Raw genomic sequence first — 144179 nt, forward strand, 5'->3', positions numbered from 1 at the left:
ACCCACAGTTTATTCATATGCATATTAGTAACACCAGTTTATTCAGATGCATATTAGTAACACCCACAGTTTATTCATATGCATATTAGTAACACCCACAGTTTATTCATATGCATATTAGTAACACTCACAGTTTATTCATATGCATATTAGTAACACCCACAGTTTATTCATATGCATATTAGTAACACCCACAGCTTATTCATATGCATATTAGTAACACTCACAGTTTATTCATATGCATGTTAGTAATACCCACAGATATTCATATGCATATTAGTAATACCCACAGTTTATTCATATGCATATCAGTAATACCCACAGTTTATTCATATGCATATTAGTAATACCCACAGTTTATTCATATGCATATTAGCAATACCCACTGTTTATTCATATGCATATTAGTAACACCCACAGTTTATTCATATGCATATTAGTAAAACCCACAGTTTATTCATATGCATATTAGTAATACCCAAAGTTTATTCATATGCATATTAGTAATACCCACAGTTTATTCATATGCATATTAGTAATACCCACAGTTTATTCATATGCATATTAGTAATAGCCACAGTTTATTCATATGCATATTAGTAATACCCACAGTTTATTCATATGCATATTAGTAATACCCACAGTTTATTCATATGCATATTAGTAATATCCACAGTTTATTCATATGCATATTAGTAGCACTCACAGTTTATTCATATGCATATTAGTAATACCCACAGTTTATTCATATGCATATTAGTAACACTCACAGTTTATTCATATGCATATTAGTAACATCCACAGTTTATTCATATGCATATTAGTAACACCAGTTTATTCATGTGCATATTAGTAACACCCACAGTTTATTCATATGCATTTTTGTAATACCCACAGATATTCATATGCATATTAGTAACACCAGTTTATTCATATGCATATTAGTAATACCCACAGTTTATTCATATGCATATTAGTAACACCAGTTTATTCATATGCATATTAGTAACACCCACAGTTTATTCATATGCATATTAGTAACACCCACAGTTTATTCATATGCATATTAGTAACACTCACAGTTTATTCATATGCATATTAGTAACACCCACAGTTTATTCATATGCATATTAGTAACACCCACAGTTTATTCATATGCATATTAGTAACACTCACAATTTATTCATATGCATATTAGTAATACCCACAGATATTCATATGCATTAGTAATACCCACTGTTTATTCATATGCATATTAGTAATACCCACAGTTTATTCATATGCATATTAGTAATACCCACAGTTTATTCATATGCATATTAGCAATACCCACTGTTTATTCTCATGCATATTAGTAATACCCACAGTTTATTCATATGCATATTAGTAATACCCACAGTTTATTCATATGCATATTAGTAATACCCATAGTTTATTCATATGCATATTAGTAATACCCACAGTTTATTTATATGCATATTAGTAATACCCACAGTTTATTCATGTGCATATTAGTAATACCCACAGTTTATTCATATGCATATTAGTAATACCCACAGTTTATTCATATGCATATTAGTAACACTCACAGTATATTCATATGCATATTAGTAACACCCACAGTTTATTCATATGCATATTAGTAACACCAGTTTATTCATGTGCATATTAGTAACACCCACAGTTTATTCATATGCATATTAGTAACACCAGTTTATTCATATGCATATTAGTAACACCCACAGTTTATTCATATGCATATTAGTAACACCAGTTTATTCATGTGCATATTAGTAACACCCACAGTTTATTCATATGCATATTAGTAACACCAGTTTATTCATATGCATATTAGTAACACCCACAGTTTATTCATATGCATATTAGTAACACCCACAGTTTATTCATATGCATATTAGTAACACTCACAGTTTATTCATATGCATATTAGTAATACCCACAGTTTATTCTCATGCATATTAGTAATACCCACAGTTTATTCATATGCATATTAGTAACACCAGTTTATTCATATGCATATTAGTAACACCAGTTTATTCATATGCATATTAGTAACACCCACAGTTTATTCATATGCATATTAGTAACACTAGTTTATTCATATGCATATTAGTAACACCCACAGTTTATCTTATTCATATACATATTAGTAACACCAGTTTATTCATATGCATATTAGTAACACCAGTTTATTCATATGCATATTAGTAACACCAGTTTATTCATATGCATATTAGTAACACCCACAGTTTATTCATATGCATATTAGTAACACCAGTTTATTCATGTGCATATTAGTAACACCCACAGTTTATTTATATGCATATTAGTAACACCAGTTTATTCATATGCATACTAGTAACACCCACAGTTTATTCATATGCATATTAGTAACACCCACAGTTTATTCATATGCATATTAGTAACACTCACATTTTATTCATATGCATATTAGTAACACCCACAGTTTATTCATATGCATATTAGTAACACCCACAGTTTATTCATATGCATATTAGTAACACTCACAGTTTATTCATATGCATATTAGCAATACCAACTGTTTATTCTCATGCATATTAGTAATACCCACAGTTTATTCATATGCATATTAGTAATACCCACAGTTTATTCATATGCATATTAGTAATACCCATAGTTTATTCATATGCATATTAGTAATACCCACAGTTTATTTATATGCATATTAGTAATACCCACAGTTTATTCATATGCATATTAGTAATACCCACAGTTTATTCATATGCATATTAGTAATACCCACAGTATATTCATATGCATATTAGTAATACCCACAGTTTATTCATATGCATAATAGTAATATCCACAGTTTATTCATATGCATATTAGTAACACTCACAGTTTATTCATATGCATATTAGTAACACCAGTTTATTCATGTGCATATTAGTAACACCCACAGTTTATTTATATGCATATTAGTAACACCAATTTATTCATATGCATATTAGTAACACCCACAGTTTATTCATATGCATATTAGTAACACCCACAGTTTATTCATATGCATATTAGTAACACTCACATTTTATTCATATGCATATTAGTAACACCCACAGTTTATTCATATGCATATTAGTAACACCCACAGTTTATTCATATGCATATTAGTAACACTCACAGTTTATTCATATGCATATTAGTAACACCCACAGTTTATTCATATGCATATTAGTAACACTCACAATTTATTCATATGCATATTAGTAATACCCACAGATATTCATATGCATATTAGTAATACCCACAGTTTATTCATATGCATATTAGTAATAACCACAGTTTATTCATATGCATATTAGTAATACCCACAGTTTATTCATATGCATATTAGCAATACCCACTGTTTATTCTCATGCATATTAGTAATACCCACAGTTTATTCATATGCATATTAGTAATACCCACAGTTTATTCATATGCATATTAGTAATACCCATAGTTTATTCATATGCATATTAGTAATACACACAGTTTATTTATATGCATATTAGTAATACACACAGTTTATTCATATGCATATTAGTAATACCCACAGTTTATTCATATGCATATTAGTAATACCCACAGTTTATTCATATGCATATTAGTAATACCCACAGTATATTCATATGCATATTAGTAATACCCACAGTTTATTCATATGCATAATAGTAATATCCACAGTTTATTCATATGCATATTAGTAACACTCACAGTTTATTCATATGCATATTAGTAATACCCACAGTTTATTCATATGCATAATAGTAACACCCACAGTTTACTCATATGCATATTAGTAACACTCACAGTTTATTCATATGCATATTAGTAACACCCACAGTTTATTCATATGCATATTAGTAACACCAGTTTATTCATATGCATATTAGTAACACCCACAGTTTATTCATATGCATATTAGTAACACCAGTTTATTCATGTGCATATTAGTAACACCCACAGTTTATTCATATGCATATTAGTAACACCAGTTTATTCATATGCATATTAGTAACACCCACAGTTTATTCATATGCATATTAGTAACACCCACAGTTTATTCATATGCATATTAGTAACACTCACAGTTTATTCATATGCATATTAGTAATACCCACAGTTTATTCTCATGCATATTAGTACTACCCACAGTTTATTCATATGCATATTAGTAACACCAGTTTATTCATATGCATATTAGTAACACCAGTTTATTGATATGCATATTAGTAACACTCACAGTTTATTCATATGCATATTAGTAATACCCACAGATATTCATATGCATATTAGTAATACCCACAGTTTATTCATATGCATATTAGTAATACCCACAGTTATTCATATGCATATTAGTAATACCCACAGTTTATTCATATGCATATTAGTAATACACACAGTTTATTCATATGCATATTAGTAATAACCACTGTTTATTCATATACATATTAGTAATACCCACAGTTTATTCATATGCATATTAGTAATACCCACAGTTTATTCATATGCATATTAGTAATACCCACAGTTTATTCATATGCATATTAGTAACACTCACAGTTTATTCATATGCATATTAGTAATACCCACAGTTTATTCATATGCATATTAGTAACACCAGTTTATTCATGTGCATATTAGTAATACCCACAGTTTATTCATATGCATATTAGTAATGCCCACAGTTTATTCATATGCATATTAGTAATACCCACAGTTTATTCATATGCATATAAGTAATACCCACACTTTATTCATATGCATATTAGTAATAACCACAGTTTATTCATATGCATATTAGTAATACCCACAGTTTATTCATATGCATATTAGTAATACCCACAGTTTATTCATATGCATATTAGTAATACCCACAGTTTATTCATATGCATATTAGTAACACTCACAGTTTACTTATATGCATATTAGTAACACCAATTTATTCATATGCATATTAGTAACACCCACAGTTTATTCATATGCATATTAGTAACACCCACAGTTTATTCATATGCATATTAGTAACACTCACATTTTATTCATATGCATATTAGTAACACCCACAGTTTATTCATATGCATATTAGTAACACCCACAGTTTATTCATATGCATATTAGTAACACTCACAGTTTATTCATATGCATATTAGTAACACCCAGTTTATTCATATGCATATTAGTAACACTCACAATTTATTCATATGCATATTAGTAATACCCACAGATATTCATATGCATATTAGTAATACCCACAGTTTATTCATATGCATATTAGTAATACCCACAGTTTATTCATATGCATATTAGTAATACCCACAGTTTATTCATATGCATATTAGCAATACCCACTGTTTATTCTCATGCATATTAGTAATACCCACAGTTTATTCATATGCATATTAGTAATACCCACAGTTTATTCATATGCATATTAGTAATACCCATAGTTTATTCATATGCATATTAGTAATACACACAGTTTATTTATATGCATATTAGTAATACACACAGTTTATTCATATGCATATTAGTAATACCCACAGTTTATTCATATGCATATTAGTAATACCCACACTTTATTCATATGCATATTAGTAATACCCACAGTATATTCATATGCATATTAGTAATACCCACAGTTTATTCATATGCATAATAGTAATATCCACAGTTTATTCATATGCATATTAGTAACACTCACAGTTTATTCATATGCATATTAGTAATACCCACAGTTTATTCATATGCATATTAGTAACACTCACAGTTTATTCATATGCATATTAGTAACACCCACAGTTTATTCATATGCATATTAGTAACACCAGTTTATTCATGTGCATATTAGTAACACCCACAATTTATTCATATGCATATTAGTAACACCAGTTTATTCATATGCATATTAGTAACACCCACAGTTTATTCATATGCATATTAGTAACACCAGTTTATTCATGTGCATATTAGTAACACCCACAGTTTATTCATATGCATATTAGTAACACCAGTTTATTCATATGCATATTAGTAACACCCACAGTTTATTCATATGCATATTAGTAACACCCACAGTTTATTCATATGCATATTAGTAACACTCACAGTTTATTCATATGCATATTAGTAATACCCACAGTTTATTCTCATGCATATTAGTACTACCCACAGTTTATTCATATGCATATTAGTAACACCAGTTTATTCATATGCATATTAGTAACACCAGTTTATTAATATGCATATTAGTAACACCCACAGTTTATTCATATGCATATTAGTAACACTAGTTTATTCATATGCATATTAGTAACACCCACAGTTTATTCATATACATATTAGTAACACCAGTTTATTCATATGCATATTAGTAACACCAGTTTATTCATATGCATATTAGTAACACCAGTTTATTCATATGCATATTAGTAAAACCCACAGTTTATTCATATGCATATTAGTAACACCAGTTTATTCATATGCATATTAGTAACACCAGTTTATTCATGTGCATATTAGTAACACCCACAGCTTATTCATATACATATTAGTAACACCAGTTTATTCATATGCATATTAGTAACACCAGTTTATTCATATGCATATTAGTAACACCAGTTTATTCATATGCATATTAGTAACACCCACAGTTTATTCATATGCATATTAGTAACACCAGTTTATTCATGTGCATATTAGTAACATCCACAGTTTATTTATATGCATATTAGTAACACCAGTTTATTCATATGCATATTAGTAACACCCACAGTTTATTCATATGCATATTAGTAACACCCACAGTTTATTCATATGCATATTAGTAACACTCACATTTTATTCATATGCATATTAGTAATACCCATAGTTTATTCATATGCATATTAGTAATACCCACAGTTTATTCATATGCATATTAGTAATACCCACAGTTATTCATATGCATATTAGTAACACCCACAGTTTATTCATATGCATATTAGTAACACCCACAGTTTATTCATATGTATATTAGTGACACCAGTTTATTCATGTGCATATTTTTGGTTCATGGATATGTAGAACAGTGAATGACACATGTGTTTTCATATACAGATTTGTGAGTGGTTGGCAAAATTTTGGAATTTTAAATGTGGCCAAGCTGGGTTTGAACTTGATACTAACATTCGTGTGGATATAACCGTAACTGTATGAGAGATTTGGTTGGGATACATATCCAAATAAAGACGTTTGAAGAATACACTCATCATTACGTGATATTTATGGAATTTTTTTGCTCAACTTAATGACAAAATATAACTATTGCAGGGGTGGCGAGTTCTGCTCATATAAGGCGCGACCTTACTGGGTCTGGGGGCATGCTCCCCTGGACGAAATTGAAATCTAGACCCTTTGAAAAGCTATTTCTTGCAAATTGAGGGGCACATTTTGCTGACACAAAGGGTTTCAGCTTGATTGGGGGAGGCAACCGCCCCGATACTGCCGCCACTGCATCGATATTTCACGTGTCCCCCGGCCCTAATAAAGAAACTAACAATTCGACAGCCTCTCACTACCGACTCATACAAACAACGCATGTTCACACTTTCTTTTTAGTTTATACGACCGTTTAAAGATAATGGTTTTCAACACATTTTCAATATCACAGTTAGGAAGTCTTTTTTGTGTTGAAAAGTGGATATACGTACACAAAGACGCTTTTATTTCAGCGACGCCTATTTCCTACTCTCAGCGTGGATGGCCGCCGAGATATCGTTGAGGACGAGAGCCTTTCGTTTATTGGGATCCTGTATTGTGTTTCCCTTTAGTAAAATGTTATATTTGTAACTGAAACACAGGGCAAACTCTAAAGACAAAATTATATACCAGATCAGCCATTGGTGGCGCTGGTGTGTGTAAGTCTCGCCATTTTCAAACACGTGTACAAAGACATTTAAACAATTTAAGTCCGGGTGCCTTATCACATCACCGCGAATAATACAGCCACAGAGCATGCACTGATATTGATATTGTTTAGTCCTAGTAACCGTCCATTCTTCGATTTCCAGCCTCTGTCCCCTTTCACACGTATACATGCCGCATATTCTCTACAAAAATTCTCATCAGGCGAACTCTCTCTCTCTCTCTCAAGCTCCCCGACAGTCTACAAGAGTGTCTCTCTGACAAAACTTTTAAATAGGAAATATCCTTACATCCAGGCAATACTGTTTGCCATGATTATGCTATCCAGCCTGGTACCATCAAGATCATCTTTACCCTCAGAGTCGTTGTTGTATGTGGGATTATGTAAGCCATCTGTCATGGCATAATAGTTAAGTATGAATAGAGGATTACCCTACATTCATAGTTATACTCACAAGCAACTATGTGACCCCTCGGTGAAATGGATGTCATTGTTCCAGTGACTGCATGGTTGTTACGATACACCAGTGACAATCACACCATAGCTTTATATCTATGCCAATCCATTATAAAAAAAGACTATGATAAAAATCGCTGGCAATGAGATGATGTCCATTAATGACTTTGATGTCTCCTACACTGCCCCCTGGAAAACTGGCTGTAATGTCGTATATCATTATTTATTACACTGCCTAAGAGTGATAGAACATTCAGCGAAGACACTGACACAAGTACTGGTAGTACCACTACCATGCTGTCACCTCAAATGCCCATGCCACCCACTAACACATCCTGGTGACTTTTCAATGAAAGCCACCTCAAGTATGCGTTCATGTTCAATGTATTGTGTTCCATGTCACAGGCTATGCCACTGCTAGACAGAGTAACAACCACTTCAGCCTGAAGTATGACTTAGTCCGTAGAGTGGAATTGCCATGGAAACCTCAGAAAGTATGGAAACATGAAAAGTTTAAATATATAATATATAATAGTTATATATAATATAACTGAAAACACATGAATTTATTAACATTCGTTTATTATTAACATTCGTTTCTAATATATGACAGTATTTTTTACTTTCCATGTTTCCATAGTTTTCACATTTCGGGTTTTCCACTCTATGGACATCGTCGCTACCAGTTTTACCAGAGATACCAAGGCTTTCTAAAACTCAAAGATCAGGGAGGTTGTGACCAAGGGTGTCTACCAGTAATAAGATTAGCTAAAGAAGTTCTTCACACCTTCAGCAGGCAGCAAGCGACACAATGAAGAAGTTGCCATTTTTATGTGTTAATCAAAGCCCACCTTACAATTGGATGGATGGCAGATTCTTCAGTGCACTCATTTTCCACACCTTACAATTGGATGGATGGCAGATTCTTCAGTGCACTCATTTTCCACACCTTACAATTGGATGGATGGCAGATTCTTCAGTGCACTCATTTTCCACACCTTACAATTGGATGGATGGCAGATTCTTCAGTGCACTCATTTTCCACACCTTACAATTGGATGGATGGCAGATTCTTCAGTGCACTCATTTTCCACACCTTACAATTGGATGGATGGCAGATTCTTCAGATCACTCATTTTCCACACCTACAATTGGATGGATGGCAGATTCTTCAGTGCACTCATTTTCCACACCTTACAATTGGATGGATGGCAGATTCTTCAGTTCACTCATTTTCCACACCTTACAATTGGATGGATGGCAGATTCTTCAGTGCACTCATTTTCCACACCCTACAATTGGATGGATGGCAAATTCTTCAGTGCACTCATTTTCCACACCTTACAATTGGATGGATGGCAGATTCTTCAGTGCACTCATTTTCCACACCTTACAATTGGATGGATGGCAGATTCTTCAGTGCACTCATTTTCCACACCTTACAATTGGATGGATGGCAGATTCTTCAGTGCACTCATTTTCCACACCTTACAATTGGATGGATGGCAGATTCTTCAGTGCACTCATTTTCCACACCTTACAATTGGATGGATGGCAGATTCTTCAGTGCACTCATTTTCCACACCTTACAATTGGATGGATGGCAGATTCTTCAGTTCACTCATTTTCCACACCTTACAATTGGATGGATGGCAGATTCTTCAGTGCACTCATTTTCCACACCTTACAATTGGATGGATGGCAGATTCTTCAGTGCACTCATTTTCCACACCTTACAATTGGATGGATGGCAGATTCTTCAGTTCACTCATTTTCCACACCTTACAATTGGATGGATGGCAGATTCTTCAGTGCACTCATTTTCCACACCTTACAATTGGATGGATGGCAGATTCTTCAGTTCACTCATTTTCCACACCTTACAATTGGATGGATGGCAGTTTCTTCAGTGCACTCATTTTCCACACCTTACAATTGGATGGATGGCAGATTCTTCAGTGCACTCATTTTCCACACCTTACAATTGGATGGATGGCAGATTCTTCAGTTCACTCATTTTCCACACCTTACAATTGGATGGATGGCAGATTCTTCAGTGCACTCATTTACCACACCTTACAATTGGATGGATGGCAAATTCTTCAGTTCACTCATTTTCCACACCTTACAATTGGATGGATGGCAGATTCTTCAGTGCACTCATTTTCCACACCTTGCAATTGGATGGATGGCAGATTCTTCAGTGCACTCATTTTCCACACCTTACAATTGGATGGATGGCAGATTCTTCAGTGCACTCATTTTCCACACCTTACAATTGGATGGATGGCAGATTCTTCAGTGCACTCATTTTCCACACCTTACAATTGGATGGATGGCAGATTCTTCAGTGCACTCATTTTCCACACCTTACAATTGGATGGATGGCAGATTCTTCAGTGCACTCATTTTCCACACCTTACAATTGGATGGATGGCAGATTCTTCAGTGCACTCATTTTCCACACCTTACAATTGGATGGATGGCAGATTCTTCAGTGCACTCATTTTCCACACCTTACAATTGGATGGATGGCAGATTCTTCAGTGCACTCATTTTCCACACCTTACAATTGGATGGATGGCAGATTCTTCAGTGCACTCATTTTCCACACCTTACAATTGGATGGATGGCAAATTCTTCAGTGCACTCATTTTCCACACCTTACAATTGGATGGATGGCAGATTCTTCAGTGCACTCATTTTCCACACCTTACAATTGGATGGATGGCAGATTCTTCAGTTCACTCATTTTCCACACCTTACAATTGGATGGATGGCAGATTCTTCAGTGCACTCATTTTCCACACCTTACAATTGGATGGATGGCAGATTCTTCAGTTCACTCATTTTCCACACCTTACAATTGGATGGATGGCAGATTCTTCAGTTCACTCATTTTCCACACCTTACAATTGGATGGATGGCAGATTCTTCAGTGCACTCATTTTCCACACCTTACAATTGGATGGATGGCAGATTCTTCAGTTCACTCATTTTCCACACCTTACAATTGGATGGATGGCAGATTCTTTAGTGCACTCATTTTCCACACCTTACAATTGGATGGATGGCAGATTCTTCAGTGCACTCATTTTCCACACCTTACAATTGGATGGATGGCAGATTCTTCAGTTCACTCATTTTCCACACCTTACAATTGGATGGATGGCAGATTCTTCAGTGCACTCATTTTCCACACCTTACAATTGGATGGATGGCAGATTCTTCAGTGCACTCATTTTCCACACCTTACAATTGGATGGATGGCAGATTCTTCAGTGCACTCATTTTCCACACCTTACAATTGGATGGATGGCAGATTCTTCAGTGCACTCATTTTCCACACCTTACAATTGGATGGATGGCGGATTCTTCAGTGCACTCATTTTCCACACCTTACAATTGGATGGATGGCAGATTCTTCAGTGCACTCATTTTCCACACCTTACAATTGGATGGATGGCAGATTCTTCAGTGCACTCATTTTACACACCTTACAATTGGATGGATGGCAGATTCTTCAGTGCACTCATTTTACACACCTTACAATTGGATGGATGGCAAATTCTTCAGTGCACTCATTTTCCACACCTTACAATTGGATGGATGGCAGATTCTTCAGTGCACTCATTTTCCACACCTTACAATTGGATGGATGGCAGATTCTTCAGTGCACTCATTTTCCACACCTTACAATTGGATGGATGGCAGATTCTTCAGTGCACTCATTTTCCACACCTTACAATTGGATGGATGGCAGATTCTTCAGTGCACTCATTTTCCACACCTTTCAATTGGATGGATGGCAGGTTCTTCAGTTCACTCATTTTCCACACCTTACAATTGGATGGATGGCAGATTCTTCAGTGTACTCATTTTCCACACCTTACAATTGGATGGATGGCAGATTCTTCAGTTCACTCATTTTCCACACCTTACAATTGGATGGATGGCAGATTCTTCAGTTCACTCATTTTCCACACCTTACAATTGGATGGATGGCAGATTCTTCAGTGCACTCATTTTCCACACCTTACAATTGGATGGATGGCAGATTCTTCAGTGCACTCATTTTCCACACCTTACAATTGGATGGATGGCAGATTCTTCAGTTCACTCATTTTCCACACCTTACAATTGGATGGATGGCAGATTCTTCAGTGCACTCATTTTCCACACCTTACAATTGGATGGATGGCAGATTCTTCAGTTCACTCATTTTCCACACCTTACAATTGGATGGATGGCAGATTCTTCAGTTCACTCATTTTCCACACCTTACAATTGGATGGATGGCAGATTCTTCAGTTCACTCATTTTCCACACCTTACAATTGGATGGATGGCAGATTCTTCAGTGCACTCATTTACCACACCTTACAATTGGATGGATGGCAGATTCTTCAGTGCACTCATTTTCCACACCTTACAATTGGATGGATGGCAGATTCTTCAGTGCACTCATTTTCCACACCTTACAATTGGATGAATGGCAGATTCTTCAGTTCACTCATTTTCCACACCTTACAATTGGATGGATGGCAGATTCTTCAGTGCACTCATTTTCCACACCTTACAATTGGATGGATGGCAGATTCTTCAGTGCCCTCATTTTCCACACCTTACAATTGGATGGATGGCAGATTCTTCAGTGCACTCATTTTCCACACCTTACAATTGGATGGATGGCAGATTCTTCAGTGCACTCATTTTCTACACCTTACAATTGAATGGATGGCAGATTCTTCAGTGCACTCATTTTCCACACCTTACAATTGGATGGATGGCAGATTCTTCAGTGCACTCATTTTCCACACCTTACAATTGGATGGATGGCAGATTCTTCAGTGCACTCATTTTCCACACCTTTCAAATGGATGGATGGCAGATTCTTCAGTGCACTCATTTTCCACACCTTACAATTGTATGGATGGCAGATTCTTCAGTGCACTCATTTTCCACACCTTACAATTGGATGGATGGCAGATTCTTCAGTTCACTCATTTTCCACACCTTGCAATTGGATGGATGGCAGATTCTTCAGTTCACTCATTTTCCACACCTTACAATTGGATGGATGGCAGATTCTTCAGTGCACTCATTTTCCACACCTTACAATTGGATGGATGGCAGATTCTTCAGTTCACTCATTTTCCACACCTTACAATTGGATGGATGGCAGATTCTTCAGTTCACTCATTTTCCACACCTTACAATTGGATGGATGGCAGATTCTTCAGTGCACTCATTTTCCACACCTTACAATTGGATGGATGGCAGATTCTTCAGTTCACTCATTTTCCAAATAACCATAACTCAGCTATTCTCTGAAGAGACTGGCTGCAAAAAAAAATACATCTTCATTTCTGAAAGTTTGGTATTTCCCCTCGATTTGTAGGAATGTGAAAAAAAACGTTTCTCAACTTGCTTTTTTATTTAGTTTCAAGCCGTATTTGAGATGGCAGCCCATATAGTAAATATCGGCATTTGGACGCCAGCCAACTGTACTACCGTATCGTACCATTCTAAACGATTTGCCGGCTTGGGTGGCAACGGAATGACCAAGATTATAACTACATATTGTTTTCACGTGTACCATTTGAATTGCGCATGTCCAACTAGTCCTATAATTTTGGGACAGTGCAACTTAGCGTAACGAGATCGCGTCTATCTCTGATTACTCTCATATATAATGTGACCAACAAGCTCACGCATAACAAAACATCAAAGTTTGGCTTGGATTTAATGATCAAATTTATACATTACAAAAAAAGCCATTTTGCCACATTGAATACTTAAATACGTGATCGTTTTTATATGAACATCGCATTATAATTAATTATCATGTATCGTTGTGAACCAACATTCATTGACACTATATATGCTAATTTGTGGGTACTTGTACTCTGGAGCCATTGCGTAATAACTTAAGCTGTATCAATGATTTAGAGAGTGCTTGAAAGATATTTTATTCTGTGCTCTTCAATTTAATGTAGTGGTTGCTTGGAAATGTTTGACTACGTAAACAAAAATGAGCAGCATTCAAAAGCGTAAAAACTGCACAATTCGCGAATATGCAAGTATACTACCAAAAACCGGTTGAGATGAACACGGATAAGTTCCTTCACAGACCAATTAATTTGTAATTTTGTGATCTCGTGATAATAAGTAGAAATGTTGAAATTGAAATTCTAGATTATATATTATGTATTGTCAGATCATTTCCGCTCTAAAAAGAAATATAACAGAACATATAAGATAAAATGTTACAAAACAAAACATCTGGATAGCGTATTTATCCAGACTATAGTTCAAATATACTAACTTTACAATCACTTTTTACGGGGTATATGCAATGAGTATAAGAAAGCTGATAGAAACACAAAACACCAAAAGCCACAACAAACAACAACGTATATATGGTACAAGCCTTGCAAAAAGTGTTACATGGAAATTACCAACTGATTATACATTAATTGTTAACCAGCTAGTGATTTCATTCTCGTATCTCTTTAACCAGTTGATGTTGCTCTGTACATGTTCCAAGGCCTGTTCTCGTCCTCTGGCTCCGGTTCCTGCCTCTGGATACATATCAAAGAAATGTTGCATCTAAAAATAATTAAGAATACAGATATCAATATATATGCAGCACAAACTCGTTCTGAGCAAAACAAATAATTTTACATAGCAAGCTTTGATTCGGTTATTTATAACCCTCTATGATCACGCGGTAACCTCGTTAAAACACAAATGAACTTGGATCCAAAAGTTTTATTTCTAAATACTGAACAAATATTTCTAAGAAAACATTTATAACGAGAGAGACATATAGTGTTATCAATCAAATACTCAATGCAACAACATTTACCTCCTGTAATTGAAGCTCTGTTGTAAAGGTGTTAGTTACTCCAGGAATTAGACGTCCCAGCAGACGATAATTCAAACCAAACCTAACAAGCAAAAAGTAACACATAATGGGCAAGTCGGTAATCGTTTTAGTTTAAGCAGTTTATTTGTTATTTTACTCTGTTAAAGTACTCTGGTTAAACAGTTCATAAATGAAGTCTTGTAAATACAAAAGGGCCACTTACTTACTTCATCGCACACAAACCACCGGTCTGAAAAACTAGATTTAAGCAGCATCTACCCTATCATCAGTATCATGACATTGTCTATGTCCTTAGCACTATATCATTCAAATATGTGGTGAGATAAATTTGATTTTCAAACTGCTTCTCACTTGGAAATTATAATACTATTGTGTTATAGGTCAATATCTGTATATTGCATTGAAAAAAAGAAGACTATTTACTTGTCTACCATTTTCTGCCAATTAACTCTGACCCAGTCCCATACAACTGCAGTAGCTACAGGATTATTGGCAATGTAATTGACGACAGTGAAGAAATCTTGAGATCGTATGATGTTGTCATCCCAAACATAATCCAAATATCTGTCAATTGAAAAAAATTAACGATATTTATAACAAAACAAGTGAGTACTTACTTGAATGTGGCGATCAATGTTTAACTGAATGTACGAGCAAATGTATGCACTCTCACTTGCAGATTTGATGAAAATCACAATATCATTGACAATAGAACCACTAAAGATGTGTACAAAAACAGTCACTATTTCCACCTTGTTCACAAATCATAAATATATCATACTGTATTACCCTAATATTAGCCACATTTGTTGTGTTTGAGCCAATCCATACAGTAGTCAAAGTATTACCTTGATATTAGCCACATTTGTTGTGTTTGAGCCAATCCATACAGTAATCAAAGTATTACCTTGATATTAGCCACATTTGTTGTGTTTGAGCCAATCCATACAGTAATCAAAGTATTACCTTGATATTAGCCACATTTGTTGTGTTTGAGCCAATCCATACAGTAATCAAAGTATTACCTTGATATTAGCCACATTTGTTGTGTTTGAGCCAATCCATACAGTAATCAAAGTATTACCTTGATATTAGCCACATTTGTTGTGTTTGAGCCAATCCATACAGTAGTCAAAGTATTACCTTGATATTAGCCACATTTGTTGTGTTTGAGCCAATCCATACAGTAATCAAAGTATTACCTTGATATTAGCCACATTTGTTGGGTTTGAGCCAATCCATACAGTAGTCAGAGTATTACCTTGATATTAGCCACATTTGTTGTGTTTGAGCCAATCCATACAGTAGTCAAAGTATTACCTTGATATTAGCCACATTTGTTGTGTTTGAGCCAATCCATACAGTAATCAAAGTATTACCTTGATATTAGCCACATTTGTTGTGTTTGAGCCAATCCATACAGTAATCAAAGTATTACCTTGATATTAGCCACATTTGTTGTGTTTGAGCCAATCCATACAGTAATCAAAGTATTACCTTGATATTAGCCACATTTGTTGGGTTTGAGCCAATCCATACAGTAGTCAGAGTATTACCTTGATATTAGCCACATTTGTTGTGTTTGAGCCAATCCATACAGTAGTCAAAGTATTACCTTGATATTAGCCACATTTGTTGTGTTTGAGCCAATCCATACAGTAGTCAAAGTATTACCTTGATATTAGCCACATTTGTTGTGTTCAAGCCAATCCATACAGTAGTCAAAGTATTACCTTGATATTAGCCACATTTGTTGTGTTCAAGCCAATCCATACAGTAGTCAAAGTATTACCTTGATATTAGCCACATTTGTTGTGTTTGAGCCAATCCATACAGTAGTCAAAGTATTACCTTGATATTAGCCACATTTGTTGTGTTCAAGCCAATCCATACAGTAGTCAAAGTATTACCTTGATATTAGCCACATTTGTTGTGTTTGAGCCAATCCATACAGTAGTCAAGGTATTACCTTGATATTAGCCACATTTTTTGTGTTCAAGCCAATCCACACAGTAATCAAAGTATTACCTTGATATTAGCCACATTTGTTGTGTTCAAGCCAATCCATACAGTAGTCAAAGTATTACCTTGATATTAGCCACATTTGTTGTTTGAGCCAATCCATACAGTAGTCAAGGTATTACCTTGATATTAGCCACATTTTTTGTGTTCAAGCCAATCCACACAGTAATCAAAGTATTACCTTGATATTAGCCACATTTGTTGTGTTCAAGCCAATCCATACAGTAGTCAAAGTATTACCTTGATATTAGCCACATTTGTTGTGTTTGAGCCAATCCATTCAGTAGTCAAAGTATTACCTTGATATTAGCCACATTTGTTGTGTTTGAGCCAATTCATACAGTAGTCAGAGTATTACCTTGATATTAGCCACATTTGTTGGGTTTGAGCCAATCCATACAGTAGTCAAAGTATTACCTTGATATTAGCCACATTTGTTGGGTTTGAGCCAATCCATACAGTAGTCAAAGTATTACCTTGATATTAGCCACATTTGTTGTGTTTGAGCTAATCCATACAGTAGTCAGAGTATTACCTTGATATTAGCCACATTTGTTGTGTTTGAGCCAATCCATACAGTAGTCAAAGTATTACCTTGATATTAGCCACATTTGTTGTGTTTGAGCCAATCCATACAGTAGTCAGAGTATTACCTTGATATTAGCCACATTTGTTGGGTTTGAGCCAATCCATACAGTAGTCAAGGTATTACCTTGATATTAGCCACATTTGTTGTGTTTGAGCCAATCCATACAGTAGTCAAAGTATTACCTTGATATTAGCCACATTTGTTGTGTTTGAGCCAATCCATACAGTAGTCAAAGTATTACCTTGATATTAGCCACATTTGCTGTGTTTGAGCCAATCCATACAGTAGTCAGAGTATTACCTTGATATTAGCCACATTTGTTGTGTTTGAGCCAATCCATACAGTAGTCAAACTATTACCTTGATATTAGCCACATTTGCTGTGTTTGGGCCAATCCATACAGTAGTCGAGTCCTTTCATTTGCTTGCTGCTCATCTTTGTATCGCTGTAACATCAATTCCCAATCTTTTTTATCACCACTTTCAATCCCATATCTATACACCAGAGTACGGAAATCACTGGGAACACTACGGACAATAGAATTCGGGAATTATCCATATGTGAATAAATATATTATCTAATTAATCTACAAATGCCAAATATCAAATTCTGAAAGGTACATTTAATATTAGTAGTAATATCCAGATTCTTTGTTTGGTCATGTAAGTATTAAGATTTCTGGTTACCAATTTAAGTATTCAGGTTCCAGGTTCAGTAAAATAAATATACAGATCCAGAGTTTTCAGATTCAGATTCCAGGTTTTAGTATTCAGATTCCAGGTACGTATGATTAGTATGCTTATAACACATCTTGTAGAAAAGATAACATAAATTATCCATCTGTAAAACACCGTACTGACGTGTCCTTATTTGGACAATGTGTGTGATATCTACGTCACAATCAATCGAACAGTTTCAACAGTAGCAACGTAACGCGTTACTGAAATAGAATCACGTGACTGAATGCAAACGTTCGCACAGACATGAACACTTTTCACTGTCATTTCAGGCTGTTATACTAGTATCTCACTATATTATAAGTACAAGCAGAGCAGGAAAATATGTGAACTCAGGCAGTACGGGATCACATTGATTTCCGCTACATGTCAGACAATACGATTCACGTACTGTCTTTATACTCAATTTGCGGTATTGTCGTAATGACCTGATAATATATATCAATGTCACTGTCTCACTACCACAACTTACCTTTCGTTATTCTTCCACTTCTCAAAATAGTCCAAGGCCGCTTCTAAGCAGTCTGCATGGCCATTACCACATGCAAGAGACAGTATGTTACCACGTAGATATCTAGCAAGTAAACAAACAAAGAGAGTAGATTAGCATAATTTGGTGGCCCTTGAAGTAGCACAATTTATTTCATTAGTCAAAGCAGAGTTTCTGATTAATCCCCTCTATCAGGGTCAATAATACAATATCATTCAAGGATATATCTACTATTTAAACATTGGCATAGGAAATGTACCTAACAGCCCCATTTGAAACTTTCGGATAACGACACAAGATACAATACTTGACCACAGAAAGGGGAGATTATATGCTACCTTCACATTATGGAATCTTAACCCGTGCCGACAATTTTAATCCTTTGTGTTTGCAGGGTGATTTACAGCATTTGCGTTAACGTTAGTGACCCACTTTGCTCATGCCGAAATCATGCCCTCATTCGTCGATCTGTTAGTTGATCAAAACATGGCAAAAGAAGTATACAAAGAACCATTTTTTCACGTCGATGCAGCATTGCAAAATGATGCAGCATTTCGGTTCGTGCCGAGCGTTAAGGCAGCAAATCTCGGCATGTGTCGGTCCAGAGCATCTTTGGGGACCGAGATCGAGTTATTCCGACACTTGCTGACTCGGGACCGAGTCTCGGCACGCGCTGTGATCTCTAACGTGAACGCCACTATATAGAGGAAGGTAAAAGCAATACCACGGTAAGGTCAATCTTGATAACTTACTTTGTAAGATGTCCATCATCATCGTTTTCCACAAATTTAAGTTCATTATAGATCGACTTCACTTGTTGTTGTATATAGTTCTGATACAAAGAATACATGTCATATGTATATTACAATTTTAATGCTTTTGACTTGGTTGCTATCCGTTGAAAAAAACTCATTATAATAGAGATCTACTCACTCTCCAATTGCCATACGCTTGTCGGTGATACAACAAAACTGACAAATCGTTAAAGATATCAGTTATAGTATCCCAGGGTACAAAATCCTCTTCATTTTCAAGATATCGTGTCAGATCCAATGCAATGCTATAATTAACATATCCAGCCCTGTGGAGTAAACGACAACACAAACAAACACAGATGTCACTCTTTGCACGAGGCTACAAAGGAACAGCTAACAACGAATTAACAAATCGACCAATAAAATATTACCATGCCAGATTGAATGCGTCGTTCAATAAACCTGCTCTATCACCAGCGGACAGCGCCTATGAAATAAACGTTTATTATTATTGTAAAGGGTATACTGTGTATTAACTAATAATATGATATTTATTTATCTAGGTCAATGTGATAGGTTTGAGAAATTTGGGTGCATGCAAAAATCTAATGTAGTATATGTATTATATGTAGTATTAGGAGTGTCAATGAATTTGAACAATAATGGAATAAATTCGAACACAACATTAATGTTGACATACCATCATTTTTCCATAATTGATTAATTGTTTAGGGATTTCAAAGAAATAGATCCTGGAAAGGGTCTGACACGTTCAAATAAACAGAGTTTATATTATTCTTGTTTTTTGGTTTTCATGAACTTTATAACGAGAACTGCAAAAGTGCACCAACTTCATGACAGTGTTTGTAAATGTCGATGATGGATTGCTATATCTTATCCCTGACAACATAAAGATTGTCAGATTATATTCTGGACTATATATTATACTGTAAAACGCCAATAGTCTCAGCATAACACATAGTACCTACCATATGATATTCACGTAACTGTTTCACTAACGCTATCCAGTTTTCTTCATCATAATTAACACGGTATACACCTGTCTGATTGACATTAGCTTTGATCCAAGTAGAATTATCAGACGGCCACTCAAAAATAGCTGCATCAAAATAAATCAAATTACGTAAAAATGTGCGATTCTGGCAGTGTGTGGAAATAATAAAAATACCTTATAAGGAAATACAATTGTTTTGAATATCATTAGCTCGCAACCTATGAAACAATATTGTACTTTCTGGCAAATTTTGCACAAATGATTAAAGAAAAGTTAATATTAATGTTTTAGTTAATATTTGACCTTCGCTCCTGTCCATCCATTCGTAGGCATATTCTCCATTTTCAGATTGGTAATCGAATCGGACATACCATTCATAGCTGTAAGACATAAAGTTTATATTATAGTTATGCATTTCTCTACCGAAATATTATTATGAGGGTTTAACTAAAATAATCGCAAGTAATTTCGTCAAAGTAACAAAAACTGATGTTACCACATAGTTACAATAATACTTAGTTACAACAAAATGAGAAATTGGCATGGCAAAAGTTCAAACTCTAGATAATGGCGATGAACACGATAAATACTTTCAACACTATGAAATTGTTTCGTGTTTTAGGGAAGAAAATTCAGAAATCATATTAAAAACAAATCATTATAAAATGTATTCCATATGCACATCAATGATAAATTATCGATTACATAAGAATGTGACAGAAAAGGCTATATTCTCCACAGTTTTGCATTTTATTTGTCTTGAATTATAAGTGTGTAGTGTGTTCAACCACTCATGTATAAGCAATAACTTTGATAAATATGATTTTTATTTTAGAAATGCTGTATTTTTCTGCATAAAAATGAAAAAAAATTCACAATGATGAAAACGAAAAATCTTTATCGTATTGTTTGGTTGTTCGTTTTGTTCCTTTTGAACTATTTTCAATAATTTATAACGATCTACTAAATCTACATAATTATGGCCTTACCTTAACAGTTTACATAATTACGCAATGTCGATTATTGTATCCATGGCAATTATGTATCCATGGTAATACTCACTCATACGGCGAATAAGTCGTATCCTCCGCCTCCGGATCAATCAAGAATCTGGTCTGTGTTAGTCTTACGAACGCTTTACCGGCATGATCATGTGATCTCTTTATTGTAATTACTGGGTATCCCATCTGTAGTGTCCATGTATCCATCACTCGGGGTACATCGAAATAAGTGTGCTAGAGAATGTTGATCCATAATGTCAATGTCAAATGCATCACTATGCAACAATACCCTTAATATCAGAAAAGTTAATATTCACTAAACAGATTTCTCCAACTATACAATATCAGATTTTTTTATCTATTATACAACATCGTTTTATTAGATGCCACTGTTCGCAATCCAAATAAAAAGTCACAAAAGTAATCCATCGTACCAAAAAATAACAGTGATTATTATTATCGCTTAAATGCAATGGATACCTATCACTGAATCGAATTATTTGGAAAGTCGGGTTTGTATATATTGTAAAGAAAATTCTTAACATGGACTACTGCCTTAATATACGTTCCTTGAATACGAGAGAACATTAAACAACAGTCCGATGCCCACACTAACAATTACTTCCACAGACTCTCTGGAATTCTGATTATATCTTGTCTAAGTCTTTGTTCAAACCCTAACAAACCCATACAAATATTGACGCTTCCATACTCACGTCAGTTAGTGTGTTCCATAAGTCAGCTGTCGTAGCTGATGAGAACTTGTACTTGTTCATGTAGTTCTGAAAAACACGTATCACGTATACAATACACATTATTCATTTGGAACTATTTGTACTTGTTTTTACAACGTATAGTAATCACGTAGTAACTTGCAACAATCTTCATAGAATACCTAATATTTTCAAGTGGTGTTTCTTAAGAATTGCGCAAGCTAGCCATGCCCCTTTATTAATACTATACATTGAACATCGTTTACCAACTGTATCGCACAGTAAACATTGAATGGTACTGAATAATTGATTGACGACTACAGATAAAAAATATGCGTCGCTGATTTATGTCAGAGAATCGAAATTGGAATGCGTTACTGACCTTGATACCGGTTCTGAAATCTTCACCCATGATAGATTCCAACATACGCAATATTGATGAGCCCTATTAAACAATAAACTTATACATACATATACTTATACATACATATACTTATACATACATATACTTATACATACATATACTTATACATACATATACTTATACAATATACTTATACATACATATACTTATACATACTTAAGCTAATACTGTGAAAAAACAATGACGAATATATAGAAGTGGGGGAGTCGTCAACTGCGCATGCGTCAGATGGCCATAGCGTGTCATTGTTTACAAACAAGCGTCTACCCATGGGTCTTTGCGTTTTTAGCGCGCGTTGTTATTGGGACTCAATTCCCGCGCGTGCGCAGGTGACGACCCTCCCGCTTTAAGTTAAGGGGTACGACGAAGGTGGGATGTATCAATGTGCACTAAGTGTTTCAGTCTTGAATGAATAACATCCTCTGACTAGGATAGAGTACTACTCAAACAAATCTGCAAACGTGTAAACGTTATATATGCCTATGTAACCGAGTAAGGATGCTTTACAAAGTACATACCTTACTGTAGGTTATAGAGTCGAAGATTTCATTAATCTTGTCGGGGTGTTCTAACGGTTGAATTATAGGATGTGAGCTCACTATCTGGTCTTGCTCCATGGCGTAGAATAGATCAGAGGTCAAGAACTGGTCGTACTGAAACAATTAAAATGAACGAAATGAATCAGAATAAGTTATTTGACCACTAATTTGACCATCACATTGACATCGCATCTGTAGATAAGAACTGTTGAAATACATTACCATTAACCAATCTGGGTGCACGTAGTTAACGCCTTCATACTCTAAATAGCTGGCAAATCCCTCGTTCAGCCAAAGATCGTTCCACCACAGACACGTCACAAGGTTTCCAAACCACTGTAAAAAAGAATATTATGTAACCTTTCACCTAAATAAAATAATTCTTCTAAATATAGTAAACAATCCTCATTTCAGACTAACTGTGAAAGTGTGTTTATAATATATTTACCAAGTGTGCTAGTTCATGACCTATCACCACGGCAACACGTTGTTTGTTACTTTCTGATGACACATCCGGGTCATAAAGTAGATTGGTCTCTCTGTATGTGATTATGCCCCAGTGTTCTGTTGCACCAGAAGGGTAATCAGGTACGGCTACCATGTCTGTAAAATTATTATATAAAGAAAATGACAGACATGATGTTTCGAATAAATAAATAAATTAATTAATTAATTTCTATGACTGGCTTTCCTAATTCACTGGCCCTCCCCTGGTAATTAATGTCCAGTTCCTAAGATTTGTTTTCCTCACTTGCCGTTCATATACCTCAGGGAAATACAATAATTTATCATGAAACACATTGTCCGACACATTATTGACAGAAATGTTTTTTAAACATAATTATGAAACACGAAATGTACACATCATCAAATGGAATGGAATATGGAATAAGCGAATAAGCATTTCTAGAGCGACGATGTGTGGATGCATGGTCACGTGACTGTGCAGGTGATTTGTGGTGTAATGCAACATGTGTTCACTATGATGCATATATGAATCAGGTGCAGTAGTCCTTGTATACAATAAGTAGTGTTACCTTCGTACACCAGTATGTAGTATGTAGTGTTTAGTAGTCACCTGATTTGAGCATAGGATACTCCACATCAAACCATTCATTCTCGAAATATTCGTGCATTCTTTTACCGATGTCTAGAGCGTAGAGAGTCTGGTCGATTTGGTCAGCATGAGTCCATACTCTGAACTGAAATAAACACCACGTAATAGGCAGGGGCGTCGATCATGGGGGGACAGGGGGGACACGTCCCCCCACTTTCTGAAGGGTGGGGGACACAATATCAACTGTTCCCTCCACTTTCCAGACTTACCCAAATATCAATAATAGGCTTATATCATAGCCTGCGTTTGTGTAAGGCCTTTGGTTCTGTGTACATGTACTGTATTCTTAATGATCAAGAATGAAAATCCAAGAATGAAAGTATGCATGCACCAAATGACTTCATTTTGGTTGCATTTTTAAAAGATTTCTACCTTCTGAGGGGGGCACATCCCTCCTCGGGGTTACACACCTATATTCCGACACCCCTATGTTCCGACATCCATATATATTCCGACACCCCTATGTTCCGACATTTCTATATTCCGACAACCCTATGTTGAGATGCTAATAGGTTCTGACACCTACGAAATTTTAGAAACGTTGTTGACATTTCACTGCGTTTTTATCTCTTTACTATAAGAAAAAATATCATTATTCTTCTTCAAATATTATTCTACGCTCACCTTTTGTAGCACAATGTTACATTTCTTTACATTAAAAAATAACTATGCCGGATTATAATACTTGCCACTCTTCTGGCCATGGGCTTTCATGGAGGTGTTTTTGTGATCATCGTCGGCAATATTCTCAGACGCGATGTATCCTATCAAGCTTCATACGCAAAATATTTATTTTTTTAATTACTGCCAAACGTTCAGATCAACAATAATCTATGTACCTGACAGTCTTCATGTGGGCCCCTAACAACTTGTACTCGGGGAGACCTAAATTACATTGTTTAGTACTTTTATGTTCGACGATCATCCAATAAATTCTGAGCCGGCCAGAATGTGCCATATTTTCAATGGAAATATGTACGCTAGTGGTCGGAAGCCAAAATTGGATAAATACCCCTTCCCATGGTAGAACCCATGTTTTTTCTCTGTTCAGCGTGATAGTTACAGAATACTGACTGTACAATTAAAATTAAGACAAGGCTGTCAAATTTACATGCCATAAAATAGACAGAAACATGGGAATTAATTTGGTCAATTTTGGCTGTAGAATCTGAAATCAGGGTAAATATGTTAGCTTTAAAAAATTATACACAGCGTCAAATAAAAAGGGAATTTTATGGGGTCAACTATATACAAAGATATAATCACGCAATAGCCTGTCATATATTAAATAGGAATACCTCAGACAAACACCATCATGTTATATATCAAATTAAAGCTATATTGATGTAGCGTACAAGTATTACGTTGGATATTACATCGTATAATCCAATTCTTATTGACATTATAAATTCATTAACTTTATTATACGTTATTCAAAATCATCAAATGGCATTTTCTGGGCAAATCCTGTCTATGATAAAATGAATTAGTCATGACATATTCATGTATTTGAAAATAAGTCTTTTTATGCTTTCTCAATATTTTATTTACTTATTTTTATATTTATTTATTTAAGAGAACGCTATTACACTGCCAAAAAATTACATATAGATAAAAATGGAATTCAAATAGATGGCGAGACGTTGCCTGACCTAAGATTTACATAAGTAAATTAAACATATGTAGCAAAGAAGTTTGGGTAATTTACACAAACGTAAAATACAAAATCGACGACTGCACAATTGAGCGAATAGGCAGTTTCAAATACATCTGCAGAACACCAAGGATTTTGAAGAAATAATGTAAAGTATAAATACGGGATATACATGTTTTGGCAGATATAAGGATAAGTATTTAAATTGTGTATTATACCAACTGTAATTTATGAGTGTAACATATGGGAATATTTTCAGAATAAAGAGGAATATCAGAACAATGCAATGGAACAACGAAGAATGGAATAGTGCTTTCTGACTTCCTTAAGGAAATCTGTCTAATATGGACCTTAACCTTAAACGATGAATTATGCATCAAATTTGCAGGTAGTATAAACTTGTGCAATATCCTCGCATTAGAGGAAGCCGGCCTATTGTACATTTGAATTATCGGATAAATATCTGATAATTTTCGATGTTTTAGATTGATATTAGACAGGGTCTACAGCTGGGTGGTGGTTTATTTTTTTAAACATGGAATTCTCTGAGACCTATCAATGTCTTAGATTGATAGGAAAACGTATAACGTGTGGAGGTAAACAAGGAATGTTGGCCGAAAACACACAATATAGGAATGGAAAGAGATAGTGTGAAACCTTTGTATTTTTTGGCAATCTCAAAAACTTATGCAAACACTACGGAATGCTAAATGCAGTGCCTATTCATCTCTCGCATAATAAATAAATATATAAATGATTTTAATTAATATGTAGATAAACTTGTAAAGGTGCTACCGGATGTAAACGGGAACATTGCAATTCCGCGACTGATGAATATCGAAGTACAACTTTCATAAAAAAGGTAAAATAATTCTCCGATAATTATCGATCTAAAACTTCGATAGTTAAGCAATCGGAGGATTTAAGGTTGGAACCACATCCAACTGACACGGATATTGTCAAATAATTGTCGAACTATTAGAATGATACAATGGGCAACATTGTTTGATAATTCTCTGATAATTATTCGATAACATTATGCAAGATCCCGCCTTCACGGACATTCGAGCATCATGGCCGGACTACATTACAGTTGGATTTCCAGTATTAACCCACAGGACATCCTGCTAATATCAAGGTAGTAAAAGGTCACGCACAGCTAGTCAGATTAAGTTTGACACAAGTATACTGTGTGTCGGAACATAGGGGTGTCGGAACATAGAGATGTCGGAACATAGGGCAGTCCCCCCTTCTCAGACACGCGCGGACATTGGCCGCTTACGCGGACACAAAAGTGTCCCCCTCGCTTTTCAGAATGAATCGACGCCCCTGGTAATAGGGATGCATCATATCAAAACTGTGGCATTTTCAGCATTATCATATACCTCGTATTTCTATGGGGAGTGCGCCCTCACATCCGGGAAATAAAGTCCCGTATTGCGCCTGGCCCAACTTTCATCATTCAAAGAAAAAAAACGCATCATTCTAAATTACGTCATGTGTTTGAGGTCACGCCGTGGTAAAATTACAATTACACCTATAAGGTATATGATAAAACCTTTATGGATTGGATACAGCTTTTGTTGCCCTCGGTCGTATGGCCTACATGTCCTCGCAAGCTCGGGCGCTTCTGTCGCACGACCCCGGGCCGCAAAAAGCCGTACCCAGAACATAAAGAATAAAAACAGCAATCCTCGGGGGCGGAGCTACGTCATAGACGTTCCACGTTGCTAAGACGCGCACCACTGTACATGCATTTCTATGGGCTCTGTGCGCGCTGCTGTGGAACGCCGGTCGAGCCGGTGAAAATTCGAGAAAACAACACAAACTCAACTTTGAAGTAATCCCGAACAACCAAATTTATATATGTTACACACGTAGGGCTAATCTTGTTACACTGTTCAGAGGAGTCTCAACAGTCATCCCAAAGTACCATTTTCTGCGAGTTTTGGGCCTTTGTTTTCACCGCCGCGGGTTGCCAGGCGGTGAAAATGCCCGGATGTCCGCGCCCGAGGATAGACAGTTGGCTCATGAGCAACGCTGTCTGTTTGTTACTTACCGGTATGGTTTTATTGAGACGTGTGTTTGTTATGGTCGTGTTTGTATTGATAAAATCACTGACAATATATGCTGTCAAGTATGAACTCATCCGTGGTGTTATCGGAAATGTAGTTTGCAAATAACCATCACTACGCTGGACAGTCTCCTGAAATATAGCAATTTGGAAGTAGAAAACAGACTTTGATTAAGACGTAAAGTCCGGGATGTGCCGCCCTCACCGGTGAAAAGTACCTCATATAACAAGTAAATAACTACAGAGGGCATATGTCTTCAGTGTACTCTCATTCCTCTGAATAAACTCAATTTCAATTCATTCATTCATTCATTCATTCATTCATTCAGATCTTAAATCTTCAAGCCTCTGATGTATATAGTAATATGTATATATTGCAATATATACCAGGGTGTCAAAAGCGATATCTCGTTAATCTGGTGAGCGTCACAAAGAAAAATACCCAGATAAAACCCCTCAATGTACATGTAGGATATTCTATGACAACCTGTGTTCGAAGCCAATGTAATGCAGTCCGGGAAAGTGTCAGACAATGTTTTATTCCACAAAAGATAATGAAAAGAACTCGACTCGGATGCTGAGACTAACCTATTTGCTACCCTTTCCCGCAAAGCCTAACATAATAATCTGCCTGTCCCATTAATCACTGTCACCAGGGTAATATTACTTTTCATACTTCCTTTCATAGCGAAGGGAAGACATTTCTGAACACACGCACAAATGATGCAAATGCGAAATCATGACCTAGCTGTGGAATCATACTCATAGCGACGTATACAACGCGTGTAAAATACATTATTTATTTACATGAAATTCGAACACGCGCGCGCGACGACCACCGAGCTTTAATATTCACCCAATCGACTAAAGATGGCGCCGTGTAAGAGAAATTGAAAATACTGTCGACAGACTTGAATAATTACAAGCACGTACCTCAGGATCCATATTTGACATGGCATGGTGGTCAGCATCGTGAATAATTGTAGTTGTATATGTCGCCTTATACTCAGGTTCGTCGAAGTTCGGAAATGCTCGGCGCGCATCGGTTGGTTGAAATTTACTGGTCGACAAAGCCCTGTGATAAAAGTAGAGATAATGAAATGTGTAGGCTTGCAATTGTTTTTTAGAAAATATTGTAGACTGGTGACTCTAATTTGTTGTCTATGTTTAATTCACGTCCGCTAGAAAGAATTGCCTCACCCACTTTGTGAGACTAAATACAACACTTGAAAAACACTTGAATGGACCAACGAAAACGAATATACACTACGACTCGCATCAACCGAACAAAACATGTAACGATGGTGGCATACGCGAACTATAAACTTAAGATGATACGAAATAAAGTTATCTCCACCACATCGGGCTGGTCACTGGTTCCTAGAACATTGAACTTAGGCTCTCGCCAAAAAGATAAGTTTCTGGTCAGCGCACGCCTGAGCTCAAAAGGAACCACACACGACGAAAATGAAACCAATAACAAGATAAAATAATAAACAAGAAAGAAATGTGCCTTTCATTTGAACCTCTCAGGACAAGACACAAATCTCATTCTAGCCTCACATCAATAACGGAATATAATACAATATATGAACAGTACTTTCAGAACTACTTTATGTTAGGCAATTCGTAGCACCGTGTTCGATATTGGATCAAAAGCATGTAAAATCATTATTTGTTTATTTGAAATTATAAGGCGCGTTGCATGACGGTTATGTACTGACTGTTATCATGTTCGAATATCACAAGTGTGTGTCACGCATGTAAATAAACCAATAGAGTAGGCAGTTTTAAAATTAGGGCAATTGTAAGTAGGTAATTACTTACTGCACTTTGGAATTATTACAATTCTACTTTTTCAGGTCTTTGTGGTAGGTAATACTTATCATAGCTGTAGCCTGGATTCTTTGGTGTTTTTATTACCATGCTTAGGGGGTTGATTTGTATCTCTGATAACACCATAATTATATGCACACTACATCGCCCTGTCCATATAGTCGCACCATCTAGTGACGAAGCACTTCCGTGACGTCAACTTTTTTTTGGTGTCGTGCGTAAATAAAAATACCGTTTTATATGTTTTTTAAATATTGTAAAAAATTATAGATTACACAACCAAACATATATATATATATAATTGTCTATTTTAACGAGTGAGCTGATTGGGCAGTGCGTCTGATAACAGTTCGAATCCTATGTTACGCGCTGTAATTCATTAGTGTTCGTTTGTCTATATTAAAAGGCGATGGTCGTCACACGGTCGCACCACGCATGCGTGATATATCAGTCACATATGAGCAAAATAGCGATTTTGGATGTTGCGCAGACCAAAGAGTACAATCTTAGACGTTACCAAGCTTTAACTGGATAATTTCGCGCACGTACACGTGCGATATTTATGTTGACAAACATTGATTCTCCCACAGTTCAATGCGCTCTTCTAATGGAAAGCAAGAAATAAGTTTTGACCTAGACGCGACGTGAATTACCTTTGATACTTTTCAATCACTAAAAAAATATTTAAAATTAAAGCTTAGTAATGATTCAGTTTGTTTGTTGGTCTGCGCAACAGTCAAAGTTAAAGTCAAAATCTTTGATCACATGAGAATTAATTAACTATTTAGATTAATGAAGATTGTTGTTTTGTTTTTCACAAGTAATTACCCCGTTGACAGAGATTTGCAAGATCGTCACAATAATGTTCAGAAGATAGTAACTCTATGTGATACATATTACACAATGTAGTTATACTATTCCTAGTTACATGATGCTACATCGTCTAGTTAATAATAGTAGCTGGCAGCACAGGCAGCGACAACATCAAGATCGATGTGTCATTTCCAGGTCAATTATTCATACATTTGTTTTAATTGTTCTAACTGAACTGGTAAATGATACTTACATGTACGATCATCTTTATGTATAGATTTATCAACATTAAGCTGAACTGGTAAACGGTACTTACATGTACGATCATCTTTATGTATAGATTTATCAACATTAAGCTGAACTGGTAAATGATACTTACATGTACGATCATCTTTATGTATAGATTTATCAACATTAAGCTGAACTGGTAAATGATACTTACATGTACGATCATCTTTATGTATAGATTTATCAACATTAAGCTGATTTATATTGATGTTACTTAACATAAAATATCAGTTATTTGTTTTGTAAACAGTGATAGTAAACACGCACGTGTTTCTCTAACAATTTAGTTCTACTTGCTATAGGTTTTACACACGTAATTAATGATGAATTCTTGCATGTTATAATAGTAAGATTGTAACATCCTACTTTTTTGTGATTAATTTCTTGGGCTGCAATAACTTTTTTATTTTTTATTGTGTTCCAAAATAGATGTATGTTATCCCTGGCCCAATGTTCTGAATTTAGTAGAATCGTGTGATTATGAGGTGTTCAAAACTTGCCATTGTTATGGTAAAACATCTCGGCTTCACGCCTGTTCTTTGACTATGGATGAGTATATTATTTCCACTTTCCCAGCATTTTTAAATTTACATATGTTTTAATGACATTATTACGCTTGTAATATCTATAATTGGCAATATATCTTAATCACAAATGAAAGCGAGAAAACCACGTGACTCGTTTTACATACGAACTTGAATCATGTTCCATTCTGCCCCGTCAACCTGTCCACCGTTTCAAAAACCATGCTTACATATATCATTGGAACAGTTAACTCTATGACGGGGAAAATAAAACAATATTTGAGGGACAAAAGTAAGTCGTGTGGCCTTCTCGGTTTCAGTGAGATTTCGGTGGACATTTACGTTTAAGATGTTCATTAGTATGCCAGACCTATTTTGGTAAAAGCATAGATTCTTCAGACTGTATATATTATATAATAATACTAATTTCATTTATTACACCACAGTGAAAGTTAACAAATCATTTTAGGCTGTTATGTAATAAATTATAAAAACAGTGACACAAATAAAAAGTTGTATGATAAAGCGTAAGTGTACAAACAGTAAAGCAGTAAGGGAGTAACAGTAAGCAGTTTCCTTTATCTTGGTAAAATATATACACAAGAATAATATAATAAGTGAAATAATATTCTAATTACAATTTACAGAATTCTTCCAACAAGCGCCCGTTGCTAAAAGTTTTAGTCAAATCATTGTGACATTTTCCAAATTCTGAACTATGTTTGTGTTCAAGGCGGGATACATATGTTCAGTATTATTACGCTGTATAAAGTAATCCTAGCAACGGTGCAATAGATTTACAAATTGTTAATTCATTGATAACATTTTGAAAACACATTTGTATTTGGATACTAGCAATTACGAAACCAAAAAACAATATAATGAACCAAATTGTGTACATATGTGAAGACATGGCCAGGTTCAGAATATCATGACCTCTACCGACTAAATCAACCAATATGGCTACAACGCAACATAAACAAACACGAGTGTAAATAATAGTTTAAGAAAATACAAAACCCGACCGTGCTGGGTGGCTTTAATTGTAACCCTTTCAAAACAGACCTGACTAAACAATGCGTTGAAATTTGGATATAACAATGAAATATTGTGAAAGTTTTCTTGACTCTATGGCTTTGTCAATAATGACACACGATGTCATGTATGACTAAGAGTTCATTGGAATGGCAAAACATCAATCATGATGTCATTAAACATCACCTATTCCGACATTGGCATCGACGTTTTGAATTTCTGAAGATACGTCTTCACAAATGAAGTCACTTCACAAGCTGAGCTTCCAACTACATACATTTTTTAAAAACACGTTTGCTAATTTTTGTTAACAATTTCCCATCTGCGGATTGGTTATGTATATAGTTGAGAAATACAATTGGCAAAAGTGTTTGTTGAGTACTAGACTAGCGCAAATACTGTTTGCATAACATCACTGGAAAGAAAAAAATGTTTGACTGAATAAAAACAACAGTGTAACCCATTGTTCAACACATTGTTGATTACAAGCTGGGGTCAGTTTAATATCGCAATATATACACTTAATCACGTCATGACAGCTACGACCTCGAAAGGAATGTTTTGAGCAGGGAACAATTATTGGTCAATTTAATTTCATTAATGTCGAGGTCAAATTTATATATAGCGAACATTTCTTAAATTCCGACGTCGAAGACTATACAACTGTGGTGCCTTGCATACAGCGATGTGTCAGTATGAAGAGTGGACACGTGGGTATTACCGATTACGTAACACCGCGCCTAGACAGTCACTTTTTATCGCGTGCGAGGCCTACATAGTTTTCGTTTTATCAGTTGTTGGCATCGAACAGTTAACTGACTGTAAAATGACACGAATTATAATAAAATACACGAGGGTGTCAGTACATACTCATTGATACAACCGAAGTGTACATTTCAATCCAACCATCATTTCAAACTAAGGTCAAACTAAGATCACCACGTATGTATAAATTAACATCGTTGTTGCTTTAATCTCGTCGTTGTTACCAAATACTCATATAGCAGTAATGTATACACAATTCTTTAAAAAACGTAATTTTTACAGTAATTTATGTTAACTCCAAATGTAAAGACTACTTGCATATCTAATCTATGTACAATAAACCGCGAGGATCTCATTAAAATTGGTTAGAAATCAAATGACGTACGTTAGGTTATTTATTTTTATTTCCAATTTACAAACAAAATAAAATATTTCCAATATTGTAGTGTGATGTTTTCGAAATAAATATCAATATATTACAATTTACTTGGTAACAATAATCTGTGAACATAAATTAACACGAATGCACTTTATGACGTCACGTATATCAAATGGTGCCGCCCTAGATATCTCAAGGTGAATACGTGATTTTTTCTTATACGCGGAGGATAAAACTATCTGGATTGACTTTAAAATAGTTCACACTAACAGCAATCAATGATTCTATCAACCTTACCGTGATGGATTTTTTATTTACGCACGAGACACACGTCTCTTGAATATGACAATTATCGAAAATGAAAACAAAAATCTAGTATATGATGATGATACAAAAATATTCTTTGCACCTAATAGTTCATAGCTAATATCAAAAAAATGGCGGATCGGTGAGATGGCAAATCTTGGGTCGTAGTGAAAAATAAAACAATGTTTTGCAAAAACAATCCTGATTTCGTAAAATATTCGACCACTACACAAACAGATTTCTAACAGATTCAGAGAAGAAAGAACACATATAGACATACTGTGAGATCTCCAGTACACATATAGACATACAGTGAGATCTCCAGTACACATATAGACATACTGTGAGATCTCCAGTACACATATAGACATACAGTGAGATCTCCAGTACACATATAGACATACTGTGAGATCTCCAGTACACATATAGACATACAGTGAGATCTCCAGTACACATATAGACATACTGTGAGATCTCCAGTACACATATAGACATACTGTGAGATCTCCAGTACACATATAGACATACAGTGAGATCCCCAGTACACATAAAGACATACTGTGAGATCTCCAGTACACATATAGACATACTGTGAGATCCCCAGTACACATATAGACATACTGTGAGATCCCCAGTACACATATAGACATACTGTGAGATCTCCAGTACACATATAGACATACAGTGAGATCTCCAGTACACATATAGACATACTGTGAGATCCCCAGTACACATATAGACATACTGTGAGATCTCCAGTACACATAAAGACATACTGTGAGATCCCCAGTACACATATAGACATACAGTGAGATCTCCAGTACACATATAGACATACTGTGAGATCTCCAGTACACATATAGACATACTGTGAGATCCCCAGTACACATATAGACATACTGTGAGATCTCCAGTACACATATAGACATACTGTGAGATCTCCAGTACACATATAGACATACTGTGAGATCCCCAGTACACATATAGACATACTGTGAGATCTCCAGTACACATATAGACATACTGTGAGATCTCCAGTACACATATAGACATACTGTGAGATCCCCAGTACACATATAGACATACTGTGAGATCTCCAGTACACATATAGACATACTGTGAGATCTCCAGTACACATATAGACATACTGTGAGATCCCCAGTACACATAAAGACATACTGTGAGATCCCCAGTACACATATAGACATACTGTGAGATCTCCAGTACACATATAGACATACTGTGAGATCTCCAGTACACATATAGACATACTGTGAGATCCCCAGTACACATATAGACATACTGTGAGATCTCCAGTACACATATAGACATACTGTGAGATATCCAGTACACATATAGACATACTGTGAGATATCCAGTACACATATAGACATACTGTGAGATCTCTAGTACACATATAGACATACTGTGAGATCTCCAGTACACATATAGACATACTGTGAGATCTCCAGTACACATATAGACATACTGTGAGATCTCCAGTACACATATAGACATACTGTGAGATCCCCAGTACACATATAGACATACAGTGAGATCTCCAGTACACATATAGACATACTGTGAGATCCCCAGTACACATATAGACATACTGTGAGATCCCCAGTACACATATAGACATACAGTGAGATCTCCAGTACACATATAGACATACTGTGAGATCTCCAGTACACATATAGACATACTGTGAGATCTCCAGTACACATATAGACATACTGTGAGATCTCCAGTACACATATAGACATACTGTGAGATCCCCAGTACACATATAGACATACAGTGAGATCTCCAGTACACATATAGACATACTGTGAGATCTCCAGTACACATATAGACATACTGTGAGATCTCCAGTACACATATAGACATACTGTGAGATCTCCAGTACACATATAGACATACTGTGAGATCCCCAGTACACATATAGACATACTGTGAGATCCCCAGTACACATATAGACATACTGTGAGATCCCCAGTACACATATAGACATACTGTGAGATCTCCAGTACACATATAGACATACTGTGAGATCCCCAGTACACATATAGACATACTGTGAGATCCCCAGTACACATATAGACATACTGTGAGATCCCCAGTACACATATAGACATACTGTGAGATCTCCAGTACACATATAGACATACTGTGAGATCCCCAGTACACATATAGACATACTGTGAGATCTCCAGTACACATATAGACATACTGTGAGATCCTCAGTACACATATAGACATACTGTGAGATCCCCAGTACACATATAGACATACTGTGAGATCCCCAGTACACATATAGACATACTGTGAGATCTCCAGTACACATATAGACATACTGTGAGATCCCCCGTACACATATAGACATACTGTGAGATCCCCAGTACACATATAGACATACTGTGAGATCTCCAGTACACATATAGACATACTGTGAGATCCCCAGTACACATATAGACATACTGTGAGATCCCCCGTACACATATAGACATACTGTGAGATCCCCAGTACACATATAGACATACTGTGAGATCCCCAGTACACATATAGACATACTGTGAGATCCCCAGTACACATATAGACATACTGTGAGATCCCCAGTACACATATAGACATACTGTGAGATCTCCAGTACACATATAGACATACTGTGAGATCCCCAGTACACATATAGACATACTGTGAGATCCCCAGTACACATATAGACATACTGTGAGATCCCCAGTACACATATAGACATACTGTGAGATCCCCAGTACACATATAGACATACTGTGAGATCTCCAGTACACATATAGACATACTGTGAGATCCCCAGTACACATATAGACATACTGTGAGATCCCCAGTACACATATAGACATACTGTGAGATCCCCAGTACACATATAGACATACTGTGAGATCTCCAGTACACATATAGACATACTGTGAGATCCTCAGTACACATATAGACATACTGTGAGATCCCCAGTACACATATAGACATACTGTGAGATCCACAGTACACATATAGACATACTGTGAGATCCCCAGTACACATATAGACATACTGTGAGATCCCCAGTACACATATAGACATACTGTGAGATCTCCAGTACACATATAGACATACTGTGAGATCCCCATGTACACATATAGACATACTGTGAGATCCTCAGTACACATATAGACATACTGTGAGATATCAAGTACACATATAGACATACTGTGAGATCTCCAGTACACATATAGACATACTGTGAGATCTCCAGGACACATATAGACATACTGTGAGATCTCCAGTACACATATAGACATACTGTGAGATCTCCAGTACACATATAGACATACTGTGAGATCTTCAGTACACATATAGACATACTGTGAGATCTCCAGTACACATATAGACATACTGTGAGATCCCCAGTACACATATAGACATACTGTGAGATCTCCAGTACACATATAGACATACTGTGAGATCTTCAGTACACATATAGACATACTGTGAGATCTCCAGTACACATATAGACATACTGTGAGATCCCCAGTACACATATAGACATACTGTGAGATCCCCAGTACACATATAGACATACTGTGAGATCTCCAGTACACATATAGACATACTGTGAGATCCCCAGTACACATATAGACATACTGTGAGATCCCCAGTACACATATAGACATACTGTGAGATCCCCAGTACACATATAGACATACTGTGAGATCTCCAGTACACATATAGACATACTGTGAGATCTCCAGTACACATATAGACATACTGTGAGATCCTCAGTACACATATAGACATACTGTGAGATCTCCAGTACACATATAGACATACAGTGAGATCTCCAGTACACATATAGACATACTGTGAGATCCCCAGTACACATATAGACATACTGTGAGATCTCCAGTACACATATAGACATACTGTGAGATCCTCAGTACACATATAGACATACTGTGAGATCTCCAGTACACATATAGACATACAGTGAGATCTCCAGTACACATATAGACATACTGTGAGATCTCCAGTACACATATAGACATACTGTGAGATCCCCAGTACACATATAGACATACTGTGAGATCTCCAGTACACATATAGACATACTGTGAGATCCCCAGTACACATATAGACATACTGTGAGATCCCCAGTACACATATAGACATACTGTGAGATCCCCAGTACACATATAGACATACTGTGAGATCCTCAGTACACATATAGACATACTGTGAGATCCCCAGTACACATATAGACATACTGTGAGATCCCCAGTACACATATAGACATACAGTGAGATCCCCAGTACACATATAGACATACTGTGAGATCCCCAGTACACATATAGACATACTGTGAGATCCCCAGTACACATATAGACATACTGTGAGATCCCCAGTACACATATAGACATACTGTGAGATCCCCAGTACACATATAGACATACTGTGAGATCTCCAGTACACATATAGACATACTGTGAGATCCCCCGTACACATATAGACATACTGTGAGATCCCCAGTACACATATAGACATACAGTGAGATCCCCAGTACACATATAGACATACTGTGAGATCTCCAGTACACATATAGACATACTGTGAGATCTCCAGTACACATATAGACATACAGTGAGATCTCCAGTACACATATAGACATACTGTGAGATCCCCAGTACACATATAGACATACAGTGAGATCCCCAGTACACATATAGACATACTGTGAGATCCCCAGTACACATATAGACATACTGTGAGATCTCCAGTACACATATAGACATACAGTGAGATCTCCAGTACACATATAGACATACTGTGAGATCTCCAGTACACATATAGACATACAGTGAGATCTCCAGTACACATATAGACATACTGTGAGATCCCCAGTACACATATAGACATACTGTGAGATCTCCAGTACACATATAGACATACTGTGAGATCCTCAGTACACATATAGACATACTGTGAGATCTCCAGTACACATATAGACATACAGTGAGATCTCCAGTACACATATAGACATACTGTGAGATCCCCAGTACACATATAGACATACTGTGAGATCTCCAGTACACATATAGACATACTGTGAGATCTCCAGTACACATATAGACATACTGTGAGATCCCCAGTACACATATAGACATACTGTGAGATCCCCAGTACACATATAGACATACTGTGAGATCCCCAGTACACATATAGACATACTGTGAGATCTCCAGTACACATATAGACATACAGTGAGATCCCCAGTACACATATAGACATACTGTGAGATCTCCAGTACACATATAGACATACTGTGAGATCCCCAGTACACATATAGACATACTGTGAGATCTCCAGTACACATATAGACATACTGTGAGATCCCCAGTACACATATAGACATACTGTGAGATCCCCAGTACACATATAGACATACAGTGAGATCCCCAGTACACATATAGACATACTGTGAGATCTCCAGTACACATATAGACATACTGTGAGATCTCCAGTACACATATAGACATACAGTGAGATCCCCAGTACACATATAGACATACTGTGAGATCCCCAGTACACATATAGACATACTGTGAGATCTCCAGTACACATATAGACATACGATGAGATCTCCAGTACACATATAGACATACTGTGAGATCTCCAGTACACATATAGACATACGATGAGATCTCCAGTACACATATAGACATACTGTGAGATCTCCAGTACACATATAGACATACTGTGAGATCCCCAGTACACATATAGACATACAGTGAGATCTCCAGTACACATATAGACATACTGTGAGATCCCCAGTACACATATAGACATACTGTGAGATCTCCAGTACACATATAGACATACTGTGAGATCCCCAGTACACATATAGACATACTGTGAGATCCCCAGTACACATATAGACATACAGTGAGATCCCCAGTACACATATAGACATACTGTGAGATCCCCAGTACACATATAGACATACTGTGAGATCCCCAGTACACATATAGACATACTGTGAGATCCCCAGTACACATATAGACATACTGTGAGATCTCCAGTACACATATAGACATACTGTGAGATCTCCAGTACACATATAGACATACTGTGAGATCCCCAGTACACATATAGACATACAATGAGATCCTCAGTACACATATAGACATACTGTGAGATCTCCAGTACACATATAGACATACTGTGAGATCTCCAGTACACATATAGACATACTGTGAGATCCCCAGTACACATATAGACATACTGTGAGATCCTCAGTACACATATAGACATACTGTGAGATCCCCAGTACACATATAGACATACAGTGAGATCCCCAGTACACATATAGACATACTGTGAGATCCCCAGTACACATATAGACATACAGTGAGATCCTCAGTACACATATAGACATACTGTGAGATCCCCAGTACACATATAGACATACAGTGAGATCTCCAGTACACATATAGACATACTGTGAGATCCTCAGTACACATATAGACATACTGTGAGATCTCCAGTACACATATAGACATGCAGTGAGATCTCCAGTACACATATAGACATACTGTGAGATCCCCAGTACACATATAGACATACTGTGAGATCTCCAGTACACATATAGACATACTGTGAGATCCCCAGTACACATATAGACATACAGTGAGATCTCCAGTACACATATAGACATACAGTGAGATCTCCAGTACACATATAGACATACTGTGAGATCTCCAGTACACATATAGACATACTGTGAGATCCCCAGTACACATATAGACATACTGTGAGATCTCCAGTACACATATAGACATACAGTGAGATCTCCAGTACACATATAGACATACTGTGAGATCCCCAGTACACATATAGACATACTGTGAGATCTCCAGTACACATATAGACATACTGTGAGATCCCCAGTACACATATAGACATACTGTGAGATCCCCAGTACACATATAGACATACAGTGAGATCTCCAGTACACATATAGACATACAGTGAGATCTCCAGTACACATATAGACATACTGTGAGATCCCCAGTACACATATAGACATACTGTGAGATCTCCAGTACACATATAGACATACTGTGAGATCTCCAGTACACATATAGACATACTGTGAGATCTCCAGTACACATATAGACATACAGTGAGATCCCCAGTACACATATAGACATACTGTGAGATCTCCAGTACACATATAGACATACTGTGAGATCCCCAGTACACATATAGACATACTGTGAGATATCCAGTACACATATAATGGTTTACAAGTGTAGAAACCCTCATGCAAGATATAGATGTTGTCACCATTGTAAACTCAAGTGAAAAAATAATTAAGAAAAATTTAGACTTTATTCATAAAAAAATAAACAAATCATTTGAGAACCAATGGATCTTAGACATGCATAATGATAATAGAAAACAAACCTTGGCTAAAAACAAACTAAGAACATACAGACTTTTCAAACAAGATTTAAAAATTGAAAATTACCTAATTAATATGCAGAACCATGGTCTTAGAAGGTTAATTGCAAAATTCAGGACAAGCAACCATGACCTTAAAATTGAGAAAGGCAGACATAATAATGTGCCGCTGGATAAAAGAACATGTGATATGTGCAGCCAAAATATAGTTGAGGATGAGCAACATTTTGTAATGAAATGTCCATAGGGACAAATTATTCCTGACTGCACAAAATAAAATTCCAAATTTTGATAAAGAAAATAGTCAGAATAAATTCATTTTGATTATGGCAAACCATACTCTAGCACCAGCCTTAGCTGTCTTCTTAAAAAACAGCTATGGAACAAAACAGCAACAACTATCAGTGTATTAGGCCACATTTTGTGTTCATTCCATATTCTGTATTCACCATTGGCTGCAAATTGTCTTTTTTGTTTTTGACTTGTTTTATTTTTTTTAGAAAAGTTTTTATTTTTTGTTTTGTTTTTTAGATTGTAGTTTTTTTTTTTAAATTTCTTTCTGTAAGACCCTTTTTATCCTTTCCTAAGGATTTTATGCGTCTAATAAAAAAATAAAATAAATAAAATACAGACATACTGTGAGATCTCCAGTACACATATAGACATACGGTGAGATCCCCAGTACACATATAGACATACTGTGAGATCCTCAGTACACATATAGACATACAGTGAGATCTCCAGTACACATATAGACATACTGTGAGATCTCCAGTACACATATAGACATACTGTGAGATCCCCAGTACACATATAGACATACTGTGAGATCTCCAGTACACATATAGACATACTGTGAGATCTCCAGTACACATATAGACATACTGTGAGATCCCCAGTACACATATAGACATACTGTGAGATCTCCAGTACACATATAGACATACTGTGAGATCTCCAGTACACATATAGACATACTGTGAGATCTCCAGTACACATATAGACATACTGTGAGATCTCCAGTACACATATAGACATACTGTGAGATCCCCAGTACACATATAGACATACTGTGAGATCTCCAGTACACATATAGACATACTGTGAGATCTCCAGTACACATATAGACATACTGTGAGATCCCCAGTACACATATAGACATACTGTGAGATCTCCAGTACACATATAGACATACTGTGAGATCTCCAGTACACATATAGACATACTGTGAGATCTCCAGTACACATATAGACATACTGTGAGATCCCCAGTACACATATAGACATACTGTGAGATCCCCAGTACACATATAGACATACTGTGAGATCTCCAGTACACATATAGACATACTGTGAGATCCCCAGTACACATATAGACATACTGTGAGATCTCCAGTACACATATAGACATACTGTGAGATCCCCAGTACACATATAGACATACTGTGAGATCCCCAGTACACATATAGACATACTGTGAGATCCCCAGTACACATATAGACATACTGTGAGATCCCCAGTACACATATAGACATACTGTGAGATCCCCAGTACACATATAGACATACTGTGAGATCTCCAGTACACATATAGACATACTGTGAGATCTCCAGTACACATATAGACATACTGTGAGATCTCCAGTACACATATAGACATACTGTGAGATCTCCAGTACACATATAGACATACTGTGAGATCTCCAGTACACATATAGACATACTGTGAGATCCCCAGTACACATATAGACATACTGTGAGATCTCCAGTACACATATAGACATACTGTGAGATCCCCAGTACACATATAGACATACAGTGAGATCTCCAGTACACATATAGACATACAGTGAGATCTCCAGTACACATATAGACATACTGTGAGATCTCCAGTACACATATAGACATACTGTGAGATCCCCAGTACACATATAGACATACTGTGAGATCCCCAGTACACATATAGACATACTGTGAGATCCCCAGTACACATATAGACATACTGTGAGATCTCCAGTACACATATAGACATACTGTGAGATCCCCAGTACACATATAGACATACAGTGAGATCTCCAGTACACATATAGACATACTGTGAGATCTCCAGTACACATATAGACATACTGTGAGATCCCCAGTACACATATAGACATACAGTGAGATCTCCAGTACACATATAGACATACTGTGAGATCTCCAGTACACATATAGACATACTGTGAGATCCCCAGTACACATATAGACATACAGTGAGATCCTCAGTACACATATAGACATACTGTGAGATCCCCAGTACACATATAGACATACTGTGAGATCTCCAGTACACATATAGACATACTGTGAGATCTCCAGTACACATATAGACATACTGTGAGATCTCCAGTACACATATAGACATACTGTGAGATCCCCAGTACACATATAGACATACTGTGAGATCCCCAGTACACATATAGACATACTGTGAGATCCCCAGTACACATATAGACATACTGTGAGATCTCCAGTACACATATAGACATACTGTGAGATCTCCAGTACACATATAGACATACAGTGAGATCTCCAGTACACATATAGACATACTGTGAGATCTCCAGTACACATATAGACATACAGTGAGATCTCCAGTACACATATAGACATACTGTGAGATCTCCAGTACACATATAGACATACAGTGAGATCTCCAGTACACATATAGACATACTGTGAGATCCCCAGTACACATATAGACATACTGTGAGATCCCCAGTACACATATAGACATACTGTGAGATCTCCAGTACACATATAGACATACTGTGAGATCTCCAGTACACATATAGACATACTGTGAGATCTCCAGTACACATATAGACATACTGTGAGATCTCCAGTACACATATAGACATACTGTGAGATCCCCAGTACACATATAGACATACTGTGAGATCCCCAGTACACATAACGACATACAGTGAGATCTCCAGTACACATATAGACATACTGTGAGATCTCCAGTACACATAACGACATACAGTGAGATCTCCAGTACACATATAGACATACAGTGAGATCTCCAGTACACATATAGACATACTGTGAGATCTCCAGTACACATAACGACATACAGTGAGATCTCCAGTACACATATAGACATACAGTGAGATCTCCAGTACACATATAGACATACAGTGAGATCTCCAGTACACATATAGACATACAGTGAGATCTCCAGTACACATATAGACATACTGTGAGATCCCCAGTACACATATAGACATACTGTGAGATCCCCAGTACACATATAGACATACAGTGAGATCTCCAGTACACATATAGACATACTGTGAGATCCCCCGTACACATATAGACATACTGTGAGATCTCCAGTACACATATAGACATACTGTGAGATCCCCAGTACACATATAGACATACCGTGAGATCTCCAGTACACATATAGACATACTGTGAGATCTCCAGTACACATATAGACATACTGTGAGATCTCCAGTACACATATAGACATACTGTGAGATCTCCAGTACACATATAGACATACTGTGAGATCTCCAGTACACATATAGACATACTGTGAGATCCCCAGTACACATATAGACATACAGTGAGATCTCCAGTACACATATAGACATACTGTGAGATCCCCCGTACACATATAGACATACTGTGAGATCTCCAGTACACATATAGACATACTGTGAGATCCCCAGTACACATATAGACATACCGTGAGATCTCCAGTACACATATAGACATACTGTGAGATCTCCAGTACACATATAGACATACTGTGAGATCTCCAGTACACATATAGACATACTGTGAGATCTCCAGTACACATATAGACATACTGTGAGATCTCCAGTACACATATAGACATACTGTGAGATCTCCAGTACACATATAGACATACTGTGAGATCTCCAGTACACATATAGACATACTGTGAGATCCCCAGTACACATATAGACATACCGTGAGATCTCCAGTACACATATAGACATACTGTGAGATCTCCAGTACACATATAGACATACTGTGAGATCCCCAGTACACATATAGACATACTGTGAGATCCTCAGTACACATATAGACATACTGTGAGATCTCCAGTACACATATAGACATACTGTGAGATCCCCAGTACACATATAGACATACTGTGAGATCCCCAGTACACATATAGACATACTGTGAGATCTCCAGTACACATATAGACATACTGTGAGATCCCCAGTACACATATAGACATACTGTGAGATCCCCAGTACACATATAGACATACTGTGAGATCTCCAGTACACATATAGACATACTGTGAGATCCCCAGTACACATATAGACATACTGTGAGATCTCCAGTACACATATAGACATACAGTGAGATCTCCAGTACACATATAGACATACTGTGAGATCCCCAGTACACATATAGACATACTGTGAGATCTCCAGTACACATATAGACATACTGTGAGATCCCCAGTACACATATAGACATACAGTGAGATCTCCAGTACACATATAGACATACTGTGAGATCTCCAGTACACATATAGACATACTGTGAGATCCCCAGTACACATATAGACATACAGTGAGATCCCCAGTACACATATAGACATACTGTGAGATCCCCAGTATACATATAGACATACTGTGAGATCCCCAGTACACATATAGACATACAGTGAGATCTCCAGTACACATATAGACATACTGTGAGATCTCCAGTACACATATAGACATACTGTGAGATCCCCAGTACACATATAGACATACAGTGAGATCCCCAGTACACATATAGACATACAGTGAGATCCCCAGTATACATATAGACATACTGTGAGATCTCCAGTACACATATAGACATACAGTGAGATCCCCAGTACACATATAGACATACAGTGAGATCCCCAGTACACATATAGACATACTGTGAGATCTCCAGTACACATATAGACATACAGTGAGATCCCCAGTACACATATAGACATACTGTGAGATCCCCAGTACACATATAGACATACAGTGAGATCTCCAGTACACATATAGACATACTGTGAGATCCCCAGTACACATATAGACATACTGTGAGATCTCCAGTACACATATAGACATACTGTGAGATCTCCAGTACACATATAGACATACAGTGAGATCCCCAGTACACATATAGACATACTGTGAGATCCCCAGTACACATATAGACATACTGTGAGATCCCCAGTACACATATAGACATACAGTGAGATCTCCAGTACACATATAGACATTCATAATAGAATTCAAAATGTTCTTAACAATAATAATTTCTTACAAGATTCTCAATTTGGATTTAGAAAGAATAGGAGGACAACAGACAACATCTTCATTCTTAAGTCAATTATCAATAAATATACAAATAGCATTGGCAAGAAATATCTTTATGCCTGCTTTGTTGACTTACGCAAAGCTTTTGATAGTGTTTGGCGTGAAGGGCTATTATTTAAATTAGGGAAAGCAGGAGTGACAGGAAAATGTATAAATTTGATTCAATCAATGTATTCAAATACTAGCTATGCTATTAAGACTGGTCAGGGGTGCACCAAACCATTTGTATCATCTAGTGGTGTTAAACAAGGATGCAACTTAAGCCCATTATTATTTAACATATACATCAATGACCTATCTGACAGTCTTAAAAAATCTGAGTCTGTCAGTCTTAATGGCACCAATATTAATTGCCTACTTTTTGCAGATGACATTGTCATTTTTTCAAACACAAGTACAGGACTACAAGATAATCTTAATTTGTTTAAAAGCTACTGTATCAAATGGAGACTTGGAGTTAATATTAACAAAACTAAAATTATTATTTTTAATAACAGGGGAAGAAAGATAGATGGCAAATTTTACTTAGGAGACCAACAGGTAAAAGTTGTCCCAACATATACCTACTTAGGTATCACTTTTCAAAGTAGTGGTAATTTTACAATTGCTATCGATAATCTAGTCAAAAAAGCAATGCGTGCAATAGGTGCATTAAAACAAACACTTAGCCTACACAATTATATAGTTTCGCCAAAAAATGCTATTCAGTTATATCGCAGTACAATCCTGCCCATTTTATTATATGGATCTGAGATATGGGGGGCTTTTACTTTCAAACTTGTTAAAACAAAAAATAACGAAATAACTGAAGACAATTTTATACAAAGTCTGTTTAATGACAAAACATACTTTGAACAACTCCACATTAAACTTTGCAAACAGATTTTAGGTGTTAATAATAAGGCCAGCAATGCAGCAACTAGAGCTGAACTTGGTAGCTATCCTCTCATTATTGACATTAGTTCACAAACATTGAAGTATTATGAAAGGCTAAAATCAATTAAACATAATCATCTTCTGGACTGTGCTTTTAATACTGACAATAAAATGAACGGTAATTCATGGACAGCATTTGTTAAAAGATTATTCACATTAACTAAAATTAGCGATGAATCTAACACTATAGAATTCAAAACCAAATTCAAACAAGTTTACTATAATAAAGTCTGGTTGCCAACGGTATTTAAACCAGAAAAGAATAAGCTACGTACTTTTAACAAGTTTAAACAAAATTTTGAATTTGAACCATATTTAGAACAAATCAAAAATGTGCAACACAGGGTCAGCTTCACTAAGTTTCGCATTTCTTCTCACGCGTTGCCAATTGAAAAACTTAGATATAATAAAACACCTCCAGAGCAAAGGTTGTGTTTTCTATGTAATGAACAGGCTATTGGGGATGAATTTCATGTATTACTCACATGTAAAAATAGTCAGATTGTACAAGCTCGTACTAAATTTGAAGCTGAATTAGCAATTTATGATGATAACATTTGCAAGTTATCAACTCATGAGAAATTCAAGTGCTTGCTAGGCACTAAAGATAGCTTTATTGTCAATTGCTTGGGAAAATTTATTGATTTTATTTCTAAGCTTTAGTTTAGTCTATTGTTTTATTTGTGTTTTTCTTGACCATTGATTTATTGTATGTTTTTTTCATTCATGCTAAATTTTGTGTCAAATAAAATATCTATCTATCTATCTATCTATCTACTGTGAGATCCCCAGTACACATATAGACATACAGTGAGATCTCCAGTACACATATAGACATACTGTGAGATCTTCAGTACACATATAGACATACTGTGAGATCTCCAGTACACATATAGACATACTGTGAGATCTTCAGTACACATATAGACATACTGTGAGATCTCCAGTACACATATAGACATACTGTGAGATCCCCAGTACACATATAGACATACAGTGAGATCTCCAGTACACATATAGACATACTGTGAGATCTCCAGTACACATATAGACATACTGTGAGATCTCCAGTACACATATAGACATACTGTGAGATCCCCAGTACACATATAGACATACTGTGAGATATCCAGTACACATATAGACATACAGTGAGATCTCCAGTACACATATAGACATACAGTGAGATCTCCAGTACACATATAGACATACTGTGAGATCTCCAGTACACATATAGACATACTGTGAGATCTCCAGTACACATATAGACATACAGTGAGATCTCCAGTACACATATAGACATACTGTGAGATCTCCAGTACACATATAGACATACTGTGAGATCCCCAGTACACATATAGACATACAGTGAGATCTCCAGTACACATATAGACATACAGTGAGATCTCCAGTACACATATAGACATACTGTGAGATCTCCAGTACACATATAGACATACTGTGAGATCCCCAGTACACATATAGACATACTGTGAGATCCCCAGTACACATATAGACATACTGTGAGATCCCCAGTACACATATAGACATACTGTGAGATCTCCAGTACACATATAGACATACTGTGAGATCCCCAGTACACATATAGACATACAGTGAGATCTCCAGTACACATATAGACATACTGTGAGATCTCCAGTACACATATAGACATACTGTGAGATCCCCAGTACACATATAGACATACAGTGAGATCTCCAGTACACATATAGACATACTGTGAGATCTCCAGTACACATATAGACATACTGTGAGATCCCCAGTACACATATAGACATACAGTGAGATCCTCAGTACACATATAGACATACTGTGAGATCCCCAGTACACATATAGACATACTGTGAGATCTCCAGTACACATATAGACATACTGTGAGATCTCCAGTACACATATAGACATACTGTGAGATCTCCAGTACACATATAGACATACTGTGAGATCCCCAGTACACATATAGACATACTGTGAGATCCCCAGTACACATATAGACATACTGTGAGATCCCCAGTACACATATAGACATACTGTGAGATCTCCAGTACACATATAGACATACTGTGAGATCTCCAGTACACATATAGACATACAGTGAGATCTCCAGTACACATATAGACATACTGTGAGATCTCCAGTACACATATAGACATACAGTGAGATCTCCAGTACACATATAGACATACTGTGAGATCTCCAGTACACATATAGACATACAGTGAGATCTCCAGTACACATATAGACATACTGTGAGATCCCCAGTACACATATAGACATACTGTGAGATCCCCAGTACACATATAGACATACTGTGAGATCTCCAGTACACATATAGACATACTGTGAGATCTCCAGTACACATATAGACATACTGTGAGATCTCCAGTACACATATAGACATACTGTGAGATCTCCAGTACACATATAGACATACTGTGAGATCCCCAGTACACATATAGACATACTGTGAGATCCCCAGTACACATAACGACATACAGTGAGATCTCCAGTACACATATAGACATACTGTGAGATCTCCAGTACACATAACGACATACAGTGAGATCTCCAGTACACATATAGACATACAGTGAGATCTCCAGTACACATATAGACATACTGTGAGATCTCCAGTACACATAACGACATACAGTGAGATCTCCAGTACACATATAGACATACAGTGAGATCTCCAGTACACATATAGACATACAGTGAGATCTCCAGTACACATATAGACATACAGTGAGATCTCCAGTACACATATAGACATACTGTGAGATCCCCAGTACACATATAGACATACTGTGAGATCCCCAGTACACATATAGACATACAGTGAGATCTCCAGTACACATATAGACATACTGTGAGATCCCCCGTACACATATAGACATACTGTGAGATCTCCAGTACACATATAGACATACTGTGAGATCCCCAGTACACATATAGACATACCGTGAGATCTCCAGTACACATATAGACATACTGTGAGATCTCCAGTACACATATAGACATACTGTGAGATCTCCAGTACACATATAGACATACTGTGAGATCTCCAGTACACATATAGACATACTGTGAGATCTCCAGTACACATATAGACATACTGTGAGATCCCCAGTACACATATAGACATACAGTGAGATCTCCAGTACACATATAGACATACTGTGAGATCCCCCGTACACATATAGACATACTGTGAGATCTCCAGTACACATATAGACATACTGTGAGATCCCCAGTACACATATAGACATACCGTGAGATCTCCAGTACACATATAGACATACTGTGAGATCTCCAGTACACATATAGACATACTGTGAGATCTCCAGTACACATATAGACATACTGTGAGATCTCCAGTACACATATAGACATACTGTGAGATCTCCAGTACACATATAGACATACTGTGAGATCTCCAGTACACATATAGACATACTGTGAGATCTCCAGTACACATATAGACATACTGTGAGATCCCCAGTACACATATAGACATACCGTGAGATCTCCAGTACACATATAGACATACTGTGAGATCTCCAGTACACATATAGACATACTGTGAGATCCCCAGTACACATATAGACATACTGTGAGATCCTCAGTACACATATAGACATACTGTGAGATCTCCAGTACACATATAGACATACTGTGAGATCCCCAGTACACATATAGACATACTGTGAGATCCCCAGTACACATATAGACATACTGTGAGATCTCCAGTACACATATAGACATACTGTGAGATCCCCAGTACACATATAGACATACTGTGAGATCCCCAGTACACATATAGACATACTGTGAGATCTCCAGTACACATATAGACATACTGTGAGATCCCCAGTACACATATAGACATACTGTGAGATCTCCAGTACACATATAGACATACAGTGAGATCTCCAGTACACATATAGACATACTGTGAGATCCCCAGTACACATATAGACATACTGTGAGATCTCCAGTACACATATAGACATACTGTGAGATCCCCAGTACACATATAGACATACAGTGAGATCTCCAGTACACATATAGACATACTGTGAGATCTCCAGTACACATATAGACATACTGTGAGATCCCCAGTACACATATAGACATACAGTGAGATCCCCAGTACACATATAGACATACTGTGAGATCCCCAGTATACATATAGACATACTGTGAGATCCCCAGTACACATATAGACATACAGTGAGATCTCCAGTACACATATAGACATACTGTGAGATCTCCAGTACACATATAGACATACTGTGAGATCCCCAGTACACATATAGACATACAGTGAGATCCCCAGTACACATATAGACATACAGTGAGATCCCCAGTATACATATAGACATACTGTGAGATCTCCAGTACACATATAGACATACAGTGAGATCCCCAGTACACATATAGACATACAGTGAGATCCCCAGTACACATATAGACATACTGTGAGATCTCCAGTACACATATAGACATACAGTGAGATCCCCAGTACACATATAGACATACTGTGAGATCCCCAGTACACATATAGACATACAGTGAGATCTCCAGTACACATATAGACATACTGTGAGATCCCCAGTACACATATAGACATACTGTGAGATCTCCAGTACACATATAGACATACTGTGAGATCTCCAGTACACATATAGACATACAGTGAGATCCCCAGTACACATATAGACATACTGTGAGATCCCCAGTACACATATAGACATACTGTGAGATCCCCAGTACACATATAGACATACAGTGAGATCTCCAGTACACATATAGACATTCATAATAGAATTCAAAATGTTCTTAACAATAATAATTTCTTACAAGATTCTCAATTTGGATTTAGAAAGAATAGGAGGACAACAGACAACATCTTCATTCTTAAGTCAATTATCAATAAATATACAAATAGCATTGGCAAGAAATATCTTTATGCCTGCTTTGTTGACTTACGCAAAGCTTTTGATAGTGTTTGGCGTGAAGGGCTATTATTTAAATTAGGGAAAGCAGGAGTGACAGGAAAATGTATAAATTTGATTCAATCAATGTATTCAAATACTAGCTATGCTATTAAGACTGGTCAGGGGTGCACCAAACCATTTGTATCATCTAGTGGTGTTAAACAAGGATGCAACTTAAGCCCATTATTATTTAACATATACATCAATGACCTATCTGACAGTCTTAAAAAATCTGAGTCTGTCAGTCTTAATGGCACCAATATTAATTGCCTACTTTTTGCAGATGACATTGTCATTTTTTCAAACACAAGTACAGGACTACAAGATAATCTTAATTTGTTTAAAAGCTACTGTATCAAATGGAGACTTGGAGTTAATATTAACAAAACTAAAATTATTATTTTTAATAACAGGGGAAGAAAGATAGATGGCAAATTTTACTTAGGAGACCAACAGGTAAAAGTTGTCCCAACATATACCTACTTAGGTATCACTTTTCAAAGTAGTGGTAATTTTACAATTGCTATCGATAATCTAGTCAAAAAAGCAATGCGTGCAATAGGTGCATTAAAACAAACACTTAGCCTACACAATTATATAGTTTCGCCAAAAAATGCTATTCAGTTATATCGCAGTACAATCCTGCCCATTTTATTATATGGATCTGAGATATGGGGGGCTTTTACTTTCAAACTTGTTAAAACAAAAAATAACGAAATAACTGAAGACAATTTTATACAAAGTCTGTTTAATGACAAAACATACTTTGAACAACTCCACATTAAACTTTGCAAACAGATTTTAGGTGTTAATAATAAGGCCAGCAATGCAGCAACTAGAGCTGAACTTGGTAGCTATCCTCTCATTATTGACATTAGTTCACAAACATTGAAGTATTATGAAAGGCTAAAATCAATTAAACATAATCATCTTCTGGACTGTGCTTTTAATACTGACAATAAAATGAACGGTAATTCATGGACAGCATTTGTTAAAAGATTATTCACATTAACTAAAATTAGCGATGAATCTAACACTATAGAATTCAAAACCAAATTCAAACAAGTTTACTATAATAAAGTCTGGTTGCCAACGGTATTTAAACCAGAAAAGAATAAGCTACGTACTTTTAACAAGTTTAAACAAAATTTTGAATTTGAACCATATTTAGAACAAATCAAAAATGTGCAACACAGGGTCAGCTTCACTAAGTTTCGCATTTCTTCTCACGCGTTGCCAATTGAAAAACTTAGATATAATAAAACACCTCCAGAGCAAAGGTTGTGTTTTCTATGTAATGAACAGGCTATTGGGGATGAATTTCATGTATTACTCACATGTAAAAATAGTCAGATTGTACAAGCTCGTACTAAATTTGAAGCTGAATTAGCAATTTATGATGATAACATTTGCAAGTTATCAACTCATGAGAAATTCAAGTGCTTGCTAGGCACTAAAGATAGCTTTATTGTCAATTGCTTGGGAAAATTTATTGATTTTATTTCTAAGCTTTAGTTTAGTCTATTGTTTTATTTGTGTTTTTCTTGACCATTGATTTATTGTATGTTTTTTTCATTCATGCTAAATTTTGTGTCAAATAAAATATCTATCTATCTATCTATCTATCTACTGTGAGATCCCCAGTACACATATAGACATACAGTGAGATCTCCAGTACACATATAGACATACTGTGAGATCTTCAGTACACATATAGACATACTGTGAGATCTCCAGTACACATATAGACATACTGTGAGATCTTCAGTACACATATAGACATACTGTGAGATCTCCAGTACACATATAGACATACTGTGAGATCCCCAGTACACATATAGACATACAGTGAGATCTCCAGTACACATATAGACATACTGTGAGATCTCCAGTACACATATAGACATACTGTGAGATCTCCAGTACACATATAGACATACTGTGAGATCCCCAGTACACATATAGACATACTGTGAGATATCCAGTACACATATAGACATACAGTGAGATCTCCAGTACACATATAGACATACAGTGAGATCTCCAGTACACATATAGACATACTGTGAGATCTCCAGTACACATATAGACATACTGTGAGATCTCCAGTACACATATAGACATACAGTGAGATCTCCAGTACACATATAGACATACTGTGAGATCTCCAGTACACATATAGACATACTGTGAGATCCCCAGTACACATATAGACATACTGTGAGATCCCCAGTACACATATAGACATACTGTGAGATCTCCAGTACACATATAGACATACTGTGAGATCCCCAGTACACATATAGACATACTGTGAGATCTCCAGTACACATATAGACATACTGTGAGATCCCCAGTACACATATAGACATACTGTGAGATCTCCAGTACACATATAGACATACAGTGAGATCTCCAGTACACATATAGACATACTGTGAGATCTCCAGTACACATATAGACATACTGTGAGATCTCCAGTACACATATAGACATACTGTGAGATCCCCAGTACACATATAGACATACTGTGAGATCTCCAGTACACATATAGACATACTGTGAGATCCCCAGTACACATATAGACATACTGTGAGATCTCCAGTACACATATAGACATACTGTGAGATCCTCAGTACACATATAGACATACTGTGAGATCCTCAGTACACATATAGACATACTGTGAGATCCCCAGTACACATATAGACATACTGTGAGATCCCCAGTACACATATAGACATACTGTGAGATCCCCCGTACACATATAGACATACTGTGAGATCCCCAGTACACATATAGACATACTGTGAGATCCCCAGTACACATATAGACATACTGTGAGATCTCCAGTACACATATAGACATACTGTGAGATCCCCAGTACACATATAGACATACTGTGAGATCTCCAGTACACATATAGACATACTGTGAGATCCCCAGTACACATATAGACATACTGTGAGATCCCCAGTACACATATAGACATACAGTGAGATCTCCAGTACACATATAGACATACTGTGAGATCCCCAGTACACATATAGACATACTGTGAGATCCCCAGTACACATATAGACATACTGTGAGATCCCCAGTACACATATAGACATACTGTGAGATCTCCAGTACACATATAGACATACTGTGAGATCCCCAGTACACATATAGACATACTGTGAGATCTCCAGTACACATATAGACATACAGTGAGATCCCCAGTACACATATAGACATACTGTGAGATCTCCAGTACACATATAGACATACTGTGAGATCCCCAGTACACATATAGACATACTGTGAGATCTCCAGTACACATATAGACATACTGTGAGATCTCCAGTACACATATAGACATACTGTGAGATCCCCAGTACACATATAGACATACTGTGAGATCTCCAGTACACATATAGACATACTGTGAGATCCCCAGTACACATATAGACATACTGTGAGATCTCCAGTACACATATAGACATACTGTGAGATCCTCAGTACACATATAGACATACTGTGAGATCCTCAGTACACATATAGACATACTGTGAGATCTCCAGTACACATATAGACATACTGTGAGATCCCCAGTACACATATAGACATACTGTGAGATCTCCAGTACACATATAGACATACTGTGAGATCCCCAGTACACATATAGACATACTGTGAGATCCCCAGTACACATATAGACATACTGTGAGATCCTCAGTACACATATAGACATACTGTGAGATCCCCAGTACACATATAGACATACTGTGAGATCTCCAGTACACATATAGACATACTGTGAGATCCCCAGTACACATATAGACATACTGTGAGATCTTCAGTACACATATAGACATACTGTGAGATCTCCAGTACACATATAGACATACTGTGAGATCTCCAGTACACATATAGACATACTGTGAGATCCCCAGTACACATATAGACATACTGTGAGATCCTCAGTACACATATAGACATACTGTGAGATCCCCAGTACACATATAGACATACTGTGAGATCTCCAGTACACATATAGACATACTGTGAGATCCTCAGTACACATATAGACATACAGTGAGATCTCCAGTACACATATAGACATACTGTGAGATCTCCAGTACACATATAGACATACTGTGAGATCCCCAGTACACATATAGACATACTGTGAGATCCCCAGTACACATATAGACATACTGTGAGATCTCCAGTACACATATAGACATACAGTGAGATCTCCAGTACACATATAGACATACTGTGAGATCTCCAGTACACATATAGACATACTGTGAGATCTCCAGTACACATATAGACATACTGTGAGATCCTCAGTACACATATAGACATACTGTGAGATCTCCAGTACACATATAGACATACTGTGAGATCTCCAGTACACATATAGACATACTGTGAGATCCCCAGTACACATATAGACATACTGTGAGATCTCCAGTACACATATAGACATACAGTGAGATCTCCAGTACACATATAGACATACTGTGAGATCTCCAGTACACATATAGACATACTGTGAGATCTCCAGTACACATATAGACATACTGTGAGATCCTCAGTACACATATAGACATACTGTGAGATCTCCAGTACACATATAGACATACTGTGAGATCTCCAGTACACATATAGACATACTGTGAGATCCTCAGTACACATATAGACATACTGTGAGATCTCCAGTACACATATAGACATACTGTGAGATCCCCAGTACACATATAGACATACTGTGAGATCTCCAGTACACATATAGACATACTGTGAGATCTCCAGTACACATATAGACATACTGTGAGATCTCCAGTACACATATAGACATACTGTGAGATCTCCAGTACACATATAGACATACTGTGAGATCCCCAGTACACATATAGACATACTGTGAGATCTCCAGTACACATATAGACATACTGTGAGATCTCCAGTACACATATAGACATACAGTGAGATCTCCAGTACACATATAGACATACTGTGAGATCTCCAGTACACATATAGACATACTGTGAGATCTCCAGTACACATATAGACATACTGTGAGATCTCCAGTACACATATAGACATACTGTGAGATCTCCAGTACACATATAGACATACTGTGAGATCTCCAGTACACATATAGACATACAGTGAGATCTCCAGTACACATATAGACATACTGTGAGATCCCCAGTACACATATAGACATACTGTGAGATCTCCAGTACACATATAGACATACTGTGAGATCTCTAGTACACATATAGACATACTGTGAGATCTCCAGTACACATATAGACATACAGTGAGATCTCCAGTACACATATAGACATACTGTGAGATCCCCAGTACACATATAGACATACTGTGAGATCTCCAGTACACATATAGACATACTGTGAGATATCCAGTACACATATAGACATACTGTGAGATCCCCAGTACACATATAGACATACTGTGAGATCTCCAGTACACATATAGACATACTGTGAGATCCCCAGTACACATATAGACATACTGTGAGATCCCCAGTACACATATAGACATACTGTGAGATATCCAGTACACATATAGACATACTGTGAGATCCCCAGTACACATATAGACATACTGTGAGATCCCCAGTACACATATAGACATACTGTGAGATCTCCAGTACACATATAGACATACAGTGAGATCTCCAGTACACATATAGACATACTGTGAGATCCCCAGTACACATATAGACATACCGTTAGCATGCTCAGTAGTGCAACACTTGAATTAGACTGGACGCATGAAGCCGGGAACAGCCACTGATGGCGCTGTATATAATTGAGGCTTGCCTTCGCTCATGTAGATTTGACTGTAGAACGCAGAAAAAGTTGTTAAATTTCCTGACCATTTTAGTATGAGAGAAAGCATTTACAGTCTTCAAATAACCACAATAAAGTGGGGGTCAAGACCGAATACATGTGATTCTGGCGTTTCATACTGAATGCTCTTTATTAATAATTTCTTTTTCGAATAATATTCATGAGATATGTCTGCGTCATAATCTCGTTAAAGGTTATTAGCATATTGTGTACGCAGTGCGCATGCTTCGGGCTCTTTTTCCGTATTCCACAACGCATGCGTCATCAGTGAGGTCAATTGAAATTTACGTTCCATGCAACAGTAACGTAACGTCCTGCACCATCAATGAGGTTTCGTCGGCAAATTGATGGTGCTGAATGTTGTGTTTGTATTTGAAACCCACACATGAGCGACGCTACCAGATATAACCAACAGCTAACAAGCCAGCGACTGCTGAGGATTTGTACACACTCCGACCATGTAAAACCCTGTAAAATGCAATTACAATTCTGGTTGTCCCATACTCTGGATTTGCCTTAAGTTATAAATGTAGAAGAAATACGACCACTTCATATTTCACTGAGCTCATTCCAACAAGGAGGTCCTGAAATTGCGCGCATGCGTATTTGACACTAGTGCTGTACTACACGCGACATATGATATCACTGAAATGCTCGCACGCGTTGGTGACATAAATAGCTGTTCTTAATACGTGGGTGCCGCCCAATTGTCAACGAACAAATGAAATGGCATGACCAGTAGGTAGAATTGTTTCTCACTATGTAAAGAAAGAGGCATCTCTTTCATTCTCCTCCCCTATCAAGTTGTCAGATTCCACACTTTACGGTTGAATGAATGAACTTCTAATAATATGACGGGCACAGCTTGAAACCTTGGGCAGCTAACAGCGGCGCAGCGGTGAGTGAATGAGTGAGTGAGGAACGCATACAAAATTGATACAAATTAACAACAACAACAAAAAACGAGTATTTAATCGGTGGAAAAAATATACTAAATTGAATCTACAAAACACAAATTGGAATAAATGGATACAAAAAGTATCGACTAAAACGACTATATATATTTCAGTCAGCGGAATATAATCAGTAGCAGAATACATTTGCATTCCCGACAAAACGTCACACCGAACTTGGTTTAGGACACCTTCATTACTGTAACAACCCATTATTGACAAACTTCAATGGTTGAGATTTTTAAATTGTCATGGTTACAATCCATCGATAAAAACAGACAGTTGGTTATGCATACGGCCTCTAAAGATGACAACCGTATATTACCATATGCAACCTCATATCAGAATAGAGCTGACTGGGATAGTATTTGTTTAACGTAACCCCCAAACGCCCCGCGAACTACAGAACACTTGACACTGCGATAAAGACTTCCTGTTTTCGACATTGTGAAATTCGTTCGTTTTTATGCAGAAAATGCAGTATAAAATAAAGTAAAATTATATTTATTATTCAAACATGAGTTGTTGAACAGACTACAGAGTTTGTAATATCATTCAGCTTCTTTCAGTCATAATTCAAGACAAATGTCAAAAATATAGAGAATATAACATATTGTCCGTTTTCTGTAACATTCTTGTGTAATCAGTAATTAGTAATTATTTATGGGTGCATAGAAAATACATTTCGCTATGAATTATTCTTCATAAACATTTCTTAATTATCTTGTCAAAATCAGTATCAGGGTATTTTAACCAAGAAACGAAAGAATTTCACATTGTCGGAAACGGAAAGTCTTTATCGTAGTGTTACGTTCGTCCAGTCGTGTTCGCTATGGGTTCCATGCGATGCGTGTAAAACACCATGTTTCTTTACACAAAATTCGATCGCACGAATATCTTGTTGTTTTACATGTAATTACATTCCAATCCCTTGGTGGTTATAAACGAATACAAGACGTTAGTCGGGAATTTCGTGTTGACGAGAATTACTAAGCCAAGACAGCCACGTGATATACACAAACGCACTGTGAATAACAAAGTATAATTAAAGCGGGAGTGTCGTCACCTGCGCACGCGCGGGAATTGAGTCCCAAGCGATGATAACAACAGACGCTGAAAACGCAAAGGCTCATGGGTAGACGCTTGTTTTGTAAACAATGACACGCTATGACCATCTGACGCATGCGCAGGTGACGAAGCCCCCGCTTTAAGCGATAACCCCGTGACCGATTCAATAAATAACATTTTTCGTGAAGTGGCAACTCTGATGATAGTTACAAAGTTTTTGAAAGTTTAAATATCCGTGTTTTATTTAAAGGCGGCAGTCGTGTTCGATATGCTACTCATAGCAACGTATACAACGCGTGTAAAATACATTGTTTATTTACATCAAACTTGAACACGCGCTGCGCGACGACCACCGCGCTTTATTAAGATGTAAACAAATATCGTTGTTTACACGTATACGTCATATGAAACCCATAAGCATCACAGCTAGAAGATTTATGAAAATAGAAATAAACAACAGCAATGTAATTTATGTTTCAGTTTTATGAGTACTTTGCGCATATCAACTTTCAGTTGGGGACTATTTCTGGTAGCAAGCTTGTGTAATGTTTTCTATACCGGATAATTATTTACATAAACTGCGCTCACCTTTCTTCACCAGTCGCTGTTGTATATGTACTCTTATACAATCCCACAATACGACCTTTTAGGGTACCTGTGAACTCCATATACCATTGATAGAGACCCACGTCCAATTCATTTTTCATTGTTACAATGTGAAATTGGTTACACGGGTAGCTGGTTTCATCCTCAATTTCGAGTTCATCGGTATCACGTGTGATAATAGTGTTTTTTATCTCCATTTCGTCTGGGCGAAAGTGAATTAGGAGATATCTCGTTGGCGATGTAACGTTCACAGTGATTGTTTCCCACCCCTTGAAGTCCTCTGTGGTGGTATTTGGCCATAGCGCAAGAGAGTAATGTTGAGGGTGTACGTTTGTTGGTAGCCGTACGTTGAACCAAGGTTTGTGGGGCACGTTCGGGTCCGGTTCGCACGACCCGGATACCGGTGGCAAGGAGGCCGCTGTTGATGCCTGTCCCTGGGTGGGTGGTTCACTCTCCTTACTCGACTGCCCAATCGTTGTTGTTACAGATGGGTTTTGAACAACTGGGTCTCTCACGCCTACTCCAGCCTCGCATTTTTCCGACAGAAGTCCAACTAGAAGACCGATACCGATTATGCAACATATACTGATGAAGACAAACAGATAAATATGAGATTGTTTGACGAATACTTTGTCACTAGCCATTTTGTCGGTTGTAAACTTTGTTCAACTGCTACCAATGAGTGCGATATAATCAAGGGTATAGTCTTCAAGAACATTAAACAAGACCCCCTATCTTATCGAAAATGTGCTTGATGCTAAGTAAGAATGGTCTTTACTTATAAGTGTACGGTAATCTTTTATAGTGATCAATATAAGTACTTTCAGATGAAAATCACATTTTTTAAAGTTTATACCCGATTTTTTTTAGCTTTTCACCTGATTTTGAATATCTACTTCTGCACTTTTTAAATATATTATTCTTTTCGTGTTATTTATACTGAGAAGAGCTTTGTTTCTGTAGGTGTTTTACTTCACATTGTTTACTCAAATGAATAATCCCCAAGTGGGTGACTTTGTTTTTTATTGGCATATGATATATGGACCAGCTTCTTGCTCTATCAGATACTTTATATATATATATATTAATAATTTTATAGCGAGAGTTTTAATGTCGTGCCCGGAAAATATTTTAAACCTTAAATCGAAGTTCGTCATTTAGCAAAACGGTGTGTGTTTTCGATTGGAAACACGATCTATGATTGTCACTCAGTTTTTATACACGGGAGTTGACCCCTGAGCATTCAATCCATAATTCACACTCAGTTTTTAAGTGGCAGATCAACAATTTTCAGTTAGTCGTTTGCTTTTTAAGAGGCAATTCGATTCACGCCAAGACCCTTGGCCTAATTTTACAATGACATATTTTACAAATCCTGTTTATTACTATTTTGTTTAAAGCTTCGTGCAGCGCGCGTTCCAAATTCGTATGTACAATGTATTTTACGTGCGTTGATACATAACATGAGACCCACATTCACTATGTCGTCACACAAGAACTGTGGTGTCTTAATCACAAGTTGAACATATGAGTCGCCACACATCATATCAGTTTAAATAAAAATAACGCGAAGAACACAACAACTAGTAGTTAGTAGTGGGGGTTAAAAGATAAAACAATCAATTTGCTCAAAAATTATACAAGAACTTATTTAGAACAAATTGCACGTATGACCCACAGTCAGCTGGCTTACAAGTGATAATAAAATAAATAATTTATCGATATTTACTATATGGGACCGCCATCTTGAATACGCCATGAAACTGAATAAGAGACAAGTTGAGAAACGCATTTTTCAGATTCTTACAAATCAGGGAAAAAATAACAACCGCTAATAAAGATCGGATTAATTCGTCGTTTTGTGTGGAAAACCCTTTGCATACGAACACCTAATTACACAAAGAGTATAGAACACTTCCCGGGGTATTTGAAACCGAAATTGGCATTCCAACTCTGGAGCCAATAGTAAATACCGAGAAACTGAAAATACTTGGTAACGTACACGTCTTACCACCGTTGTAACGACACGCATTGAATTAACTTTTAATATAGTTATGTCTGGTTTCAAAAGCGATTATATATAAGGTTGCAATTACAATTACAATGCAATTTAGAAATGCATTTCATTTCAAGTTTAATTAAATAAAAGTAGAAATAACTTCATACATCCTGCGGCTCAACATAGAAATGTTTGCGTAGCTTAGGGTTAGGTAAATATGGTACAATTGTATTAATAATAATTGTATCATAACTTCTGTCTTTACTAACCCTAAGCTACGCTATCTTGACTTAAATTCGATTAAATATTAAAATAAATTAGCGTCCCATTTTGTTTGATTTATACTTTTTACAATCAAGTATCAACTAAATACATTTAACCTTTTTAATTGTTATTTATTCCTTATCTGTCTAAATGAAAATTGATGATAATTTATATATGCTTGTTTTGTTATATGTAACTCTTTTGTGATTTTGATTTTCACATTTTAACACGAGAAAAAATGATATCTTTCATCAACCTAGAAATCGTAATTTATGCTTTCATTTAATTTCATAACACATAATGTTTTTTCAATATCTCAGAATTTAAATATCAATATCAATATCAAAATCACATTACAATAACGTTACTGTAGCTACTGAAACGTGACTTGTGCATGTTGTGAATTCTGGCATATCGAGTCGCATACCCACTCGAGATGATGGTTTATTCTTTACGCTCTCGTCCAATCAGGAGGATGTATTCAGGCAATTACAATGCTTGTATAATATAGTGTGATTCCATTCACGTGACTGCTTGGCGTACTAGAACATAACAAAGGTATTATCACATGCACAAACCAACTTATTCCCGTGAATCAGAAAATATCGCTAGTCGTCTTCATCTCTGAACAATGCATGTAAGACTGTGTTGTCAAGATATATTTTATACCAAACGTTATCAGACTTTCTGACGTGCAGTCTGAGGTCGCTATAATCTGTGATGGTGAGTCATTGTATAATTAATGTCTTGAAACTGGGAATTCCTAGATGAACAGACGTACAAAACTTATGCTGCAATCATTGTCAATCTTATCAAACCTAGTTGACGCAAACAATGTAATAACATGTGAATGAGAGCGATATTATCAATGAAATCAGTGTCCTAGATCCTGGGGAAATTGTAGGACATGGTGATGTCAAGCAAATAATCAAGCATGCAAGCCATATCATTTCTCAACCCTTTGCCCACATTATCAATTGTTCAATTCGCCAAGGATCATTCCCATTTATAAAAAAAAAGGTTTCGAAAATGATGTCAACAACTACCGCCTAATATCCATTCTACCTATTTTGAGCAAGATATGCGAATCAATCCTTAATAAGCAATTAATTACATATTTTAAGAAAAATCCATACTCATTGATACCCCATTCTGGCTTCTGAAAAAACACAGTACAATTTTTAATCTATATTAATGATATAGCCAATTCTACAAATTCCTTTCATTTTCGACTCTTTGCAGATGTTACTAACCTATTTAAATTTATTCAAACCAATGAAATCAGAAATTGATAATGACTTTCAAAAAGTTCGTGAATGGTGCAGTGATAACAAACTTACTATTAATCCTGAAAAAAATAAAAATTACATGCTAATTAAAACACCACAACGATCGGTCGCTACTGAGGGCTGCCTGGATATTAACGGGTCACCGATAGGGGGCGTACATGTCGTCAATTGTCTTGGCGTCTGTCTCTATTAACCAGAATATGTCATTGAAAGCTCACATTGATACAATTTGCAAGTTATTGCACCAAAAATTGGATTAATTTCACAACTACGTTATTTTGTACCTAGACATATCCTTATTCTCTTATACAACTCTTTAATTCTTCCACACATTACATATTGCCTGGAAATCTGGGGTAATACATATGCTACTCTACTTCAACCAATATATCTCTTACAGAAAAAATAGTACGCCTCATCACTTTCTCTGATCCATATTCCCATGCTGCTCCTCTTTTCCAAAAACTAAGAATACTAGACATGTTTTTCATTCTGTAAGTTACAAACATGTTTATTTGTCATTGATCCCAGTAATAACTATATTGTACTCAATATTTACAACTATTTGGACCCATTGTTCAATAATTATCAAACCCGCTTAGCCTGTAGCTTGAATTATTATACTCCAAAACTGAATCTTACACTCAACCATTACAGTCTAAAATACTCTGCAACAAAACTATCACTAAGAGACACATATTTCAAGCAAAATTAAAAAAAATATCTCTTCAATATTTGATTTGTAATATTATTTCATTCTTTATTTGGAGATTTGTGTGATTAAACTATGAAATTATATATACAGGGGTTACGAACCCGACTAGTTTTGATGAAGTATATCTGTAATTCCCACCAAAAAAAGGAAAGTACTCTAAGTAGAATTCATTATTTACTACCTGCACAATTTCTACATTTAATGTTGTTTTAAAACTTGTTTTGGTGAAATAAATTTCATTCATTCATTCATTCATACATTCATATATGGATAGTGTAATGGTGAACACCCACCTGGGTATTTTAAATTAAATTAAAAAAATTAAATAAGACAAATTAGAAAATAACGTTCGATAAAGGGGAGATGAAAAGAATAATATAACAAACAAGCAGCCTCTCAGCTGAGATAGCTCCGCTGTTAGCAATGCACATTTCAATTAAGAACTGATAATATCATTAGAAAATGAACAATATGTATAATATCAAAGCAATCGCACTTGTGGTTTTTAACAAGAAGTCGAAAATATCATTTTTTACCAAAAATGACAAACATATTCATCAAAATAAAAGAATCAAAGATATCATCACGAAATGAGCAAATCTGAGAGAGGACCACATGTAGTACCTATATATGTAATACCTAATGTATGGGTCAGACATTTGGGCAGGTGAACTAACAACTGACACAAATAACCTTAGAGCAAGTTTGTAATAATTATTATCGTTTTATTCTTGGGGTTAGTAAATTTACACCATCAGTTGCTATAAGGGGTGAACTAGGTAGATTAACAGTAAGAATAAATGCAATGGTTTCAAAGGTTAAATACTGGTACAGAATAAATTTCCTTCCTGAAAATCACATATTAAAATGTGCATTAAAGGAAATACAAAATAATTCTGCCTGGATTACTCAAATAAAAACAATTTTTGGAGAGAAAAAAACTTGTCTAAAATAAAAGAAACTTACAAGATCAACAATATTAATCAACTAACCAATGTTGTAAAAATAAAGCTAACAAACGAATTTATTCAATCATGGAGAAAACAATTAAATAAAAAAGAGGGGAACAAACTTAGAACATATAGTATATTTAAACAAAATTTTAAATGAAATGAAAAACTTCAGCCAACGTAGAGTTTTAGCAAAATTCAGACTCAGTGACCACAACCTCGGAATTTAATTGGGAAGAATGAGTAAACCAAAAACCCCAGAAAATTAAAGAACTTGCAAAAAATGCAATTAAGATCAGATTGATGATGAAATGCATTTCATCTTAGATTGCAATTTCTATGAAGTAGGAGGAAACATGTCTTGAAGTATTTTAAAATAAAAATTAATGAGTTGCCCAGAATGAAAAGCTTCGTGAAAATAATGGGAAATAATATGGCTTTATCATATTATTTAAAAAATACAAACATTTTTTCAGAGATTTTCTAATTTTTACTTCTTCTCTTTTGTTGAATTTCGGTTTATTTTAATTTTAGTATTTTAGTTTGTCTTGTTTTATTTGTCCTTGTAGTCAACTTTTATCTTACTAAACCCACAGATGGTTAAGTTCCGTAATAAAGTTATTATTGAAATCACAGCAATCGGACTTGTCGTTTTTAACAAAATTAGAAAATTAAAGATAGCATCATGAAATGAACAAATCTGAAAGAGGTCCATATGTAGTACCTATATATGCAATATCAAAGCAATCGGACTTGCCGTTTTTACAAGTCGAAAATATCATTTTCACCAAAAATGACAAAAATATTCATCAAATCAGAGAATTAAAGGTTCACGAAATGAACAAATCTGAAAGAGGCCCACATATTGTACCTATATATGTAATATCAAAGCAATCGGGCTTGTGGTTTTTAACAAGAATTCAAAAATATCACTTTTACCAAAAGTAACATAAATATTCATCAAAATTAGAGAATTAAAGATATCATCACGAAATGAACAAATCTGAGAGAGGTCAGCATAGATTTCCGATATATGTAATATCAAAGTAATAGGACTTGCCATTTTTTACAAGAAGTGGAAAATATCACTTTTTACCAAAAATGACAAAAATATTCATTAAAATTAGAGAATTGAAGATATCATCACGAAATGAACAAATCTGGGAGGTCTAAATGTAGTACCTATATATGTAATATCAAAGCAATCGGACTTGCCATTTTTTACAAGAAGTGGAAAATATCACTTTTTACCAAAAATGACAAAAATATTCATTAAAATTAAAGAATTGAAGATATCATCACGAAATGAACAAATCTGAAAGAGGTCCACATGTAGTACCTATATATGTAATATCAAAGCAATCGAACTTACAGTTTTTAACAAGAAGTCAAAAATATTACTTTTTACCAAAAGTGACAAAAATATTTATCAAAATTAGAGAATTAAAGATATCACCACGAAATGAACAAATCTGAGAGAGGTCTACATATATTACCTATATATGTAATATCAAATTAATCAAACTTGCGGTATTTGACAAGAAGTCGAAAAAAACACTTTTTACCAAAAATAGCAAATTTGAGATTTTGACATGAAATGAACAGATCTGGGAAAGAACCATCCAAGGTACTTACATATCAAATTTGAAAACAGTCTGACTTGCGCCGGTTTCGAAGAAGAAGTTGAATTGTAAAGTTGACGACGGCGGACTACGACGAACGACCACGACGGATAATCAGTAATATGAACAGCTCTGCTTTGTCGACTTTGTCGACAACGGAGCTAAAAAAAGCAGGTTAAATAATAAAATAAAAAAAATGAAATACAATAAAAAGAAACAAGAATGTGAAATAATTATAAAGATGAAGGAATGCATTTGTTGGCTAAGACACATAGTTATTCACATATGTTGTACAGCTTTAATTATAATTAAGAACTTACCTAGTACGCCTAATTTTACATGTTTTCACGATTGTGACAATATCAGACCAATGTAAACAATATTAATACACACTCGAAGTATTCTAGTTTATTCAATTTATTGTGACGCATGGTTTCCATAAAGCATATACTGTATGATATCTCGAAAACAATTCAGCAGTCTTTGTAAACTAGGTGTGCTTGTGTAAGAGGTCAAACGAGTGAAAAATTATTATAAAAAAATGTTATGATACATTCTGGATTCTAATTATAAATTACACGTTTCCCATCTTGTAGCAGCAATAAAAATAACGAACTACTAGTATGCCATTCGAATTCCTAGTACATACATGCAATTTAAAACATATATGTAGTTCTGTAAAATGAATAATATATTGCACGTGATCAAAACAATTTGTAAAACACAATGGGTATACCAATAATAACTACGGAACTACAATATCAGAATAATTCATACAGTTTTTTTGTTACTAATTGTAAAAATTACTGAATGACGAAATGCTCAGTTTGAATCAAAAGTTTTAGCAAAATTAGAACAATGAAAAATGATAAAAACCTTTATATTACCCATATACACCTTTCGATTTCATACTTTGCACATACATTGCAAAATAAGATATATTAATATACATCTAGTATCGTGAACACAGGACTTGTCTAAGACGTTCGATATTATCCTTATATGGGTTAAACTACGTCACCAACATTGACGTCACATTCGAACACAAAAGCGCTATAGCGATGGATATTGAATCTCAAACGCAAACTTTCGTACAGCGCAAAACGTATTTCGTTGTCATTTCAACCTATACATTCTCAATAAATCAATTATTTCGATAGGTGTCAGTGATAACGTTCGGTTAAATATTACAAATTTTACAATATTTGTTTAATAATATACAACTGTCAATCAGAATAGAGAATATTTCATCGCTCACAATCCAGACAACTGTTGCCAATAGAAATGAACTTCGCAGAGCAGCCCAAACAACTTTCACCGAATTTTATTTCGCGCAAAAGAAAATTGATCAAGGGCCCATTTCAGTTACAAAGTACAGCACATGTAAGGTACATGTAACTGTAATGTAACTATACATGCTTGAAATACAACTAAAGTGGCCTTATTATTATTATACACTATCGTGTCATTCAGGTTAATAACAGAGAATACTGGAATTTCCACACTTCCGTAAATTCATTTGTTCAGTCATGGCATTGACGTAGACAATCTCTGCATCTCTCTCTTGAATGGGCCTTTGCCTAAAGAACTGTCCCGTGTTGAATGAGTAACTGTACTGGTAGCCGATGAACGATGACGACGAGGATGACGGCTAACATTACACTTCAGTATTTTTTTCGCATCATTCTGTAACCAAATAAAGTAAATATATTTGTAGTTAATTTGTGACCTATTTTACCGACTTTAATTGTAACAGTGTCTCAAATAAACGACTGAAATCTACTTCAAAACGCGGTAAAATATCTCCAAAGGATGGCACCATAATTTATGAGTTTATTACTAACATATACAGACACAACGGGTGATTTGAGCTGACAACCACGGCAAAGCGCATCGTCAATTTAAATAAACGCGAACTTCACTACGCTAACTATCCCAATGAAGACATTTTAAAACAACGTGTGCAAGCCAAATCAGACATCACAGAGTACATAAACGGTGCATTTATAGTCAGTAATGTGTGCTCCAAGATAAATAAATAATTCAATGATGTTCTGTTCAATATCCGTATAAGTACGTGTGCTCTAGCTTGTATGCAAGTAGTCTATACAGATTTGCCGACCTAAAGAAAGCATTATTGATTCTAACTAATATCGAATAAAATAAACATTTTGTAAAAGGCCGCACTGCAAGATCTCTCTTGCCTCAGGTTTTAATGACAACATTCAACCTTCGGGTGTCATGTTTTACGTTGGGTTTCACTAATAACGCGTGACACTGCAGTGAAACTAAAATAGTCGAGTTCGAATCTCCTTTGTAGCGTGTTTGAAATAATTTATGTTTATAATTACTGTTCAATAGTGATTGTCCCCAGCTTACACACGTACATTGTAATATATATACCGTAGTTGGCGATATTTGGTAATTTCCTAAGTAACTATATGGAAAACGGCCCTTCATCAGTAACATATGTGACATACTGAATTTTACTATATTTCATTTTGATTCGTTTGTCACAGTTATTATATTGTTGGTATAAATGTCAATTTCTCAAGTACTAGTACGGTTCTTGAGCTTATTTTATACATTAGCGTATGTGATCAGCGAGACAATGACGATTATATGAACGATAACCTTTGGGACTCGGAAAATAACAATTCAAAATCAATTTCCACAGATTACAATGATATCATATTTTGCCAATACAAAACTAGTAAACTGATGTAAGGAAATGTTTGGTGTAGCCAGTATGACGTTATATGATGGATAACATCTTCCTACTCTGGAAAATAAAATCTGAAGTAAAATGTCTAGGCTTCTCATTCGTCTATTTCTCTATGGAAATGATGAGAAGTATGGTCCGTGGTGTTTTGCAGAGAATACTTATCGTGAAAACAAAATACTTACATGGCTCCTACACGCTGTTTGCGTGTCATCTGTTCCTTGTACGTGTTTGAGTGTAACTCTACGGAAAATAATGTTTTACCTATTATGTATAATTGTTATCTATACTCACTCTGAAACCTTCATTGAGAAATCCATATATGATTGGGTTCATAAAACTATTAGCCATGGCAAGTAGTAGTGCACAGCTCTGTGCTATTCGCATACTATCCTGTGTTTCAATGTCGGCGTATAACGAAGGAACCAGATCGTTGATGACGTTGAAAACTTGCAGTGGAAACCAACAGGAGGAAAACACCACGACAATAATTACCAGCATCTTTATTGTCTATGAATAACATCAGATGACAATTTATGATTAATGAGAATTGCACAATATAAATAGAAGATATCTAAATGACCCATAATACTCTATTCATCAAAGGGCGATGGCTATGGATTTAATCCATGCACGAATGTAACGCAAAGAAATTTGATTATTTTCTCGAAATAATAATAATACGACTTCACATGCATCGCAGGCATGCCTAAGCTGATCACGTTCAAACTTTACACCGATACCATACAATTTGGGATATATTTTATGCACGTCCATTCATTTTGAAATCATATTCTCGGACTGACTGGGTTAAGTTTTGTTGCTATTGCACGATGGGTACTGTGTCACTTTTTTACATCGAATTCGAGTGCGTGCTGGGCGATGATTAACGTCTTTTAAAATGTAGTAAAGTGTAGTAATTGTCACGTGTGCCAAGCATTTGGCAAAAAAAATGATAATTTAATAAATCTGCAATGTGATAATAAATCTGATAAATCTGCCATTCATGAGATATTCTGTATGTTAAATCAAGTTATCCATTCCACCATTCAAAATTGAATCATTGGCTATGAACCGAAGAGTGAAAACGTCAACTGGCAACCGTCGACTACGGACATGTATCGACAATACACAGTCCCTATTTGGCATTACCGGTGAATTTAAAAGCAGAATGCTGGAAGAGCATATACTGGCATAGCATGTGGTGATTATGACCACACACACACACACACACACAAACAAACAATAAAAAACCACATGACCTCCGTCGGCTATTTTTGCTCGAATCTCAGAAACGTTTGACGTGTCCAAAACACATTTACAGACTGCGATTGTAGGATTTTAGACATAATTTAACACAAAATGGTTGTAACGTCGACAAAGTTGATCAAATCAAAACACAGCCTTAGTCAGGTGATATATTAACGAGGAATTGGCATGTACATAAATACACAAAACAGACGCCTTAATTTTATAGCACTTTTTCAACCCCCAAAATAGTGACGTACACCTGTGGATGTTTATGATGAAAAGATGGAATGAAATCACACTATTCATCCCCCCAAAAAGGTTTAAAGACTACGTTTTTAAGATTATAGACAAAATTAGTAATCAGTCAAACCTTTCATAAGGTCGTCTATATGCTGCAGTGGCATTATATTAAAAGAATATACCAACAATTTTGATTGATGACATAAACCATAATACCCCATGCCCCATACCAAATCTTTAAAAAAATGTGAAAATGATCAAAGTGATCGTAATCTCGTTTAATGTTATTCAATAAAAAAAGTTACTATGTATGGTATTACGAGTATGGTACTTGTGTACTTCCAACTGAATCAGGTTATATATGCATGAATGCCCCCCGTAAAATCATTGCGGGGGATTGGAAATTGAACTTCAACGTAAACTATCGCATACAATAAGTTGGGAACACTAAACGTCCTGTGCAGTCATAATCATGACAATTGCATGGCTAGTTTTAAACTGTGCGTATATCACTGCCACCCCTATCAGCTATGAAGTGTTCCAAGAGCGCCTGTGCCTTATCCGTAGTATCACAACACATCCAGGTTGTCAAATGATTATGATAAAGACCCCCGTGATATCGTTTTACTCGTAATTATATTAGATCGGCACTACCTAAGGTGATAGTTGTTACGAATTGAATATGCCCTGGGTTTTATATTGTGCCATCAATGAAGCTACGAAACCGAGAAATGCGGAATCCCCAGAATTACATATTGCTATAGCCTGCTAATCTATTGAATTGGAGGTTTTTTATCTCAATAAAGACGCCCAAAGTAACACAATCCCTATGTATATGTTATATTATATTTTAAATAAGATGCGCTAGGGCAAATTAAGTGTTGTATTGTCGGCGGAACCCATATTGTGTTAGCAGAAACAGGATTGTATCAAGGAAGTCAAATAATTGGTCTTTTACGATTGTCTCGAATGTTTTCCTTATTAGGGGTAGAATTGAAATGAGCCTATAGTCACTGATGTTCATCCTATTTTAGATTTGAGTAATTTGGGGAAATTTAAATGCATCAGGAAATATGCCTAGAGAAATTGAATCGTTAATTATGTGAGCATATTGTATGTCATCTTTGGGCCATGTTTGAATGAAATTGGTAGATGTGAAGGTTGAACTGTATGTTCTGTCAAAATCTACCACTCTGACCTTACCATCACAAATGATTGTGATCTACACAAACGCTGCAAGAAAATCATTGATTGTCCACGTGATATCAACTAAACAATTGAATGGACCTTGAAATAAATCACATGGCTTTGAGTGTAGTATGAAAATCATACATAACGATGTGTCAAACAAAACCTATAATTTCGGGCTGTTTGACGCCATTGAATATTGAATGCTGCATAGTGAGTGTATATCTGAACGACGAGGCAGTGAAACCTTATATTACGGAAAATATACTCCTGGCACCAAAGCTGAACTACGACTGTAAATAAAAAGATTCCTTTTAACCAGTAATTATTCAAACTTTTTTCGTTAACATGTTATGTTCTTAAATAATTAGTAGTCGTCACAGATGCAATTTCGAAAGTTGAATAATGAAATCAAATTTTTTGTAATCATGTCTATATGTTTTATTAATTGTTATTTTTATGAATTAAATTAGTCACTAATGATCTCTTGTAGCGTATTTGTCATTTATTATTGTTGTATACGTATCAAATGGTAGGCCATATTTCAATACTCAGTAATACAGAGTCATGTTCACAGCCATAAATACTGCAAAATAATGTTAGAAAAATGGTTTTAACATTACAATAAAGACTTTCCATTTTCGACATTGTAACATTCTTTTGTTTTTATGAAAATCTTAATATTTTTCTAGAATTTTCTTGTTTCCTTGTCATTTCAGTTGTTTTTAGCCCCCAAAAAAGAAATTCATAATGTCGAAAACGAAAAGTTGTTTATCGTAGTGTTAATTCTATCAAATCAAACGATACCCAACATGTATGTCTTCCGTAATCGCATACTACTTATGTGCTTTAGCAGTGATCTAATCTTATAACCCATTGACTTATTAGCGCTACTATCTCCGCCATGCTCTAAAAACACGCAATTAACGTAATGTTAACTCTGTTCACTCTAAAATTGTGGGACTAGTTTGAAATTCGTGAGCTGAACGTGAGCCCATTTAACCAATTTAAAATAATTCAGAGAGATTGATGGATTAGCAATTTATAGACGTGTGTAGTTGACATTTTACAGAAACCTTACAATACGTACTCGTGCTTCATAATAGACTACTAAGGTCATATGATTCTTTCACTGCGGCATCCAATAAAGGATCTGTCGGTTCCTATGAAGTGCTCACATATACATCAATCATGACGTCACTAAACTGATTAATGTAGCTCGATGTCTACGTCATATGGAAACTTAAAAAACATGCATTCAACAGTCTGTTCCCAATTGTAATTGTATTTATATTACCCTGTATACCAATTAATGCAAAGTAAGGACAAAACATCGCAACAACAGGTGATTTTTTCATTATTTTATTATTGTTCGGAGGTTTATCACACAATTAATTAGTAAATACAATTCTATTCAAATGATGTCCACTAACCATCGCCAATGACATGATTATATCATGGCAGTCAATGAGTTTATCTAACGGCATACCTTATTTCACAATGGGTTATGTCTGTAGCGAAATAAATAATTTGATTTTGAACGTAAATTTCCGTTTTTATAGTTCAATGTCATTTCGAACTGCCCTTTGTGGCTCAGTTAGTGTGACGTGGTAGATAGGCCGTCGGCCTGCAGTGGCGAGGCGATTGCCGTGATCGCCATTCGAATCCTGTGTTTTCATGTTGTATTTGTAACGTATGTCTGTTTGCATGTACAATGTATCAACAAATGCGTGTAACACATATCTAGGCGTGGAAATATTCCAAAATAGTTTTGTGTTTGTCGCATCCCACGCGTTTTGACGCCACTAAGATACTGTGACTTTTGTTTGTCATGTTTTCCTACGTTCTAGTTCATACAATCCCACAGTAACGCAAAATAGTCTATTAATATTTTCACTATAAAACTTTCTTGCCCAAATTCTTCGGCACCTTTTTCTGAAATTCTTCAATATTTCTGCAAATGTTTCCTTATTTTACAGCCAACAGACAAAATTAGTAAATTTTCCGTTTTCACTCAAAAAATTTGGTTATTTTTGTCCCGATCCTCTGAAGGAAAGTGCAGACTACAAACGGGAATGTTTTGCAAATTTGTGATGAAAAGAGGGAACTGGTGATGAAAAGGTTAATGTAATACCGTCGTCCTGATGTAAGTTAACAGTTGTACATGCCTTATATACGAAGCACAAGACCCATATTGAACACGGGCGGCGTGTCTATTGCCGCTGGATTGAGATAATTTAAACATTTACATCACTAGTTTAACTTTTGTGAAACCAGTCTTATTCGGAAAATTTTTCTTCATTTGCACACATATTTACAAGAACGCACTCACCTTTCGTTTTGATCTCATTTGTGACAAATCTCTGTTATAATCAGCGTTCCCGGGCAAACTACGTCCCCAGAGGCGTCTACCAATATTGTAATAGGTATATGACAGTATACACAATGGTATGATGTACGTGATGACCAGGATGAAAAACTCGTATCCCATTGCGGCTGCAGGACTCACTCTCTCACTGCAAAAAAATACAATATCTTCTGGTGTATCGATGAAATCATTAAGATCCACAGGCCTGGAACGCGCTGTTACCAACACAACAACTGAGAGTAAAATCGATACAATCCAGATAAGGAATACGATGTACTTAGCCCGATTTTTAGTTACACGTAGTTTGAATGGATACAAAACAGCATAATATCGATCAATACCAATGGCTGTCAAAGTATATATACTGACGCAGACCGAAATCTAATGAACAAAAAAAGAACAAAAAACAAAGAACAAAAAATTACTCAATCGCATATGTACGATATTTTTTTGAAATACGCTATAGCCAGAAGAAAACATGATTACTATGATATCAATATATCACATGATTGCATAAATCACACATAAACTCGTTTGTATCATAAATGATATATGGTTTGGTATGTTATTTCCACTTTACAGCAAGTCTCAGAGATATTGGGCCAGCAAATTATCTATCTTGCTCACTAATTTTTCAACTTTGGTTTTACTGTCATCAGATGACTTGTAATTTGAATATAACCCTTTATACTGTCCCTATAAAATGCAGGTCATCAATGCGTTTTACTCATGTACAATTAGTAAAAAAAGCTGTAGGGTCAAAGCTTGTATATAAGGTAGAATGTGATACTCAACAACAATGTCAACAAGCAAGATGCTTTGTGATTGGTCTGAATATTGGCAGTTTGGTTTGAGTAGCCAATAAGGCATAATCTTGTGAGTCGAAAAACGCAGCATATGTCCTTGTGAATGCATACATGTGCAGTGCCATATTCCCAGTTCCGTGTCAGCAATGTGCCATGAGCTGAATGGAAATCCCTAAGCGTGTGTGGAAGAAAACGACTAAAGATGACATAGCTAATTCAGGAAATACAAGTCCTTGTTACTGTGGCAACTGGACAAGTACATTGAAAGTATTAGTCATCAAAAAAGGCCGTCAGAAGGACAAAGTAGGGTATATGATATACCTTACTTTTAGCTGCGTTGAGAAGATCTCATTCACACAAATCAGGCAGTGGTAAATTTGGATGTAGTGCTTTGAAGAGAAAGTCTGAGAGTTTAAGTAAGTTTGGCATTTGTGAATTGGGAAATCGATGCTAGAATTACTCGTCTTGGTTTTAGATTTAAGTATTTATACATGTAGAATAGGCGAGAAGTCACGCTGTGGTTATTTGCATTTCATAAATGTTATTGTATCTGTGATATGTACAGAACTACTCTCAAAGATTTTACGGCCTGAGCTACTAACTGTAGTTGGTTATGTTTTGAAATGTGCACTATGTGTGGGATAAATAACAAATAAGATACAAGTAATCGTGTATTTTTTTATTAACAGGGCACATATTAAATACAATATATTAAATAACAGGAGCAAACGACGCAACGATTGTATCTTCAGGTGTGATTCTTGCCAACAATAAAGGCACAAACGTGAACGTAAATCACACAACTCTTAGCCCGGTACACGATTACCGGTCCGCTCAACTCCTCCATTATCTTGAATGAATGCTAACAGTTTACTCATTAACAAATTTAACTCATTGCAACGTCATGAAAAGAATTTGTTGGTTCTATTTTCATTGCTGTGACAACTATCAGTTGAAATAGCGCGTGGGGAAAATCACTGATAATCATTGTTCAGACAATCAGCGTCGTGGTCACGTACTGACATGGAGGCGAAATATAAACAGGTATTCTAGACGCAGTGGAAAGTCGTTACCCTGCAACGGCCATTGAGTATCTATGATAACATGGTTTTGTACTAAAATGTGGTTAATATGTGGAATGAATTGTTCCCCCAATGTTTAGATAGTAGCAATGTCAGTGAATGTGTACATCATGTCTACACCTTGTTCAATATATAGTACCCACCATATATTAATTAAATAGTTAAAATTACAAACATATTGTTGACATCACGTGTCTAAAATAAGGCGTTCTGAGACATATTTGCAAACTGTTTATTTTATTTACTCGGCATATTTGGCATTCGTTCAGCAATACTGCAAATGAATAAGCGATATGAAGTTATTAAGTTTTGGATAGTGATGGTAGGATTAAATTGATTTCATTAATTGTATTTCTAAATCATAATTGCATATATTGTAACATCTTTGGCAATTGTAGTTTATTTTTCTGTTTGCGTTAATCTTACAATAGCATCCCATTGCATAATCTATGACATAATGCATCCAGCCGCGGTTACTGATGATCTGAATGATAAAACTGTTCTAGATTAAGTGACACATGTATGTGGCCAGTAAGCTCCACGCACCAAAATGATGATCACAGTAAGCTAGCACAAATAATATAACTAGTGATAAGCAATAGACATGCTTACAAAGTCCGATTCAACTGAAGACAAGTAAAAAGCAAATAATGCCAATAAAAGAGGGGCTCTATACATTCCATCACACTCAAGTGAAGATATGTCACTAAACGAATACTTCTAGATATGTATATTTAGATTCAACAAACGGGAAGTTCATAATATTCTTAAAATAAATATCATTGCAATCATATTTTAGTTTTGTTCAGTCTAATTAACCCGTCCACCATTAACTGAAATAAACCAAATACTCTCTGTCGCAAGTGATCCGAGTAGGATATTTTTTGAAAAGACAAACTGTTGCTGTGAATGTAAGGTTTCCATTAATAGAATCACACAGTCTATATGGTTGCATCTCTACTAGGTACAATGGTGTATAATATTTACAGTTGTTCCAGTATCTGGCAATGCCCTAGCAATTGAATTTATTTTTTAATATTAGTTGTAATCTGCAAATTAGGCATAGAACATAACCCGGAGCGAGATTTACTTAACATTTACAACCATTCCTAACTAGAGGTAAGTACAATATAAACACGAGTTCATGTTAATGCTACATAGCGATTACATGTAGCAAACCCCTGCTGAAAACATTAAAATTCAAAGTTTTTTATAAAACCGTATGTTCTATACGGAAAACACATTAGATAAAACACCACTAGCGACATGGCAGTCTGTTAATATAGATTCCTGGGGCCCATATGCTCTGAATTCGTTTAGTTGTAAACACATCATGTTCTTAACAAATGCATTACTAAAAAAACATGTTTATTTGACAATCACGCTAGAAGTAATTAAGACGTAGCCTTAAAATGTGTGGGTATACGAGTGTCATACGGTTCTATCATTGTATGACAATGAAAGGTACGGGTATACGAGTGTCATACGGTTCTATCATTGTATGACAATGAAAGGTACGGAAAAACGTAAATTGAGTTCAACTACAAAGTGATGCATTAATATCGTGTATATTACTGTAAGAAACAAAAATAAATGATAAATTGAAAATGTCTGCATGGAAGCTTGTTTCCTTACTTCATACTTTGGATATCTGTGCGTACTGCAATGAGTATTAATTAAACAGACCCTCTTTTCTAGTGTATATGGTTTCATTTATATTAGACTAGTGCAGTACATATAATATTTTAACAATATAGTAATTTCTAATACTGTAGAAGTTTCGATAGGAATTAATAACAAATAAACAGCGTTCATTCTATGATTGACTCACATATAAGTATGAGAATTATTAATTTTTTATTGTTCCTAAACGTATTTATATTTTTCACAATAATAATGCGTGTGTTTATATTACATACGTATAACCAATCTGATTAAAATCCCATGTAGATATAGGCTATAGGCTTTTTTTTAATTTTTATATTTTTTAATTTTTGTTTATTTTATGAATATTTTATTTGCCGATAATAAGTTTTTATTATATATATTGTATCTCGATTGCCGTAACTACATCTGACTCGGGATAGTTCAAACCACTTTTACAAGGATGCGCCGCTCGGCTAAAATGACATGCCCCAGACAGAGTATCGCCTGTATCCAGACATTTCATACTGTGTAAATACATAAATATGTCATTCACTATAAAGAAATGTATACCACCCGCTCCGAAAAGAAATTGCGAGAATGTAATGCACACAATTATAATAGTTAGATACGTTGATGTACTTACTGCCATGTCAGTACTGTATCGCTATTGCGTCGAGTACGAGTCAGCGTACTCCGGTTGGTGGCAGGGTCGGTGCCTAGACTGGCATGGCCTGACCGGCGGTGGGCAGGACGGTAACGCCACCTTCAAAGTGTGTCTATATTTTAGATCACATTAACTCGAATACTCTGTTCTCCAATCGTAATTACACACAAAAGCTACTACAATTTTGTGCACAAATGGCCAAACTCATCTCCAAATCGCCATCTTCGATCGATAACTCAGGAAGTTAACAGCATAATTTGCCTTCTTGAAACACGATGAATCGCGCATGTTCTAGTTGCAATACTTGTTTTATAAGGCGCTCTGTAATTGGTCGATAAAACTCGTCAAAAACTAGTCTCGTTGCACGAGATATCCTATTACATTGAGTTTGATATCGTTATTGTGAGCGAGATGCGATATATAAAGTCGTAGGACCAAAAATATTCATAAATAACCAAAAAATAACAAAATATAAAAATTAAAAAAGATAACCAACTACATCTACATCGAATTTTAACGCGTAACATAGATTGTTAATATTGAGAGGGACATACTTAGATTCTTATGTGCATAATACTTATTACTCATTTAAGATGAATGTCTAGCATATGTTTTTTTAAATGCTTGACTTTTCTGATAGGGTCGCAAAATCGTTGACTATAATGAACTTGTAAGTTGTAAGTTTCCGTAAGTTGACTTTTTTAAGTTTGATTACTGTCTCGTAGTGTGATAGAATAGCTGGAAACGTAATCAAAATAATTTAGATTGCGCAATATATATGCCAATACATGAGCAAAGAACAAATAAGTTTAAAAGAGTACTCCACATGGTGATTACTGATTGCGAAATAGATAATGATTTGCATCTATCGATTCCAACCCGTCGTATTGCTCGATGTGTCACCCGGTGGTGTCACCTGAGAACAGTTAATATGCATGGGGGCAACAAAGAAGACAATTCGTCTGACAAAACAGACACTGGTAACCATTTACTCAATTGACCTTCCATTTTGCATTTCCATGAGAAAATACAAGAAAACAATCCCAGAAAATATGTTAATTTATGAAAATTACACAAAGATTGAAAAGAGCAAGATCGCATTTCTTCTAATGTTAGAGAGATTAAAGTAACACAATCATAACACTTTTTCTTGTATTACGCGGTTGATAGAGGCTGAAATCGCCAGTCAATGCAGTTAATACAGACCCAATAAATAAATAAATAAATAAATAAATAAATAAATAAATAAATAAATAAATAAATAAATAAATAAATAAATAAATAAATACATAAATAAATAAATAAATAAATAAATAAATAAATAAATAAATAAATAAATAAATAAATAAATAAATAAATAAATAAATAAATAAATAAATAAATAAATAAGAAACGGAATAAATCACGACTCGGATTACACAATATGCAGTACCAAACCGAGAGATTTTACTCTCTTCGACACAAAGGTGCTGGTCGAACTACTTTTTCGTGAGCTTTGCGTGGCATAGTTATTGTTACGAAGGAACAGTGATAAAACAGTCAGCGAAAGATGTTGCAGTAATATAAAGTTCTTTTTGTTGTATGTGTTCTGTTGTAATGCATAAATGGCTGCATTTCATAATCCATGACTATGAAGATTACAAAAAACATTTATAGCTTATTCCTGAGTGGTCACTTATTCTCTGGCGTGTTGGTAAATTGACTTGATTGTTGTAGTAATTTAGCACACGTGTGCAAATAGTCAAGAGAATGCCCATGAAAACTTCTAATAGTGATTTTTGACATTTTCCAAAACTATACAATTCGATAGTATTTACCGTGTAAGTAACTGTGAAAGAAAAAGATTAAATGCTTTTGAAATTTGCTTTTCGAAATGCTAGTTTTCCGACCCTACTTAAATACTATCTTTGGGCAATTTTTCTAAAACAAAATTGAATATCCATTCTGTAAAGAATTATTGTGTGTGTTGTTATTCCAGATCCCATCAGCGATACTTAGATCATCAGGCCCTTGTGTCCCGGAATTGACGGGGATAATCACAGACCAACAAAACAATAGAAAGTAACCACGCTAGCAATCCATCGCCATGGGTATCTGAACATACTAATGGAAACACATAAATCGCCACCAAACATTGATTACATCCACTGCTGGTAGACTGTTTTGTTCCCGAGGGCGATTGTAACTGAGTAGGTCATTCTAACTATGTTTATAGTAGGTTTTATAGGTGTACAGAATTATACTCTGCATGTTCTTTGTGACTTCAGATATGCGAATTACGCATGTCTGCCTAGTCGTTGTAAGTCAACATTGACTCCACACTATTTCAAGCTGTTATTTTTGAGAAGTAGTTGTAATGTACCGGGGATTACAACTGTTTTCAGCAAAACGGCAAAAAGAGTTGTGAGTTCAAATTTCGTATATTATGTTTATATGTTCGTAGGCGTGTTTCAGTAATTTTGATTATATGATCACTCTTCAGGTCAGGTCATTTCTTAATGTAATGATTTAATTAAAATCAAATCAAATTTTTATGGTTTGCACATTCTGTTCGTTGCCCAATTTAACGCTGTAGAAATAGTGATATTATGAGAGAGTAATAAATGGGCGATGTGAATGTGAGCGTCATGTTATAGGAAGCTGTAGTTTTGCCATGTATTTGTCACAGCCATTTATCCTTTTATAATATAAACATATTTTTAACTTTAATTCGTTTAGTGATATACCGCTCAAAGTGCTTACTAAGCGACCATTGTTGACTAGCAAATATATCTTCATAACTCTATCAGATTTCAACCGATACAAGTGAAAGTTGACAGGTACTGGAAGAGCACTACAACCGCAATAACCTACAACACAAAGACTATATATACCAGTCATATGTACACTAGAAATAGACAAGTTACTAGTAGTTTATTAATATCTGTGAGCATATGCTTGTTTTTAACAAACAATGTGAATACCCGTTTCCAGTTAACAAGCTAGGGGGATAACCATTTCCAGCTTGTACTGTGCATTTTATGAAGGTGTGAATTTGTTTTGTTGACATTTATAGAATATTTTAAAAACGTTTATCTCGAGAGGGCATAATGCTTCATTCAAATTTTAAGAAGTCCTTTGTTTGGCTTTAGCCATTTGATGACGCATTTGGCTTTGCGGGTGTCCTTCAGTCATTGACCAATTTGCGGATGTCCTTCAGTCATTGACCAACTTGTGGGTGTCCTTCAGTCATTGACCAATTTGTGGGTGTCAATCAGTCATTGACGAATTTGCGGGTGTCATTCAGTCATTGACCAATTTGCGGATGTCCTTTAGTCATTGACCAATTTGCGGGTGTCATTCAGTCATTGACCAATTTGCGGGTGTCATTCAGTCATTGGCCAATTTGCGGGTGTCATTAAGTCATTGACCAATTTGCGGGTGTCATTCAGTCATTGACCAATTTGCGGGTGTCCTTCAGTCATTGCCCAATTTGCGGGTGTCATTCGGCCATTGACCAATCTGTGGGTGTCCTACAGTCATTGACGAATTTGCGGGTATCCTTTAATCATTGACCAATTTGCGGGTGTCATTCAGTCATTGACCAATATGCGGGTGTCCTTCAGTCACTGACCAATTTGCGGTTGTCCTTCAGTCATTGACCAATTTGCGGATGCCCTTCAGTCATTGACCAACTTGTGGGTGTCCTTCAGTCATTGACCAATTTGTGGGTGTCATTCAGTCATTGACGAATTTGCGGGTGTCATTCAGTCATTGACCAATCTGCGGGTGTCCTTTAGTCATTGACCAATTTGCGGGTGTCATTCAGTCATTGGCCAATTTGCGGGTGTCCTTCAGTCATTGACCAATTTGCGGGTGTCCTTCAGTCATTGACCAATTTGCGGGTGTCATTCAGTCATTGACCAATTTGCGGGTGCCCTTCAGCCATTGACCAACTTGTGGGTGTCCTTCACTGATTGACCAATTTGCGGGTGTCCTTCAGTCATTGACCAATTTGTAGGGTGTCCTTCAGTCATTGACCAATTTGTGGGTGTCATTCATTCATTCATTAACCAATGTGCGGGTTACTATAAGTCATTGACCAATTTGCGGGTGTCATTCAGTCATTGACCAATTTGCGGGTGTCATTCAGTCATTGACCAATTTGCGGGTGTCATTCTGTCAGTGACCAATTTGTGGGTGTCCTTCAGTCATTGGCCAATTTGCGGGTGTCTTTGTGACTTCAGATATGCGAATTACGCATGTCTGCCTAGTAGTTGTAAGTCAACATTGACTCCACACTATTTCAAGCTGTTATTTTTGAGAAGTAGTTGTAATGTGCCGGGGATTACATCTGTTTTCAGCAAAAAGGCAAAAAGAGTTGTGAGTTCAAATTTCGTATATTATGTTTATATGTTCGTAGGCGTGTCTCAGTAATTTTGATTATATGATCACTCTTCAGGTCAGGTCATTTCTTAATGTAATGTTTTAATTAAAATCAAATCAAATTATTATGGTTTGCACATTCTGTTCGTTGCCCAATTTAACGCTGTAGAAATAGTGATATTATGAGAGAGTAATAAATGGGCGATGTGAATGTGAGCGTCATGTTATAGGAAGCTGTAGTTTTGCCATGTATTTGTCACAGCCATTTATCCTTTTATAATATAAACATATTTTTAACTTTAATTCGTTTAGTGATATACCGCTCAAAGTGCTTACTAAGCGACCATTGTTGACTAGCAAATATATCTTCATAACTCTATCAGATTTCAACCGATACAAGTGAAAGTTGACAGGTACTGGAAGAGCACTACAACCGCAATAACCTACAACACAAAGACTATATATACCAGTCATATGTACACTAGAAATAGACAAGTTACTAGTAGTTTATTAATTAATATCTGTGAGCATATGCTTGTTTTTAACAAACAATGTGAATACCCGTTTCCAGTTAACAAGCTAGGGGGATAACCATTTCCAGCTTGTACTGTGCATTTTATGAAGGTGTGAATTTGTTTTGTTGACATTTATAGAATATTTTAAAAACGTTTATCTCGAGAGAGCATAATGCTCATTCAAATTTTAAGAAGTCCTTTGTTTGGCTTTAGCCATTTGATGACGCATTTGGCTTTGCGGGTGTCCTTCAGTCATTGACCAATTTGCGGGTGTCCTTCAGTCATTGACCAACTTGTGGATGTCCTTCAGTCATTGGCCAATTTGAGGGTGTCCTTCAGTCATTGACCAATTTGCGGGTGTCCTTCAGTCATTGCCCAATTTGCGGGTGTCATTCGGCCATTGACCAATCTGTGGGTGTCCTACAGTCATTGACGAATTTGCGGGTATCCTTTAATCATTGACCAATTTGCGGGTGTCATTCAGTCATTGACCAATATGCGGGTGTCCTTCAGTCACTGACCAATTTGCGGTTGTCCTTCAGTCATTGACCAATTTGCGGATGTCCTTCAGTCATTGACCAACTTGTGGGTGTCCTTCAGTCATTGACCAATTTGTGGGTGTCATTCAGTCATTGACGAATTTGCGGGTGTCATTCAGTCATTGACCAATCTGCGGGTGTCCTTTAGTCATTGACCAATTTGCGGGTGTCATTCAGTCATTGGCCAATTTGCGGGTGTCCTTCAGTCATTGACCAATTTGCGGGTGTCCTTCAGTCATTGACCAATTTGCGGGTGTCATTCAGTCATTGACCAATTTGCGGGTGCCCTTCAGCCATTGACCAACTTGTGGGTGTCCTTCACTGATTGACCAATTTGCGGGTGTCCTTCAGTCATTGACCAATTTGTAGGGTGTCCTTCAGTCATTGACCAATTTGTGGGTGTCATTCATTCATTAACCAATGTGCGGGTTACTATAAGTCATTGACCAATTTGCGGGTGTCATTCAGTCATTGACCAATTTGCGGGTGTCATTCAGTCATTGACCAATTTGCGGGTGTCATTCTGTCAGTGACCAATTTGTGGGTGTCCTTCAGTCATTGGCCAATTTGCGGGTGTCTTTGTGACTTCAGATATGCGAATTACGCATGTCTGCCTAGTAGTTGTAAGTCAACATTGACTCCACACTATTTCAAGCTGTTATTTTTGAGAAGTAGTTGTAATGTACCGGGGATTACATCTGGTTTCAGCAAAAAGGCAAAAAGAGTTGTGAGTTCAAATTTCGTATATTATGTTTATATGTTCGTAGGCGTGTCTCAGTAATTTTGATTATATGATCACTCTTCAGGTCAGGTCATTTCTTAATGTAATGATTTAATTAAAATCAAATCAAATTATTATGGTTTGCACATTCTGTTCGTTGCCCAATTTAACGCGGTAGAAATAGTGATATTATGAGAGAGTAATAAATGGGCGATGTGAATGTGAGCGTCATGTTATAGGAAGCTGTAGTTTTGCCATGTATTTGTCACAGCCATTTATCCTTTTATAATATAAACATATTTTTAACTTTAATTCGTTTAGTGATATACCGCTCAAAGTGCTTACTAAGCGACCATTGTTGACTAGCAAATATATCTTCATAACTCTATCAGATTTCAACCGATACAAGTGAAAGTTGACAGGTACTGGAAGAGCACTACAACCGCAATAACCTACAACACAAAGACTATATATACCAGTCATATGTACACTAGAAATAGACAAGTTACTAGTAGTTTATTAATATCTGTGAGCATATGCTTGTTTTTAACAAACAATGTGAATACCCGTTTCCAGTTAACAAGCTAGGGGGATAACCATTTCCAGCTTGTACTGTGCATTTTATGAAGGTGTGAATTTGTTTTGTTGACATTTATAGAATATTTTAAAAACGTTTATCTCGAGAGAGCATAATGCTCATTCAAATTTTAAGAAGTCCTTTGTTTGGCTTTAGCCATTTGATGACGCATTTGGCTTTGCGGGTGTCCTTCAGTCATTGACCAATTTGCGGGTGTCCTTCAGTCATTGACCAACTTGTGGATGTCCTTCAGTCATTGGCCAATTTGAGGGTGTCCTTCAGTCATTGACCAATTTGCGGGTGTACTTCAGTCATTGCCAAATTTGCGGGTGTCATTCGGCCATTGACCAATTTGCGGATGTCCTTCAGTCATTGACCAACTTGTGGGTGTCATTCAGTCATTGACGAATTTGCGGGTGTCATTCAGCCATTGACCAATCTGCGGGTATCCTTTAGTCATTGACCAATTTGCGGGTGCCCTTCAGCCATTGACCAATTTGCGGGTGTCCTTCAGTCATTGACCAATTTGCGGGTGTCTTTCAGTCATTGACCAATTTGTAGGGTGTCCTTCAGTCATTGACCAATTTGTGGGTGTCATTCAGTCATTAACCAATGTGCGGGTTACTATAAGTCATTGACCAATTTGCGGGTGTCATTCAGTCATTGACCAATTTGCGGGTGTCATTCTGTCAGTGACCAATTTGTGGGTGTCCTTCAGTCATTGGCCAATTTGCGGGTGTCTTTGTGACTTCAGATATGCGAATTACGCATGTCTGCCTAGTCGTTGTAAGTCAACATTTACTCCACACTATTTCAAGCTGTTATTTTTGAGAAGTAGTTGTAATGTACCGGGGATTACATCTGTTTTCAGCAAAAAGGCAAAAAGAGTTGTGAGTTCAAAATTCGTATATTATGTTTATATGTTCGTAGGCGTGTCTCAGTAATTTTGATTATATGATCACTCTTCAGGTCAGGTCATTTCTTAATGTAATGATTTAATTAAAATCAAATCAAATTTTTATGGTTTGCACATTATGTTCGTTGCCCAATTTAACGCGGTAGAAATAGTGATATTATGAGAGAGTAATAAATGGGCGATGTGAATGTGAGCGTCATGTTATAGGAAGCTGTAGTTTTGCCATGTATTTGTCACAGCCATTTATCCTTTTATAATATAAACATATTTTTAACTTTAATTCGTTTAGTGATATACCGCTCAAAGTGCTTACTAAGCGACCATTGTTGACTAGCAAAAATATCTTCATAACTCTAGCAGATTTCAATCAATACAAGAGAAAGTTGACAGGTACTGGAAGAGCACTACAACCGCAATAACCTACAACACAAAAACTATATATACCAGTCATAAGTACACTAGAAATAGACAAGTTAGTTTATTTATATCTGTGAGCATATGCTTGTTTTTAACAAACAAAGTGAATACCCGTTTCCAGCTAACAAGCTAGGGGGATAACCGTTTCCAACTTGTACTGTGCATTTCATGATGGTGTGAATTTGTTTTGTTGACATTTATAGAATATTTTAAAAACGTTTATCCCTAGAGAGCATAATGCTTCATTCAAATTTTAAGAAGTCCTTTGTTTGGCTTTAGCCATTTGATGACGCATTTTGCTTTGTGGGTGTCCTTCACTCATTGACCAATTTGCGGGTGTCCTTCAGTCATTGACCATTTTGCGGGTGTCCTTCAGTCATTGACCAATTTGCGAGTGTCCTTCAATCATTGACCAATTTGCTGGTGTCCTTCAGTCATTGACCAATTTGCGAGTGTCCTTCAATCATTGACCAATTTGCGGGTGTCCTTCAGTCATTGACCAAATGTGCGAGTCTCCTTCAGTCATTGACCAACTTGTGGGTGTCCTTCAGTCATTGACCAATTTGCGGGTGACCTTCAGTTATTGATCAATTTGTGGTTGACCCTCAGTCATTGACCAATTTGCGGGCTAAATCAGTCATTGGTCAATTCGCGGGTGTTCTTGGCCAAATTGCGATTATGCATACTAAATGATTGGTCATGTGATTTTCAACCATTCTTTACTGATTTGACTATGTAATGTTCTTTTCAGTTCACTCTTTTATTCTTTTTTATTGTCTTTTTGATTGTTGTCAGTCATTTGTTGTTTTTCTGTTTTTGGAATTCTAATGTTTCCCTATACGGCCCATGTTCAACAATGGTTGGGTATGTTATTCCAACTTTATCAGACATTTTGCATCGGGGCGAGATCTGATCACCAACCTTACGCCGCTAGGGGGTCTGAGGGCATGCTCCCCCTTAACAATTTGGTAATCTAGACCCTGAAACGCTATTTCCTGCATTCTGAGGGGCAAACTTTGATTGCACAAAAAGGTTACTGCTTGTCTTTGGAGGGCGACCCCCCCGCCACTGATTATAACGATTATTGGGGCTTCACTGTTGGTTTATTATATCCCACGAGGGCACTGTAAACCTGGTAGTTTCATTTACAACCGATAACAAATGACCACTCGGCTTAGTCACCAATGACAGTTACAGTGATTATGAGTGTTTATACGCACTGCGCATGTTTTTGTTTTGCTGCTGACAAACTATTGATTGAACTCAACGGTAATTGGCACACATATTACCCGCATACATTTCTGGCAAGCATTGTCAGTGAAGACATTGGTTCACTCCCAGTAATCCGTTACACAAAGCGTCCACCTCATATTTCTATTTCGAAATGGTCAAATCAACTTGAAAATGATTGGGAACAGGTTGATATTACGTTTCACTGCTCCGTTCGTTTCCAGCGCAAAAATTGTTAAAAAAACGATAAACGAACAAATCAAAACATTATTGTGGGATGTCAGTATTTCTCAATATTGAATGCAGCATTGACTATTGAATATTTTCAATGTTTATTTTTTCCCATTTCACAATGGAAATATAGTATGGAATCGTAAAATAAAGCAATATAACAATAGCTGGTACATCTTATCTACAACTGTATTCCGTGTTATAAAGTCACAAATATTCAGTGGTTCTTGAAATAATATTTAAATGTTCACACAATGCCTGATAAATTCGAAACTTTTTCAATATGCTGGTAGTTTCACACTAAATCTCTTTGTTAGGAATTACCCTAATTCGGTAGATTCGACTATCATTTAAAATGTGTCATTATCATAAAAACTGCACACACCAGGTACCAATTTCCAAAAACAAATCATTCATATATTATTAAGTGTATCGACAATCTATTAGGAAGTTTATGTCTTCTCTGCCTAAGGAAGACTTGTGCCAAATTTGAGACTGGAAAAACTACTGTTTTAGCAGCAAGCCTAACAATACATGCAATGAATGTGTAAACTCGACTGTGTCTACTAAACAACTTCACACTGCGTCATACGCCTGCCATCCGTAATGACAATTTTGAAAAATATAAAATAACACTAAGTGTGGGTTTATCTAATTAGCATTATCACTTACCTGTTGAAGAGATACCACTATCGGGCACATGGCTTTACCAAATATCCAGTGTCCTTTCATGATTGTTGGAAAGGTGAACGGCATGCAGAAAATAGCCATTGTCAAATCGGCCAATGACAAATTGACGAGAAAAATATTCAAGTCGGTCCATGATCGAGTGCCACATGCCAAAACAATAATCACTATTAAGTTACCGACTACAGACAAGGCCATGCTCAGAATAAATCCACACATCAAAAATAGTTGCTCTGTAGCGGGTATTGCCAAGTCGTCAGCGCTGAGTATATAATCATTGTCGGTAAAGTTGAAATGCGTTGTGAAGTATTCAAGCAATTGTTGAAAATCTGAATCGTAATAGTCATACTGGTATGTATCTTCATAGGCGTTTGATACCATTGTTGTTATTCCAGGCATAGTTGCTGTTTACAGATCAATCTTGCTACCAGAACGAGTAAAGAGACAATCTGATATTCAGCATGTAGTGGTGAATATAAAGAGCGAAGGGCGATTCCATTTGATAAAAGGGGTAATAAGCAGCTTGCGTGAAATATCAGTAAATGTCACTGAGGCCGATTTTATTATATAAAATGGGTAAAAAACTACTTATTTGAATATATGACAGACGAAATAGCAGTATGAATTACGTCACCTATTATAATTAATTTATTATATATTATCTATAGCTTATAAAAACAAAGCTACAACTACATCAACACTGAAATTAAACTGAAGTAGTTACAAACCATTGTCGTCTGACAGTTGAATGTTGCCGGTAATTAATGTTGTTACCCATGATTAGTGTCAACTGCCAAACGATGCAGAATTACGTTTTCCAGAAAACAAAGTAGAAGCGCACTCAAAATACCGTATACATATCAGTGAGTAAAAGACAACATATTTCAATAAGCAATAAATCGTACAGTTATAACACGATAAAGCGACGTGATTTTCATTAAAACTTATGTTAGATACAATTGAATGAAAACTAAAACTCCATTATTTCATTTGTCAGCAAATCACTTTTCCATTTTCAGCATATATGATTGAATGCACTAATTTAGTTACAAGCAGCCGTGTCATTATTATATTTAACCATACTAAGGTCAATACCTACGAGTCATGTTATCTCGATCTAGGCATTGTAACGTATTGTTATATTCGAATATCTAATTTTTATTTATTGAACATTAGTTGTTTTTCCTTTCACAAACTAATAATCCCTAAACTGTTGTTGTTACATCCAATACAATTAAATTTGTGGTATAAAAATGCTTTATTTCAAGACTTTGTCCTTGTAGTAAACATAATTGATTCAATCGCGTTTTTCATGCTTCGTTTTTCACTTGAAACTACAATTAACAGAATAATGAAAACAAAATAGTAGTTTATCTGATACTCAAACGAGTAAAAAGTCAATCGAACAACCAACAAATACAAGATGAAAGCAGAATAATTGATGTTTAATTTAGTTTAAATGTACATCATTACATGTGCGATCTTTACCCGATTCAAACGCAAAAAATATATCTTTATTGAGTTATATCATATTTTTAGAATTATGTGCTTCACTGCCATACAACTACTTTCCGTATTATAATACGTAGTAATATTATCGTGAGGTACGCGTTAATACAAATCTAGATGCATAGAGAGAATTTCAATACCTACGTAAATCATAGTTACTAAGCTATTGAAATATAAGACTGAAATTCAATGAAAACTCAAAAACAAAATTAGTGGCTGGTTGTTCGGGTAAGACAGGCAATAATGTGTCTTGGTTGTATGGGGCAATACTCAAATACCTTCCTGATTTAGTCATGAATTCTAATGTGATTATCAATTGATTTAGTCATGTATTCTAATGTGAATGTCAACTGATTTAGTCATGAATTCTAATGTGATTATCAATTGATTTAGTCATGTATTCTAATGTGAATATCAACTGATTTAGTCATGTATTCTAATGTGAATGTCAACTGATTTAGTCATGTATTCTAATGTGAATGTCAACTGACCTAGTCATGTATTCTAATGTGAAGTCAACTGACTTAGTCATGTATTTTAATGTGAATGTAAACTGATTTAGTCATGTATTCTAATGTGAATGTCAATCCATTTAGTCTGTATTCTAATGTGAATGTCAATCCATTTAGTCATGTATTCTAATGTGAATACCAACTGATCTAGTCATGTATTTTAATGTGAATGTCAACTGATTTAGTCATGTATTCTAATGTGAATGTCAACTGATTTAGTCATGTATTATAATGTGAATGTCAACTGATTTAGTCATGTATTCTAATGTGAATGTCAACTGACCTAGTCATGTATTCTAATGTGAATATGAACTGATTTAGTCATGTATTCTAATGTGAATGTCAACTGATTTAGTCATGTATTCTAATGTGAATGTCAACTGATTTAGTCACGTATTCTAATGTGAATGTCAATCCATTTAGTCATGTATTCTAATGTGAATGTAAACTGACCTAGTCATGTATTCTAATGTGAATGTAAACTGACCTCGTCATGAATTCTCATATGAATGTCAACTGATTTAGTCACGTATTCTAATGTGAATGTCAATCCATTTAGTCATGTATTCTAATGTGAATGTCAACTGATCTAGTCATGTATTCTAATGTGAATGTCATTGCATTTAGTAATGTATTCTGATGTGAATGTCAATCCATTTAGTCATGTATTCTAATGTGAATGTCAATCCATTTAGTCATGTATTCTAATGCGAAGGTCAACTCTAATGTGAATGTCAACTGATTTAGTCATGTATTCTAATGTAAATGTCAACTGATTTAGTCATGTATTCTAATGTGAATGTCAACTGATTTAGTCATGTATTCTAACGTGAATGTCAACTGATTTAGTCATGTATTCTAATGTGAATGTCAACTGATTTAGTTATGTATTCTACTGTGAATGTCAACTGATTGTCATGTATTCTACTGTGAATGTCAACTGCTTTAGTCATGTATTCTAATGTGAATGTCAACTGATTTAGTCATGTATTCGAATGTGAATGTCAACTGATTTAGTCATGTATTCTAATGTGAATGTCAACTGATTTAGTCATGTATTCTAATGCGAATGTCAACTGATTAAGTCATGTATTTTGATGTGAATATCAACTGATTTAGTCATGTATTCTAATGTGAATGTCAATTTATTTAGTGATGTAGTGTAAATATCAACTGATTTAGTCATGTATTCTGATGTGAATATCAACTGATTTAGTCATGTATTCTAATGTGAATGTCAACTGATTTAGTCATGTATTCTAATGTGAATGTCAATTTTTTTAGTGATGTAGTGTAAATATCAACTGATTTAGTCATGTATTCTGATGTGAATATCAACTGATTTAGTCATGTATTCTAATGTGAATGTCAACTGATTTAGTCATGTATTCTAATGTGAATATCAACTGATTTAGTCATGTATTCTAATGTGAATGTCAACTGATTTAGTCATGTATTCTGATGTGAATGTCAACTGATTTAGTCATGTATTCTAATGTGAATGTCAACTGATTTAGTCATGTATTCTAATGTGAATGTCAACTGATTTAGTCATGTATTCTAATGTGAATGTCAACTGATTTAGTCATGTATTCTAATGTGAATGTCAATTTATTTAGTCATGTATTCTGATGTGAATATCAACTGATTTAGTCATGTATTCTAATGTGAATGTCAACTGATTTAGTCATCTATTCTAATGTGAATGTCAATTTATTTAGTGATGTAGTGTAAATATCAACTGATTTAGTCATGTATTCTGATGTGAATATCAACAGATTTAGTCATGTATTCTAATGTGAATGTCAACTGATTTAGTCATGTATTCTAATGTGAATATCAACTGATTTAGTCATGTATTCTAATGTGAATATCAACTGATTTAGTCATGTATTCTGATGTGAATGTCAACTGATTTAGTCATGTATTCTAATGTGAATGTCAACTGATTTAGTCATGCATTCTAATATGAATGTCAACTGATTTAGTCATGTATTCTAATGTGAATGTCAACTGATTTAGTCATGTATTTTAATGTGAATGTCAACTGATTTCGTCATGTATTCTAATGTGAATGTCAACTGATTTAGTCATGTATTCTAATGTGAATGTCAACTGATTTAGTCATGTATTATAATGTGAATGTCAACTGATTTAGTCATGTATTCTAATGTGAATGTCAACTGACCTAGTCATGTATTCTAATGTGAATATGAACTGATTTAGTCATGTATTCTGATGTGAATGTCAACTGATTTAGTCATGTATTCTAATGTGAATGTCAACTGATTTAGTCATGTATTCTAATGTGAATGTCAACTGATTTAGTCATGTATTCTAATGTGAATGTCAACTGATTTAGTCATGTATTCTAATGTGAATGTCAACTGATTTAGTCATGTATTCTAATGTGAATGTCAACTGATTTAGTCATGTATTATAATGTGAATGTCAACTGATTTAGTCATGTATTCTAATGTGAATGTCAACTGACCTAGTCATGTATTCTAATGTGAATATGAACTGATTTAGTCATGTATTCTAATGTGAATGTCAACTGATTTAGTCATGTATTCTAATGTGAATGTCAACTGATTTAGTCATGTATTCTAATGTGAATGTCAACTGATTTAGTCATGTATTATAATGTGAATGTCAACTGATTTAGTCATGTATTCTAATGTGAATTTCAACTGACCTAGTCATGTATTCTAATGTGAATATGAACTGATTTAGTCATGTATTCTAATGTGAATATGAACTGATTTAGTCATGTATTCTAATGTGAATATCAACTGATTTAGTCGTGTATTCTAATGTGAATGTCAACTGATTTAGTCATGTATTCTAATGTGAATGTCAACTGATTTAGTCATGTATTCTAATGTGAATGTCAACTGATTTAGTCATGTATTCTAATGTGAATATGAACTGATTTAGTCATGTATTCTAATGTGAATGTCAACTGATTTAGTCATGTATTCTAATGTGAATGTCAACTGATTTAGTCATGTATTCTAATGTGAATATGAACTGATTTAGTCATGTATTCTAATGTGAATGTCAACTGATTTAGTCATGTATTCTAATGCGAATGTCAACTGACCTAGTCATGTATTCTAATGTGAATATGAACTGATTTAGTCATGTATTCTAATGTGAATATGAACTGATTTAGTCATGTATTCTAATGTGAATATGAACTGATTTAGTCATGTATTCTAATGTGAATGTCAACTGATTTAGTCATGTATTCTAATGTGAATGTCAACTGATTTAGTCATGTATTCTAATGTGAATGTCAACTGATTTAGTCATGTATTCTAATGTGAATATGAACTGATTTAGTCATGTATTCTGATGTGAATGTCAACTGATTTAGTCATGTATTCTAATGTGAATGTCAACTGATTTAGTCATGTATTCTAATGTGAATGTCAACTGATTTAGTCATGTATTCTAATGTGAATGTCAACTGATTTAGTCATGTATTCTAATGTGAATGTCAACTGATTTAGTCATGTATTCTAATGTGAATGTCAACTGATTTAGTCATGTATTATAATGTGAATGTCAACTGATTTAGTCATGTATTCTAATGTGAATGTCAACTGACCTAGTCATGTATTCTAATGTGAATATGAACTGATTTAGTCATGTATTCTAATGTGAATGTCAACTGATTTAGTCATGTATTCTAATGTGAATGTCAACTGATTTAGTCATGTATTCTAATGTGAATGTCAACTGATTTAGTCATGTATTATAATGTGAATGTCAACTGATTTAGTCATGTATTCTAATGTGAATTTCAACTGACCTAGTCATGTATTCTAATGTGAATATGAACTGATTTAGTCATGTATTCTAATGTGAATATGAACTGATTTAGTCATGTATTCTAATGTGAATATCAACTGATTTAGTCGTGTATTCTAATGTGAATGTCAACTGATTTAGTCATGTATTCTAATGTGAATGTCAACTGATTTAGTCATGTATTCTAATGTGAATGTCAACTGATTTAGTCATGTATTCTAATGTGAATATGAACTGATTTAGTCATGTATTCTAATGTGAATGTCAACTGATTTAGTCATGTATTCTAATGTGAATGTCAACTGATTTAGTCATGTATTCTAATGTGAATATGAACTGATTTAGTCATGTATTCTAATGTGAATGTCAACTGATTTAGTCATGTATTCTAATGTGAATGTCAACTGACCTAGTCATGTATTCTAATGTGAATATGAACTGATTTAGTCATGTATTCTAATGTGAATATGAACTGATTTAGTCATGTATTCTAATGTGAATATGAACTGATTTAGTCATGTATTCTAATGTGAATGTCAACTGATTTAGTCATGTATTCTAATGCGACTGTCAACTGATTTAGTCATGTATTCTAATGTGAATGTCAACTGATTTAGTCATGTATTCTAATGTGAATATGAACTGATTTAGTCATGTATTCTAATGTGAATGTCAACTGATTTAGTCATGTATTCTAATGTGAATATGAACTGATTTAGTCATGTATTCTAATGTGAATATCAACTGATTTAGTCGTGTATTCTAATGTGAATGTCAACTGATTTAGTCATGTATTCTAATGTGAATGTCAACTGATTTAGTCATGTATTCTAATGTGAATGTCAACTGATTTAGTCATGTATTCTAATGTGAATATCAACTGATTTAGTCGTGTATTCTAATGTGAATGTCAACTGATTTAGTCATGTATTCTAATGTGAATGTCAACTGATTTAGTCATGTATTCTAATGTGAATGTCAACTGATTTAGTCATGTATTCTGATGTGAATGTCAACTGATTTAGTCATGTATTCTAATGTGAATGTCAACTGATTTAGTCATGTATTCTAATGTGAATGTCAACTGATTTAGTCATGTATTCTAATGTGAATGTCAACTGATTTAGTCATGTATTCTGATGTGAATGTCAACTGATTTAGTCATGTATTCTAATGTGAATGTCAACTGATTTAGTCATGTATTCTAATGTGAATGTCAACTGATTTAGTCATGTATTCTAACGTGAATATGAACTGATTTAGTCATGTATTCTAATGTGAATGTCAACTGATTTAGTCATGTATTCTAATGTGAATGTCAACTGATTTAGTCATGTATTCTAATGTGAATGTCAACTGATTTAGTCATGTATTCTAATGTGAATATGAACGGATTTAGTCATGTATTCTAATGTGAATGTCAACTGATTTAGTCATGTATTCTAATGTGAATGTCAACTGATTTAGTCATGTATTCTAATGTGAATGTCAACTGATTTAGTCATGTATTCTAATGTGAATGTCAACTGATTTAGTCATGTATTCTAATGTGAATGTCAACTGATTTAGTCATGTATTCTAATGTGAATGTCAACTGATTTAGTCATGTATTCTAATGTGAATGTCAACTGATTTAGTCATGTATTCTAATGTGAATGTCAATGCATTTAGTCATGTATTCTAATGTGAATATCAACTGATTTAGTCATGTATTCTAACGTGAATGTCAACTGATTTAGTCATGTATTCTAATGTGAATGTCAACTGATTTAGTCATGTATTCTAATGTGAATGTCAACTGATTTAGTCATGTATTCTAATGTGAATATGAACTGATTTAGTCATGTATTCTAATGTGAATGTCAACTGATTTAGTCATCTATTCTAATGTGAATGTCAATTTATTTAGTGATGTAGTGTAAATATCAACTGATTTAGTCATGTATTCTGATGTGAATATCAACAGATTTAGTCATGTATTCTAATGTGAATGTCAACTGATTTAGTCATGTATTCTAATGTGAATATCAACTGATTTAGTCATGTATTCTAATGTGAATATCAACTGATTTAGTCATGTATTCTGATGTGAATGTCAACTGATTTAGTCATGTATTCTAATGTGAATGTCAACTGATTTAGTCATGCATTCTAATATGAATGTCAACTGATTTAGTCATGTATTCTAATGTGAATGTCAACTGATTTAGTCATGTATTTTAATGTGAATGTCAACTGATTTCGTCATGTATTCTAATGTGAATGTCAACTGATTTAGTCATGTATTCTAATGTGAATGTCAACTGATTTAGTCATGTATTATAATGTGAATGTCAACTGATTTAGTCATGTATTCTAATGTGAATGTCAACTGACCTAGTCATGTATTCTATTGTGAATATGAACTGATTTAGTCATGTATTCTGATGTGAATGTCAACTGATTTAGTCATGTATTCTAATGTGAATGTCAACTGATTTAGTCATGTATTCTAATGTGAATGTCAACTGATTTAGTCATGTATTCTAATGTGAATGTCAACTGATTTAGTCATGTATTCTAATGTGAATGTCAACTGATTTAGTCATGTATTCTAATGTGAATGTCAACTGATTTAGTCATGTATTATAATGTGAATGTCAACTGATTTAGTCATGTATTCTAATGTGAATGTCAACTGACCTAGTCATGTATTCTAATGTGAATATGAACTGACCTAGTCATGTATTCTAATGTGAATATGAACTGATTTAGTCATGTATTCTAATGTGAATATGAACTGATTTAGTCATGTATTCTAATGTGAATATCAACTGATTTAGTCGTGTATTCTAATGTGAATGTCAACTGATTTAGTCATGTATTCTAATGTGAATGTCAACTGATTTAGTCATGTATTCTAATGTGAATGTCAACTGATTTAATCATGTATTCTAATGTGAATATGAACTGATTTAGTCATGTATTCTAATGTGAATGTCAACTGATTTAGTCATGTATTCTAATGTGAATGTCAACTGATTTAGTCATGTATTCTAATGTGAATATGAACTGATTTAGTCATGTATTCTAATGTGAATGTCAACTGATTTAGTCATGTATTCTAATGTGAATGTCAACTGACCTAGTCATGTATTCTAATGTGAATATGAACTGATTTAGTCATGTATTCTAATGTGAATATGAACTGATTTAGTCATGTATTCTAATGTGAATATGAACTGATTTAGTCATGTATTCTAATGTGAATGTCAACTGATTTAGTCATGTATTCTAATGCGAATGTCAACTGATTTAGTCATGTATTCTAATGTGAATGTCAACTGATTTAGTCATGTATTCTAATGTGAATATGAACTGATTTAGTCATGTATTCTAATGTGAATGTCAACTGATTTAGTCATGTATTCTAATGTGAATATGAACTGATTTAGTCATGTATTCTAATGTGAATGTCAACTGATTTAGTCGTGTATTCTAATGTGAATGTCAACTGATTTAGTCATGTATTCTAATGTGAATGTCAACTGATTTAGTCATGTATTCTAATGTGAATGTCAACTGATTTAGTCATGTATTCTAATGTGAATATCAACTGATTTAGTCGTGTATTCTAATGTGAATGTCAACTGATTTAGTCATGTATTCTAATGTGAATGTCAACTGATTTAGTCATGTATTCTAATGTGAATGTCAACTGATTTAGTCATGTATTCTGATGTGAATGTCAACTGATTTAGTCATGTATTCTAATGTGAATGTCAACTGATTTAGTCATGTATTCTAATGTGAATGTCAACTGATTTAGTCATGTATTCTAATGTGAATGTCAACTGATTTAGTCATGTATTCTGATGTGAATGTCAACTGATTTAGTCATGTATTCTAATGTGAATGTCAACTGATTTAGTCATGTATTCTAATGTGAATGTCAACTGATTTAGTCATGTATTCTAACGTGAATATGAACTGATTTAGTCATGTATTCTAATGTGAATGTCAACTGATTTAGTCATGTATTCTAATGTGAATGTCAACTGATTTAGTCATGTATTCTAATGTGAATGTCAACTGATTTAGTCATGTATTCTAATGTGAATATGAACTGAATTAGTCATGTATTCTAATGTGAATGTCAACTGATTTAGTCATGTATTCTAATGTGAATGTCAACTGATTTAGTCATGTATTCTAATGTGAATGTCAACTGATTTAGTCATGTATTCTAATGTGAATGTCAACTGATTTAGTCATGTATTCTAATGTGAATGTCAACTGATTTAGTCATGTATTCTAATGTGAATGTCAACTGATTTAGTCATGTATTCTAATGTGAATGTCAACTGATTTAGTCATGTATTCTAATGTGAATGTCAATGCATTTAGTCATGTATTCTAATGTGAATATCAACTGATTTAGTCATGTATTCTAACGTGAATGTCAACTGATTTAGTCATGTATTCTAATGTGAATGTCAACTGATTTAGTCATGTATTCTAATGTGAATGTCAACTGATTTAGTCATGTATTCTAACGTGAATATCAACTGATTTAGTCATGTATTCTAACGTGAATGTCAACTGATTTAGTCATGTATTCTAATGTGAATGTCAACTGATTTAGTCATGTATTCTAATGTGAATGTCAACTGATTTAGTCATGTATTCTAATGTGAATGTCAACTGATTTAGTCATGTATTCTAATGTGAATGTCAATACATTTAGTCATGTATTCTGATGTGAATGTCAACTGATTTAGTCATGTATTCTAATGTGAATGTCAACTGATTTAGTCATGTATTCTAATGTGAATGTCAACTGATTTAGTCATGTATTCTAATGTGAATATGAACTGATTTAGTCATGTATTCTAATGTGAATGTCAACTGATTTAGTCATGTATTCTAATGTGAATGTCAACTGATTTAGTCATGAATTCTAATGTGATTATCAATTGATTTAGTCATGTATTCTAATGTGAATGTCAACTGATTTAGTCATGTATTCTAACGTGAATGTCAACTGATTTAGTCATGTATTCTAACGTGAATGTCAACTGATTTAGTCATGTATTCTAATGTGAATGTCAACTGATTTAGTCATGTATTCTAATGTGAATGTCAACTGATTTAGTCATGTATTCTAATGTGAATGTCAACTGATTTAGTCATGTATTCTAATGTGAATGTCAATACATTTAGTCATGTATTCTGATGTGAATGTCAACTGATTTAGTCATGTATTCTAATGTGAATGTCAACTGATTTAGTCATGTATTCTAATGTGAATGTCAACTGATTTAGTCATGTATTCTAATGTGAATATGAACTGATTTAGTCATGTATTCTAACGTGAATGTCAACTGATTTAGTCATGTATTCTAATGTGAATGTCAACTGATTTAGTCATGAATTCTAATGTGATTATCAATTGATTTAGTCATGTATTCTAATGTGAATGTCAACTGATTTAGTCATGTAATCATAGGCGGCGGCACGAAATTTTGCATGGGGGGACGAGATCTTCCCACCAACCGCTCACCGAGATATTTACATACTCTAAAGGTCGCATCTTTTAATTTCTATTCATAGGAACCACGGGAGTGTAAATACCGGTTGGCAGACAATGAAAGTAAAAGCAAAGAAGCAAAGAATAACCAGAGAATAGTCGAGGCACCTTTAACACATCAGGTAATTGCTGTACGGATTATGATAAGTGAAAATCGTGCAAAAGAGAAAGTAAGTCAGTTAGTACAAACAAAATTAAAATGTATGAATATCTGATTGAAAAACATGAAATACATACAGTATATAAAATATGATACTGAATTTGAACAAGAAGAAATCTGGATAGCTGAGTGCCAAGAAACTTTCATTGGTCATTTCACAGAGGGCAGTAGATTATATCAAACCAGGGACACCTCCACTGAATCCTGAATGCCCAGCTAACACCCAGAAAACAGCAATGCAGCCCAAGATAATGCAGACAATAAAAAAGACATGCTGATACCGAGCAACAATGTACTGATTTCCGTCAATTATGCAGATTCAAGATGGAAAAACTGAAACTTCAAAGGTTTTCAGGTGATGTCAGATAAGAGTACTTCACATTCAGAGCTGACTTCATGGCTATAGTGGACAAAAGATACAGTAAACGTGATGCGATAGCACTTCTATGAACCTGTCTTCAAGTAAACCACTTGATCTGATTAAAGGCCTGGGTCAGATTATGACACTGCATGGAGTGCCTCAATTCCATTTATGGAGATCCACGATTTGAGGACATCATAATGCAAGATATCGCTAAGTTTAAGCTGCTTAAAGATGACAAAGATAGTTGCTTTTGTGAAATTAGTGTCAAAATGCAGTTACGGTACACTGAAACAAGTAGGCAGACCTAATGATATGGATAGAGAATACAATGACTGCAGATCACAGTATAGTTTCGGATGCTGGAGAAAGAGAGACAAGAAGTCAAAGTGGAACCCTCATGAACTGGATGCCATCAGAAATGAAATCCAGAATGAGAACCACAGCACTATTACGCAACCCAGTTAAGACCACTTCATGCATGTCATCAGTCAACTATCTATTGAAACAAGGATACTAATCCAGCTACAATTGTTGGATCTGCCACACATCTAATCATCGGGTGGATCAATGTCGTAAGATAGTGTAGCCACAGTATGTACTCAAGACTCAAGAGACAATACTGCCGATCATCCTGACTAATGTAGTTGGACATCATGGTAAGCAGCAGCCTGTAAATATATTTCTTGACACATGTGCACTAATAAGCCTGACAAAGACATCACTTGCAGAAAATCTTCACCTCAGGGGAAAGAAAGTCAGCACTACTATTACTAAAGTGGGTGTAGAAGAAGAGCTCATCACTAAGGTATATGAAACCCGTATACGTCCCATGAAGAAGAAACAAGTCAAGGCAGCTGGCATTTTATCTATCAGTGAAGACATTGCAGAAATCAGTACTGCAGAACTGTCAAACCATTAATTAATCATGTGACATTCATCGTTGACGTGGTTAAATTGGTCTGCTCATAGGTATTTACAATGCTAGAATGCATGTAGAGATAGGAAACCTAATAGCTCAACATTCAACGTTAGATAATATTTGGAGCAGTCAATATAGAACATCCCATAGTATCTAGTCAGGTACTACATGTCAAATGCTCAACTCCAGTTGACGTGACTGACTTTTGGACAACTGAAGCAATGGGAGGTGGTGTTAAATCATGTAACTGTAATCCAGAAACACTCAGTCCAACAGATGCTGACGAAGCTAGAATTATTATGAATCCTGTATAAAAGTAGGTAATCAGTGGCCTATTCTTCACCCATGGAAGGAAGGTCCAAATGACCTTCCAGACAACAAAATTCAGGTTGAAAAGACGGAAAAAAAAAATCTGATGAGAAATCCTGATTATGCAGAAACCTACAGCAACGAGATAGAAGAAATGGTTGAAATGCTGTTTTCTGTCTCACATAACAGTTAGAGTCTCATACAGGTCCTGTTCTCTATATTGCACACCATTCAGTCCAGCAACTAGAGAAGAAAAGCACTCCACTACGTATTGTAATCACTTCATCAGCATCGTTTCAAGGTCACTGTTTAAATGACTACTGGATGAAAGGCCCAGATTTTCCTAATAGCCTGTTTGGAGTGATGCTGAGATTCCGCAGTCTTCGGAGACATATATAAAATGTACAACAGGGTTCTCATACCAGAGAAAAGACCAACACATACATATATTTTTTCTCTCTCGAGCTATTTCTCAAACAGCACCGAAGAGAACAGCAGAGGAAGGAGAAAACGGGTACCTAGATGCAGCACGCATTCTGAAAGAAGACATGCACATGGATGGCATCTGTGTCTCTGTTCACACAACCAAGGAAGCCCAGAAACTGACAAAACAAATTGATACAGTGTTGGCAGAATGTCACCAGGCTCGATCAAAAATACCTTTGTCCTGCTACTCCATCCATAATCGTGCACTAGCACACAATTAAATGCAATGAAACTATCGTATTTGAATATTCACAATACTATTTTAATACACACGAAACTACTACTAACACGTTACCCCATATCAATACAATCCAGGACGTAAAACATTCAATGTCCAGTCGCCGGTAAATTCCCCTACTACTCATATAATAACACAAGGTAGGAAAGCGTTGACACCATGACATCGAAACTTCCCGAAAATAACACGATTTTCCAAATTATATTTCGATCCGCTTCACAAAACTCAAGCATGATATCGGTAGAAACTATCGATCGACTTGCATTACCTTTATTCGAACTAAAACGGGTTAAATCCTGTGAAAATCGAAATACCCGAGCAATATGAATCAACCCATCTACGCGGATATTTTGAAGCAGAGGCCAGAGCATGCGCAGTTTCAAACATGCGCAATTCCAAACATATACGCATGTTCGGGCCTCTGCTTCAAAATATCCGCGTAGATGGGTTGATTCATATTGCTCGGGTATTTCGATTTTCATAGGATTTGCCTTCTGTTCTGAGTATTCCGTGAAGGAAACATTTTGTGATTGACAGTTTTATATTCGAATTGAACCAACGTAAATCAATAAGTGTGAGAGCTGAGGCTTGCATGCATGAATGACATTTCTTGGATATTCTAATTCTTAATTTTTGAAAAACAACAAACGCTATGTCTTGCAAATAAAATAGCAATTAAAAATAGTCATTGCACAATTCATGAATTGATGATTCGTTGTTTCTTGAATCTTGATTCGTTGATTCTTCATTTAGCCTTACCCTCCCAGTAGTTTTTGTTGACACCACGTTTCCAAAGCGTGCTCCACACCACACGGTTGTTTGTCAATGACTTTAAACCAGAGTTTCAACTGTAACTCGACTCAGTGAACATTACCACGGCCGACCCAAACTGACGGCAACGATCGTACAGCAAGCATGTACTCTCTCCAACAATCTCTGGCAAAAGTGCCCGACTACACGCATGTGTCAAGTTTAAATACGTTAATTAATTCCATAGCCCCAGGTGGCTTCAACAATCAATGCGCTAGTGGCAACACGCCATCTGGTTTGCATTGCCCAATCACGTATAATGTATCACTACGTTACGTGTACCCAATCACTAATTTAAATTAAATAAATACCAAAAGTGTGACACAGAAGGTGGATTCAAAGTGAAAGGTTGGCTGTCAAACAAATCTGGGCAGGACTCCAGAAGGAGTACCTACACTTTATGCAATTTTTATTAAAAAATTATGCTAATTTATTCATGACGTAGCAGTTTCTGTGCTCATGGATATTCATTAATTTGTGGATCAATACATTCTAAAAGGGGCGATATATTATTTTGGGGGGAAGAGTTAGAAAGGGGGATTAGCAATCTATAGGGGGGTCAATACAAAAGAAGGGACCCATTTGGAGAGCAGCATTGATCCTCGTGTATGTAGTTGCACGTGACCTGCAGCTGTCAACTGTGTTCGTACTTCGACGACTTCCATGTGAGGTATGATTCTTGTGTTCTGTTTTTCTGACTTGAGTTCTTGTCCACTGTACCACGAGTGTCTTCACACAGATGATAGGATTTGAGTCCTACTTATAATAATAATAACAACCTTTATTGATATCGTATCCCTTCTGGGATCTAGATTAGAATACAATAAGGATATAAGGAACAATAAAATACATAAGTAATAATAATAATAATAAAAAAGAAATAAATAGTAATACTGTGAAAATATTATTATATAAATATTTTTTTGGTGTTATTTTGAGGCAGCTGGTAAATTGCTTTTCATGAAATTCTCTCTTTTATTGAAACAGTCGCTGATAAACTTGGCAATTGCTTGGACGGTTTCAGAATTTTTGTTATTGAGAAGTGCTTTCAGATTACCGGATAAGTTTACGTTTTCAAACAAAGCATCTCTTTCAAATTTGTACTGGTTACAATTGAAGAGGAAGTGTTCTTCATCTTCAATTTCATTGGAGTCACAGACAGGGCATGTTCTATTTAAGACATCTCTGTTGTGATATCGCCCAACTTCAATCTGAAGTATGTGGGCACTTATCCTCAGTTTAGTCATAGATGATCTGTGGATGGGGTTTTTAATAATTTCAAGGTATTTTTCAAGTGCAAAATCAGTTTTCAGCTGTCTGTAGGTACGAAGTTTATTTTTGTGATTAGTGCCTTTATTGTCATTATGCATTGTTTCTGTGCAGTGTTTCTCAAACATATTTTTTAGTTTTTTTGTAGCTAATGTGATAATACTGGTTTTTTCGCAAACATCACTAATTTCCAAAAGGTTCAGTAATTTTTTTATGCCTGTGGTCCAATTACTGACGTTTTCTTTGTCCAAATTGGTGCCAAGTTTGTAGGCCTCAGAGATCAGAGTGGTTTCATCCATATGTTTTATTTTCAGCCAGTAGTTAATCATACGTTTGATGCTTGAGATGATAAGTGGATATCTTCCCAGTTCAAGTAAACATGCCAAGTTTGTGGCTTTACAGTTTACTTGTAGTAGGTACTTGCACATTTTGTGATGTAATTTTTCCATAGGCAAGGATTGTTTAAACAAGTCTGTTGAGTGCATATTAATAATATCGCTTGCCCAGATTTCGCTACAGTAGAGTAAAATTGGTTTAACCATAGCATCAAACAATTTCAGATGTGTTTTGATTGGAATATTTGGGTCTGCATAGAGTAATTGTTTTAGTTTAAAAAGTGCCTTCATTGCTCTGTGACTAAGGTCTTCTTGAGCTCTGTTCAGTTTACCAGTAGCATTGATTTTAACACCAAGGTAGGAGTATGATGAGACGTTTTCCAATTTTTGGCTATTGATTTGAAATCTGAACTTACTTAATATTTTACCTTGCTTGTTGAAAATGATAATTTTTGATTTTGACACATTGATATCTAGTTTCCATTGTTTGCAGTATGTTTCCACTGTGCGTATTGCATTTTGCAGACCATTTTTAGATTGTGATAGGAGGAGGAGGTCATCCGCATACATCAAACATGACAAATGATTGTTTACAAGTAAAGGGGGTTCATTATTGGATGATTCTATCTGGCATTTGATATCATTAATGAAAAGATTGAAAAGGAGTGGGCTTAAACCATCTCCCTGTCTGATACCCCTTTGAACTGGAAAGCTAGCAGTCAAACCACCTTTTAGTTTAACACAGCCAGTGGCATTCTGATAAATAGATTTAATTATGTTGTGAAATTTTCCTGAGATTTTGTTTTTGTGAAGTTTATATAAAAGACCGAGGATCTTATAGGTACTTATAATAGGATCAATGTTTTCACTAGCATTCAAAAATCGTACTAACCGTACTAGATTCGAACCAGCGATCTCTCACATTGTTAGCATTGTACATATCCACTGAACCATATGGGTAGTCATGCAAATGTATGATTTGTTTTCATATTTAGGTTTATTACAAATTAGTGTTTGCGAAAAAAGACTGGCAGACATGGGAATTGAACCCCGGTCCTCCTGATCACTGTGTAGACAACTGAACCGCAAGACCACAATTGATTGACTGGATGTGTTTGCATTTGATAAGACTATATAGTGTGTATATATATAGAAATACAACATATTTCTATTATTGAGTTACAATTGTCCAAAAAATTGCTAATTTTGTGTTTTTACTTGTGTAAACTATATGCATGCCATAACCCGTTAGTGTACATCTTGCCAATTGGGTGTTTGCCATTTGCGTTGCCCATACCTGACCCGACCCTAACCCTAATGCCAAGACACGCTCCTGTTAATAATTCCGTTGCCCATACCTGACCCGACCCTAACCCTAATGCCAAGACACGTTCCTGTTTATAATTGCTCAATAATGATACTCTGTTGTGCACTGTCTGCGGGTAAGTTGCATTGATGTCAACTGATTAAACAAGTCGCGTTTAAGTAATTTCCACTATTAACAAGTGGTTAAATTGTGACAATAAATGTGTGAACAAATATTTGAGATTAATTTTGGTGTAGACAACTCTTGTTTAATTATTTTACACCATTACAAGTTGTTAAATTGAGAGAATAAATGTCTCAACAAATATCTAATACTTAGTTTGGTGTAAACAACTCACGTCTGATTAATTCCCACAATTACAGGTTGTTAAATTGAAAGATAAATGGGCGGACAAATATTTTAGACTTATTTTGGTGTAGACAGCTCTCGTTTGATTAATTCCCACAATTACAAGTTGTTAAATTGAGAAAATAAGTGTGCGGACAAATATTTTAGACTTATTTTGGTGTAGATAGCTCTTGTTTAATTAATTCCCACAATTACAAGTTGTTAAATTGAGAGAATAAATGTGCGGAAAAATATTTTAGACTTATTTTGGTGTAGACAACCAACGTTTAATTATTTTACACCATTACAAGTTGTTAAATTGAGAGAATAACTGTGCAGACAAATATTTTAGACTTATTCGGTGTAGACAGCTCTCGTTTAATTATTTTACACCATTACAAGTTGTTAAATTGAGAGAATAAATGTGCGGACAAATATTTTAGACTTATTTTGGTGTAGACAGCTCTTGTTTAATTATTTTACACCATTACAAGTTGTTAAATTGAGAGAATAAATGTATGGACTAATATTTGAGACTTATTTTGGTGTAAACAACTTGCGTTTGATTAATTCCCACAATTACAAGTTGTTAAATTGAGAGACTAAATGTGTGGACAAATATTTTAGACTTATTTTGGTGTAGAAAAGTCGCATTTAATTTACTTCCACAAATTACAAATTGTTAAATTGTGAGAATAAATGTGTGGACAAATATTTTAGACTTATTTTGGTGTAGACAACTCTCATTTAATAATTTTACACCATTACAAGTTGTTAAATTGAGAGAATAAATGTATGGACAAGTATTTGAAGCTTATTTTGGTGTAGACAACTCTCATTTGATTAATTCAAACAATTACAAGTTCTTAAATTGACAGAATGAATGTATGGACAAATATTGACCATTATATTTGTGAGTAAACCTGTTGTTTAATTAATTTCCACCTCTACAAGGTTGAGAGAATAAATGTGTCGACAAATCGTTGAGTGGAAACCCCGGAAAACACTAAACCAGTTGAAAAACACTAAACCTGTTGAAAAAGACTAAACCGTCGTGGGTTCTGTTTCATTTTTTCGCTTTCTTTTAATCAAATATTCACTGGACGATTATGGTACACCCATAATACACCCTTTACCTCGGGTTTAGTGTTTTTATTGTCAGGTTTAGTGTTTTTCGACAGGTTTAGTGTTTTTCAACTGGTTTAGTGTTTTCCGGGGTTTCCACTCAACGTCGACAAATATTTGATACTTATTTAGGTGTAAGAACTCGTGTTTGACCAACTTCCACCATTGCAAGTTGTTAAAATAATGAAATAAATGTACTGGTATCATTGGATATTTGATTTAATTGTGAAACTTTCTAACAAAATGTTAACTGCTGGCTTCGAACCTTCAATCAACAATTCCGCAGACACTGTATAAATTCCACAACACCACAGAAGATATTCGTCTGTTGCTGAACGCCATCGACACTTTAACAAAACTTACCTTGACTTGGGTATTGTTTATCTCTTGTGACAATCTGGAAACTGTTGAACAAATTGCGCGTCGTCCAGTTTAAGACGTAAGTTATTTTATTATTTATTCATTCAGTTTTGTATGGTGTAGTTTTGTGAGGTTTATTATTTTTTCGCGACGTTCTTTGTCTACGGTTTGAGAGATATCAGTTTATTTGATTTACGTTTTTACGGTAGCTCTGAGCGGAACTCGAACCCACTGTCTTTTTTCAAGCTAATTTTGTTTTATTTTGATGGCACGCTTGTGTACCACGCCACGACGTTGGTCATTAAGTGGTGTTAATTTTTCTAACTACTCCAGTGTTCCGATGAGTTGAACGGAAAAGCCAAAACGATTGCTGGTTTCTGATTGCTTCGGTTCTGGTGAGTATGTATCTAGTGTGATTCGAACCCATGTCGTTTGTATTGGGCGTTTTTTTTTATTTTCCATGTTGGCTACGCCGTAATATGCAACCACTCCCCCGTTTTATTGTGATTTTGAGAGTGTTTAATGATGTCTTCCTCACCCGTCACGCCATGACCCAGTTTCAACCACGTGCACACGGCCATTTTGCAACACAGTGCGTGACCCTCGGCGTCACCCGACTGACTATATAAGTGTTCTGTTCAACTGTTAAGCTAGGATTTATTACCGTTATTATCATTATATTGTCACGTGATTTGTTTTACCTTATGTGTAGTGTCTGAAGTATCTTTATTCCTCAGCTCCTGAGAACGAGGTTATTTGTAGATATGTTGGCGATCACCGCTGTGTCTGCGGAAGTACTATGGGAGATTGCATGATGGGAGTGAAAAGTCTTTTGATCAGTAAAATAATTTAAAAAAGTGAAAAGTGGCTGTGAAATAAATGTTGGTTTTAAATATTTAATATCATGACATTTGGATGTAAAAATGAAAGAAAATTGAACTGGTATGAAAGGGCAGTACATGTAGCCGGAACGCAAGGTCAGAATCCGGGGTCAAAATACGTCACAATACATCCATCAAGGCGGTTGCAAAGTGTCAACATCTATGGATGAGGTAAAACACTTCGTTTGCAGTTTGCGTGAATGGCCGGGAGAAAAATTCATGCAAATTCTCTGCTTCAGTAACAGTATTTACTTCTTCTTATTTTTTGTGCAATGGAAATTAATACAAGAAATGCTGTCAATAAACATGTCCATCTAGTACACAAAACAACCCTGGGACATTTATCTTGAGAAATTGAGAAGACGAAAATCCCCTGGGAGAGTCGTTGTGAAATAATAGACATGCTTCGCCAGGGTATCAAGTTTATTTTGAGGGGTGACTCGCTAGAAGTATTCGCCGTGACTCTAAATTTCTCATTTGGGTTCTGTCACCAAACTGTACGTTTTGACGACTCGTATGCACTTCTGGGACTTGTAATCATTTTCTGGAAACTGCATAGCAAATCACATATTTTCCTTATTAATTGTTCATAGTTTTTATTTTCAGTTTTTATTGTTCATAATTATTTACAGTAATAACATATTTTTCCGATTGTGTGCATGACAGCTTTGCCCACACACAATAAGACAGGATGATATGTACCATATGTGTGAGTATGTTTCATGGATTAATATGTCACTCCTTTGCTTCAATTCCAACTACATCTCTGGAAATATCACTTGCTGTTTATCATCCATATTTTGATATCTCACAATGTGTCGATTGCATATCTGGAAATTCTAACTACTATTTTTGCTTTTACCAGTCATTTAAGTCAACTCCCATATTGTCCTTCACAGTGAAGGGTAATGCAGATATATTGTAAATTACAGAGGTAACATTACAATACATTTCCCTTCACATTCCCCTGTATTACATAACAATCTTTGAGCTGAGGCAGTTATGGTTCTACAACCATCACCAGTTCTCTTGTTGTAATTTGTATATACCAATTCGTATATACCGAGGAAACGCCGCCGATTGAAGGTCATGTATTTTGTGACGTCACCAATTCGTGTGTAGGTACGGCTTCTAGATTCGTGCCCAAATCTGTAGTTAAGGAAACAACCAACTCGGCCAAATAGACCAGAAACCGTTTTCATACACAACTGAGGAGTATTAGGAAGTATTAGGAACTGTTTGGCAACTGGAGAAAGATGTTTTCAGTTTTAGAGTTTCAACAGTTCTAATGAAATTCGAGGCAGATACTGATGCAACAGATGAACTAAATACGAAATTGACAAGTAGAATAAATCTCAGTCGAATTGCATGCATATTTGATCCGATAGGGCTAGCATCTGGTTTCCTGATTCGTGCCAAAATAGCTATGCAACATTTTGTGTTTAGATTGGAATCAGACCAGACCAGAGTTTCTGTACTTGCCTAAAACAGAATGACCAAATGATATATTCTGTCTTGGTAAAGCAGAAATTGGAAGGGAGCAACGTAAAACTCAGCATGTTCTAGTTACACAAGAGGTTATTGAATGTAATAAGTTTTCTTCATTGACAAAACTAATCAGAGTAATAGCTTATATTCTGAGATTCACAAAGTACAAAAACGAGAATTAGCACATGGTCCATTATTACCTCAAGAACGGAGAAACATACTGAATAATCAGAAAACGATTACATAATGGAGAATTCATGACATTAAGTCCATTCACAGATAACAAGGAAATAATCAGAGTCGGAGGTAGAGTAAATGCAGCTTATATTTCCTACGAATCAAACCACCCGGTTGTACTACCGAACTGTCACTACATATCTCTGTTAATCATGTGTCACATGCATCAGTATGGACATTTCGGTGTTGCAACCACAATGGCAAAATGCAGAAGAAAATATTGGATTCTCAAAGTGCACACACTAGCTAAAACAGTGAAATTCCACTGTGTGTATTGCAGGGAGAGAGATACTATAACAGAAACATAAGTCATGGCAAACCTGCCACAACAGAGACTAGCACCACATACACAATCATTCTACTACACTGCCTGTGACCACTTTAACCCTTATCAAGTAAAAAATATCATGCAACAAAACTACCAAACATTACGGAATTATTTTCACATGTCAAAACACTAGAGCTGTTCATCTTGAACTTGCTGTCGATTACTCAACCATAGAGTTTCTACAAGTACTTTGCAGATTTTTCGCGATAAGAGGTTATCAGCAATGATGATGAGCAACGGTTCTCGATTTACTAGAGCAAAGCTTGTGGAATTCTGTGCAGATAAAAGCATGAAGTGAAAATTCAATACACCCGCAGTCCCACATCAGAACGGCTGTGCAGAAGCACTTGTGAAAATTTGTAATAAGTTTGCATTGATACATGTGAATGTCAACTGCTTTAGTCATGTATTCTAATGTGAATGTCAATCCATTTAGTCATGTATTCTAATGTGAATATCAACTGATTTAGTCATGAATTCTAATGTGAATGTCAATCCATTTAGTCATGTATTATAATGTGAATGTCAATTCATTTAGTCATGTATTCTAATGTGAATGTCAATCCATTTAGTCATGTATTCTAATGTGGATGTAAACAGACCTAGTCATGTATTCTAATGTGAATGTAAACTGACCTAGTCATGAATTCTAATGTGAATGTCAATCCATTTAGTAATGTATTCTGATGTGAATGTCAACTGACTTATTCATGTATTCTAATGTGAATGTCAACTGATTTAGTCACGTATTCTAATGTGAATGTCAATCCATTTAGTCATGTATTCTAATGTTAATGTCAATCCATTTAGTCATGTATTCTAATGTGAATGTCAATCCATTTAGTCATGTATTCTAATGTGAATATCAACTGATCTAGTCATGTATTCTAATGTGAATATCAACTGATCTAGTCATGTATTCTAATGTGAATGTAAACTGACCTAGTCATGAATTCTAATGTGAATGTCAACTGATCTAGTCATGAATTCTAATGTGAATGTCAACTGATTTAGTCACGTATTCTAATGTGAATGTCAATCCATTTAGTCATGTATTCTAATGTGAATGTAAACTGACCTAGTCATGTATTCTAATGTGAATGTAAACTGACCTAGTCATGAATTCTAATGTGAATGTCAACTGATTTAGTCACGTATTCTAATGTGAATGTCAATCCATTTAGTCATGTATTCTAATGTGAATGTCAACTGATCTAGTCATGTATTCTAATGTGAATGTCAATGCCTTTAGTAATGTATTCTGATGTGAATGTCAATCCATTTAGTCATGTATTCTAATGTGAATGTAAACTGATCTAGTCATGAATTCTAATGTGAATGTCAACGGATTTAGTCACGTATTCTAATGTGAATGTCAATCCATTTAGTCATGTATTCTAATGTGAATGTCAACTGATCTAGTCATGTATTCTAATGTGAATGTCAATGCCTTTATTAATGTATTCTGATGTGAATGTCAATCCATTTAGTCATGTATTGTAATGTGAATGTCAATCCATTTAGTCATGTATTCTGATGTGAATGTCAACTGACTTAGTCATGTATTCTAATGTGAATGTCAACTGATTTAGTCACGTATTCTAATGTGAATGTCAATCCATTTAGTCATGTATACTAATGTGAATGTCAATCCATTTAGTCATGTATTCTAATGTGAATGTCAATCCATTTAGTCATGTATTCTAATGTGAATGTCAATCCATTTAGTCATGTATTCTAATGTGAATGTCAATCCATTTAGTCATGTATTGTAATGTGAATGTCAATCCATTTAGTCATGTATTGTAATGTGAATGTCAATCCATTTAGTCATGTATTCTAATGTGAATGTCAATCCATTTAGTTATGTATTCTAATGTGAATGTCAATCCATTTAGTCATGTATTCTAACTGATCTAGTCATGTATTCTAATGTAAATGTCAATCCATTTAGTCATGTATTCTGATGTGAATGTCAACTGACTTAGTCATGTATTCTAATGTGAATGTCAACTGATTTAGTCATGTATTCTAATGTGAATGTCAATCCATTTAGTCATGTATTCTAATGTGAATGACAACTGATCTAGTCATGTATTTTAATGTGAATGTCAATCCATTTAGTTATGTATTCTAACTGATCTAGTCATGTATTCTAATGTGAATGTCAATCCATTTAGTCATGTATTCTAATGTGAATGTCAATCCATTTAGTCATGTATTCTAACTGATCTAGTCATGTATTCTAATGTGAATGTCAATCCATTTAGTCATGTATTCTAATGTGAATGTCAACTGATTTAGTCATGTATTCTAATGTGAATGTCAACTGACCAGTCATGTATTGTAGTGTGAATGTCAACTGACCTAGTCATGTATTCTAATGTGAATGTCAACTGGCCTAGTCATGTATTCTAAAGTAAATGTCAACTGACCTAGTCATGTATTCTAATGTGAATGTCAACTGATCTAGTCATGTATTCTAATGTGAATGTCAATCCATTTAGTAATGTATTCTGATGTGAATGTCAACTGATTTAGTCATGTATTCTAATGTGAATGTCAACTGATCTAGTCATGTATTTTAATGTGAATGTCAATCCATTTAGTTATGTATTCTAACTGATCTAGTCATGTATTCTAATGTGAATGTCAATCCATTTAGTCATGTATTCTAATGTGAATGTCAATCCATTTACTCATGTATTCTAACTGATCTAGTCGTGTATTCTAATGTGAATGTCAATCCATTTAGTCATGTATTCTAATGTGAATGTCAACTGATTTAGTCATGTATTCTAATGTGAATGTCAATCCATTTAGTCATGTATTCTGATGTGAATGTCAACTGACTTAGTCATGTATTCTAATGTGAATGTCAACTGACCAGTCATGTATTGTAGTGTGAATGTCAACTGACCTAGTCATGTATTCTAATGTGAATGTCAACTGGCCTAGTCATGTATTCTAAAGTAAATGTCAACTGACCTAGTCATGTATTCTAATGTGAATGTCAACTGATCTAGTCATGTATTCTAATGTGAATGTCAATCCATTTAGTAATGTATTCTGATGTGAATGTCAACTGATTTAGTAATGTATTCTAATGTGAATGTCAACTGATTTAGTCATGAATTCTAATGTGAATGTCAATCCATTTAGTCATGTATTCTAATGTGAATGTCAACTGATTTAGTCATGAATTCTAATGTGAATGTCAATCCATTTAGTCATGTATTCTAATGTGAATGTCAACTGATTTAGTCATGTATTCTAATGTGAATGTCAATCCATTTAGTCATGTATTCTGATGTGAATGTCAACTGACTTAGTCATGTATTCTGATGTGAATGTCAATCCATTTAGTCATGTATTCTAATGTGAATATCAACTGATTTAGTCATGAATTCTAATGTGAATGTCAATCCATTTAGTCATGTATTCTAATGTGAGTGTCAATTCATTTAGTCATGTATTCTAATGTGAATGTCAATCCATTTAGTCATGTATTCTAATGTGGATGTAAACTGACCTAGTCATGTATTCTAATGTGAATGTAAACTGACCTAGTCATGAATTCTAATGTGAATGTCAATCCATTTAGTAATGTATTCTGATGTGAATGTCAACTGACTTATTCATGTATTCTAATGTGAATGTCAACTGATTTAGTCACGTATTCTAATGTGAATGTCAATCCATTTAGTCATGTATTCTAATGTGAATGTCAATCCATTTAGTCATGTATTCTAATGTGAATGTCAATCCATTTAGTCATGTATTCTAATGTGAATATCAACTGATCTAGTCATGTATTCTAATGTGAATATCAACTGATCTAGTCATGTATTCTAATGTGAATGTAAACTGACCTAGTCATGAATTCTAATGTGAATGTCAACTGACCTAGTCATGAATTCTAATGTGAATGTCAACTGATTTAGTCACGTATTCTAATGTGAATATCAACTGATCTAGTCATGTATTCTAATGTGAATGTAAACTGACCTAGTCATGAATTCTAATGTGAATGTCAACTGACCTAGTCATGAATTCTAATGTGAATGTCAACTGATTTAGTCACGTATTCTAATGTGAATGTCAATCCATTTAGTCATGTATTCTAATGTGAATGTAAACTGACCTAGTCATGTATTCTAATGTGAATGTAAACTGACCTAGTCATGAATTCTAATGTGAATGTCAACTGATTTAGTCACGTATTCTAATGTGAATGTCAATCCATTTAGTCATGTATTCTAATGTGAATGTCAACTGATCTAGTCATGTATTCTAATGTGAATGTCAATGCCTTTAGTAAATGTATTCTGATGTGAATGTCAATCCATTTAGTCATGTATTCTAATGTGAATGTCAATCCATTTAGTCATGTATTCTAATGTGAATGTAAACTGACCTAGTCATGTATTCTAATGTGAATGTAAACTGACCTAGTCATGAATTCTAATGTGAATGTCAACTGATTTAGTCACGTATTCTAATGTGAATGTCAATCCATTTAGTCATGTATTCTAATGTGAATGTCAACTGATCTAGTCATGTATTCTAATGTGAATGTCAATGCCTTTAGTAATGTATTCTGATGTGAATGTCAATCCATTTAGTCATGTATTCTAATGTGAATGTCAATCCATTTAGTCATGTATTCTGATGTGAATGTCAACTGACTTAGTCATGTATTCTAATGTGAATGTCAACTGATTTAGTCACGTATTCTAATGTGAATGTCAATCCATTTAGTCATGTATACTAATGTGAATGTCAATCCATTTAGTCATGTATTCTAATGTGAATGTCAATCCATTTAGTCATGTATTCTAATGTGAATGTCAATCCATTTAGTCATGTATTGTAATGTGAATGTCAATCCATTTAGTCATGTATTGTAATGTGAATGTCAATCCATTTAGTCATGTATTGTAATGTGAATGTCAATCCATTTAGTCATGTATTCTAATGTGAATGTCAATCCATTTAGTTATGTATTCTAATGTGAATGTCAATCCATTTAGTCATGTATTCTAACTGATCTAGTCATGTATTCTAATGTGAATGTCAATCCATTTAGTCATGTATTCTGATGTGAATGTCAACTGACTTAGTCATGTATTCTAATGTGAATGTCAACTGATTTAGTCATGTATTCTAATGTGAATGTCAATCCATTTAGTCATGTATTCTAATGTGAATGACAACTGATATAGTCATGTATTTTAATGTGAATGTCAATCCATTTAGTTATGTATTCTAACTGATCTAGTCATGTATTCTAATGTGAATGTCAATCCATTTAGTCATGTATTCTAATGTGAATGTCAATCCATTTAGTCATGTATTCTAACTGATCTAGTCATGTATTCTAATGTGAATGTCAATCCATTTAGTCATGTATTCTAATGTGAATGTCAACTGATTTAGTCATGTATTCTAATGTGAATGTCAACTGATCTAGTCATGTATTCTAATGTGAATGTCAATCCATTTAGTAATGTATTCTGATGTGAATGTCAACTGATTTAGTCATGTATTCTAATGTGAATGTCAACTGATTTAGTCATGAATTCTAATGTGAATGTCAATCCATTTAGTCATGTATTCTAATGTGAATGTCAACTGAGTTAGTCATGTATTCTAATGTGAATGTCAATCCATTTAGTCATGTATTCTGATGTGAATGTCAACTGACTTAGTCATGTATTCTAATGTGAATGTCAACTGATCTAGTCATGTATTCTAATGTGAATGTCAAATGACCTAGTCATGTATTCTAATGTGAATGTCAATCCATTTAGTAATGTATTCTGATGTGAATGTCAATCCCTTTAGTCATGTATTCTAATGTGAATGTCAATCCATTTAGTCATGTATTCTAACTGATCTAGTCATGTATTCTAATGTGAATGTCAATCCATTTAGCCATGTATTCTAATGTGAATGTCAATTGACCAGTCATGTATTGTAGTGTGAATGTCAACTGACCTAGTCATGTATTCTAATGTGAATGTCAACTGATCTAGTCATGTATTCTAATGTGAATGTCAACTGACCTAGTCATGTATTCTAATGTGAATGTCAATCCATTTAGTAATGTATTCTGATGTGAATGTCAACTGACTTAGTCACGTATTGTAATGTGAATGTCAATCCATCTAGTCATGTATTCTAATGTGAATGTCAATCCATTTAGTAATGTATTCTAACTGATTTAGTCATGTATTGTAGTGTGAATGTCAACTGATTTAGTCATGTATTCTAATGTGAATGTCAATCCATTTAGTCATGTATTCTAATGTAAATGTCAACTGATCTAGTCATGTATTCTAATGTGAATGTCAACTGATTTAGTCATGTATGGACCTTCACCATGTACCAAAACAGATGCACATTTAGTAATGGTTGAGGTTGACAAAGACTTGCACTACACAGACACCACAGCAAGGTCTCTAACGATGTGGCATAGGATTTATTTATTTATTTATTTATTTATTTATTTATTTATTTATTTATTTATTTATTTATTTATTTATTTATTTATTTATTTATTTATTTATTTATTTATTTATTTATTTATTTATTTATTTATTTATTTATTTATTTATTTATTTATTTATTTATTTATTTATTTATTTATTTATTTATTTATTTATTTATTTATTTATTTATTTATTTATTTATTTATTTATTTATTTATTTATTTATTTATTTATTTATTTATTTATTTATTTATTTATTTATTTATTTATTTATTTATTTATTTATTTATTTATTTATTTATTTATTTATTTATTTATTTATTTATTTATTTATTTATTTATTTATTTATTTATTTATTTATTTATTTATTTATTTATTTATTTATTTATTTATTTATTTATTTATTTATTTATTTATTTATTTATTTATTTATTTATTTATTTATTTATTTATTTATTTATTTATTTATTTATTTCAAAGCCTGACTGAAGCATCATATAACATATAAATATTGATTCGACATGAGGTCAATCATATGCATTAAGTATGGTAGCATGGCATAACACAATTAGCAGAGGTAATATTTATATTAATAATCAACACGAATGACGATTGGTTTTACTTAAGAGATACAATTCTAGTTGTTTAATAGTCAATCATATATGGAATGACAATTGGAAGATTGTGCATGACAAATGTAAGCGAGTGAACCACACATCCATCAATATATAATAAGCGATACAATTGAGCAATTTCTATATAAGAAATTAATGAGAGTATCGATCTGTAGCATCTTCCTTAGGGAAGAGCAGACTGGGGACTGGATTACAGAACGATGGATAACATTTTAATAATTCATTCGATATAAACTGTTCAGTTCTGTTCTGTACTGTTGTAATTGACTTGACACATGGTTCGTATCACGTGTTATGTACTGCTGTTATTGACTTTAAAACATGGTTCGTATAACGTGTTATGTACTTCTGTTATTGACTTTAAAACATGGTTTGTATCACTTGTTATGCACTGCTGTTATTGACTTTAAAACATGGTTTGTATCACGTGTAATATGTACTGTTATTGACTTGAAACCATGGTTTGCATCACGTGTAATATGTACTGTTATTGACTTGAAGACATGGTTTGTATCACTTGTTATGTACTGCTGTTATTGACTTTAAAACATGGTTTGTATCACTTCCTGTGTACTGTTGTTATTGACTTTAAAACATGGTTTGTATCACTTCCTGTGTACTGTTGTTATTGACTTGAAAACATGGTTAGCATCACGTGTAATATGTACTGTTATTGACTTAAAAACATGGTTTGTATCACTTCCTATGTACTGTTATTGACTTGAAAACATGGTTAGCATCACGTGTAATATGTACCGTTATTGACTTGAAAACATGGTTTGTATCACGTGTTATGTCCTGTTATTGACCTAAAACCATGGTTTACATCACGTGGTATGTACTGTTATTGACCTAAAAACTTGGTTTGTATCGTGTTCTGTACTGTTATTGACTTGAAAACATGGTTAGCATCACGTGTAATATGTACCGTTATTGACTTGAAAACATGGTTTGTATCACGTGTTCTGTACTGTTGTTATTGACTTGAAAACATGGTTTGTATCACGTGTTATGTCCTGTTATTGACCTAAAACCATGGTTTATATCACGTGGTATGTACTGTTATTGACCTAAAAACTTGGTTTGTATCGTGTTCTGTACTGTTATTGACCTAAAAACATGGTTTGTATCACGTGTTATGTGCTGTTATTGACTTGAAAACATGGTTTGTATCACGTGTTATGTGCTGTTATTGAATTGAAAACCTGGTTTGTATCACGTATCATGTACTGTTATTGACTTGAAAACATGGTTTGTATCACGTGTTATTTACTGTTATTAACTTGAAAACATGGTTTGTATCACGTGTCATGTGCTGTTATTGAATTGAAAATATGGTTCGTATCACGTATCATTTACTGTTATTGACTTGGAAACATGGTTTGTATCACGTGTTATTTACTGTTATTGACTTGAAAACATGGTTTGTATCACGTGTCATGTGCTGTTATTGAATTGAAAACATTGTTTGTATCACGTATCATGTACTGTTATTGACTTGAAAACATGGTTTGTATCACGCGCTATGTGCTGTTATTGAATTGAAAATATGGTTTGTATCACGTATCATTTACTGTTATTCACTTGAAAACATGGTTTGTATTACGTGTTAAGTACTGTTATTGACTTGAAAACATGGTTTGTATCACGTGTTATGTACTGTTATTGACTTGAAAACATGGTTTGTATCACGTATTATGTACCGTTGTGTACTAACGGGTTCGCACTCATTGGAGAAAATACAAAGACTAGGTTAGAGGTGTATCATAAAGGTGAAATCTAGGTGAAACTAAACGGGGAAGCTGATTGTTCGAGAATAAACCAATCAATATTGTATCATATGTAACACGTATAGTACTGTCATGTTGCTGGAAATATGCATAATTACTGATAATTAACACTATAACGGCTTGGATGGACCTCTCGTAGACACTATTTAGAGGTTCTATTGTCGGGATAGGTTATGGTGTTTTGTAGAACTAGTCTTCTCATGATGTTGAGGTTGAGGTTAACATATCCGATTGCAAGTTAAGATAGTGCCAAAGATCACGACCACATACACAAATAAAGAGACCGTTATATATAGTATTTATCAATGAATAAAGTGATACAGTATCGATATTTAGACAGTAATGTATATGGGCATACTGTTGCAGTGAAATTAATCGTGCTGTAGATGTATATCAATGTTCAAAACATCTATCTATTGCTTTAATAAATTCATTGTTGCTTACAGATCTATGAAATTAATTGTTATAAAATGTTATTAACATCTGTCTGAGCAATTAATCAGTATCTCATTGAATTCCGGCCATTTATATTTTTAAGGCATAATAAAATGGTTTCAATAGTCTCCTTAATCTCTGAATAAATATATCTGAATGTGGAATTAAAGAATTTGGCTTTGTGTACTGTTTGTTTCAACTAATTTCTTTAGAAATTCAGCTTTATATGAATAACAGAATATATCTGCATGCAAGGAAGCTCAATTTGTTGCCATTGCAATTCCGGTAATTGGTTGAAAAATAAGAAGAAGAAATTTCAGCATAGTGATAATGTTATCTTCAGTGTAGAAACCTTTTGTATCTGCCTTGTTTTTAACAAATTAAATTGAATCGTATCCAACCGCTACGTATTTGTAGCGACTAGAACCAATTCCATTGAAACATGCTTGATGGATAAAACGTACAAAAAAGATCGATTGAGTAGTTTAATAGATTGGGACAATATTCACAAAATCAAACAATGTTAAGCTTGCATAATGTATATCAAAATGCTCTTGTAACGTCAACATCGCATCTCATATACTGAGTCTGTAGGTATGTGAGTCTCACGAGAGACTAATTTGATACGATTATGTTGAGAATCATTCCCTACTTGTGCGTCTTTGTTATGCCAATTTTAGAATCAAATATTTACAGTTTTTCTCCGTGGAGTCCAGAGCGAAGAACAACAAATTAAAATTCTTTGATCACTTCACTACACAATTTCTGTACCTGGCAATAATTGTTGCCAATGACTGTAATACAAAAATAATAATTCTATATATGTCATGTGAATCTCGCACTTTGTTTTCATTAAGAGTGGCGCTCATATATATATATCACTTCACTACACAATTTCTGTACCTGGCAATAATTGTTGCCAATGACTGTAATACAAAAATAATAATTCTATATATGTCATGTGAATCTCGCACTTTGTTTTCATTAAGAGTGGCGCTCATATATATATATATAGACAGGAGAAATGATTCATGGAATCAGTGAATAAATCAATAAATTTCCATATCGTTATGACGTGGTTCATTTTCTGAACTGTACACACTGGGTATTATTTGTGTAAAAAAAAAACAATGTGCATTCGTTGTAAACGGAATGTGGGACCGATATTGAACACTCAATATTAGTAGTATCGTATCTTTGTGGTTCAGCAGATTACATTACCACTAATCACTGTCAGTATACTCAGTGTTACTGTTCGGGAATGATCAATTTGTAAGAACCTAAAGGTAATTTACACTTCAAATCACATTTCATATGGTGTTGGGTAAATGTGATTTTGAGAATTCAAATGACGTGTATAATAGGTTTGTATTCGATGTAAATCAATAAAATTCGATAAAACCATTCAAGCATATACCATAGCCGATAGCAAATTACTTGTATGATCTTTATATTTATCACGTTATATGGTAAAACCGTGATATTTCATTCCCAAACAGTGGCGCCTATTTTATGTTTTTATACTTTCTTTATGTTATTTCACATTTTTTGATCCCGAACATTTCACTTAGCGTTGATTGCATTGTTAGGTAAATATGACGTGTTTGTTTATGAATATCATCATGTTTATGTCATTTATTTTGCCAATTGATAGAAAATATAAAACATTTCACACACGATAATGCAAGGCTACAAAATTGCGTAAATGTTCAATTTATTCAAAGAATATTAAATGAATGAATGAAATCAACCCAACGAAACTCACATTAATAGTTATGAAATTTTAAAAGACCAAGAACACAAAACAAATGATTAGAAATCACGAAGAGTTCACGACTAGCGATGACTGACAAGTACATTACAATGCATTAGTTAGTCATGAGTGATTCCGTAGATACATAAACCTCATTAATACACGCAGGAAGTTATAATCAGTCATGTGTATTACGGAAAATAACTATTTCGTATAAATACAATAATCTTACATCTATTCATCAATGTATTCACACATGTCAATGACAAGTGCTATCTATACTTTCATCTTGTTCAATTTGTCAGCATTTTAATCTAAATTTTAAATTACAGTTTGAATGACTGGGGAGCAGTGCTGGATTTCAGGATTTGCTGATGTATCGTTTCATGTACACCTCTGACCCCTCCTATCATTAGTAATATATGTACATTAATTGACATACAATACACAGCTTTCCACGGGAGACAGGTGAATACATATAATACACAGCTTTCCACGGGAGACAGGTGGATACATACAATACACAGCTTTCCACGGGAAACAGGTGGATACATACAATACTCAGATTTCCACGGGAAACAGGTGGATACATACAACACACAGCTTTCCATGGGAGACAGGTGGATACATACAACACACAGCTTTCCACGGGAGACAGGTGGATACATACAATACACAGCTTTCCACGGGAAACAGGTTAATACATACAATACACAGCTTTCCACGGGAGACAGGTGGATACATACAATACTCAGATTTCCACGGGAAACAGGTGGATACATACAATACACAGCTTTCCACGGGAAACAGGTTAATACATACAATACACAGCTTTCCACGGGAGACAGGTGGATACATACAATGCTCAGATTTCCACGGGAAACAGGTGGATACATACAATACACAGCTTTCCACGGGAGACAGGTGGATACATACAATACTCAGATTTCCACGGGAAACAGGTTAATACATACAATACACAGCTTTCCACGGGAGACAGGTGGATACATACAATACTCAGATTTCCACGGGAAACAGGTGGATACATACAACACACAGCTTTCCATGGGAGACAGGTGGATACATACAACACACAGCTTTCCACGGGAGACAGGTGGATACATACAATACACAGCTTTCCACGGGAAACAGGTTAATACATACAATACACAGCTTTCCACGGGAGACAGGTGGATACATACAATACTCAGATTTCCACGGGAAACAGGTGGATACATACAATACACAGCTTTCCACGGGAAACAGGTTAATACATACAATACACAGCTTTCCACGGGAGACAGGTGGATACATACAATACTCAGATTTCCACGGGAAACAGGTGGATACATACAATACACAGCTTTCCACGGGAGACAGGTGGATACATACAATACTCAGATTTCCACGGGAAACAGGTTAATACATACAATACACAGCTTTCCACGGGAGACAGGTGGATACATACAATACTCAGATTTCCACGGGAAACAGGTGGATACATACAAGACACAGCTTTCCACGGGAGACAGGTGGATACATACAATACACGGATTTCCACGGGAGACAGGTGGATACATACAATACACGGATTTCCACGGGAAACAGGTGGATACATATAATACACAGCTTTCCACGGGAGACAGGTGGATACATACAATACACAGCTTTCCACGGGAGACAGGTGGATACATACAATACACGGATTTCCACGGGAAACAGGTGGATACATATAATACACAGCTTTCCACGGGAGACAGGTGGATACATACAATACACAGCTTTCCACGGGAGACAGGTGGATACATACAATACACAGATTTCCACGGGAGACAGGTGGATACATACAATACACAGATTTCCACGGGAGACAGGTGGATACATACAATACACAGCTTTCCACGGGAAACAGGTGGATACATACAATACACAGCTTTCCACGGGAGACAGGTGGATACATACAATACACAGCTTTCCACGGGAGACAGGTGGATACATACAATACACGGATTTCCACGGGAGACAGGTGGATACATACAATACACAGCTTTCTACGGGAGACAGGTGGATACATACAATACACAGCTTTCCACGGGAGACAGGTGGATACATACAATACACAGCTTTCCATGGGAGACAGGTGGATACATATCATACACAGCTTTCCACGGGAGACAGGTGGATACATACAATACACAGCTTTCCACGGGAGACAGGTGGATACATACAATACACAGCTTTCCACGGGAAACAGGTGGATACATACAATACTCAGATTTCCACGGGAAACAGGTGGATACATACAATACACAGCTTTCCACGGGAGACAGGTGGATACATACAATACACGGATTTCCACGGGAGACAGGTGGATACATACAATACACAGCTTTCTACTTGAGACAGGTGGATACATACAATACACAGCTTTCCACGGGAGACAGGTGGATACATACAATACACAGCTTTCCACGGGAGACAGGTGGATACATATCATACACAGCTTTCCACGGGAGACAGGTGGATACATACAATACACAGCTTTCCACGGGAGACAGGTGGATACATACAATACACAGATTTCCACGGGAAACAGGTGGATACATACAATACACGGATTTCCACGGGAGACAGGTGGATACATACAATACACAGCTTTCCACGGGAGACAGGTGGATACATACAATACACAGCTTTCCACGGGAGACAGGTGGATACATACAATACACAGATTTCCACGGGAGACAGGTGGATACATATAATACACAGCTTTCTATGGGAAACAGGTGGATACATACAATACACAGCTTTCCACGGGAGACAGGTGGATACATATCATACACAGCTTTCCACGGGAGACAGGTGGATACATATCATACACAGCTTTCCACGGGAGACAGGTGGATACATACAATACACAGCTTTCCACGGGAGACAGGTGGATACATACAATACACAGATTTCCACGGGAAACAGGTGGATACATACAATACACGGATTTCCACGGGAGACAGGTGGATACATACAATACACAGCTTTCCACGGGAGACAGGTGGATACATACAATACACAGATTTCCACGGGAGGCAGGTGGATACATACAATACACAGCTTTCCACGGGAAACAGGTTAATACATACAATACACAGCTTTCCACGGGAGACAGGTGGATACATACAATACTCAGATTTCCACGGGAAACAGGTGGATACATACAATACACAGCTTTCCACGGGAGACAGGTGGATACATACAATACTCAGATTTCCACGGGAAACAGGTTAATACACACAATACACAGCTTTCCACGGGAGACAGGTGGATACATACAATACTCAGATTTCCACGGGAAACAGGTGGATACATACAACACACAGCTTTCCATGGGAGACAGGTGGATACATACAACACACAGCTTTCCACGGGAGACAGGTGGATACATACAATACACAGCTTTCCACGGGAAACAGGTTAATACATACAATACACAGCTTTCCACGGGAGACAGGTGGATACATACAATACTCAGATTTCCACGGGAAACAGGTGGATACATACAATACACAGCTTTCCACGGGAAACAGGTTAATACATACAATACACAGCTTTCCACGGGAGACAGGTGGATACATACAATACTCAGATTTCCACAGGAAACAGGTGGATACATACAATACACAGCTTTCCACGGGAGACAGGTGGATACATACAATACTCAGATTTCCACGGGAAACAGGTTAATACATACAATACACAGCTTTCCACGGGAGACAGGTGGATACATACAATACTCAGATTTCCACGGGAAACAGGTGGATACATACAAGACACAGCTTTCCACGGGAGACAGGTGGATACATACAATACACAGCTTTCCACGGGAGACAGGTGGATACATACAATACTCAGATTTCCACGGGAAACAGGTTAATACATACAATACACAGCTTTCCACGGGAGACAGGTGGATACATACAATACTCAGATTTCCACGGGAAACAGGTGGATACATACAACACACAGCTTTCCATGGGAGACAGGTGGATACATACAACACACAGCTTTCCACGGGAGACAGGTGGATACATACAATACACAGCTTTCCACGGGAAACAGGTTAATACATACAATACACAGCTTTCCACGGGAGACAGGTGGATACATACAATACTCAGATTTCCACGGGAAACAGGTGGATACATACAATACACAGCTTTCCACGGGAAACAGGTTAATACATACAATACACAGCTTTCCACGGGAGACAGGTGGATACATACAATACTCAGATTTCCACGGGAAACAGGTGGATACATACAATACACAGCTTTCCACGGGAGACAGGTGGATACATACAATACTCAGATTTCCACGGGAAACAGGTTAATACATACAATACACAGCTTTCCACGGGAGACAGGTGGATACATACAATACTCAGATTTCCACGGGAAACAGGTGGATACATACAAGACGCAGCTTTCCACGGGAGACAGGTGGATACATACAATACACGGATTTCCACGGGAGACAGGTGGATACATACAATACACGGATTTCCACGGGAAACAGGTGGATACATATAATACACAGCTTTCCACGGGAGACAGGTGGATACATACAATACACAGCTTTCCACGGGAGACAGGTGGATACATACAATACACGGATTTCCACGGGAAACAGGTGGATACATATAATACACAGCTTTCCACGGGAGACAGGTGGATACATACAATACACAGCTTTCCACGGGAGACAGGTGGATACATACAATACACAGATTTCCACGGGAGACAGGTGGATACATACAATACACAGCTTTCCACGGGAGACAGGTGGATACATACAATACACAGCTTTCCACGGGAAACAGGTGGATACATACAATACACAGCTTTCCACGGGAGACAGGTGGATACATACAATACACAGCTTTCCACGGGAGACAGGTGGATACATACAATACACGGATTTCCACGGGAGACAGGTGGATACATACAATACACAGCTTTCTACGGCAGACAGGTGGATACATACAATACACAGCTTTCCACGGGAGACAGGTGGATACATACAATACACAGCTTTCCACGGGAGACAGGTGGATACATATCATACACAGCTTTCCACGGGAGACAGGTGGATACATACAATACACAGCTTTCCACGGGAGACAGGTGGATACATACAATACACAGATTTCCACGGGAAACAGGTGGATACATACAATACACGGATTTCCACGGGAGACAGGTGGATACATACAATACACAGCTTTCCACGGGAGACAGGTGGATACATACAATACACAGCTTTCCACGGGAGACAGGTGGATACATACAATACACAGATTTCCACGGGAGACAGGTGGATACATATAATACACAGCTTTCTATGGGAAACAGGTGGATACATACAATACACAGCTTTCCACGGGAGACAGGTGGATACATATCATACACAGCTTTCCACGGTAGACAGGTGGATACATACAATACACAGCTTTCCACGGGAGACAGGTGGATACATACAATACACAGCTTTCCACGGGAAACAGGTGGATACATACAATACACAGATTTCCACGGGAGACAGGTGGATACATATCATACACAGCTTTCCACGGTAGACAGGTGGATACATACAATACACAGCTTTCCACGGGAGACAGGTGGATACATACAATACACATTTCCACGGGAGACAGGTGGATACATACAATACACAGATTTCCACGGAAAACAGGTGGATACATACAATACACAGCTTTTCATTGGAGACAGGTGAATACATACAATACACGGATTTCCACGGGAGACAGGTGGATACATACAATACACAGCTTTCCACAGGAGACAGGTGGATACATACAATACACAGCTTTCCACGGGAGACAGGTGGATACATACAATACACAGCTTTCCACGGGAGACAGGTGGATACATACAATACACAGATTTCTACAGGAGTCAGGTGGATACATACAATACACAGCTTTCCACGGGAAACAGGTGGATACATACAATACACAGCTTTCCACGGGAGACAGGTGGATACATACAATACACAGCTTTCCACGGGAGACAGGTGGATACATACAATACACGGATTTCCACGGGAGACAGGTGGATACATACAATACACAGCTTTCTACGGGAGACAGGTGGATACATACAATACACAGCTTTCCACGGGAGACAGGTGGATACATACAATACACAGCTTTCCACGGGAGACAGGTGGATACATATCATACACAGCTTTCCACGGGAGACAGGTGGATACATACAATACACAGCTTTCCACGGGAGACAGGTGGATACATACAATACACAGATTTCCACGGGAAACAGGTGGATACATACAATACACGGATTTCCACGGGAGACAGGTGGATACATACAATACACAGCTTTCCACGGGAGACAGGTGGATACATACAATACACAGCTTTCCACGGGAGACAGGTGGATACATACAATACACAGATTTCCACGGGAGACAGGTGGATACATATAATACACAGCTTTCTATGGGAAACAGGTGGATACATACAATACACAGCTTTCCACGGGAGACAGGTGGATACATATCATACACAGCTTTCCACGGGAGACAGGTGGATACATACAATACACAGCTTTCAACGGGAGACAGGTGGATACATACAATACACAGATTTCCACGGGAAACACGTGGATACATACAATACACGGATTTCCACGGGAGACAGGTGGATACATACAATACACAGCTTTCCACGGGAGACAGGTGGATACATACAATACACAGCTTTCCACGGGAGACAGGTGGATACATACAATACACAGATTTCCACGGGAGACAGGTGGATACATATAATACACAGCTTTCTACGGGAAACAGTTGGATACATACAATACACAGCTTTCCACGGTAGACAGGTGGATACATACAATACACAGCTTTCCACGGGAAACAGGTGGATACATACAATACACAGATTTCCACGGGAGACAGGTGGATACATATCATACACAGCTTTCCACGGGAGACAGGTGGATACATACAATACACAGATTTCCACGGGAAACAGGTGGATACATACAATACACGGATTTCCACGGGAGACAGGTGGATACGTACAATACACAGCTTTCCACGGGAGACAGGTGGATACATACAATACACAGCTTTCCACGGGAGACAGGTGGATACATACAATACACAGCTTTCCACGGGAGACAGGTGGATACATACAATACACAGCTTTCCACGGGAAACAGGTGGATACATACAATACACAGATTTCCACGGGAGACAGGTGGATACATATCATACACAGCTTTCCACGGTAGACAGGTGGATACATACAATACACAGCTTTCCACGGGAGACAGGTGGATACATACAATACACAGCTTTCCACGGGAAACAGGTGGATACATACAATACACAGATTTCCACGGGAGACAGGTGGATACATATCATACACAGCTTTCCACGGGAGACAGGTGGATACATACAATACACAGATTTCCACGGGAAACAGGTGGATACATACAATACACGGATTTCCACGAGAGACAGGTGGATACATACAATACACAGCTTTCCACGGGAGACAGGTGGATACGTACAATACACAGCTTTCCACGGGAGACAGGTGGATACATACAATACACAGCTTTCCACGGGAGACAGGTGGATACATACAATACACAGCTTTCCACGGGAAACAGGTGGATACATACAATACACAGATTTCCACGGGAGACAGGTGGATACATATCATACACAGCTTTCCACGGTAGACAGGTGGATACATACAATACACAGCTTTCCACGGGAGACAGGTGGATACATACAATACACATTTCCACGGGAGACAGGTGGATACATACAATACACAGATTTCCACGGAAAACAGGTGGATACATACAATACACAGCTTTTCATTGGAGACAGGTGAATACATACAATACACGGATTTCCACGGGAGACGATAAAGGTTTTGCTCCAGCCATTCTACTAGAACGCGCTGTTCCACTAGAGAGCGTTCTATTAGAGGACGATACGCGCGCGTAAGTAGGTCGGAAACCAGGTCATTCAATTTGCGCGTCCTCAACGCGGACGCCCACTATTGGACACGGCTACACATGCGCAACCACAGCATGATTTTGAATTTGAAAGAGACGATAGCAGACATGATGGCAGAACAGGCGAATGATATCATTGCCAGAGTGAAAAGTGAGTTCTAAAATATAATATTGGCTTACAAAAACGTCAGCCATCTGTGTTTATTATGCATAACAGCATACAGTATGTATGATTTTGTTGTAAATATTACACTGGCATCACGTGTCATATTCCCTGGAGTGCGATTTGCCTGTAGGTAAATTATGTACTATCCAGGAAAAAAATAAATTAAATAATACCACAGCGGCTACGAAATAACTGCATTCTATTGGAGAGCGCTGCGCTCTCTGTTCTACCACAGCACGCTTCATTATAACAACGTGTTTGAAGTACATTTATAGCACTATTTGTAATTCAAACAATATTTACTAGTCTACTTTATTAAAATACGTACTTTCCATGCAGAAATTATACGAAATTATATCACGGCGGCTACGAAATAACTGCATTCTATTAGAGAGCGCTGCGCTCTGTGTTCTACCACAGCACGCTTCATTATAACAACGTGTTTGAAGTACATTTATAGCACTATTTGTAATTCAAACAATATTTACTAGTCTACTTTATTAAATTACGTACTTTCCATGCAGAAATTATACGAAATTATATCACGGCGGCTACGAAATAATTGCATTCTATTAGAGAGCGCTGCGCTCCCTGTTCTACCACAGCACGCCTTATTATAACAACGTCGTTTGAAGTACAGTTATAGCACTATTTGTAATTCAAACAATATTTACTAGTCTACTTTATTAAATTACGTACTTTCCATGCAGAAATTATATCACGGCGGCTGCGAAATAACTGCATTCTATTAGAGAGCGCTGCGCTTTCTGTTCTACCACAGCACGCTTCATTATAACAACGTCGTTTGAAGCACAGTTATAGCAGTATTTGTAATTCAAACAATATTTACTAGTCTACTTTATTAAATTACGTACTTTCCATGCAGAAATTATATCACGGCGGCTACGAAATAACTGCATTCTATTGGAGAGCGCTGCGCTCTCTGTTCTACCACAGCACGCTTCATTATAACAACGTGTTTGAAGCACAGTTATAGCACTTTTTGTAATTCAAACAATATTTACTAGTCTACTTTATTAAAATACGTACTTTCCATGCAGAAATTATACGAAATTATATCACGGCGGCTACGAAATAACTGCATTCTATTAGAGAGCGTTGCGCTCTGTGTTCTACCACAGCACGCTTCATTATAACGTGTTTGAAGTACAGTCATAGCACTATTTGTAATTCAAACAATATTTACTAGTCTACTTTATTAAATTACGTACTTTCCATGCAGAAATTATACGAAATTATATCACGGCGGCTACGAAATAACTGCATTCTATTAGAGAGCGTTGCGCTCTGTGTTCTACCACAGCACGCTTCATTATAACGTGTTTGAAGTACAGTCATAGCACTATTTGTAATTCAAACAATATTTACTAGTCTACTTTATTAAATTACGTACTTTCCATGTAGAAATTATACAAATTAATATCACAGCGGCTACGAAATAACTTCATTCTATTAGAGAGCGTTGCGCTCTGTGTTCTACCACAGCACGCTTCATTATAACAACGTCGTTTGAAGCACAGTTATAGCACTATTTGTAATTCAAACAATATTTACTAGACTAATTTATTAAATTACGTACTTTCCATGCAGAAATTATACGAAATTATATCACGGCGGCTACGAAATAACTGCATTCTATTAGAGAGCGCTGCGCTCTGTGTTCTACCACAGCACGCTTCATTATAACAACGTCGTTTGAAGCACAGTTATAGCACTATTTGTAATTCAAACAATATTTACTAGACTAATTTATTAAATTACGTACTTTCCATGCAGAAATTATACGAAATTATATCACGGCGGCTACGAAATAACTGCATTCTATTAGAGAGCGCTGCGCTCTCTGTTCTACCACAGCACGCTTCATTATAACAACGTCGTTTGAAGCACAGTTATAGCACTATTTGTAATTCAAACAATATTTACTAGACTAATTTATTAAATTACGTACTTTCCATGCAGAAATTATACGAAATTATATCACGGCGGCTACGAAATAACTGCATTCTATTAGAGAGCGCTGCGCTCTGTGTTCTACCACAGCACGCTTCATTATAACAACGTGTTTGAAGTACATTTATAGCACTATTTGTAATTCAAACAATATTTACTAGTCTACTTTATTAAAATACGTACTTTCCATGCAGAAATTATACGAAATTATATCACGGCGGCTACGAAATAACTGCATTCTATTAGAGAGCGCTGCGCTCTGTGTTCTACCACAGCACGCTTCATTATAACAACGTGTTTGAAGTACATTTATAGCACTATTTGTAATTCAAACAATATTTACTAGTCTACTTTATTAAAATACGTACTTTCCATGCAGAAATTATACGAAATTATATCACGGCGGCTACGAAATAACTGCATTCTATTAGAGAGCGCTGCGCTCTGTGTTCTACCACAGCACGCTTCATTATAACAACGTGTTTAAAGTACAGTCATAGCACTATTTGTAATTCAAACAATATTTACTAGTCTACTTTATTAAAATACGTACTTTCCATGCAGAAATTATACGAAATTATATCACGGCGGCTACGAAATAACTTCATTATATTAGAGAGCGCTGCGCTCCCTGTTCTACCACAGCACGCTTCATTATAACAACGTGTTTGAAGTACATTTATAGCACTATTTGTAATTCAAACAATATTTACTAGTCTACTTTATTAAATTACGTACTTTCCATGCAGAAATTATACGAAATTATATCACGGCGGCTACGAAATAATTGCATTCTATTAGAGAGCGCTGCGCTCCCTGTTCTACCACAGCACGCTTCATTATAACAACGTCGTTTGAAGTACAGTTATAGCACTATTTGTAATTCAAACAATATTTACTAGTCTACTTTATTAAATTACGTACTTTCCATGCAGAAATTATATCACGGCGGCTGCGAAATAACTGCATTCTATTAGAGAGCGCTGCGCTCTCTGTTCTACCACAGCACGCTTCATTATAACAACGTGTTTGAAGCACAGTTATAGCACTTTTTGTAATTCAAACAATATTTACTAGTCTACTTTATTAAAATACGTACTTTCCATGCAGAAATTATACGAAATTATATCACGGCGGCTACGAAATAACTGCATTCTATTAGAGAGCGTTGCGCTCTGTGTTCTACCACAGCACGCTTCATTATAACGTGTTTGAAGTACAGTCATAGCACTATTTGTAATTCAAACAATATTTACTAGTCTACTTTATTAAAATACGTACTTTCCATGTAGAAATTATACGAAATTATATCACGGCGGCTACGAAATAATTGCATTCTATTAGAGAGCGCTGCGCTCCCTGTTCTACCACAGCACGCTTCATTATAACAACGTCGTTTGAAGTACAGTTATAGCACTATTTGTAATTCAAGCAATATTTACTAGTCTACTTTATTAAATTACGTACTTTCCATGCAGAAATTATACGAAAATATATCACGGCGGCTATGAAATAATTGCATTCTATTAGAGAGCGCTGCGCTCCCTGTTCTACCACAGCACGCTTCATTATAACAACGTCGTTTGAAGTACAGTTATAGCACTATTTGTAATTCAAACAATATTTACTAGTCTACTTTATTAAAATACGTACTTTCCATGCAGAAATTATACGAAATTATATCACGGCGGCTGCGAAATAACTGCATTCTATTAGAGAGCGCTGCGCTCTCTGTTCTACCACAGCACGCTTCATTATAACAACGTGTTTGAAGCACAGTTATAGCACTATTTGTAATTCAAACAATATTTACTAGTCTACTTTATTAAAATACGTACTTTCCATGTAGAAATTATACGAAATTATATAACGGCGGCTACGAAATAATTGCATTCTATTAGAGAGCGCTGCGCTCCCTGTTCTACCACAGCACGCTTCATTATAACAACGTCGTTTGAAGTACAGTTATAGCACTATTTGTAATTCAAGCAATATTTACTAGTCTACTTTATTAAATTACGTACTTTCCATGCAGAAATTATACGAAATTATATCACGGCGGCTACGAAATAATTGCATTCTATTAGAGAGCGCTGCGCTCTCTGTTCTACAACAGCACGCTTCATTATAACAACGTGTTTGAAGCACAGTTATAGCACTTTTTGTAATTCAAACAATATTTACTAGTCTACTTTATTAAATTACGTACTTTCCATGCAGAAATTATACGAAATTATATCACGGCGGCTACGAAATAACTGCATTCTATTAGAGAGCGCTGCGCTCTCTGTTCTACCACAGCACGCTTCATTATAACAACGTGTTTGAAGCACAGTTATAGCAGTATTTGTAATTCAAACAATATTTACTAGTCTACTTTATTAAAATACGTACTTTCCATGTAGAAATTATACGAAATTATATCACGGCGGCTACGAAATAATTGCATTCTATTAGAGAGCGCTGCGCTCCCTGTTCTACCACAGCACGCTTCATTATAACAACGTCGTTTGAAGTACAGTTATAGCACTATTTGTAATTCAAGCAATATTTACTAGTCTACTTTATTAAATTACGTACTTTCCATGCAGAAATTATACGAAATTATATCACGGCGGCTATGAAATAATTGCATTCTATTAGAGAGCGCTGCGCTCCCTGTTCTACCACAGCACGCTTCATTATAACAACGTCGTTTGAAGTACAGTTATAGCACTATTTGTAATTCAAACAATATTTACTAGTCTACTTTATTAAATTACGTACTTTCCATGCAGAAATTATACGAAATTATATAACGGCGGCTACGAAATAATTGCATTCTATTAGAGAGCGCTGCCCTCCCTGTAGTACAATAATTGTATTCTTATCAAGTATCTCATTTTAAAAACTTTCACATACTCTCGCCAATGAGTCGTATCTACTCAACTTTCACCGTCACCTTCCCAATCACCTTAATAAATGACATTTCAGAATAAAATGCTTGATTCTTGATGCGTTCCCAGATAATGAATTCCCGAGTATTGTAACCGGAGAGAATGACTTGTCTTATAGAATTTTGAAATGCAGTGATGAGGGAAATTGCCATTGTTCCCGATATCATTGTGCTTTATGTGATACAAAAGGCAAAAAATACATGATCATGAAGCACATACGTGCAGTGCACTGGAAATCGAGAGTGAGTTTTCTCGGTAAGTATACACTAAGATTTCGTTGAGCAAGAGACCACGTTACACCGCATCAGATGGTGTTTTATTCTTACTATGTAAACTAGATATTTGAAACAAAGAACGGAGAGAATGGAATATATGTTTGGTTCTCGCAATCTCGAGATCATTGTATATATTTACACCTTTGCTGTATATTAGTTCAAATTACATTATTAAATATTGCTCACCATATTTTACTCATTACTTATACAGCTTCAGCAACAAAGCCGCATTGTTTGATTCTGTTGGTTATATCAAATTTCTAATTCTATTTAGTTCTATACATACTTTGGTATGTTATCCGCCCTCTCGTTTCGTCGTGAAAACCAAACAATGTCAATAAATTCAGATAATTGCCAAGATTGCAAATCATTGCAGGTAATTGTATAAATGGTTTTGGTCAAATATCATTAGTTTCTCAGCGTAGTTGTCGTAGTCAACTTAGATTCTGAGTCTGTCATGGATATGACGAATTAGGTCAATTGTATTGAATTAATCTACCATCGCATTGGTTTATTAGGGCAATCATACAGGTATTCATTACACATCCACTTATTGTCAACTCAGAAGCACCACATATAATTATACTACAATTTTGTTAACCTATTTGCAGGATTACACAGTGTTATGTGTAAATGTGACAGCGCGATTATTAAAACGCCACGACACTGGCACTGCCCATTTTGTTTGACTATTTGGTCAAAGGCCTACATATTGGAGCGGCATCTTAAAACATGCGACAACAGCATGGACAACATTGAAGTGGCCGTATTATTATCAAGAAAGAAGACTGAGAATGGTAACATATATGTTGTTTTTACGTATTCACGTTTAATGTTCTCTTCAGAATAGTACAATACCAAAATAGAAAGCTATAATACACCGTAATTAGAAAGATAATTATGTGTTGTTATATTGTATTTTACAGAAGATAAAAAGCAACAACATTCGCAACCACTGCCAATGCCACCACCAATCGATCATGAATATCCTGGCGATGATTCTGAAAGAGATGAATCTCCATCACCCTCATCCAATCTGCCTTTAGTAAACCATTTATCATGTAGTACATCAACACGCATTCCACTATTCAAACGTGGGGTAGACAGAGTATCATGTTCTGAATGTGGCGAACGTATGTTGAAAAAAAATCTTAAACGCCACGAAGAAAACATACATGGCAATAGTTTTAAGTCTTTGCCAGTTCTTAAATCATATTCTGTGAATCGAGAAAACTCTTTATTTGCAGTGGAAGCTGGTCCGAGAAATGCCTTACCAATTCATGCTGAGAAAGAACTTCTTTGTACAAATCCAAAAGTATTTTGCGAGAGTAGCACATGTATACAAGCTGCAACAATTGCAACACGTAGCAGACTTCCAAGTTTCGAATGTCAACATTTATTATCAGTTAACAGAGCAATTCGATTCATAGAACAACCATTCCTTCTCCCCGTGAAACTTGATGAATTATGTAATACGTATCATCCATTTTCTGATAGCAGTAGAGATGCAGCTCTAACATTGAACAGTCGAAGCATAGCCAATGGGTCAGTGCCTGTGTATCCATTATTTGAATCGGCTAGTACAGATCGGCAATTGCGTTTTTCCATTCATACAGGCGAGACTCACTATTACAGTATACTTGGGCGAGTTATTGTTTCATATGATACTGATAAAAACACATGGCATTGTCGATGCTGCAAGAAGAGGGGTTGCGGTCACAAAGCTCTTGCTCGTTGGTATTGCTACCAAGTATTCCCGGGTAAAATACACCACGGCGCCTCAGAAGACCAATATGAAACTGATGACATTGATGATGGCAACACGCTGATTATTCCTGGCGCTATAAAACAATTACATTCATATCCACCGGTTATTGACATTTCGGAGAGAATGGTTGAATACTGGTTGAGGCATAAAAAAATTCCACCTGATATTTCTTTGTCTATGTCAGAGAATTTTAACCATACTCGTCTCATGCCTGTGGAAAAGAGGTGCAAAGTATGTAAATCGCAACCGCTTTTGGATTCACCCTTGCTTATATCATCGAATGCAAATATAGTTGCAATGAATGGACTAATAAAAGGTATGTAACTGTTTCCTCTATTATTTATATTGTCATATAAAAACTATATATATTCACATACTTTTCAATCCTATGAAATTATGCAAAATACGTAATGACTAATATTGTTGTGTTATTTTTTAATTGTTTGCACATTTTTTGGCCAACGGCAACCATTACCCCAATAAGACGATCGTTATACAACTATTACATTTTGTATTTTTTAGGCGTGGAAACTTATTGTCGAAAGTGCAGTCTTTGTGACCTGGTGTACAGATATCAGGAACATTGTGATCAATTACACAATTATGATGACAAATGGATATTTTCCGTGCGATTATTAGTTTTTCTAAGAAAATCTCTCGCAGTAAGTTTTGCTAAATCATTTTCTGTGTGTAAAAATGATAACGTATGCTGAGAACGTGTTTGAGAAAATAAGTCAATATAATTATGATTAATACGAATACCTCTGGCCCATCTGTATAACATGAACACATATATTCATACACAGAATCATACTGCTATTGGTAGTGTGATGTCAGCTTGGGAAGACACAAACAATATACGGATACCCCATAATGTTGTCATCAAAGCGTATGAACATTTTGAGGCCTTGACGGACCATGATTATACTTTCAATTGTGTAATTTGTGGCAGTAACCCGCCCGTCATCATTACTGATTTGCAAAGAAAGGCATGCTTCAGGATGGATGGTAAGCATGTAGTGTAGTGAATATATTTAAAATATGCAACGTTAAGTTAATTGCTAATATGAGGTCTAAACATATGTTTAGTTAGAGATGAAATACTGCAATGTTGAGTTTTCATTCAAATGATTTTAATAAACAATAAACCCTACATTATTTTTTTCTAAGTGTCTAGTCTCAAATTACCGGATGTTTGTGAAGATTCTGATAAAGTTGATGTTGAAACATTCTGGAAAAAGATCGAAATGGAGAAGTTAGTGAAACCGCTCATTAGATGTAAGATACATATTTTATTATAATATAATTACCCAAATGATTGTTTGTATTTTTAATGTTGTAATGTGACATTGTTTTGTATACTAATTAATGTGTCTTTTTGTTTTCCCACTGTTTTGCTGGCAGTTCTTATGATATATTTATTTTGGTTCGTTCCTAGCACAAACATAAAGATTATGTAAATGTATATTATGGTTATATTGTTACAGATGGCGAAAAAAATCCATTCCAAATGACACCATCCTATTCAGCATGGGCACCATACATTGGACGAGCTACCCGTGGGGAAACAGTATGGAATACAGAGCACAGAAAAGTGATAAGAGAAACTGAAAGACTTGAAACAGACTGTCGTGATATGTCCGAGGAGCGTTTAATAGAACTCCTGAATTCTTCAAGCATCACGGTAAATGATGTTTACTATTATTTAGCCACAAAGTAGAGAAAGTAGACCAGATTAATTCCAATTCATATTTGTTATTATTTTGTATGTACGGTGTGTAAACTAATGATATTTGATTTGTACTGATAGACCTGAACTGACATTTAATATACTAGTATATGAATTGAAACATATGCTAAGCTTTCATATTAATATTTGTTTCGAAAGGTTGCAAAGGTGAAAGAAATATGTTCAACTTGCAATATTGCAGCAACCGGATCAAAATATGATATGGTATTGCGTATTCGACAGGCACTGATTAAAAATGATAATATAATGAACAAAGTATTCCAAAAGATATGGGGTGCTTCTGGTACGTACACTTTGAAATCTATGCACAATTTACTAAATATACTATCGAGCAATACTCAAATTTAAATATAGACCCACGAAAACAAAATTAGGGAATAATAGAATGCATAATGTAACTATTGTTAATGGAAAATTTATCATTGACCAAATTGTGTGCGGAAAAATATTCATATATGTTTGTATTTATTAAGGTGGATGGCTTTCAGCAAGCTGCCCTCATCGTATCGTATATGCAGTTAAGTTTCTTATTCGGGCTGAGAGTCCACGAGATCACGTTGACCTTATTAGATCTTTTAAGGTTCAACCATCTGTTGTTATCGTTGATATGCCACATATGGTAGCAAGACATGGAAATATTAGATATCCGCAGATGTTTCATCCCTATGACGGCAGAGTTGCAGAAAGCACATCAGAAAATATTATGCTAGCAACAGAAGGAAAATTGGAGGTACACTTACCTTGGCTATATGGTCGGCAGCAGTCCAGTCAAGGAAATCATGTACTAGGAGATGATGTTCATCTGTGTTTATATGATGTATTTCACCAGCAAAATACATCCAAGGAAGAGGAAGTATTGCGACGTATTTCAAATATTCCGGAGTTGCACGGCATTGTAAATAGTCAGGTAGCAGAACAAATACACAACTCAAGAAAGAGGGTCATTCATTTCCTAAATACTATGGGAGCTACAACACATATATTTATATTAATGAATGTTATTCACTCACATAACATGAAAGTGAACGCCGATACCATGGCCAAAATGACAGACGTATTCAAGGCCCAAGTAACCTTCGATAGCTTGGGACGTGCAGTTATCAGTAAGTTTATTGTTTCAATACAAATGTGTTTACTCATGTATCTATAGTGATTATTTATGTTTCACATGTTAATGAAAGTATGTATTACATACTCGTGTTTTCTTTCCCACACAGGTCATTCGACTTCAAACCATTCCGCTATTGACCACATTTCCAATGTTACCGAACACGTAGACAGTTTATCGGAGCAAGGCGATGTCACAGGTATGATAATTGCATATCTGATTTGGGTTATATTTGATTTTTTTAACTGTAATTGTTAGTTCAGTACATAAATTTCATACTTTTCACTTAAATCATTTCATGTACATGTTACATTTTTATGTTTTCTTTTATAACTGACTTCATCTACATGTTTGAATTATATGTTTGTTTGTTTATCACATGTTCCTCATAATTTGTATTTCAATCATCCAATACAGATAATATACCAGAGCATTCAGTTATAGACCTTGAAGTTGCAAAGGAGATACTTGGTTCTATAGCAATGGACCAAACACAAGGTAATTGACCATGATATGGAAATACGGAATGTATTCTTGAGATACATCGTTGATATAAAACATATTGGTGTTCACCGACTCGAGAGCCCATTATATTAATAAGTATTAATCTCATTATTTAGGTTACAATAATCAAGTGATTGATATTATGAGGGTTCTGCGTGAGTCACGTGAAACTGCTGAGAAAGAGACAGAGAATATCACTCGTCTGAGGGATGCCCTACTCAGAGAAGGGCTGGAAGAATGCCTACCGCCAACACCAATGGATGGGAATTGCTTATTCCACGCACTGTGTGAACATATTTGTAGAGTTAAGGACATCCCACGGACAGAACTATCTCACTACGAGTTACGCGAACTCATTTTAAACTTCATGTCGGAATCAAAAACTGAGCTTCAGGTAAGAAATAGCATATATCATTTTTGTTCAGTTACATTCTCATAGATTTCTGTGAGACGAGTCACAAACATGTATTAACATTACGGCAAATAGTAGTTTCTTCATGCTCAATATTTGAATGACAATATAGTTATTAATATCCAAAAACAATGCAGTTAGTATTATTGAGAGTATATTGAGAGTTTTTATCCTTAAATTTTAATAATTAACATAAGTCATTCCCGATTAAAAAATAATATGATAAATGCAGTTTAGTATCATGTTGTACCGTGGGATTTGTTTGTGTCTTTTTTATTATTATTTGTTATTCCATGTGTCGTTCAACTATGTAAATTATACATAATATGTAACATAATATTTAGGGTTTTGACAGAATCAGAAAATTGTATAAATACAAATAAAGACAGTCATTGCGCATTATTAATACTAAACAATTATTGCATAATTTATTTTTCTCTGATTTTCTAAAGGGCTTACTATGTGTTGAACTACGTAATATGAAAACAACTTTTGAGAATTACATCGACTACATGAAAGGACCGAGCGTTTGGGGTGACCAGATTATACTTGTTGTTGCTTCAATTATGTTACAATCGGAAATTAAGCTTGTAACCCCAACGTATACCAGGATCATAAGTCCGCCAGATGACGTACCACTTAACGAGATGATATACCTAGGGTATCTGCCAAACCTTCATTACATGGCGGTTAAACCTTTACAAGGTCAGTGTGTACAATAATCATTCATTTTTAAACTTTCTTTAAAATTCCTGTTCTTTGTAAATTAACAAGACTTCATGCTGTATTGTATTATGCAGAAATTAACAAGGATACAATGAAATACAATCTACGAGTTAATCCATCAAAGGTAATATACGCAGTGAATGCTGTAAAAAATGTGTAAATCAATCTGAATTACGAATATGAGCTTCATATTTATCGTTGTTATGGTTGAATGTAGAAATATTTTACACTGTACTAGTATACATCGACGTATTGTTTTATTACAGAAACGCTTTTCTGATAAATGGATAACAGAGACTGTAAAG

General features: G+C 35.6%; 2 protein-coding genes across 2 annotated transcripts; both read right to left on the reverse strand.

The window, feature by feature from the left end:
* Nucleotides 1-14135: 14135 nt before the first annotated feature.
* Nucleotides 14136-62333, reverse strand: LOC102800787 (glutamyl aminopeptidase-like). The gene is made up of 20 exons (XM_085493794.1): nucleotides 61672-62333; nucleotides 29362-29503; nucleotides 28414-28560; nucleotides 24662-24785; nucleotides 24032-24186; nucleotides 23806-23919; nucleotides 23563-23697; nucleotides 23003-23065; nucleotides 22624-22689; nucleotides 21969-22141; nucleotides 21210-21286; nucleotides 20881-21011; nucleotides 20323-20378; nucleotides 20070-20217; nucleotides 19889-19968; nucleotides 19119-19220; nucleotides 18269-18436; nucleotides 15722-15862; nucleotides 15278-15359; nucleotides 14136-15018 (listed from the first exon to the last, which is right to left on the reverse strand). Exons 1-20 carry the CDS (start codon nucleotides 62331-62333, stop codon nucleotides 14875-14877), a joined length of 2910 nt encoding a protein of 969 aa, XP_085349920.1. The 3' UTR covers nucleotides 14136-14874.
* A 4327-nt stretch (nucleotides 62334-66660) lies between these two features.
* LOC100378001 (QRFP-like peptide receptor) lies at nucleotides 66661-91132 on the reverse strand. Its single transcript, XM_002730467.2, has 4 exons — nucleotides 90680-91132; nucleotides 76262-76678; nucleotides 71545-71760; nucleotides 66661-70214 (listed from the first exon to the last, which is right to left on the reverse strand). Exons 1-4 carry the CDS (start codon nucleotides 91091-91093, stop codon nucleotides 70056-70058), a joined length of 1206 nt encoding a protein of 401 aa, XP_002730513.1. The 5' UTR covers nucleotides 91094-91132; the 3' UTR covers nucleotides 66661-70055.
* Between the last annotated feature and the right edge of the window lie 53047 nt (nucleotides 91133-144179).

The sequence above is a fragment of the Saccoglossus kowalevskii genome, chromosome 19, assembly GCF_978046115.1.
Source record: "Saccoglossus kowalevskii chromosome 19, keSacKowa6.1, whole genome shotgun sequence".
Lineage (NCBI taxonomy): Eukaryota > Metazoa > Hemichordata > Enteropneusta > Harrimaniidae > Saccoglossus > Saccoglossus kowalevskii.

Bases quoted from the DNA above. Each gene is read 5' to 3' on its own strand.
- LOC102800787 (XM_085493794.1), bottom strand. From the start codon at position 62,333: ATGGCTAGTGACAAAGTATTCGTCAAACAATCTCATATTTATCTGTTT. The intron at 21,287-21,968 runs GTGAGTATTACC...TATGTCTTACAG, and splicing joins ACGACTTATTCGCCGTATGA to CTATGAATGGTATGTCCGAT. The intron at 15,019-15,277 runs GTAAATGTTGTT...AATTATTTTTAG, and splicing joins CAGAGCTTCAATTACAGGAG to ATGCAACATTTCTTTGATAT.
- LOC100378001 (XM_002730467.2), bottom strand. From the start codon at position 91,093: ATGCCTGGAATAACAACAATGGTATCAAACGCCTATGAAGATACATAC. The intron at 71,761-76,261 runs GTGAGTGCGTTC...TGTTATTCATAG, and splicing joins AAATGAGATCAAAACGAAAG to ACAATAAAGATGCTGGTAAT. The intron at 70,215-71,544 runs GTGAGTATAGAT...ATTTGGTTACAG, and splicing joins TTCTCAATGAAGGTTTCAGA to AATGATGCGAAAAAAATACT.